The 141,825-nt window shown below is 48.2% G+C and overlaps 4 protein-coding genes across 7 annotated transcripts in view; 2 read left to right on the top strand and 2 right to left on the bottom strand.

The window, feature by feature from the left end:
- Nucleotides 1–10,465: 10,465 nt before the first annotated feature.
- Nucleotides 10,466–23,207, bottom strand: CCL25 (C-C motif chemokine ligand 25). Of its 2 annotated transcripts, none has more exons than XM_038772997.1 (6): nucleotides 23,129–23,207; nucleotides 19,967–20,055; nucleotides 18,342–18,459; nucleotides 14,941–15,053; nucleotides 13,608–13,694; nucleotides 10,466–10,988 (listed from the first exon to the last, which is right to left on the bottom strand). In XM_038772997.1, the coding sequence occupies exons 2-6, from the start codon at nucleotides 20,025–20,027 to the stop codon at nucleotides 10,930–10,932; spliced, it is 438 nt and encodes a 145-aa protein (XP_038628925.1). In that variant the 5' UTR covers nucleotides 20,028–20,055; nucleotides 23,129–23,207; the 3' UTR covers nucleotides 10,466–10,929. The 2 variants fall into 2 exon arrangements, with proteins under 2 accessions (XP_038628925.1, XP_038628926.1); XM_038772998.1 differs by having other exon boundaries at nucleotides 13,608–13,691.
- Nucleotides 23,208–33,693: 10,486 nt separating this feature from the next.
- Nucleotides 33,694–60,504, top strand: LOC119919888 (tetraspanin-3-like). Of its 2 annotated transcripts, none has more exons than XM_038740679.1 (7): nucleotides 33,694–33,795; nucleotides 47,524–47,715; nucleotides 52,853–52,927; nucleotides 55,058–55,156; nucleotides 55,346–55,498; nucleotides 58,722–58,805; nucleotides 59,577–60,504. In XM_038740679.1, exons 1-7 carry the CDS (start codon nucleotides 33,727–33,729, stop codon nucleotides 59,661–59,663), a joined length of 759 nt encoding a protein of 252 aa, XP_038596607.1. In that variant the 5' UTR covers nucleotides 33,694–33,726; the 3' UTR covers nucleotides 59,664–60,504. The 2 variants fall into 2 exon arrangements, with proteins under 2 accessions (XP_038596607.1, XP_038596608.1); XM_038740680.1 differs by lacking the exon at nucleotides 33,694–33,795 and adding an exon at nucleotides 43,944–44,018.
- Nucleotides 60,505–64,286: 3,782 nt separating this feature from the next.
- On the top strand, nucleotides 64,287–117,712 carry ELAVL1 (ELAV like RNA binding protein 1). Of its 2 annotated transcripts, XM_038740677.1 has the most exons (7): nucleotides 64,287–64,433; nucleotides 83,449–83,632; nucleotides 96,214–96,317; nucleotides 100,449–100,602; nucleotides 111,313–111,538; nucleotides 113,859–113,993; nucleotides 116,088–117,712. In XM_038740677.1, exons 2-7 carry the CDS (start codon nucleotides 83,461–83,463, stop codon nucleotides 116,410–116,412), a joined length of 1,116 nt encoding a protein of 371 aa, XP_038596605.1. In that variant the 5' UTR covers nucleotides 64,287–64,433; nucleotides 83,449–83,460; the 3' UTR covers nucleotides 116,413–117,712. The 2 variants fall into 2 exon arrangements, with proteins under 2 accessions (XP_038596605.1, XP_038596606.1); XM_038740678.1 differs by lacking the exon at nucleotides 113,859–113,993 and having other exon boundaries at nucleotides 64,290–64,433; nucleotides 116,088–117,710.
- Nucleotides 117,713–132,917: 15,205 nt separating this feature from the next.
- The window catches only part of LOC119949962 (excitatory amino acid transporter 5-like), a 14,221-nt gene continuing 5,313 nt past the window's right edge, over nucleotides 132,918–141,825 (bottom strand). Inside the window, 10 exon segments of the mRNA XM_038771820.1 lie at nucleotides 132,918–133,132; nucleotides 133,226–133,325; nucleotides 134,228–134,362; nucleotides 134,974–135,168; nucleotides 135,458–135,691; nucleotides 136,203–136,302; nucleotides 136,481–136,619; nucleotides 136,621–136,719; nucleotides 136,967–137,009; nucleotides 140,851–141,063. Coding sequence (XP_038627748.1) covers nucleotides 133,013–133,132; nucleotides 133,226–133,325; nucleotides 134,228–134,362; nucleotides 134,974–135,168; nucleotides 135,458–135,691; nucleotides 136,203–136,302; nucleotides 136,481–136,619; nucleotides 136,621–136,719; nucleotides 136,967–137,009; nucleotides 140,851–141,063 — 1,378 coding nt within the window. The 3' untranslated portion in view covers nucleotides 132,918–133,012.

Raw genomic sequence — 141,825 nt, 5'->3', positions numbered from 1 at the left:
TGGAACCCCGCCACCCTCTTTAAAATGTCCTTTTCCAAATTAGTTTTTTCTTTCCCTCAGGTCACATCCTCCCTACTCTCATCTCAGCATCTTTGTTATTTTTGGTGTTATTATTTTTATTATCAATAATAACAACTGTGGTATTTGTTAAAAGCTTATTATGTGGAAGCACTGTATAAGCACTGGGGTAGATATAATGCAATCATATCAGACACAGTCCCGGTCCCACATGGCACTCACATTCTAAGATGGAGGAAAACCAGGTATTTGATCCCCATTTTACAGATGAGGAAGATGAGAAGTGAAGTGACTGACTTGCCCAAGGTCACCCAGCAGGCAAGTGGCAGAACCAGGATGAGAACCCAGGTCCTCTAACTCCCAGACTTGTACTCTTTCCAGTAGGCCATGCTGTTTCTCCTCCTTAGCTCTTTTGCTCTCACTACTTCACATTGCCCTTTTGTATACCTTGTTTTATATTCTCTACTGTCTGGACACTTCTTCCACTTACTTGTAAACTTACTTTGAGGTCCATCTTCCCCTCTAGATTGTCCACTTCTTGACAGCAGGAATTTTGCCTACTCATTCTGTGCTACCCTCCCAAGAGCCCAAGCTCTGCACACAGTAGACTCTCAATAAATGCTACTGAATGATCGATTCCTCTTTTCCTTCTCATCGAGTCTTTTAAAATGGTTTTCCAATTTCCCCACCTCTCCTGTGGTTCCCCAAATGCCCCCTCGTCACGTACCCCTAGACCTAGTCCCATAAAGGAGGATAGTGTTATAAAGTTGAAACCGATATGTTGTAAAGCTGAAACAGGTGGTAAATGTAATAATAATGGTGGTATTTGTTAAGTGCTTACTATGTACCAGGCACTGTACTAAGCGCTGGAGTAGATACAAGTAACTCAGATTGGACACTGTTCCACTTGGGGCTCACAGTCTATATCCCCATTTTACAGATGATGTAGCTGAGGCACAGAGAAGTGAAGTGACTTGTCCAAGATCACACATCAGACAAGTGGTGGAGCCGGAATTTGAACCCAGGTCCTTCCAACACTTAGAACAGTGCTTGGCACATAATAAGCGCTTAACAAATACCATCATTATTATTCTGACTCCCAGGCGCATGCTGTATCTACAAGACCATGCTGAAACTTAAATGACATTTGCTGTAACTCAAAACATCTTAGACTGACGACTTTCTGTACCAAAATCTATAGAGTGCCTAAAAGTTATTGAGCCCCTATTCTGATAGAGCACTGTACTAAGCACCTGAGAGAGTCATTGAAAAGCACAAGACACAGTACTGGCCCTCAAGGAGCTTACAGTCTCATGAAGGGAGGTACATAGATATAGGTGCTGTACAGACAGAAAACGCAGAAGGAGCAAAGTTTCAGCCAGGAATAGCAGGAAGATGGAGAGATGGTTGTATGAATAAACAAGTGAAAAATAAGGGTAGACATGTAAGAGCTGAGGGTGGCTGTTCGTTGATGATATCTGGAGAGGTGTAAATGAATCAGGGAAAGCTTCCTGAAGGAAATGGGGTTTCAGGTGGGCTTTGGACAAGAGGAGGCAGGTTTGAAGGGAGAGGGAGTTCCAGGCTGAGGGAATGTCAATCAATCAATCAATCGTATTTATTGAGCACTTACTGTGTGCAGAGCACTGTACTAAGTGCTTAGGACAGTACACTATAGCAGAGTTGGTAGACTTGTTCCCTGCCCACAACGATCTTAGAGTCCAGAGGGGAAAAGAGACATTAATATCAATAAATAAAGTATGGGTACATCCATAAGTGCTTTGGGGCTGAAGGAGGGGTGAATAAAGGGTACAAATCCAAGTGCAAGGGTGATGCAGAAGGGAGAAGGAGAAGATGAAATGACGGCTTAGTTGGAGAAAACCTCTTTTAGATGTGCTTCTAATAAAGCTTTGAAGGTGGAGAGAGTGATCATCTGTCGCATATAAAGAAGGTGGGTGTTCTAGGCCAGAGTCAGGATGTGGGCAAGAGGTCATCAGTGAGATAGACGAGATTGAGATACAGGTAAGAAGGTTGGCATTAGAGGAGTGAAGTGTGCGGACTGAGTTGTAGTAGGAAAATCACAGTGGCCTAGTAGAAAGGGCATAGTCCTGGGAGTCAGAGGACACCTGGGTTCTAAATCCCAGCTCTGCCAATTACTTCCTGTATGGTCTTAGGCAAGTCACTTAATTTCTCGGTACCTCAGTTTCCTCAAAAGGGGATTGAATACCTGTTCTCTTTCCTACTTAAGACTGTGAGCACTATGCAGGACAGGGACTGCATCCAACCTAATTAACTTGTACTTTTTCAGTGCTTAGAAGAGTGTTGGACACAATGTAAGTGATTAACAAATGCCATTAAAAAAGGAAATCCAGGAGGTAAGGAAGGAGGGGGCAAGGTGATTGAGTGCTTGAGTGTAAGGAGTTTCTGCTTGATGAGGATGTGGATGGGCAACCACTGTAGGTTCCTGAGGAGTGGGGAAACATGGACTGAACATTTTTGTGGAAAAATGATTCAGGCAGCAGAGTGAAGTATGGACTGGAGTAGGGAGGTCAGCAAGAAGGTTAATGCAGTAGTTAGGGAGAGATAAGATAAGTGCTGGATTAATGTGGTAGTAGTTTGGATAGAGAGAAAAGGATGGATTGTAGCAATATTATGAAGGTTGAGCCAACAGGATTCAGGGATAGATTGAATATGTGGGTTGAATGAGAGAGATGAGTTGAGGATAATATCAAGGTTATGGGCTTGTGAGACAGGGAGGATGGTGGTGCTCTCTACAGTGATGGGAAAGTCCATGGGAGGAGAGAGTTTGGCGGGGAAGATAAGGAGTTCTGTTTTGGACATGTTAGGTTTGAGGTGTCAGTGAGTCAAGCAAGTAGAGATGTCCTGAAGGCAGGACGAAATGAGAGAATTCAGAGAGGGAGAAAAATCAGCATTGGAAAAGTAGATTTGTGAATTATCCATATAGAGATGGTAGTTGAAGCTGTGAGAGAGAATGAGTTCTCCAAGGGACTGGGTGTAGATGGAGAATAGAAGGGGACCCAGAACTGAGCCTTAAAGGACACCCACAGTTAGGGGGTGGTAGGAAGAGGAGGAGCCTGCCAAGGAGACTGAGTATGAGACTGAGAATGTCTCAAGCGAAGGGTCAGAGGTGGGATAGTTGAGAATGAGGCACTGTTGGATGGTGAGTTTGGGAAAAGTAGAAATTTCTTGCTGGGGAAATTCTAGGGCAAAGAGAGCCAGTATGTAAGATGGGGAAAACTGGTGGAGATTCCTAAAGTCAGTGGTCAGAAATTTCTGCTTGATTGAAATACAATTAAAAGAATGATCAGCCAGTCAATCGTTGAGGGCTTTCTGTGTGCAGAGCACTGTATTAAGTGCCTGGGACCATACAATAGACATGATCCCTTCCCTCAAGGAGCTTGCAATCTGACACTTGATGAGAAAGGAGCATGGTATAGAGAAAAGAGCAAAGGAGTAGGGGAAGGGATTGTCTCCCTTTATTGCTGAATTGTACTTTCCAAGCACTTAGTACAATGCTCTGCACACAGTAAGCTCTCAATAAATACGATCGAATGAATGGATGAATGAATGAATGAATGAATGAGTGGGCTTGGTAGTCAGAGGTCATGGGTTCTAATCTCAGCTCCACCATGTGTCAGCTGTGTGACTTTGGGCAAATACCTTAACTTCTCTGTGCCTCAGTTCCCTCATCTGTAAAATGGGGATTAAGTCTGTGAGCCCCCTCGAGGGACAACCTGATAACCTTGTACCTACCCCAGTGCTTAGAACAATGCTTGGTGCATAGTAAGCGCTTAACAAATACCATCATTATTATTATTATTGTTATTGTTGTTATTATTACTAAGTGCTTACCATGTGCCAGGCACTGTTCTAAACGCTGGGGTGGATACAAACAAATCAGGTTAGACACAGTCCCTGTCCCATGGGGGGCTTACAGTCTCAATCAACTTTTTACAGATGAGGTAACTGAAACCTAGAGAAGTGAAGTGACTTACCCAAGGTCACACAGCAGACAACAGTGCTTTGCACATAGTAAGCGCTTAATAAATGCCATCATTATTATTATTATTATGACCTACTGACTCCCAGGTGAAGAGTCTATCCACCAGAGGAATCTGAGTTCCAGAGCTGTTATGTGACTTGCCCAAAGTAACATAAGTCACGTACAGCAGGCAGTTGGTGGAGTCAGGACTAGACCCTGATCTCCAGTCTTTCAGTTCCATTTTCTTCCCATTGGGCCACAAGTCACTGCCCTTGCAGGGCTTACAAGCTAATGAGGAAAGCAAGCCTATCTAGATTAACCAATACACGAGTTAAAGAATGTTAGAGTGGATAAAAATAATAAGCACAAGTGTATCAGTAAATTGATAACAAATAGATAAGTGCACAAGAGTGCTGAGGTGGCAGTATGCTCTGCGAGGGCGGTAGGATTAATGTGGAATTCCTCCAATAACGATAATACCGTGAACTGGTCTAGCACTTGGATTTTTTCCAAAGTGCATTCACATTGTGCATCTCATTTCATTCTTACATTCCTGGTCAGTTTCACAAATGAGAAACCTGATTTCCAGAGAAGTTAAAGGACTTGTCCAAGGTCACACAGCAAACCAGTGGCAGAGCTGTGACCAGAACCTAGTTTTCCTGATTCCACCACCACATCTGGGGGTTTCCAGTAGACCAGGTGGCCTGCCAAGTGTGTGAGGAGAAGGTGGCCAGACCCTAAATGAAACCTTCATCCAAGGTAGCCCTGATCCTCACGCAGGTGGCTACGAGAGCCTGTGAGTTGTTCGGTGCCCAGCACAGAGTAAGAGCTCAATAAATGTGATCGATGGACTTGATTGATTGATCCGTTTATAGGTTTGATAACCAGGGTGGGGAATTTGCTGTTTTGTCAACTGTAGAGGTAATTTGGAAACTTTGCAAAACATTTAAGATTAGGACTCTACAGTGTGTGAAGTCGCAGGCTGAGAGAGGACCCATGGCTGAAGGGGATAGAATCCTGAAGGGTGGTGGGGCAAGCACAAAACTGTTGTTCCCCAAATCCCACAGCACCAGGACAAGGAGCATCCGATGGAGCTGGAGAGTAGAGGGTTCAGAACAAATACGAGGAAACACTTCTTCACCCAGGCCAGTCAATCATATTTATTGAGTGCTTACACTGTGCAGAGCACTGTACTAAGAGCTTGGGAAAGAACAATGTAACAGACGCATTTCCTACCCACAATGAGCTTACAGTCATTGTAAGGGAGACAGATATTAACATAAATGAATTACAGATATTTATGTAAGTGCTGTGGGGCTGGGAGGGGAGATGAATAAAGAGAGCAAGTCAGGAGGACGCAAACGGGAATTGAAGAAAAGGAAAAAAGGCTTAGTCAGGGAAGTACTCTTGGGAAAGGTGATTGAGTGCTTTAAAGCCAATAGTGAGAAGTTTTTGTTTGATGCGGAGGTGAATGGGCAATCACTGGAGGAAGCTGGGAAGCAGAAAATAGCAGATTCTTTTTAAAAATGGTATTTGTTAAAGACTTATTGTGTGCCAAGGAACTGTACTAAGCAGTAGGGTAGATACAAGTTATAAGTTGGACACAGTCCATGTCCCATCTACAGTCTTAATCCCCATTTTCCAGATGAGATACTGAGGCATAGAGAAATAAAGTGACTTGCCCAAGGCCACACAGCAGGCAAGTGGCAGAGACAGGATTAGAACTCAAGTCCTCCTGCTCCCAGGCATCCACTAGGACACCATCAGCATATCAGGACTCTGGAAATCACTTAGTAAAGCTGGCTGTCTTGAGAAGGTCATTAAGAATCTAAGACTACTTCACTTTGGAAGTAGGTAGTGGCTAGAGCATGGGCCTTGGAGTTGGAGGACCTGGATTCTCATCCCGGCTCCGCTACTTGTCTGCTCTGTGACCTTGAGCTAGTCACTTCACTTCTCTGGGCTTCAGTTTCCTCCACTGTAAAATGAGGATTCAATTCTACTCCCTCCTACTTAGACTGTGAGCCCCCTGTGGGACAGGGACTGTGTCTAACCCGATTAATTTGTATCTACCCAGTGTTTAGAACAGTGCACATAGTAAACACTTAACAAATACCAAAATAATAATAATAAATAATAACAGTAAGCACTCAGTAAATATCATTGATTCATTGAGGATGTGACAAGAGACCTGAATATCTGCTCTTCTGGGAAATTCTTCCATCTCAACAGGCTAAATGCTTCATCCAAAAATTGCTTCATGCAGGTGACTGCATCCTAGTGGCACACAACCAAGAAGACAAGCCATGGGATCCAGAGAAGGTTTCAGGCTTTTGGGGTTCTTTTAGTATAGGGGAGACTTCAACATGTTTGAAGACAAAGACAAAGGATCCAGGCAGAGAGTAAGAGATTGAACATGGCAGTAAGGAAAGGTTTTTACAAGGTGCAAGGGGGATGGGGTCAGAAGCACAGGTAGAGGAAGTAGATTTTGAAAACAGGCAGGAGACCACCTCTTGAGAGCCAGCTGGGAAGAAGGAGAAAGTACAGGTGAGGGTAGGAGAGAAGTGAGATTGTGCAGGACTAACTTGAGGATGTTTACATCTGATGGCTTCCACTTTACCAGCAAAGTAATTAGTGAAAGCATCAGGGGCTAGAAAGGGAGACAGTAATAATAATAATAATAATGGTATTTGTTAAGCGTGTACTATGTACTAAGCACTGTTCTAAGCTCTGGGGTAATCAGGTTGTCCCACGTGGGGCTCACGGTCTTAATCCCCATTTTACAGATGAGGTAACTGAGGCACAGAGAAGTGAAGTGACTTGCCCAAAGACACATAGCTGACAAGTGGCGGAGCGGGGATTAGAACCCACAACCTCTGATTCCCAAGCCCGTGCTCTTTCCACTAAGCAACGCCGCTTCCACTAAGCCATGCTGACAGTGAATTTAGGGTCAGTCAACTGATGAATGGGATTTATGGAGTACTTATCCTATCCCACCATGATTACTGTATCGGCCTCCTTACTGACTTCCTCTTATCTCTTCCCACTCCAGTCGGTACTTCCAGTCGGTACTTCACTCTGCGGCCTGGATCATTTTTCTACAAAAACGTTCAGGCCATGTTTCCCCACTCCTCAAGAACCTCCAGTGGTTACCCATCCACCTCCACATCAAACAGAAACTTCTTACCATCGGCTTTAAAGCACTCAGTGACCTTGCCCCCTGCTACCTCACCTACTACTCTCCTACTACAACCCAGGCTGCACACTTTGCTCCTCTGTTGCTAACCTTCTCACTGAGGGCTATCTCGTCTGTCTTGCCACCGACCTCTCATCCACAGCTTGCCTCTGGTCTGGAATGCCCTCTCTTCACATCCGACAGACAATTACTCTTCCCAGCTTCAAAGCCTTATTGAAGGCATATCTCCTCCAACAGGTCTTCCCTGACTAAGCCTTCCTTTCCTCTTCTCCCACTCCCTTTTGAAGTCACCCTATCTCCCTTTATTCATCCTCCCTCCCAGCCCCACAGCACTTAATGTTCATATCTGTAATTTCATTTATTTATATTAATGTCTGCCTCCCCCTCTAGATTGTAAGCTCATTGTGGACAGGAAATGTGTCTGTTATAGTGTTATAATGTACTCTCCCAAGTGCTTAGTACAGTGCTCTGCACACAGTAAGTGCTCAGTAAATAAGACTGACTCACTAACTCCAAGAGGCCTTCCCTAACCAAGCCCCCTCTTTTCCTTTTCTTCCACTCCCTTCTGTGTCACCCTGACTTGCTCCCTTTATTTATCCCCCCTCTCAGCCCCACAGCACTTATGTACATATCTGTAGTTTTATTTATATATATTAATGTCGGTCTCCCTCTTTAGACTATAAGCTTGTTGTGGGCAGAGAATATATCTGTTATATTGTATTCTCCCAATCGCTTAGTACACTGCCCCACACACCATAAACACTCAATAAATATGACTGACTGACTGACTGACACTTACCATGTGGAGAGCACTGTACTGAGTGCTTGGGAGAATACAATAGAGTTGGTGAGCATTATCCCTGCCCTCAAGGAGCTTACAGTCTAGGGGGGTCTGGAATGCCAAGGTTACAGGCTTCAGAGCCAGGGAGAATGGTGGTGTTGTCAACTGTGATGGGAAATTTAGGTGGAGGGGAGGTTTGGGAGGAAAGATGAGGAGTTCATTGTGGGTCACATTAAGCTTGAGGTGCCAGCGAGATCTTCAAGTGAGGTGCCCTGGAGGTAGGAGGAGATGTGAGCTGAGAGAGAGAGAGAGAGAGAGAGGTGGAAGAGAGGTAGATTTGAGAATCACCAGCTTAGAGGTGGTAGTTGAAGCCATGGAAGCAAATGAGCTTTCCAAGGAAGTGAGTGTAAAGTGAGAAGGGAAGGGGACAAAGAACAGAGCCTTGAGGGAACCCCACAGTTAGGGGGTGGGAGGCAAAAAAAAAGGGCCAGTGGGAGAGATACAGAAGGTTTGGCCAGAGAAGTAGGAGGAGAGCCAGAAGAAAACTATCTGTAAAACCAAGGCTAAAGTGTTTCTAGGAGAAGGGGGTGGTCTGCAGTGTCAAAGGCTGCTGAGAGGTTGAGGAGAATCAGGGCCAAGTAGAGACCATTGGATTTGGCAAGGAGGAGGTGATTGGTGTCCTTGGAGAGAGAGAGCAGTCTCAGTGGAGTGACAGGGGCAAAAGCTGGATTGTGGAAGATCAAGAAGGAAGTTGAAGAAGAGAAAAAGGTGACAGTAGCTGTATACAATCCGTTGGAAGAGTTGGGTTGGGAATGTGTGTATATCTATAATTCTATTTGTCTATTTTGATGCTATTGATGCCTGTCTACTTGTTTTGTTTTGTTGTCTGTCTCCCCCTTCTAGACTGTGAGCCTGTTGTTGGGTACGGATTGTTTCTATCTGTTACCAAATTGAACTTTTCAAGCGCTCTGCACTGTGCTCTGCAAACAGTAAGCGCTCAATTAATATGATCAAATGAATGAATGAATGAATGGAAGGCAGGAGATGGTGTGATAGAAGGTGCAGTGGGATCCAGAGAAGGCTTTTTTGTTTTTTTAGGCTAGGAGAGACATGAGCATGCTATAAGGCAGAGGGGAAAGAGCCATCAGAATGTCGTGGGGGTGAGAAGGTGTGAAAATGGCACTGGGGGAGTGAGAGACGGTGAGGGCCCCTGAGGAGAGAGTGGCAGGGGAAGAAGCAGTGTATTTAGAGTGACCCAGGATTGAACATTGGGAAGGAAGAAGGATAAATGGGACAGGAACAGGTCTAGGATGAAGGAGTGTTTACTCATGATAGGTGGCATTTAAATGGGGTAGTAGCAATAGGGTGGGAGGAGGGAGGGAAGAAAATCTAATAGGAGGAAATGCATAGGACTGGGGTGAGGGGTACCTGGGCACTGTTGGGATTGGATGTGGAAGGTTGGAGGGGAGCAAAGAGACTGGGGATTGAGAATGGGTTTAGCTTTATAAATCCCAGCACTACATTGCTGAGTCTTCCAGCTTGAGGTCTTTTTCTCCCATTTTCATGTCTAGCCATTCTCTCTCCATCTGTGTTCATGGTACATGTGTTTTCAACCCTAAGGGCATCATCTTGCACTTCTCCCTATTTCATTCCATTCTGTTTCGAATGGACCACTTTCCAATTTGGGTCCTTCTTCGTCCTATTCTTGCTTTCCAAAGTAGTAGCCACCTGGGCCAATTTAGTATCACCATTCATTCATTCAGTCATATTTATTGAGTGCTTACTGTGTGCAGAGCACTGTACTAAGCCCTTAATCGAGTGACCATGTTTTTGATTCCTCCAACCCAATCACCAGTAAAGATATTGACCAGAGTCAGGTCCGGGCCCAATCCCCCAGGGTGACCCTCAGCCTTCGGGTGCCCCCTGGAGCTATCTGGGCCCCCACCCAACTAGACACAGCTGTACACGGCTTGCAATTGGGGGTGGGTTGGAGCAGTGAGTGAGAGGGACAGAGACACAACACATTTTTTTCCATATATATAAGAACAGTTTATATAAGTTTATTTATCAAACTTACAAAAAAAATTAGAAAACCCATGGAAATTAAACCCCAAACCCCTTCACACAAACCAGAGATCAGCCTGCCGGAATCCTTATGCCTGACAAGTACCATATTGAACCAAAGAGAAGGCGGAAATAATTGTAAGGCACCATCCACCTCTTCACGCTCCCAGCTGTGGGAACCTCCCAGTGTAAATGAAAACTCATTTTTTATCTTCTGCTTCCCTTCTCCCACCCCTCCACTCCTGTAACATCTGTCAGTAATCCTGCTCTGCATCCAGGACCTACGGGACCATCCCAACCAGAGAAATCTGGTAGGCTAAGGACCTAGGTAAATACTAGATTTTTTTTCCGATTAGGTGTTTTAGGGTCTCCTTGTTCATCTGGGTGCAAAGGTCCTCCAGTCCCCCCCCCCCCCCCCGCCCCAGTCAGGCTCCCAGCCCTCGGAGGAGTGAGCCCAGGTCTTCTCCTCTCTCAGTGTTTGCCAAAAGGGGCTGCACCCACCTTGGAGTTTCAAAGTGTACAGCTGCTCCCACTCCTATGGCAAAGTCACATCCTCCATACCCTCTGCGGTGCCTCTGGCTCCAGGCTTAGTGGGAGGCCTGAATCTCTCTCCCTGAAACCTCCTCCTTGAGGTAGGGATGGGGAGGGGGATGATTTCCAATTGGGGGTCCCAGTTGGTCCAGGATGCCAATTCCCAGAACACAAGAGTAGGTGAGTTTTTCCAGACAGTCCCTTCTTGCCATCTATAGGGGACAATATGGTATAGCATAAACTGACTAATCCAGTGTGTGTGGCAGACCTTTTCTTGGAAGACATTTACAATCGTGTGGAAAGTGACATTAGGTCAGAAACAGTGGTACTGCAGCTCCATTTTCACCTGGGGTCCATGTTGACTGCTGAGTCCCCAAGAGCTCCCCTTCCTGGATTGCTACCTTGAAAAGTAAATTGGACCCGGAGATGTCATTGGTGTCCGTGGGGAAAGGCAAGGTGTGGGAGATCTTGGAATTCTAGCCCGGCCCCTGCCATCTTTGCCCATGCCCCACGCTTAAGGCCTCCACCCCACTCACTGTTTCTAAGGGGCTTCCTGTCCTCCCACCCCCCTGGCCCTCTGCTGCCTCATCCCCAGTCCTACCACAGCTCCCATGACCAGTGGCATTGTCTACCAGTTTTGGCTGTGTGACCTTGGGCAGATCACTTACCTTCCCTTTGCCTAATTCCCTCATCTGTAAAATGGGGATTAAGACTGTGAGCTACATGGGGTACCAGGACTGTGTCCAACCTGATTACCATGTATATACCCCAGTGCCTAGAACAGTGATTGACACATAGAAAGCACTTAACAAATGGCATAATTATAATAGCATTATGATTAAACCCATGGGCACTACCATTCCTGGGTCAGACCCACAGTCTAATCCAGCCCAGGGTTTTCTTTCCAACAGGGACAGCAGCTGGCTTGGAGGAACTGTGGGTTGGTTGCCCTCCTGGACAGCCATTCCTATGGTTAGGGATGGACCATCCAACACCCCTACCTCTTCCTTCCACATCCCAATTTCTCCTCTAGTCATCCATTAGGGCCTACTCTACGCCAAATCTGTCCAACCTCTCTTGAAATGGTTGAGACTTTTGACTGCACCATTTCCTGTGGGAATAAATTGCATATGTTTCCTTTTGTTCACTCTGACCCCACCACCCTCAAGCTTCAGTGGACCACCCCAAGGTCAAAGACGCAAGGTCCACCCTGGCAGCACCTTGGTGCTGTGGGATTGGTGAATAAAAATTTTGTATGTCCTTGTCCACATCCTTCATGATTTTGTAAGTTTCAAACATGCCCTTTCTATTACCCTGCATCTTCCCAGACTGAAGAGGCTGAATCTTTTCAGTCTCTCCTTCCACAGAAGTTGCTCCACCCCCCCAGGCCATCTTAGTTGGCCTCTTCGGTCCCTACTCCCACTCTGTTCTGACCTCCCCCCTGCTGGTGCCGTTCCAGGTAAGAACAGGCTGAGGTTTTATCCAGGGGCCAAACTGTGCCCCATGACTTGGCTTCTACCTCCTTCCCAGTGGTACCCAGCACCAAGCCAGCCTCTGTGGCTGCTGCCACCCACTGGGCAGATGGTTTGAATGGGCAGTCAACCACAGCTCTGAGATCCCCCTCCAGAGTCAGAACTGGTTGCTACGAGTCCAATATCCAGCAGTTGTAGTTCACGTGGGCTCAGTGGAAAGAGCACGGGCTTGGGAGTCAGAGGTCATGGGTTCTAATCCCAGCTCCACCACATGTCTGCTGTGTGACCTTGGGCAAATCACTTAACTTCTCTGAGCCTCAGTTACCTCATCTTTAAAATGGGAATTGAGACTATGAGCCCCAGGTGAGACAATCTGATCACCTTGTATCCCCCCCCAGTGCTTAGAACAGTGCTTTGCACATAGTAAGATACCATCATCATCATTATTATTATTCTCCGGCAGCATCACCTGGCACTTGCTCACAACAAAGCTCCCCGGCCCCGTTCGGCTCCTCACTTGGCTCTGTGAACAACACCTGCATTTTGTCCCTGTCAGCCCTGCGGTTCTCTGTGCCAAAGAGCTAAATGTCCCTGCCCCCGGGGAGATTGCACTGCACACTCCCCCTGCCTCATCAGTTATGAAGGTGTGAGCCAAGCAGGTCCCACGGGGGCACCCCACTCTTCACAGTCCACCCTGAAAAGTAGCCTTTCATCCCCCTCCCCCAACACAGTTTCTGGTCTTTGGGCCCATTTCCTGTCCGGAACAGAATGATCGCTCCAATCCCGTGACTACTCAGGTTCTGCAGAAGCCTTTGAGGTGGAACCTTGTCAAAGAGTTTTGGAAAACATTAAGTGTGTCAGACCCTTGTTTTTCTTCCATCCCGTCACAGGGCTCCAGCAGATTGACGAGGACTGATTTCCCCCTGCAGGCCCCATGCAGTCTTTCCTCCCCAGGCTGCATTTATCTGAGCACCCTCTGAGTCTGTACTGAGTTATCTATTCCCCTAGTTGGCCAGTCAGAGCAGTGGCACTCACCGATCTAGACACTTCCAGAATCACCACCAGAAACATTCTTCTAGATGGGAGCCACATTGGTGATTTTCCAGTCCTCTGTTTCAGTGGCCATGTCGCACACTTTTGCCAGGAGTTCCTTCAGAACTTTAAAGTAGGAGTCATCTGATCCCCATAGTTTGTCTGCATCTTGGATCTCTATTTGGTCTAAAATATCTTGTGTGGTCACTACAGTGTGATCTAATTCCTCTGACCAATCTGCTTTGAAAACAGGTTGGATGCGAGAATCCTTTAATGTCTTCCTCAGTAATGGCCGAACTAAAGAATCCATTCCCAAGGTTACCTTTTGCCCCACGATCATTAAGTAGCCCCACCGATTTCCTAGCTGGCTTCTGGCTTCTAGGTACGTATTGCCCAGGCCGTATTTCACCTGCCAGACTCCCTTGAATCCTGCCTGAGCTCTCTGCCCTGGTCAAGGGGGAAGCCTCTGGATCTACTGCTTCCCCAGTAGATCCCTTTAGGGAGCTCACTACTCACCCTGCCCCCACTGGGAGGAACTCTGTAGAGTGGTGGAAAAGTGAAGCGTGGCACGAGGATGAGGCAATCTGGTCATGGTCACTCCTGCTGAGAGACAAAGTGGCCATCAGTTGATTTGGACCATTGGAAGTGCAAGAGAAGAGTTGAGGGAAGCTTAGAGAAACAGTGTGGCCTAGTGGATAGGGCACAGGCCGGGGAATCAGAAGGACCTGGGTTTTAATCCCGGCTCTGCCACATATCTGCTGGGCAGGTCAATTCACTTCTCTGGGCCTCAGTTACCTCATCTGCAAAATGGGGATTAAGACTGTGAGCCCCATGTGGGACATGGACTGTATCCAACCTGATTACTTTGTATCTACACCAGTGCTTAGAAAGGTGCCTGATACATAGTAAGTGTTTAACAAATACCATAAGAGAAAAAGAAAGAGGGAAGCAGCAGGGATGCCTCAGTAAATCAGTCAGTCGACCATCTCAGCTGAGGCCCCCCAGGATGCCAAAACCAAATGCCTTAAGTCTGATTGTCCACAGATCCCAATTGTCAACAGTTCTGTAAATTGAAATTAGCAACCCAACAACTTCAGTCAAAAATGAGGCTCGTGAAGGGTGGAGTTTAGACTAGGGTTCAAGTTAGGGTTCAGGCTAGGGGTAAGGCAAGGGCAGGAATAGGGTTTGGTTGGGGCTGAAATCAAGGTTAGGATTTCAGATATGGTCATTCCATAGGCAGCACTGAAAAGTCTAAGGGTAATAATAATTAATAGTAATAATTATGATATGTTAAGCGCTTACTGTGTGCCAGACACTGTACCAAGCGCTGGGGTGGATACAAGCAAATCAGGTTGGACCCAATCCCTGTTCATTCATTCATTCACTCATTCATTCAATTGTATTTATTGAGCACTTACTGTGTGCAGAGCACTGTACTAAGTGCTTGGAAAGTACAAGTTGGCAACATATAGGGACGGTCCCTACTCAACAACGGGCTCAAAGTCTAGAAGGGGGGCTCACAGTCTCAATCCCCATTTTACAGATGAGGTAACCGAGGTGCAGAGAAGTGAAGTGACCTGCCCAAGTTCACACAGCAGATAAGTGGCAGAGCTGGAATTAGAACCCACAACCTTCTGACTTCTGGCCTTCTGGTAGTACAAAGCATGGTACATGCTCCTTAGAAAAATCCTGTTCCAGAGCAGGTTTGGGGGACAGTGAAGACATGGCTCTCACAGAACACTCTGGGGCTGAAGAGGTGGACAAAGTGGTTGGCAGATGCTTGAAGTCCATAAAAATGCCTTGGCCAGGACAGATTCAGGCCCCAGGAGCTGTGACAGTCCTTACTCACCTTGGAGTTTCTTTGAGTGCCTGGACCTCTCATCCACTCTTTTCTTTGCCAATTTCACCCATTCCTCCTGAGGGTTGCCGCAGAGAAGTACTTTAGTCCTCCGCAAGTGAAAGCTGAGACAATCAGAGATGCAGGTCATTGTGGGAAACACCAGACTGTGGGTGACCTGGAGACAAGAAGTCTCTTCTGCTGCCCCTGTATCTGAGAGTCCCAAGGACTTGTCTCTGTTCAAGAGGTCCAGGGAGGCCTCTGGGATTGAGTGGGGAGCTGGAGCTTCCCTGCTGGAAAATTTTGTCAAGTTGCTCCTGTCCTGAGGAAACCTGGCAGAGGTTTGGATAGAGTTCTGAGCAAGAGGTTGAGGATGGGTTACTAGAGAGAAAAGTTAGGGATATTAGAAGATTTGAGAAGGGTTAAAAACACCCTTGGGTGATAGATCCATGAATAGTTATAACAGATAAAAGTGACAGATGAAAACCAGCCCACGCATATGCCATTGCTGGATCAGATCCATGGTCTGTCCAGCCCAGGGTTTTATCTCCATGGAAACAGCATTCTTGGAGAAATCATGTCCTGACTGCCCTCCTGAATATCCATCTTTGTAAATAAGGACTAAACTTCCAGTGCCCTAAATTTGCCCTCCACATCCCTGACTTGCCCACCAGCAAGCCAGCATTCATTCATTTATTCATTCATTCAATCATATTTATTGAGAGCTTACTGTGTGCAAAGCACTGTACTAAGCGCCTGGGAAGTACAAGTTGGCAACATATAGAGACGGTCCCTACCCAACAACAGGCTCACAGTCTAGAAGGGGGAGCATGGACCACTTGTCCCTGGATGTGCCCAAGTCAATCAATCAATCAATCATATTTATTGAGCACTTACTGTGTGCAGAGCACTGTACTAAGCGCTTGGGAAGTACAAGTTGACAACACATAGAGACAGTCCCTACCCAACAGTGGGCTCACAGTCTAAAAGGGGGAGACAGAGAACAAAACCAAACATACTAACAAAATAAAATAAATAGAATAGATATGTACAAGTAAAATAAATAGAGTAATAAATATGTACAAACATATATACATATATACAGGTGCTGTGGGGACGGGAAGGAGGTAAGATGCAGGGGGATGGGGACCAGCTAATCTATTCAACTGCAAGACTTCCTGTGGGCAAAAATTTCACATGCTCCCTCCTGTGCCCTTCACCTCCATCCCACTATCTTTGTAAGAAAGAGAAGCAGTATTGCCTAGTAGGAAGAGCACAGGCTTGGGAGTCAGAGGACATGGGTTCTATGTACTCTCCCAAGCACTTAATACAGGGCTCTGTGCACAGTAAGCACCCAATAAATACGATTGACTAACTGACTGACTGGCTAAACCTAGCTCTGCCATCGCCTGCTGTGTGACCTTGGGCAAAATCACTTCACTTCCCTGGGCCTCAGTTTCTACATCTGGAAAATGGGGATTCAATACTTGTTCTCCTTCCCCCCCTTGGACTGCTAGGCTAATAATAATAATGGTATTCGTAAAGTGCTTACTATGTGCCAAGCTCTGTATTCAGCACTGGGGTAGATGCAAGATAATCAGCACCCATATGGGGCTAACAATCTAAGTAGGAGGGAGAACAGGTATTGAATCCCCATTTTACAGATGAAGTAACTGAGGCACAGGGAGGATAAGTGACTTGCCCAAGGTCACAAAGCAGACACAGGGAGTGGCCAGAATTAGAGACCAGGTCTGGGACAGGGATTATGTGGTCATACTGATTATCTTGTATCTCTCCCAGTGGTTAGTACAGTGCCTGGTACAAAATAAGCACTTAACCAAAACCACAGTTAATATTATTTTATTTATTCTGAACCTATCACCCTTAAGCTTCATTGGGTGTCCCCTCGTCCTACCCTGGTACTATGGAATTTGGGGAAGGGCAATTCTGGATTGGCCTTATCCACACCCATTATTCTTTGGTCAATTTCAATCAAGTCTCCTCTCAGTCTTCGACTTTCCAGGCTGGGGTCCTAATATTTTTAGTCTATTCTAACACAGAAACCAACCTAACCTGCTGATCTATCCTATTCTTGGTTGTTCCTCCATGTCAGAAGGCCCATTCCTAACCATCACACAATTCCTCCAATAAGCTTGTTGTCATGGAGACCAAACACTGGGCTGGATGAACTGTGCATCTCAACCAGGAATGGCACTGCCCATGGGATGATGTTCATTATACGTTTGTCTCTCTTGGGAACTAATCCATGAAATGGCAGGGGCCCAGGGGGCGGCAGTACAGGCTGGGAGCCCCAAGAAAGAACCCACTGAGGGCAATGGAGGGGGAGACAAAGGACTAGGAGGAGGGTCACTGAAGGAAAAGAAAAGGTGGGACAGGTATAGTGAAGGGAGTTTGTGTTTGGACATTTCTTGAAAAAGTCTTCTGCCGTCCATGGGTTGGGCATGCCAGTTGGTGGTGTCCATCCGTTTCTGAGACAACAATGTAAGCCCTTAATGTAGCAAGATAGTGGCACTGAGCTAGACCCTCTTGACTGTAAGCTTGTTTTGGGCAGGGAATTCATTCATTCATTCAATCGTATTTATTGAGCGTTTACTGTGCGCAGAGCACTGTACTAAGTACTTAAGGGAATGTACATTATTTATATTGTACTCTCTCAAACACTTAGTACAGTGCTCTGCACACAGTAAGCGCTCAATAAATACAACTGACTGATCGGGGTCCCTGGTCAGGCCCATCACCAACATGCTGTGTGACCTGGAAAAGTCTCTGGTTCTCACTAAGCCTCAGTCTCTTCATTTGTAAAAAAGGCATGAAAGGATGCCTGTCCCTGCCCACACTCCCATACCTCAGAGTCTGGGAAAAGATAGAGGAGCCCCAGCTCAGCACTTCAGGGGTTCCTGTGCATATCTTAGACTCATTCACTCATTCCATCGTATTTATTGAGCACTTACTGTTTGCAGAGCACTGTACTTGGAAAGTACAATTCGGCACTTAAGCACAGCTCCCCGTTTTCTTCTTCCTCCTGTCTGTAAATGACCGTAGCGTTCACCTTCCTTGCTAGATGGTAACGTCCTTGAGGGTAAAGACTGTGTCTACTAACTCTAACTGTACTCTCCCAAGGGCTCAGTACAGTGCTCTGGACACAGTTAATAAATATTTAATAAATGCTATGGATTGAATCCAGCCTAATTGGCTTTGCCTGGCCAACACCTCCAACACTTCCTCTTGCCCTTGTGCCCCTGTCCCTTTGGTTCAGCTGCCTCTGCCCTCACACAGACCGTTCCCGGCCAACCAGCTCAGATTGGGCTCCCATCCCACCAGCTCTGCTATGGTATGTGTCAAGCAGGACCAGGACTTGGGGTGGTGGAGGAAAAGGGTGGTGCTCTGCTTACATCACCGCATGCAAGTTGCAGCTCCCATTCACCCGCTGGATAGTGTACCGCCTTATATGTGGCAGCATGCGGCGACTGATCTTTGTGTGGTAAGACAGGCAGCAATCTTCATAGGAACCTGCCGGAGACAAATGCAGAGCTCAGGTGGAAAGTAGGTTGAAAGTTATTATTATTATTATTGTTGTTGTTGTTGTTATTATTATTATTATTATTATCGTATTTGGCAGGAAGAAGAATGGCCTAGTGGAAAAAGCATGGGCTTGGAAGTCAGAGGACCTGGGTTCCAATCCCAGCTCTGCCACATCATCAAATCACAATTTCTCAGTGCCTCAGTTTCCTCAACTGTAAAATGGGGATTCAGTAGCTGTTCTCCCTACTACTTAGACTAATGAACCCCAGCTGGGAAAAGGACTGTACTAAGTGCTTGGGAAGTACAAGTCCGCAACGTATACAGACGGTCCCTACCCAACAATGGGCTCACTGTCTAGAAATCATCATGGTCCGATCCCAGAAAGCATGGGCAGATCGATCAGCGTCTGACAGGCTGCTAGCTTTCTGCAATGTTCCCAAGCGTTCAGTATAGTGCTCTGCACACAGTAAGCGCTCAATAAATACTACTGATGGATGGACTGAATGCACTGGCTCATCCAGGGCTCGAGGCCCCAGGTTTGCCCTTTGAATGATTCCTGTTTGGCCAATCAGGTTACAAGACTCAGGTAGAATCAAAACTGGGTGAGCTCCTGCCAGACTTCAAAACTGCACCCTCATCCACCACCCCACTGTGGCAGTGCTGGGAGATCAAAGGTGTGAGATACAGCAAGCTACTGCAGTTGTTCTGACACTTTTGATCCCACTAATCAGTAACTACCTGATGGGAAAATCCAGGGGACGGGGCTTCGTTAGCAGGTGCTCCCTCTGTTACCCCCTGCCCCACCCTGCTCTTAGTAACCAGGCTCAACTGACTCCCAGCCAAAGGGCAGGCTCAGGGGATGGTTACACCCAGAAAGCCAGCAGATTATATAAACCCAGATCTCCGGTCTCTCCCCGGGCTCCCATTGTTGCCCTTTGTTGCAGCACGGCCATGACAGAGTAGTCACCCGTTTCCCCCATGCCTGGTCTCCCAGTGGGCCGTGGGGGTTGGTTTGATGCAGCAGGAGGGATTTAGGTTAGGCATGAGGAAAAACAGGGGGTGGAAGGAGGGACCCTCTGAAAGTGAAATCAATCCCGGGCTGCTGTTACTGCGGTTCCCACAAGGGGTCATCTGCTTCTGGAAATTGAGCCGGAGGGACTACTCAAAATAAATAATAATAAATAATAATGATGGCATTTATTAAGCGCTTACTATGTGCAAAGAACTGTTCTAAGCGCTGGGGAGGTTACAAGGTGATCAGGTTGTCCCACGAGGGGTTCACAGTCTTTATCTCCATTTTACAGATGAGGTAACTGAGGCACAGAGAAGTTAAGTGACTTGCCCAAAGTCACATGGCTGATAATTGGCTGAGCCGGGATTTGAACCCATGACCTCTGACTCCAAAGCCCGGACTCTTTCCACTGAGCCACGCTGCTTCTCTAAGACTCAGGTGACTAAGGCCTAAAGGGTGGGAAAAGGGAAAGCAGCACCATACCTTGGGTGTTCCCAATGTGGAAATAAGCCACTATCAGCAAAATGAGGACCTGGAATTTCATCGTGCCAGACTGGTTCGTCTTTGCCCACCTGCAACCAGAAGCAGAATTGATTCTCAGAGGGCACTGAAAATTTCAGCCAATGTCTCTGACTGTTCCTTTCAGAAGGTGAGAGGACCTAGGGTTTCTGTTGTTCGAGTAGACTCTGTATTACTTCGTATGATATTACTTTGGCTTGGGTATTCTTGCCCAACGTTCTCCACCATTAAATAGAGCTGACCTTCAGCTCAAAGATGAGCTTGCTGACAGCGAGACTGCATCCATGAGCAAGTGCCTATGAAAGTAATAATAATAATAATAATGGCATTTATTAAGCACTTACTATGTGCAAAGCACTGTTCTAAGCGCTAGGGAGGTTAAAAGGTGATCAGGTTGTCCCATAGGGGACTCACAGTCTTAATCCCCATTTTACAGATGAAGTAACTGAGGCACAGAGAAGTTAAGTGACTTGCCCAAAGTCACACAGCTGACAATTGGCAGAGCCGGAATTTGAACCCATGACCTCTGACTCCAAAGCCCATGCTCTTTCCACTGAGCCACACTGCTTCTCAAAGTAGAGTCAGGCATCTTTTCTGGTTCCTTGCCCTTTGAATGATGAGTTGATGTGATGTGCATTTAGCTTTAATTCTATTTGTTCTGAGGACTTGACACCTGTCTACATGTTTTGTTTTGTTGTCTGTCTCCCCCTTATAGACTGCAAGCCCGCTGTTGGGTAGGGACCGTCTCTATATGTTGCCAACTTGTACTTCCCAAGCGCTTAGTACAGTGCTCTGCACACAGTAAGTGCTCAATAAATATGATTGAATGAATGATGAGCATTGCTCAGACACCAGTGGTGAAGAGGGAAAAGGTGGGCTCTTCCATCAGCAAGACACGGACTTGATTAGTTTTGGCTGTAGTGGTGAGGGTTTGCACAAAGCCATCCACACTCTTTTCCCTGGCCTCAAGGGAGAATGGGTGCAACTTGTGATCGCAGAACAGAACAGCTCTGAGACCTCCACAGCCACAGCAGATACCACCTTGCCCTTTCCCCTTTGGTAAACCAGCGGTCAGTATGATACTCAGAGTGACTTAGCATTCATTCCTTCAATATTATATATTGAGCACTTACAGTGTGCAGAGCACTGTACTAAGCACTTGGGAGAGTACATATAACAATAAACACACACATTCCCTGTCCACAACGATCTTACAGCTTAGAGGGGGAGACAGACATTAATATAAATAAATTATAGATACGTGCATAAGTGCTCCGGGGCTGGGAGGGTGTATGAATAAAGGGAGCAAGTCAGGGTGATGCAGAGGGAGTGGGAGAAGAGGAATGGGAGGCTTAGTAAGTGTTTGAGAGTCTTTTCAGCCCCTCAAAAGCAAGGTGCTGTCCTCTCCTCCTTCTGCCCCTCTCTCCGGTGAGAGAGAGAGAGAGAGAGAGAGAGTATGTGTGTCTTCTTTCCCTCATCTAAGAGTGAAAGCAATCAGGGGTTCCGGGGGGTAGGGGAGGAGAGAAACAGCCAAGAAAAGACCTACTCTTAGAAGCTGGGGTGGCCATAAGAGACAGCCAGGGCAGGGACTGGGCGTGGGCCCAAGCCCCACAGCCCTTCCTCAGCCCAGCTCCAGGTGGCTAGAGCAGCAGGGCACAGCAGCCTACTGTCATGGCAAAACAATTTTCACAGAGAAACAGCTGTTCCAGTCATTTATGTTTCACCAGAATTGAGTTCCAGTCTTTTGGAGTTTATTTTCATTCCTGCCCCTACCAGACCATCAGCCCCTTGAGGGCAGGGATCACATCTGACCTGATTAACTTGGATCTACCCCAGCGATTGGTAAATACTAAGTGCTTAATAAATACCATAATTATTATCATTATCATCATCATCATTATCTCTGGAGGCCTAAAGTTTTTGGTGGGTATACACTGATCCAATCAGTCCCTCCTGGGCCCTGAAAAAAAAAAATTACTGTTCACTTCTACTCTCAATAGAGCAAAGAGGGGAACTGCGAGTTGGCTAGCTGAGACACTATGCTTCATTGCCATTATCACCCTGGTATAGACCAAGTTTCACTTTCCAACTCAGTTTAGAAATCACTGCCTCAAGGAACCTCATGAGGTATTTTATCTTGGATTCCTATAGTATTTTTATTCCCAAAGTGCTGTCACATTAATTAGCTCATTTTTGCCTTCACAACCACACTGTGGGGTAGATAGATATAATAATGGTGGCATATAAGCGCTTAGTACAGTGCTCTGCACACAGTAAGCACTCAATAAATACGATTGAATGAATTTAAGCGATAACTCTGCACCAAGCACTGTATTAATTGTTGGAGCAGTTACAGGATAATCAGGTCAGACAGAGTCCCTGTCCCACATGGGGTTCACAGCTCAGGGGGCTAAATAGGAAGGACAACAGGTATTGAACCCCCATTTTACAGATGAGGATCCTGAGGCACAGAGAAGTGAAGTGACATATCCAAAGTCACACAACTGGCAAGTGATGGAGCCAGGATTAGAATAAGTGACTTGCCCAAGGTCACACAGCTGACAATTGGCAGAGCTGGGATTTGAACCCATGACCTCTGACTCCAAAGCCCATGCTCTTTCCATTGAGCCACGTGTGCAGCATGGTGTAGTAGGTAGAGCATGGGCATGGAAGTCAGAAGGACCTGAGTTCTAGTCCTGCTCCACCACTTGTCTGCTTTGTGACCTTGGGCAAGTCACTGCACTTCTCTGGGCCTCAGTTCGCTCATCTGTAAAAAATGGGGAAATAGACTGTGAGCCCCATGTGTGACATAGACTGCTTCCAACCTGACTGATTACCTTGTATCTACTGCAGCGCACTGTGAGCCCATTGTTGGTTAGGGACTGTCTCTATATGTTGCCAACTTGTACTTCCCAAGCGCTTAGTACAGTGCTGTGCACACAGTAAGCGCTCAGCAAGTACGATTGAATGAATGAATGAACTGTGCCTGGCACATAGTAAGTGCTTAACAAATACCATAAAAAAAAATACACTGGTCTGGGAAGATTCGAGCAGGCATCAGCAGGGAGAGCAGAAGCCAGACAGATTCATCAGCAAAAAGAACAAAGGCCTTACAGATCGGCTTACCTTATTCAGTTGTGTTGCAGCTTGTGGAGTTGTGTGCTGGCTGGAGCTTTGTCCTGCAGGTCTTGAGTGGCCAGCCCTGCTGCTCCTGTTTATATATAGCAGTCCCTTCCCTCCCAACCTCTATCCCTCCCTAACCCTCCCTAATAGCCTTTGCTAATGCAGGTCAATGTTTACATAAAACAGAAAATAAGCCACATGGAGAAATCTATGGACTGTATCTTGTACTCTTATTGTGGCCTCCCAAACACCCAGGACAGCACTCTGTACACAGTAGGTACCTAGGACAGTGTCCTGTGCACAGTAGGGGATCAATAAATAATAAATTGGACACATCTCCCTTTCCAGGACTTTGAATTCTTCAGTTGTTTTTCATTTTTAGTCAGTCAATAGTATTTATTGAGTGCTTTCTGTGTGAGGAGCACTGTACTAAGCACTTGGGAGAGTACAATACAACTGAGTCAGTAGACACACTCCCTGTCCACACGGATTTCACAGCCTAGAGGAGAAGATGGGCATTAATATAAGAGGAAGGGAGACCAGTGAAGAGGATGATATAGAAGTCTAGAATTCCTCTCCCTCTGCATCATCTACACACTAGGATCTGTATCCTTTGGGCATTTGGTATTCCCTCCACCCTCAGCCCCACAACACTTATGTACATATCCAATCTATGAATCAGTCATGTTTATCAAGCATTTACTGTGTGCAGTGCACTGTATTAAGCACTTGGGAGAATACGGTACCAAACTATAGCAAATACATTCCCTGCCCACAGTGAGCTTACAGTGTAGAGGTGGAGACAGACATTAAAATAAATTATGGCTATGTTCATAATGGTACTTGTTAAGTGCTTACTATGTGCCAAGCACTGTTCTAAGCACTGGGGTAGACACCAGTTAATCATGTTGGGCACAGTCCCTGTCCCACATGGACTCACAGTTTTAACCCCCATTTTACAGATGAGGTAACTGAGGCAGAGGGAAGTTAAGTGATTTGCCCAAGGTCACACAGCAGGCACATGGCGGAGCCAAGGTTAGAACTCAGGTCCTTCTGAATCCTAGGCCCTTGCTCTACCCACTAAGCTGTGGGACTGAGGGTGGGGTGAATAAAGGGTACAAATCCAAGTGCGAGGGCAATGTAGAAGGGAGAGAGAGCAGGGTAAATGAGGGTTTAGTAAAGGAAGGCCTACTTCACAATCCATACTTCACTGCTGTCTTGATCATTTTTCTCAAAATAGTCTTCAGACATCTCCCCACTCCTCAAAAGCCCCGAATGGTTACCTTTTAGCAAAAACTCCCGGCCTTTGGTTTTACCCTCTTACTTATCAGCTCTGTTTGCCCATTACACCCCAGCTCACACTCTTTATTCCTCCCAAGCTAACCTCACCAAGCCTCATTCTCAACTCTTCCATCTCTTACCCCTTGGTCACACCTTTCCTACTGCCCGAACTCCCTTTCCCTTAAAATGTGCCAGACCTCAGTTCTCCCCTTCTTTAACATCCATTTTCCTCCCTCCAGGTTCTTTTCTCCCAACTGCCACCTCAGCACTTATGCACTCACACCCACCTGTGACACTTATGTCAATTTGCACATTCTACAATGTAAGCACTTACCTACCCATCTTTATGCTCCCTTCTTCTTTCTATTGGAATATTGTTTTGTGTCTATCTCCTCCATTACATCAATCAATCCATTGTATTTGTTGAGCATTTACTGTGTGCAAACCACTGTGTTAAGCGCTTGGGAGAGTACAATATAACAGAGGTGGTAGACGTTCTCTGCACACAATAACCTTACAGTTTAGATGGTAAACTCCTTGAAGGCAGGGATCATGTCTTCTACCTACCTAGAGTAGCATGGCCTAGTGGAAAGAACACAGCCTTTCTTTCAGTGAGTCAGAGGACCTGGATTCTAATCCTGGCTCACCACTTTGCTATGTGATCTTGGGCAAATCACTTAACTTCTCTGTGCTTCAGTTCCCTCATCTGCAGAATGGGGAGTCAATGCCTGTTCTCCCTCCTACCTAGACTGTGAACTCCATGTGGGATCCGATTATCTTGTATAATAATAATAATAATAATTGCAGTATTTGTTAAGTGCTTACTATGTGCCAAGCACTGTACTAAGCACTGAGGTGGATACAAGCAAATCAGGTTAGGCACAGTCCTTGTCCCATATGGTCTTCACAGCCTCAATCCCCATATTACAGATGAGGTAACTGAGGCCCAGAGACATAAAGTGACTTGCCCAAGGTCACACAGCAGACATGTGATGGAACCTGGATTAGAACCTATGACCTTCTGACTCTCAGGCTCATGGTCTATCCCCTATGCCATGCCCAGCACTTAGTACAGTGCTTGGCACGTAGTAAGCTCTTTACAAATACCACAATTATTATTCTACTGCTCTTGGACTCTTCCAAGCACTTGGTACAGTGCTCAGCACACAGTAGGCACTCAATAAATGCTACTGATTGATTGATTGGTTACCTCCTCCTTAGAAGACTGAAAGAAGGAGGAATGAACCTCCCCATTCTTCAGTGGGTGAAAACAGAGGTCCAGATGAGTTCAGTGATTTGGCAAAGATCAGTCAGTAAGGCAGGGGCAGAGTTGGGATGACAACTGAAGTCCCTAATCTTTTCCTGCCTCTCATGAATCTTCCACTGTCGATTTGTACCCCCAACCCCCACACCAGAGGTTACTGTAGAAGGGTGCAAACACCTCTAGGAGTCATTTTCCCGCAGAAAGTTTGGGTTTGGGGCCAAATCAGAGAAGACCCGATATTAAATATCTACCTAACCTGAATGGAGATTACACCATTCAGACAGGACTGACATTTGTGGAGTTATTACAGAATAATCCCACCTCCCAATCTGCCCCCAGATTCTAATGAGTGCATAGCCACCTGGTTGGCAGATGGCATTTCAGACTTTTCTAGCCTTTCCAACTCTGCCCCATCATCCTGCTACTGCCCTGAGGAAGGTCCGGGAGGCCTCAGGGAAGATCCTATCTACTTGTTTTGTTTTATTGTCTGTCTCCCCGTCCTAGACTGTGAGCCCATTGTTGGGTAGGGACCGTCTCTATATGTTGCCGATTTGTACTTCCCCACTGTACTTTGTACAGTGCTCTGCACGCAGTAGGCACTCAATAAATGCGATTGAATTAATTAATTAAGTTCCCTGAGACCAGTCAGCCTGGCCGGGCAGGGAGGTGGGTAGCACCGGGCTGGCAGCATCCTCAGTCAGCAACTGATTCATGAACCAATCAAGAGGCACACATGAGACTGGGCTCTCTCACCAAAAATACCATCTGTATGGTCTCAGCAGTAATGTTTTTCAGGTCTTCTGGGCTGAATTGTGACTAATGGAGTAAGTTCCAACCTCCTTAATATTAGCTAGCTAACATGTCAGATTTGGTCAGCACTATTAAAAAGTCTGCAGAGTCTGAGGCATTTTGCCTACCAGACTTTCCCCCTTGTCAATAGGAACTGAGGACTCCTCTGAGCAGTGTGGCCTAGTGAAAAGAGCATGGTCCTGGGAGTCAGAGGACCTGGGTTCTAATCCTGGCTCCAGCATTTCAACTAATCAATCAATGGTATTTATTGAGTGCTTACTGCGTGCAGAGCACTGTACTAAGTACTTGGGAAAGTATATTACGATATAGTAGACACAATCTCTGCCCACAAGGAGTTTTGAGCCTAGAGGGTAAGACAAATATTAACAGATAGTAAGCACTTAAAAATGGAAGAAGAAAAGAAGAAGAAGAAGAAGAAGAAGAAGAAGAAGAAGAAAAGAAGAAGAAGAAAGTTGCCTTCTGTCAACCCACCCAGTGGAATTGCCTCTTCCCCTGCAGTCTCGCACTCATGAGGGGAAAAAGGAATCTGGGTGGCACAGCATTGCCACCTTCAGTTCAACTAACCACAGAACAACCTCAGCAGGGTAAGATTAGGCCCTACTCAAGGAAATCTTTGACTTACGAGGTTTAGAGTTAAGACACAACTTTTCTAAATATTAATAACTATGGCATTTATTAAGCACATGGGAAGCAGCCTGGGAGTCAGAGGACCTATGTTCTATTCCTGACTCCACCACGTGTCTGCTGTGTTACTTTGGACAAGTCACTTCACTTCTCTGGGCCTTAGTCACCTCATCTGTAAAATGGGGATTAAGGCTGTTAGCCCCATGTGGGGTATGGACTGTGTCCTACCTGCTTAGCTTGTACCTACCCCAGCGCTTAATACAGTGTCGGGCACATAGGAAGCACCTACCAAATACCATAAAATAAAATAAATGAATGAACAAGCACTGGGTCAGATACAAGATAATCAGGTTGGACACAGTCCCTGTCCCGTAAGGGGCTAGCAGTTTAAGTGGGGGGAGGAGAACAGGTATTTAATCCCCATTTTCTAGATGAGGTAACTGAGGCACAAAGAAGTTAAGTGATTTTCCCAAGGTCACACAGCAGACAAGTGACAGAGCCAGGATCAGCACCCAGGTCCTCTAACTCCCAGGTCTGTGCTCTCAATTTAACCCATTCTAGCTTTACAATACTAGCTTCCTTTAAGGCACTAGCTCTGGGAGCATGGGCAGTGAGGGGCGAAAGGGAGTGCATGGGTGTGGTGGGGAAATGATTTTAAAAGTCTCAAGTTTAGAGAGGGTTGGGGAATGGGAAGGTTATCTGATCACCACCTGGAGTCACCAGGGAAGGGTGACGTGTCCATTTTATTTCCAATGAAGTAAAACTTGTCGACCCTATCGTGGAACCTCTCTGGCAGTATAAAGACATTAATGTGGCTGCATTACTCATCTGTAATTATTTGAGAATCCAAAGATGGGTGATTTAGGTGAAAATTGGGTATCCAACTTTAGTTCGGAAAACAATTTACAACATTCTTCCCAAGAGAAAATTGGTTCCAACTAAAAATCGTTTTTTGGTTTTGGTTTTGGGGGATATTTTTGACTTAAAACTAAGTTTTCAGGACCAAAATATGTTGTAAATCCAAGGACTGCTTATACTGGATGGAGCAAATTGTTGTTTGATGACTTAGTCCCGATTCTCCAACTGACTTGCTCAAACAACTTCAGCCAAATCACTTAACCTCTCAGGGCCTCAGCTTCCTCATCTGCAAAGTGGGGATAAGAAACAAGCTCTCCCTCTCTCTTAGACTGTGAGTCCTATGTGAGTCCGAGATTTTGTGTTACCCAATTATCTTGTGCTTGGCCCAGAGTAAGAGTTTAACAAATACGAGAACTTGTTTGATGAAACCAAAAGGCAGTTGTTTAGGCAGTAGGGGTGAAACTCTGCACTGAGCCATCCACACTCTCTATCTGGCCTGGTGCCCCTGTGCTCGCAGCATGCCCTGAAAGATGGCTGGCTGGGATAGCGGGTACTGCCAGGATCTCTCTGGGAACCTCTGCAGCAGCTGCCCTTGCCTTGCCTTTCCTCATTTCCTGAGCAGTTGTCGGGCACAGCATTCTGGTGTGTGTGGGGGGGGGGGGGGGGCAGGGGTGCTACTTAGTGCAAGGACCTTTCATTGATGTTTGACAAAAAATTATTTTGTTTTTGGTGGTTTGGAGTCCTTTGAGGACTTACGTTTGATCTGATTTTAATTGTCAGCCTTAGCCCACCAAGGAAAAGTTCAAACAATAATTTATCCAGTGCCCTTTCCCTTCGCTGCTCTCATACCACTAACCCACAGCCCTGGATCACTGCCACTGTCCGCCTCCTTCGTTCTTATGCTCGAGCTGCCGAATGCTGCTGGCGAAAGTCTAAACACCATGCCAATCTCGTTCACTACAAGTTTATCCTTTCCTGCCTTCACTCTGCCCTCTCCTCTGTCAGACAAAACTATTTCTCCTCCCTTATTGACACCCATGCCCATCATCCCCGCCAGCTCTTCCGTACATTTAACTCCCTTCTCAGGCCCCCGGTTCCTCCCCCTCCTCCTTCCCTCACCCCCAACGATCTGGCCTCCTACTTCATTAACAAAATTAAATCCATCAGGTCTGACCTCCCCAAAGTCACTCCCCCGCCTTCTCCAACCCCCCGGCTCTCAACACTCTCTGCTACTCTCCCATCCTTCCCAGCAGCATCCTCAGAGGAGCTCTCCTCCCTCCTCTCAAGTGCTACTCCGGCCACCTGTGCTTCTGACCCCATTCCCTCTCATCTCATGAAATCTCTCGCTTCATCCCTTCTCCCCTCCTTAACCTCCATCTTCAACCGCTCACTCTCCACTGGTTCCTTCCCCTCTGCCTTCAAACACGCCCATGTCTCTCCCATCCTAAAAAAAATCTCTCTTGACCCCACCTCACCTTCTAGTTATTGCCCATATCCCTCCTACCATTCCTTTCCAAACTCCTTGAACGAGTTGTCTACACGCGCTGCCTCGAATTCCTCAACACCTACTCTTTCCTCGACCCCCTCCAGTCTGGCTTCTGTCCCCTACATTGCATGGAAACTACCCTCTCAAAGGTCACCAATGACCTCCTGCTTGCCAAATCCAACGGCTCATACTCTATCCTAATCCTCCTCGACCTCTCAGCTGCCTTCCACACTGTGGACCACCCCCTTCTCCTCAACACGCTATCTGACCTTGGCTTCACAGACTCCGTCCTCTCCTGGTTCTCCTCTTATCTCTCCGGTCGTTCATTCTCAGTCTCTTTTGCAGGCTCCTCCTCCCCCTCCCATCACCTTACTGTGGGGGTTCCCCAAGGTTCAGTGCTTGGTCCCCTTCTGTTCTCGATCTACACTCACTCCCTTGGTGACCTCATTCGCTCCCACAACTTCAACTATCATCTCTACGCTGATGACACCCAGATCTACATCTCTGCCCCTGCTCTCTCCCCCTCTCTCCAGGCTCGCATCTCCTCCTGCCTTCAGGACATCTCCATCTGGATGTCTGCCCGCCACCTAAAACTCAACATGTCCAAGACTGAACTCCTTGTCTTCCCTCCCAAACCCTGCCCTCTCCCTGACTTTCCCATCTCTGTTGACGGCACTACCATCCTTCCCGTCTCACAAGCCCACAACCTTGGTGTCATCCTCGACTCTGCTCTCTCGTTCAGCCCTCACATCCAATCCGTCACCAAAACCTGCCGGTCTCAGCTCTGCAACATTGCCAAGATCCGCCCTTTCCTCTCCATCCAAACCGCTACCCTGCTCGTTCAAGTTCTCACATCCTATCCCATCTGGACTACTGTATCAGCCTTCTCTCTGATCTCCCATCCTCATGTCTCTCCCCACTTCAATCCATACTTCATGCTGCTGCCCGGATTGTCTTTGTCCAGAAACGCTCTGGGCATGTTACTCCCCTCCTCAAAAATTTCTGCGCATCAGGCAGAAACTCCTCACCCTCGGCTTCAAGGCTCTCCATCACCTTGCCCCCTCCTACCTCACCTCCCTTCTCTCCTTCTACAGCCCACCCCGCACCCTCTGCTCCTCTGTCGCTAATCTCCTCACCGTGCCTCGTTCACACCTGTCATCATCATCATCATCATCAATCGTGTTTATTGAGCGCTTACTGTGTGCAGAGCACTGTACTAAGCGCTTGGGAAGTAAAAATTGGCAACATATAGAGACAGTCCCTACCCAACAGTGGGCTCACAGTCTAAAGGGGGAGACAGAGAACAAAACCAAACATACTAACAGAATAAAATAAATATTTTATTTTATGTCCTGCCATCGACTCCCGGCCCACGTCATCCCCCGGGCCTGGAATGCCGTCCCTCTGCCCATCCACCAAGCTAGCTCTCTTCCTCCCTTCAAGGCCCTACTGAGAGCTCACCTCCTCCAGGAGGTCTTCCCAGACTGAGCCCCTTCCTTCCTCTCCCCCTCGTCCTCTCTCCATGCCCCTCATCTTACCTCCTTCCCTTCCCCACAGCACCTGTATATATGTATATATGTTTGTACATATTTATTACTCTATTTATTTATTTATTTTACTTGTACATATCTATTCTATTTATTTTATTTTGTTAGTATGTTTGGTTTTGTTCTCTGTCTCCCCCTTTTAGACTGTGAGCCCACTGTTGGGTAGGGACTGTCTCTATATGTTGCCAACTTGTACTTCCCAAGCACTTAGTGCAGTGCTCTGCACACAGTAAGCGCTCAATAAATACGATTGATTGATTGATTGCTAGTCCTGCTTCTGAGTCTGCCCTACCCTACCCTGCCCACCCCTCAAACAGAGAACATGGACCAGAGTGTAGGCACCTCGCTGTGTCATATTTCTCTCTCAATTTTTCATCTTTTCTGCCTGCCTGTCTGTCTGTCTGTCTGTCTCTGTGTGTGTGAGTGAGTGTGTGTGTTTCATGGGAGAGAAAAGGCTCTCGGTCTTTTTGTCTCCCTCTGTGTCTTTCTCTCTCTGTCTCATGTAAAAATAGCGTTCTCTGTCATTTTATCATGGGAAAGACAGGGCTCTTTCTGTGTCCCTCTCTCATAGGGAGACAGGGCTTTCTGTGTCTCTCTCCACCTGTCTCTGTCTCCATCTGTGTCTGTCTTTTGTATGGTATTTGCTATGTGCTTACTATGCATCAAACACTGTTCTAAGCACTGGGGTAGGTACAAGTTAATCAGGTCAGGCATAGCCCCTGTTCTGAATGGGGCTCATAGTCTAAGTAGGAAAGAGAAAAGGTATTCCCATCTTACATTAGAACCCAGGTCCTTCTGATTCCCAGGCCTGTGCTCTCTCCACTAGACCACACTGCTTCCCTGTCTCTTACTCTTTCTCCCTCTATGTGCGGTGTACATATGTGTCTCTCTTAAGGGAGATGGGGCTCTCTATCTCGTGTCTCTCTTAAGGGAGATGGGGCTCTCTATCTCTCTCTGTTCCTCCCTGAATCTCTCCATCTCCATCTGTCTCTTTGTGTGTGTATGCATGTGTGTTTCTCTCATGGGGAACAATAATAATAATAATGGTATTTGTTAAGCACTTATTATGTGCCAGTAACTGTCCTAAGCACTGGGGTAGATACAAGTTAATCAGGTTGGATATAGTCCCCATCCCATGTGGGGCTCAGAGTCTAAGAAGGAGGGAGAACACATATTGAATCCCCATTTATGGTTGAGGAGACTGAGGCACAGAGAAGTTAAGTGATTTGCCCAAGGTAACACAGGAGCCAGGATCAAAACCCAGGTCCTCTGATTCCCAGGCCCATGCTCTTTCCACTAAGCCACTCTGCTTCCCAGGGGGAGACAGGCTCTTTCTGACTCTCTCAACCTCTCTATGTCTCTGTCTCATCTGTCTCTATCTCTTTGTGTGTGTGCATGTGTGTCTCTAAAGGGGGAGACAGCACTCTCTATCTCCATCTGTCTCTGTGTGTGCATGTGTCTCTCTCATGGGGGAGACAGGGATCTCTGTATCTTCCTCTGTCTGTCCCCTTCTGTCTCTGTGTATGTGCACGAGTGTGTCTCTGTGCACGTATGTCTCTCTCATGGGGGAGACAAGTATCTCTCTGTCTCTTTCCTTTTTTTCCATGGTATTTGTTAAGTGCTTACTATGTGCCAGGCACTGTAATAAGCGCTGGGGTGGATACAAGTTAATCGGGTTGGACACAGTCCCTGTCCCACACGGGGCTTGCAGTCTGAATCCCTATTTTACAGATGAGGTCACCGAGGCCCAGAGTCGTGACGTAATTTATTCATTCAATCGTATTTATTGAGCGCTTACTGTGTGCACAGCACTGTACTCAGTGCTTGGGAAGTACAATTCAGCAACAGAGATCATCCCTGCCCACAACGGGCTCACAGATCCCACATCATCATCATCATCATCAATCGTATTTATTGAGAGCTTACTGTGTGCAGAGCACTGTACTAAGCGCTTGGGAAGTACAATTCAGCAACAGAGATCAGCCCTGCCCACAACGGGCTCACAGATCCCACATCATCATCATCATCATCAATCGTATTTATTGAGCACTTACTGTGTGCAGAGCACTGTACTAAGCGCTTGGGAAGTACAAATTGGCAACATATAGAGACAGTCCCTACCCAACAGTGGGCTCACAGTCTAAAAGGGGGAGACAGAGAACAAAACCAAACATACTAACAAAATAAAATAAATAGAATAGATATGTACAAGTAAAATAAATAAATAAATAAATAAATAGAGTAATAAATATGTACAAAAAAGGGAGAGACAGAGAACAAAACCAAACATACTAACAAAATAAAATAAATAGAATAGATATGTACAAGTAAAATAAATAAATAAATAGAGTAATAAATATGTACAAACATATATACATGTATACAGTGCTGTGGGGAAGGGAAGGAGGTAAGATGGTAAGATTCATTCCTTCAGTCGTATTTATTGAGCACTGTAGTACGCGCTTGGAAAATACAAAACAGCAAATAAAGAGAAACGATGTGGCGATGGCGGGATTAGAACCCAGGTTCTTCTGCCTCCCAGGCCCAGGCTCCCTCCACTAGGCCATGCTGTTTGTGCCTGAGCCTCCCGTTCTCTGGGAGTGTCTGTCATGAGGGAAGGTGGGAGGGGCCTCGGAGGGCGGGCTAAAGCCCCGAGCCGGCCGCTCGCCCGGCCCCCCGCGTCCTCTCAGGCCTGCCCGCCGGCCCGCTCCTTCCTCCGTGCGGCCGAGCCATGGGCTGCGTGGTCGCCGCCTCCTCCTCGGCTCGGGTACTGCTTGGGCTCCTCAGTCTCCTCCTCTGGGTACGTGTTGTTCCCGCGGGGACAAGACGGGCGAGCGGCAGCTGAGGACCGAGCTGCGCGGGGCTGGGGGTAATGGCAGGGCAGCCTAGTGTGGCCGCCCCCTTTCCCTTCGGGGTCGTTGTTTCCTCCCCCGAGAGAAATGGGGATGGGGACAGGGAGGTTGCCCTCCTTAGAAGGGAGGGTGAGGAGGGGCAAACCTCAGAGGTGGGAGAGGAAGGAAACGGGTTGGTCAGACCTCCTATCCCGTCTCCCCTGCAGCTGCTCGCCCCCACCCACAGGCGTGTGACCCCCTCCCTCCCTTGGCTAAAGGTCACGTCTGAGCCCATCCAGGGAAATGGAGGGGAGACTGGACAATTGGGGAGACAGGCTCACGTGTCAAGGCCCTTTGCACTCGTCCCCTAACTCACCTGGAAACTCTGTTACCTGTTTTGGCGTCCCCGGTTTTCCAAGATTGTATCTCTAGAGAAAGGCCTGAGTGATGGTGGGAGCCCTGACGCGCAGAGGGGACAGGGTGGGTCCGACCCCCGGCCCTCCCGATCAGTCAGTCAGTCATATTTACTGAGTGCTTACTGTGTGCACAGCATTGTACTAAATGCTTGGGAGATTATACTACAACGGAGTTGGTAGACATGTTCCCTGCCCACAGCAAGCCTGCAGTCTAGATTAGACTGTAGATGGACATTACTGGATAGCCATTACCCTCCTGGGGTAATAAGAATAATAATAATAATAATGGCGTTTGTTAAGCGCTTACTATGTGCAAAGCACTGGGGAGGATACAAGGTGATCAGGTTGTCCCACGTGGGGTTCACAGTCTTAATCCCCATTCTACAGAGGAGGTAACTTTGGCACAGAGAAGCTAAGTGACTTGCCCAAGGTCACACAGCCACAACTGGAGCTGGGATTTGAACCCACGACCTCTGACTCCCAAGCCTGTGCTCTTTCCACTGAGCCACGCTGCAATGTCCTCCTATCTGCTGAGTGCTTTTCCCTGGACCCTGGGAAGCTGTTAAGAGATTCAGCCCAAACCATTGAGCTCAGGGTCAATGAACTCTCAGATCTGGTGTAACAGTAAAGGTCTCTCTTCCTCTCCCTTCTGTTAGGTGCTATGTTGTGGGGAATGAGCTGAGGCACCAGCTGATCAAAGTCCCCTTAATAAAAGGCAAATGGGAGCAGCATTGTCCTGCTGCTCCCAGACCCAATCTGCACCTGACCCAGGACAGGCCCATCTTGGCTTTCTGTTACTCCTCTGATCAGTCCTTCCCTCTCTGAGGTTTGACCCAACACTGTCCATTCTGTGCGGACCACTACCACCATGTTCAATGGCCACCTCCTCCAGGGAGCCTACCACAGTCCCTTCCCAAACCAATCATGGTACAGAACCTTCTATCCAACTATTTCCCCTAACTGTAATTTATTTCAATATCTGTCTCCCCTCTGTAGACTGGAAGCTCCTTGTGGGTGGGGGGATCCTGTCTACCAACTCCATTGAATTGTACTCAGACAAGCCCTTAGTAAGTGCTTTGCACAGAAGCACTCAAATACCATTGATTAATACCTGTCACCCCACCCTCCGTACTTATGTACTTGTTCCAACATGTACTTCCCAAGCGCTTAGTACAGTGCTCTGCACATAGTAAGCGCTCAATAAATACGATTGAATGAATGAATGAATGGAAGCTCCTTGTGGGTGGGGGGATCCTGTCTACCAACTCCATTGAATTGTACTCAGACAAGCCCTTAGTAAGTGCTTTGCACAGAAGCACTCAAATACCATTGATTAATACCTGTCACCCCACCCTCCGTACTTATGTACTTGTTCCAACATGTACTTCCCAAGCGCTTAGTACAGTGCTCTGCACATAGTAAGCGCTCAATAAATACGATTGAATGAATGAATGTTCAATGGCCACCTCCTCCAGGGAGCCTACCACTGTCCCTTCCCAAACCAATCATGGTACAGAACCTTCTATCCAACTATTTCCCCTAACTGTAATTTATTTCAATATCTGTCTCCCCTCTGTAGACTGGAAGCTCCTTGTGGGTGGGGGGATCCTGTCTACCAACTCCATTGAATTGTACTCAGACAAGCCCTTAGTAAGTGCTTTGCACAGAAGCACTCAAATACCATTGATTAATACCTGTCACCCCACCCTCCGCACTTATGTACTTGTTCCAACATGTACTTCCCAAGCGCTTAGTACAGTGCTCTGCACATAGTACTATAGCTCAATAAATACGATTGAATGAATGAATGAATATCCTTATACTATGCCATGTCCCCTATCTGTAATTTATTTCAATGTCTGTCTCTCCCTCTAGGCTGTAAGCTCCCTGTGGGCAGGGATCATGCCTACCAATTTTGTTGTACTATACTCTCCCAGGTACTTAGTACAGTTCTCTACACAAAAATAAAATCCTTAATAAATACCCTTGATGGTGTGGGAGTCTTGATTCCCCATTTAGAATGCGAACTCCCAGAGGGCAGAGTCTATGTTGGTTCTGAGAAGCCGAGTGGTCTAGTGGGAAAAGTACAGCCCTAGGAGTCAGAGGACCTGAGTTCTAGTCCCAGGATTGTCATTGGCCTACTGTGTGACCTTGGGCCAGTCACTTAACTTTTCTGTGCCTCAGTTTTCTCATTTGTAAAGTGGGGATTCAGTACCTACTTTGTGAGCCCTGTGTGAGACAGGAATTCTGCGTGACTTGATTATTTTTTATCTACTCCAGGGCTTAACACAGTCTTGGCACAAAGTAAGTGCTGAACAAACACAACAATTATTGTTATCTTTCTGGTATCACCTGGTACTGGGATCTGCCTTCTGTGAGTCTTGTATTTCCCCCTGACTTCAGGACATCTCTACTTGGATGCCCCACTGACACCTCAAACTTAACGTATCCAAAACAGAACTCCTCATCTTCCCACCCAACCCTTGTCCTCCCCATGACTTTCCCATCACTGTAGCAGCACTACCATCCTCCCTTTCTTACAGGTCAGTAACCATGCAGTTTTCCTTGACTCAGCAATCTCATTCAACCCAAATATTTAATGTCACCAAATCCTGTTGGTTCTACCTTCACAATATCACTAAAATCCGCCCTTTCCTCTCTATCATAACCGCTGTCACGTTGATCCAAGCACTTATCCTTTCCCGCTTGGACTACTGCATCAGTCTCCCTGTTAGCCTCCTGCCTCTTCCTCACTCATTCATTCATTCAATCATATTTATTGAGCACTTACTGTGTGCAGAGTACTGTACTAAGCACTTGGGAAGTACAAATTGGCAACATATAGAGACGGTCCCTACCTAACAACGGGCTTACAGTCTAGAAGGGGGAAACAGACAACAAAACAAAATGTGGACAGGTGCCAAGTCATCAGAACAAATAGAATTAAAGCTAGATGCACATCATTAACAAAATAAATGGAATAGTAAATATGTACAAGTAAAATAGAGTAATAAATCTGTACAAACATATTTACGGGTGCTGTGGGGAGGGGAAGGAGGTAGGGTGGGGGGGATGGGGAGGAGGAGAGGAAAAAGGGGGCTCAGTCCGGGAAGGCCTCTTGGAGGAGGTGAGCTCTCAGTAGGGCTTTGAAGGGAGGAGGAGAGCTAGCTTGGCGGATGTGTAGAGGGAGGGCAATCCAGGCCAGGGGGAGGACGTGGGCCAGGGGGTCGACAGCGGGACAGGCGAGAACGAGGTACAGTGAGGCGGTAAGTGGCAGAGGAGTGGAGGGTGCGGGCTGGACTGTAGAAGGAGAGAAGGGAGGTGAGGTAGGAGGGGGCGAGGTGATGGAGAGCCTTGAAGCCGAGAGTGAGGAGTTTTTGCTTGATGCGTAGGTTGACTGGCAGCCACTGGAGATTTTTGAGGAGGGGAGTAGCATGCCCATAGCGTTTCTGCACAAACATGATCCGGGCAGCAGCATGAAGTATAAACTGGAGTGGGGAGAGACAGGAGGATGGAAGATCAGAGAGGAGGCTGCAGTAATCCAGTCAGGATAGGATGAGAGACTGAACCAGCAAGGTAACAGTTTGGATGAAGAGGAAAGGGTGGATCTTGGCGATGTTATGGAGGTGAGACCGGCAGGTTTTGGTGACGGATTGGGTGTCCTTACTCCACTCTGCTCCCCGGATCATTTTTCTACAAAAACGTTCAGTCCACGTTTCTCCACTCCTCAAAAAACTCCAGTAGTTGCCTGTCCACCTCCATGTCAAACTCCTTACTACAGGCCTTAATGCACTGAATAGGCTCACCCCCCCTCCTATCCGACCTCATTGATTTTTCTACTACAGCCCAGCATGCTCACCACACTCGTGTAACACCAATCTACCCACTGTACCTTGATTTCAGCTATCTCATCGCTGACCTCTTGCCCGTGCCCTGCCTCCAGCCTGCAACCCTCTCCCGCTTCGTATCTGACAGACCATCACTCTCCCTTCCTTCAAAGCCCTATTAAAATCACATCTCCTCCAAGAGGCCTTCCCCAACTGAGCCCTTATGTCCCCCCGAGTCCATCTCCCTTCTCCAGTCCCCTTGCACTTGGATTTGTATCCTTCATCCACCCCAGCCTCTGCCCCTCAGCACTTAGGTAAATATCCATAATTTATTTTAGTGTCTGTCTTTCGTTCATTCAATCGTATGTATTGAGCATTTACTGTGTCTTCCCCTGTATGACTGTAAGTGCCTTGTGGGCAGGGAAAATGTCTACCAACTCTTTTGTATTCTCCCAAGCGCTTGGCACGCAGTGGGTGCTCAATAAATGTGATTGTTCAAGACTGACTCCCACACTTCTATTTTAACCCTAAAACTTGTTCACTGATCCTCTGCTGCAGAAAATGTGCCAGTTCCCAAGTGTCCCACAACTTTGCTGTGTTTCTTAAGTGGATGAGCAGGAAGAGAGGGTCTTAGAGCTAGGGAGGCCTTTCTTTGGCCCCTAGGCTTAAAAAGGGTGGGGCTCAAGGGCCTGTGGCCAGGGAGGAGCTGGGGCACTTAACCACCACTGACTCCTGGCAGGAGCTAGGCCAGTTTCAAGGGGTATGCAGCCAATTGCATAGGTGATGCAGAGGGGCAGATAGGTAGTGGAAATGAGGGCTTAGTCATGGAAGGCCTCTCAGAGAAGATGTGATTTAAGGAGGGCTTTGAAGTGGGGATAGTGGAGGTCTGTCAGATATGAAGGGGTAGGGAGTTCCAGGGCAGAGGATGATGTGGGCAAGGGGTCAATGGCGAGACTGAGATACAGAGAGTAGGTTTGTCTTAGAGGAGTAAAGTGTGAGAGCTAGGTTGTAGTCGATCAGCAAGTTAAGGTAGGATAGGGAGAGCTGATTAAGTGCCTTAAAGCCCATGGTGAGGAGGTTTTTGAGGAGGGCAGAGATGTGGACCAAGCAATTTTATTTTATTTTATTTTAAGAAAAGTGATTCAGGCAGCGATTGTACTAACGTGGTAGCGGACATGTCAAGTTTGAGGTATCAGAGGGACATCAAAATAGAGATGTCTCTACCATCACCAACTCTGTAATCCCTCTATCTGACCACCACCACCTCACCTTCCACCTCTTCCACACACCCCTCCCTGCAAATCTGTCCTGCTCCCCAGAGGTCTCTCCACAGAGACGTCCAATCTTTTGACCCCCTCCAATTTTCTAAAGTCATCATGCCCCATTTGGTCTCCCTCCCCAACCTTCTCTTCATGCTCAAATCGACACCCTCAACACGATCTCCACTGAACTCAACTCTCTCGTCCTTCTGCTGATCTCATACCATTAACCTACAACCCTGGATCACCTCCACAGTATGGTTCCTCCATTCCTGTTCTCAAGCTGCACAGTGCAACTGGGGGAAATCCAGCCATCAGGCTGATCTTGTCCATCTCAACTTCCTCCTCACCTGCTTTAATTCTGCCCTCTCCTCTGCTCAGCAGCAATACTCCCATACCTATTGCCCATAGCAGTGGTTTCAGACATTTAACTCCCTCCCCCTTGCCAAAAATCTTTTGCCCCAATGACCTGACCATGCACTTTATTGATAAAATTGAAACCATCAGGTGTGACCTCCTTAAAATCTCCCCTGCTTCTCTCCAGTCCCTCGCTCCCTTCTGCCCCATATTCTACTCACCCATCTTTCCCAGCATTATATCAAGAGATTTCCTGCCTCCTCTCAAAATCTGTCCATCCCTTCACACCTTATTGAAACACTTGCTCCCTCTTTCTTACCCTTCTGACCACCATGTTCAACCATTCACTTTCCAATAGCTTCTTCACTGCTTTCAAACATGCTCGTGTATCCCCTATTCTAAAAAAAAACCCTCCCTTAACCCCATGGCTCCCATTAGGTATCTCCCCATCTCCCTCTTACCATTCCTCTCAAAACTCCTTGATTGAGTTTACTACACCCGCTGCCTCCACCTCCTCTCCTCCAATTCTATCCTCTATCTCCTTCACTCCATGGAAACTGCTCTCTTTACTGTCACCACTGCCCTCTTCTTGCCAAATCCAATGACCTCTACTACATCCTAATCCTCCTTGACCTCTCAGTTGTCTTCAACACTGTGGACCACCCCCTTCTGGAAACGTTATCTAACCTTGGCCTCTTTGACACTGTCCTCTCTTCCTATCTCTCTAGCCGCTCCTTCTCAGTCTCTTTCGCAGGCTCCTCCTCTGTCTCCCACTGTCTAACTGTGGAAGTCCCCTTCTATTCTCCATTTGCATCCACTCCCTCGGAGAACTCATTTGCTTCTATGGCTTCAACTACCATGACTATGCGAATGATTCCCTAAACTACATCTTCAGCCCCGATCTCTCTTTCTCTGCAATGTCACATTTCCTCCTGGCATCAGGAGATCTCTAATTGGATATTCTGCCAACACCTCAAAACTAACCCATCCAAAACAGACCTTTGCATCTTCTCACCCGAACCCAGTCTTGTCTTTCTCATCACCGTAAAAAACACTACAACCTCCCTATCTCACAAGCCCGTAACCTTGGCATTATTCTCGACTCATCTCTCATTCAACCCATATATTAAAGCTATCACTAAACAGTGTTGCTAAAATCCACCCTTTCCTCTCCATCCAAACTGCTACTAAGCTGATCCAAGCACTTATTGTATCCGTCATGACTACTGCATCATCCTCCTTGCTGACTTCCCTGCCTCCTATTTTTCCCCATTCCAGTCCTTACTTCACTCTACTGCCCAGATCATTTTTCTAAAAAAAAGGCTCAATTTACTTCTCCCCACTCCTCAAGAACCTCCAGTGGATGCCCATCCACTAGTGCTCTGCACACAGTAAGCGTTCAATAAATATTATTGAATGAATGAATGCATCAAACAGGAACTCCTTACTATCAACTTTAAAGCAGCCAATCAGCTCTCCCCCTCCTACCTTACCTCACTGATTTCATCAATCATATTTATTTCCTACTACAACCCAGCCTGCACACTTCACTCCTCTAACATCAACTTTCTAACCGTACCTCTTTCTCGCCCTGCCTCTGGCCTGGAACGCCCTCTTCCTTTATATCCAACAGACCATCACTCTTCTCACCTTCAAAGCCTTATTAAGATCACATCTCCTCCAAGAGGCCTTCCCCGATTAAGCTCTCTTTTCCTCAACTCCCTCTCTCTTCTGCGTCCCTTGTGCATTTGGATCTGTATCCTTTAAACACTTGATGTTCACCCCACCATCAGCCCCACAGCGCTTATGTCCATATCCATAATTTATTTTCAAGTCTGTCTCCCCGTCCTGGTAGGCAGGAAACATGTCTAACAATTCTGTTGTATTACACTCTCCCAAGTGCTCAATACAATGCTCTGCACACAGTCGGGGCTCAATAAATACCATTGATTGAGGAAACGTGAAATGGCAGAGGAGACAGGTTAGGGCTGGAGATGTAGACAATGGGTATCATCTTTACACAGATGGTAGCTGAAGGTATGGGAGTGAATGAGTTCTCCAAGGGAATGGCTGAAGATAGAGAATAGATTAGAGAAGCAGTGAGGCTCAGTAGAAAGAGCCTGGGCTTGGGAGTCAGAGGTCATGGGATCTAATCCCGGCTCTACCACTTATCAGCTGTGTGACTTGCCCAAAGTCACTTAACTTCTCTGCCTCAGTTACTTCATCTGGAAAATGGGGATTAAGACTGTAAGCCCCGTGTGGGACAACCTGATTACCTTGTATCTCCCCCAGCGCTTAAAACAGTGCTTACATAGTAAGGGCGTAACAAATACCAAAATTATTATTATTGTTATTATAATGACACCAATTAATGACACTCAAGCCTCATACCAGACCCAGGGGCCCAAGCAGGTCACTCTGCATAAGCCTGACTGGAAAGGAAGAGTGGGGGAAATTGAGGCCATCCTTGGGGATGAAAATTACGAAGCCTCTGGCATCTCAGCAGCTCCCTACCTTTCTCCGCTCCTTAATGAAGCCCAGAAGTTGTATCTTCTAACTCGATTGGGTGCTCCCTAGCACTTAGTACAGTGCTGTGCACCCCATGGAAGCTGCATAAATGTGATGAGTCTTCAGAGAAGCAGTGTGGTCAACTGGAACGAGCATGGGTGTGGCAGAAAACCTGGGCTCTAATCCTGACTCTGCTCCTTCCCTGCTGCGTGACTATGAGCAGATCCATCGACTGTGGCCGTCTCTCAACTGGTGGCGGGTGAGACCACGGAAAAACCACGACCGCTCCTAAGCGGGGAGAGTCGGGGTTGTGAGAACGCCCAAGAAAGATTTAAAATCAATTCATGGGTGAGAAGTCCCTGATGGGTTGTTAAAAGGAGGGATGGTAACTGGCCCATCCTTAACCAGGCCTCTGGGTGATTAGGAGGGTAATCCTAGCTCTGTGCCTCTAAGTTTCCTTTTGGTGCTACTGTTGGAGAGGCCTACTGTCTGGGAGCTCCAGTGGCCTAGGGAATAATTAGTCAATCATTTACTGAGGGCTTATTGTGAGTGTAGCTGTGTAATAAGCGCTTGGGAGAGTACAATATAACAGTGTTGGTAGACCCGTTCCCTGCCCAAAGCACACTATAAGACACCTGCCTCTCAAACCAGGGACTGTGGGCTTGAATCCCTTCAGAGATGTGTAGTATAATTTGCTGCAAAGGCTACCAAGACAACTGCCTACTGGCTCTTGGTGTGCAGGCATTGTGCTGCGATCACTAGGTCCCTCAGTGGGTCCTGCCTGGAAAATACCTGTGGGTGCTCTTCACAATGTGCTGCACTTCTGCCCGCCACCTACTTGCTCGTTGCACTCTGGGCCCTAGAGGGAATGTGACTGGCAGGGAGGAGTGTGGCCTAGTGGAAGGAGCCCAAGCCTGAGACTCAGAGGATAATAATAATAATAATAATAATAATGATGGCATTTATTAAGCACTTACTATGTGCAAAGCACTGTTCTAAGCGCTGGGGGGATACAAGGTGATCAGGTTGTCCCACGGGGGGCTCACAGTCAACCCCCATTTTACAGATGAGGTAACTGAGGCCCTGAGAAGTTAAGTGACTTGCCCGAGGTCACACAGCTGACAAGTGGCGGAGCCGGAATTTGAACCCATGACCACTGACTCCAAAGCCCGGGCTCTTTCCACTGAGCCACGCTGCTTCTAATCTTGGCTCTGCCACTCGTCTGCTGTGTGACCTCGGTCAAGTCATTTCTCTGGGCCTCATTTTCCTCATCTGCAAAATGGGGATTCAATCCCTGTTCTCCCTCCTACATAGACTGTGAGTCCCGTGTGGAACCTGATTATCTTGTATCTACCCTAGGGCTTAATACAGCGGTAGTACACTGTACAGCGTTTAGTACAGTCTACCGGCCGAGCTTCCTGTTCCACCTGGATCACAACGTTGGCAACGCCAAGGCCACCGACTGCTTCACCCTCATGGGCAAGGTCTACACATTGCTGGGCAGTATCGCCCTGCACCCCAAGTTGGACCATGGCCCGCCTAGCCCCGAGGACCTCCGGGGGCAGGGAGGCTGATGGCAGCCAGGGCCCATACCCTGACCCCCACTGAACTGCGTTTGACTTTGACGCCTTTTTTCAGGTGTACTACAGGGAGCAGCTGGAGCGGGACTGGTGCCAGCAAGCCCAGCATGAGGCCCTGCATAAACAGCAGCAGGAGCAGGCCCAGCGGGACTGGCTCTGGGTGCAGAGCGTAGACATGTCCATCAGCCTCCTTTTGATGCTCTCCTTCTTTGGCCTCATGCAGAAATAGTGTGGCAGTGAGAGAGGTGGGATTGCCCGAGGTTGCTCCCCTCCCTCCACATCAGTTAGCACTGTTCCCCCCCCACAGACACAGCAGAGTTGCCCTTTAAACCATCTCTTGTGTTCAAGAGCCACGAGGATCCCATCTCCGTCAGTCAGTCGATCGTATTTATTACTTAGTGCTTGGGAGAGTACAATATAAAAATCAACACACACACATTGCCTGCCCACAATGAACTTGCAGTCTAGAGGGGGAGACATACATTAATATAAATAAATTATGGATATGTACCTCAGTGCTGTGGGGCTGGGAGGGGAGATGAATAAAGGGAGCAAGTCAGGGTGATGCAGAAGGGGGTGGGAGAAGAGGAAAGGAAGGCTTAGTCAGGGAAGGCTTCTTGGAGATGTGCCTTCAATGAGGCTTTGAAGGAGGGGAGAGTAATTGTCGGATATGAGGAGGGAGGGCATTCCAAGCCAGAGGTAGGATGTGGGCAGAGGTCTACATCCCTAAACCCCTCTCCTCCTCATCCCCCGCTCCCCCCCACCCCATACACACACACACACACACACACACACTATTGACTTAAGGGCACCCAGGATAGGAGTCCGGTGTGACAGGTGGAAGCCCTCTAAAAGTTACTGTGGGTCAAAATCAGCAAGTCTTTCCTGAATACCATGGCACAGTGCAAAGACCCAGGGGTTGGTGCCCCTTCCCCCCACCGCCCATTGCCTGTATGTAACCTTAAAATACAGAATATATGCCAAGGTCACAGCCAAAGCAATCACTCAGTGGTATGGGTTTGTGTTTGCAGGACAGGACATGCGTGGTCTGTAAGGGAACCTTGGGAACATGGGCTTTTCTGAGGACTCCTTATGCAGCGTCCTCATTGGAAGTGTCTGCCCCATCACTGTTCTCTTAGCATCAGGAGGTTAGGAGACCCCATGGCCTCCCCCAAGGGTGACCAAGACGAGAGATCTTGAGTTTTCTGTGGAAACCAGGCCTTGCCTGGAGGGTATGTGTGTTGGCGGTCAGGATTTTTCATTCTGCAAACTGCTGGGTTGATCACTGGGAGAAGCAGAGTGACCCAGTGCAAAGAGCATGGGGCTGGGAGTCAGAGCACCTGGGTTCTCACCCCACCTCTGCTGCCTGCCTGCCGTGTGACCTTAGGCAAGTCACTTACCTTCTCTGGGCCTCAGTTTCCTCATCTGCAAAATGGGAATTCAATACTCCAATTTAGACTGTAAGCCCCTTGGGGGACAGAGATTGTGCTCGATCTCATTATCTTGTATCAACCCCAGTGCTTAATACAGTGCTTGGCACATAGCATTTAACAAATACCGTTATTATTATTACAGTATTTGGCACAGAGTGCTTAACAAATATTATTATTATCATGATTATTATGAGTGGGAATAGCGTGGTGCAAACCACTAGTACTATAATCAATTCCAGCACACAGGTTCTTGGTCCTGAAGTCTCAGCACAGAGGCACATCTGTCGGTCCCCACTGTCTCCATCACTGTTGGAGACGGGGTCCTGGGTTGAGCTGATGCTGGCGCGGTGAGAAGCAGCATGGTGTAGTGGATGGAGCATGGGCCTAGGAGGTCCTAGGTTCTAATCCTGACTCCAACACTTGTCTGTTGTGTGTCCTTGGGCAAGTCACTTAACTTCCCTGTGCCTCAGTTAATGAGGATTAAGAGTGTGAGTCCAATGTGGGACAGGAACTGTGTCCAATCAGATTAACTTGTACCTACCCCAGCATTTAGAACAGTACTTGGCACATAGTTAGTGCTTAGCAAGTACCATTATTATTGGTTTATGAAATTCCCCCATGTTCTGATTTTTCAGCACCATTTATCCCAGTTGAAGGCTCTGCCCTCTTCTTCTTTTCCCTAGCTGGTTTCAAGAATTCACTATTAATGAAAAGTGACACTGTTCACTTTTGATCTGGGCCTCTGCCAGAACTCTCCAATCTATAAACAAGAGCAGTGAGGTAGAAAAGGTTAGTTTGAAATGGTGAAAGGTTACTGGGTGGAGGGTGGGTGAAGAGGTGATATAGAAAAGTCTTTGAGGTTATACTTTTTCAAAGTGTCTGGTTGGCTTCAGGGCTCTCCACCCCCTGACCCTACCTTACCCATCTGCTCTCTTCACCCACTATTCCCCAACCCGCTTTCTTTGCTCGTCTCAAGACGGTCTTCCAGCTGTCCCTCACTCTCGACTCTCCCACCTCCGTCCCCTTGCTCACACTGTTCCCCTGGGGTAGAGCTCCCTCCCCCACATCAGGCAGACCTCCCAGCTCTCCCCAGACTCAGAACCCTCCTGAAATCCCACCTCCTCCAGCAAGCTTTCCCCAATTCACTTCCCATCACCCCTAGCTCTGTCATCCCTTCAGCTAGCTCTACTATTTAGGAACTGATTTTCACTTTCAATCATTCATTCAATCGTATTTATTGAGTGCTTACTGTGTGCAAAGCACATTAATTCATTCAATCGTATTTATTGAGAACTTACTGTGTGCAGAGCACTGTATTAAGTTCTTGGAAAGTACAATTCAGCAATAAAGAGAGACAATCCCTGCCCTTACCGGGCTTACAGTCTAGGGGGATTCCAGATATGTCATCCCATTTCTCTCTGCCCATTCATTGCTCTGTCTTGACTGGGTCCCACAGGTCCCCTCAATATAGGAGGCAGCGGGATCTTGTGGACCCAGCATGGATCTGAGTTTCAGGAGATCCAGATTCTGACTCCAGCTCAGATCCTGACTCCAGATCCTGCGTGATCTTGGGCAAGTCACTTCACCTCTCTGGAGCTTCCGTTTCTTCTGTAAAATGGGGAGGCTGCTACCTGCCTTTGCGAGAATACTGTAAGAATCAACTGAGATCACAGATGTGTGAAAATGCTTTGGAACAATAAAAGCGTTTAACAAGTTTGAGGAATTATTATGGTGTCACCAGGCAGTTGAAGTGAACAACCTCTCTTGCTTTGGAATGGGTCAAGCATCTGGGCACTCAGCAAATATTAATTAAAGGTTTCATAAAGGCAATGGGAAGCACCATGGCCTAATGGAAAGGGCCCGGAAGTCAGAGGACCTGGGTTCTAATCCTAGTTCCATCACTTACCTGCTGTGTGATTTTGGGAAGGTCACTTCACTTCCCTGGGGCTCAGTTCCTTTATCTGCAGAATGGGGATTCAATATCAGGTCTCCCTCCTACTTACTCTGTGAACCCTATGCAGGACCTGATTGTCCCGTATCCACCCCAACACTCAGTACAGAGCTGGGCATATAGTAAGCACTTAACACATACCACAGTTATCATGTCTTAAAATAATTTAGAAATTCTATGTGGACAGATGTTTGTTTTTTGGTTTTTTTCCCTTGAGAAGCCAAGAAATAGATAACCTTCTCTAGAAGTCAGGGGTGTTTTATGCCAGAGTGACAGCTCCAGAGGGATCCAGAGTTGGAGGTGTTTGGAAAGCCAGGGTGGGTCTTTCCAGGCCCCCTGGCTCAGGGGCTTTCTCTTGATTCCCAGGGAGCTGCGATTGCTATGGCCCTTGGGGGTGCCTTCGTGATCATAACCTACAAGCACTACAAGCATTTCTTTCAAGACGACTACCTGGCTCTTCCTGGCTGGTTGGCCATGGCTGTGGCCTTCCTGCTGCTTCCCGCTGGCGGCCTGGGCCTCTCTACTCCCAACAGAAGCGCTCGCTGGAGGCAAGGAACCGTGAGTATATGGAGCCGGTAGGAGTAGTGGCAGTGGTATTTACCGATCATCCGCAGGGTGGGATGCACTGTACTAAGTGTTTGGGAAAGTACGACTGTTCTTGAGATTGGGGGCGGTGCGGGGAAGGACGTTTCCTAGCGGAGAGGCAGAGGAGACAACGTGATGCCAGCCTTACCTGGTGACTTCTCCACTAATGACACTGCCGGGTAGTTCTTTTTCCAGTAACAACCATGCTTAGCTTCTCGAAGTCTCTTGGCAAGAATCCGATTTGGGGATCTCGGGTATCCTGACTGGATTATGGCTTCTGATGCGCCATGGTTTTTTTCTGACTTGAGCCCCCGCTACGGTTTTGATTGGTTGATGTGAGTCCTTTAGCTTCTGTCCTTTGCAGTTGAGTGGTTTGGCTGTCTAGTGGCAAACAGCTTCTCTGCTGTATCCCGGGGGAAGCGGCAAGATCTGTGGTTACCGTAAATAGTGTCGCTTCCCTCCCCTCAAATGATATTTGCATAGCCTATAAGTAGATGATGTCAAGGGAGAAACAGAGTGTGTGTGTTTGTGTGTGTGTGTGTGTGTGTGTGTGTGTGTCGCATCTGTGTGCATGTGTGTAAATCATCAAACATACATTGATTTTTCTAGCCCAAACCCAACAGACCCATCTGCCGTTTTACTTAGAGCAGGTCTGATTTCCTGGAAAAGCTTGAGGGCTCAAAGAAAGTGGCTGGACGGGTGAGTGTGAAAAGAAGCAACAGAAATGAAGATTTTTTCCACCCCCGTAATTTCTTTAGATTTTTCAGACAAAGCTTTTAGAAGTAGTCCCCTGTTGGACTGAATTGCTCCTTATAATTGTGGTATTTTTTAAGCGCTTACTAGGGGCCAGGCACTGTACTAAGTGCTGGAGAAGATGCAAGCTAATGGGGTTGAACACAGTTTCTGTCCCACATAGGGTTCGCAGTCTTAATCCCCGTTTTACAGATGAAGTAACCGAGGCCCAGGGAAGTAAAGTGACTTGCCCAAGGTCATGCAGCAGCAAATGGCAGAGCCAGGATTAGAACCCAGGTCCTTTTTACTCCCAGGCCCATGTTCTATCAATCAATCAATCAATCAATCAATCGTATTTATTGAGTGCTTGCTATGTGCAGAGCACTGTACTAAGCGCTTGGGAAGTACAAATTGGCAACATATAGAGACAGTCCCTACCCAACAGTGGGCTCACAGTCCAAAAGGGGGAGACAGAGAACAAAACCAAACATACCAACAAAATAAAATAAATAGAATAGATATGTACAAGTAAAATAAATAAATAAATAGAGTAATAAATATGTACAAACATATATACATATATACAGGTGCTGTGGGGAAGGGAAGGAGGTAAGATGGGGGGGGATGGAGAGGGGGATGAGGGGGAGAGGAAGGAAGGGGCTCAGTCTGGGAAGGCCTCTTGGAGGAGGTGAGCTCTCAGCAGGGCCTTGAAGGGAGGAAGAGAGCTAGCTTGGCGGATGGGCAGAGGGAGGGCATTCCAGGCCCGGGGGATGACGTGGGCCGGGGGTCGATGGCGGGACAGGCGAGAACGAGGTACGGTGAGGAGATTAGCAGCGGAGGGTGCGGGCTGGGCTGTAGAAGGAGAGAAGGGAGGAGAGGTAGGAGGGGGCAAGGTGATGGACAGCCTTGAAGCCCAGGGTGAGGAGTTTCTGCCTGATGCGCAGATTGATTGGTAGCCACTGGAGATTTTTGAGGAGGGGAGTAATATGCCCAGAGCGTTTCTGGACAAAGATAATCCGGGCAGCAGCATGAAGTATGGACTTCATCCTATCCACTAGGCATGCTGCTTCTCCTCATTTGGTCTTGGTCCAGAGGGAACTTTAGCACAAAGGTCAGTGAAATGTCACCTTAGTGGTCCAAAAGGCTGACGTGAAAGTGAGTTGCTAACGGAATTTGTTCAAGGCCTGGCATTGGTTGGTGCCATCACCGGGGTTCTGGCTGAGGCTTGGAAAGCAGGCCCACATTTGCCAGCCAGGAGACCCACTCAGAGCTTGGACACAGCTGGAGTAGCCCCAAGGGCTTGGAGCCTTGCTGTCAGACGGAGGTCACCCAAGCAGATACTGATAAATAAATCACCAGCAGCTCTGTACTTCTACACCACATGACTTATTAGCAGTTCTGGTGAAAACTTTGGCGGGAGAAGAGATTGAAACTTTGAAATGAGCTAAAATGAAGATCTTTTAGGGTTTTGTATTTTTTTATTTTGGTTTTTTAAACCTGGGGATTGCATTTATCTGCAATATCGGTGGTTTCCAAGTTTCTCACTTCCCCAACCTGTGGCACTCATACTAACTCCTCCTACCCGTCTCTACTGTTGCCTCAGACACAGAAATATCAATCAATCGATAGCATTTATTGAGCACCTACTGTGTGCAATCAATGGAATTTATTGAGTGCTTGCTGAATGCAGAGCATTGCACTAAGCACTTGGGAAAGTATAATACAGCAGTGTTGGTAGACATTATTCCTGTCCACAATCTAGGCGGGGAGACAGACATTAAAATGGATTTTTGGTTAAGGCAGCTAGAGTAAAAGAATATTTACATAAGTACTGTGGGGCTGGAGTGAACGTCAAAGTGCTCTTAGTGCATTAAAGGGAGGGCGGATGGGAAATAAAGGGCTTAGTGTGGGAAGGCCTCTTGTAGGAGATGGGATTTTAGGAGGGTTTTGAAGGTGGGGAGAGTGGTGGACTGTTGAGTATGAAGCAGGAGGGAGTTCTGGGCCCAAGGGAGACCACGGACAAGTGGTCAGCAGATAGGAAAGATGAGATTGAGGTACAGTGAGTAAGCTGAAGTTAGAGAAAGTCTAAACACCATGCCAACCTCGTTCACTTCAACTTTATCCTTTCCTGCCTTAACTCTGCCCTCTCCTCTACCAGGCAAAACTATTTCTTCTCCCTTATTGACACCCATGCCCATCATCCCCGTCAGCTCTTCCGTACATTTAACTCCCTTCTCAGGCCCCCGGTTCCTCCCCCTCCTCCTTCCCTCACCCCCAACGATCTGGCCTCCTACTTCATTAATAAAATTAAATCCATCAGGTCTGAGCTCCCCAAAGTCACTCCCCCCCCCCCCTTCTCCAACCCCCCAGCTCTCAACACTCTCCGCTACTCTCCCATCCTTCCCAGCAGTATCCTCAGAGGAGATCTCCTCCCTCCTCTCAAATGCTACTCCGGCCACCTATGCTTCTGACCCTATTCCCTCTCATCTTATGAAATCTCTCGCTCCATCCCTTCTCCCCTCCTTAACTTCCATCTTCAACTGCTCACTCTCCAGTGGTTCCTTCCCCTCTGCCTTCAAACATGCCCACGTCTCTCCCATACTAAAAAAACCCACTCTTGACCCCACCTCACCTTCTAGTTATCGCCCTATCTCCCTCCTACCATTCCTTTCCAAACTCCTTGAACGAGTCGTCTACATGCGCTGCCTCGAATTCCTCAACACCAACTCTCTCCTCGACCCCCTCCAATCTGGCTTCCGTCCCCCACATTCCACCAAAACTGCCCTCTCAAAGGTCACCAATGACCTCCTGCTTGCCAAATCCAATGGCTCATACTCTATCCTAATCCTCCTCGACCTCTCAGCTGCCTTCGACACTGTGGACCACCCCCTTCTTCTCAACACGGTATCCAACCTTGGCTTCACAGACTCTGTCCTCTCCTGGTTCTCCTCTTATCTCTCCGGCCGTTCATTCTCAGTCTCTTTTGCGGGCTCCTCCTCCACCTCCCATCCCCTTACTGTAGGGGTTCCTCAAGGGTCAGTTCTTGGTCCCCTTCTGTTCTCTATCTACACTCACTCCCTTGGTGAACTCATTCGCTCCCACGGCTTCAACTATCATCTCTACGCTGATGACACCCAAATCTACATCTCTGCCCCTGCTCTCTCTCTCCCTCCAGGCTCGCATCTCCTCCTGTCTTCAGGACATCTCCATCTGGATGTCTGCCCGCCATCTAAAACTCAACATGTCCAAGATTGAACTCCATATCTTCCCTCCCAAACCCTGCCCTCTCCCTGACTTTCCCATCACTGTTGACGGCACTTCCATCCTTCCCGTCTCACAAGCCCACAACCTTGGTGTCATCCTCGACTCCGCTCTCTCGTTCACCCCTCACATCCAATCTGTCACCAAAACCTGCCGGTTTCACCTCCGCAACATCGCCAAGATCCACCCTTTCCTCTCCATCCAAATCGCTACCCTGCTCATTCAATTGCTCATCCTATCCCAACTGGATTACTGCATCAGCCTCCTCTCTGATCTCCCATCCTCCTGTCTCTCCCCACTTCAATCCATACTTCACACCACTGCCCGGATCATCTTGGTGCAGAAACGCTCTGGGCATGTTACTCCCCTCCTCAAAAATCTCCAGTGGCTACCAATCAACCTACGCATCAGGCAAAAACTCCTCACCCTCAGCTTCAAGGCTCTCCATCACCTCGCCCCCTCCTACCTCACCTCCCTTCTCTCCTTCTACAGCCCAGCCCACACCCTCCGCTCCTCTGCCACTAATCTTCTCACTGTGCCTCGTTTTCGCCTGTCCCGCTGTCGACCCCCGGCCCACGTCCTCCCCCTGGCCTGGAATGCCCTCCCTCCCCACATCCACCAAGCTAGCTCTCTTCCTTCCTTCAAAGCCCTCCTGAGAGCTCACCTCCTCCAGGAGGCCTTCCCAGACTGAGCCCCCTCCTTCCTCTCCCCCTCCTCCCCCTTGCCTTACCTCCTTCCCCTCCCCACAGCACCTGTATATATGTATATATGTTTGTACATATTTATTACTCTATTTTATTTGTACATATTTATTCTATTTATTTTATTTTGTTAATATGTTTTGTTTTGTTGTCTGTCTCCCCCTTCTAGACTGTGAGCCCGCTGTTGGGTAGGGACCGTCTCTATATGTTGCCAACTTGTACTTCCCAAGCGCTTAGTACTGTGCTGTGCACACAGTAAGCGCTCAATAAATACGATTGAATGAATGAATGAATTGATTTGGTTATGCCTCAGCTGGCTGCCTGGGGGCTTTAGATTGGGTTGAGGGAGTGGGAATGGAAGCCAGACAGAAGCTAATGACAGCATCTGACCTCATCCCGCTGTTCCTTTCTTCTAGTTCATGTATGCCACTGTGGTTCTGATCTGCTTGGAAGCCTCGTCGGCCATCTTGGCCCAGACCTATTCCCATAAGGTGAGTGTGTTTAGGAGAAGTTCCCTTCTGGTGGATTTCACCAGCCCCTTCTCTGTCTACACAGCAGCAGTGGATAAATTCCAGAGACTTGGCCCCCAGCAAGAAGTCGGGGAGGTGGGGGCGGAGGGGGGCTCCTTGCCAATCCCCTGGGTAAGGCCAGGAGCAACTCCAGTCCCGGGTGGTTGAGGTAGAGCCTGAGAGAAAGGATTGAAACGCTTGAATGGTTGCCCTGGGGACATGGGCAGCACTAATAATAATAATAATTGTGGTATTTGTTAACTGCTTACTGTGTACCAGGCACTGTACTAAGTGCTGGGGTGGATACAAGCAAATTGTGTTGGACACAACCCCTGTCCCAAGTGGGGCTCACAGTCTTTATCCCTATTTTACAACTGAGGTAACTAAAGCACAGAAAAGTGACGTGACTTGCTCGAGGTCACACAGCAGACAAGTGGCAGAGCCGGGATTAGAACCCATGACTTTCTGATTTCCAGGCCCTAGCACATGCGGGGCTGAGAGTCAGGCTGGCACATTTGGCAGGGGACAAAGCTTCTAGGTTGTGGCATCCCCCCCTCCCCTGCCCCCTGTGCATTTCAAGGGGCTTGGGGAGTAATGGTGAAGGTGACATCAGAAAGCAGAGATTGAGACACCCAAACTCTGGAGATGAGGAGGTGGGGTCAATGATCACTCAGTCAATCGGTAGTATTTATCGAGTGGCTACTGGAAGGGGTAGAGCACTGCACTAAATGCTTGGGGAGAGTACAGTATCCGTCACCATCCCCCACCCTCCCGGTGGCCCCGGGGAGGGTGGGATTGGGGCTAGGCCAACATTCCAGCCGTTCAGCTTCCCTTTCAGAGGAGCGACTGTGGAGTGGAGGCTGTTGGTAGGTTTCACTTTTCACCACTGAAGCTAAAACTGTTCCTATAAGCTGAAGCTGTGCCTTCAAGGAAAGGAGAACTCGATGATTTTTTTCTATTTTTATTTTTTATGGTATTTGTTAAGCACTTACTATGTATCAAGCACTGTTCTAAACACTGAGATAGGTACAAGTTTATCAGATTGGACACCGTCACTGTCCCACATGGTGCTCACAGTCTATATCGGAGAGAGGAGGATTTAATCCCCAGTTTACAGATAAGGTAACTGAGGCACAGAGAAGTGCAGTGACTTGACCGAGGTCACGCAGTGGATAAGTGGCAGAGCTGGGATTATAACCCAGGTCCTGATCCCCAGACCTGAGATCTTTCCACCAGGCCATGCTGCTTCTCATGATGAGAAAAACCCAGTCAGGCCTGACTTATTAGGTGTCTGCTGTGTGCACAGCTGAGTACTGAATGATTTGAGAGAAGACAGGAGAGTTAGCAGACACATCTCTGTCCTCGAGGAACTTCCAGTCTAGCAAGGAGGCAAATGTGAAAATAATGTACAGAGGAGGAGGAAGAAGGAAAGGAGCATAGAGGACACGAGTCCCATACTGTAAGAGCCTTTCTTTTATGGTATTTGTTAAGCACTCATTATGTGTTAAGCACTGTTCTGAGTGCTAGGGCAAATTCAAGTTAATCAGGTCAAATCCAGTCCCTGACCCACATGGGGCTCACAGTCTAAATAGAAGGGAGAACTGGTATTTCATCCTAATTTTAATAATAATAATAATAGTAGTAATAACTGTGGTATTTGTGCTTACTACATGCCAGGCACTTTACTAAGCGCTGGGATGGATACAAGCAAATCCGGTTGGACACAGTTCCTGTCCCACATGGGGATCCCAGTCTTAATCCTCATTTTACAGATGAGGAAACTGAGGCACAGAGAAGTGAAGTGACTTGCCCAAGGTCACACAGGGAGCTGGGGAGGGCTTAGCCAAGGTTACACAACAGGCAAGTGGCAGAGCCAGGTTTAGAATCCAGATCTTCCCCAGGCCCGGGCTCTTTCCACTAGACCATGCTGCCTCCCTAGGTCACAGATGGGCAGGGATCATGTCTACCAACTCTGCCATAGTGTCCTCTCCTGAGTATTTAGTACAGTGTTCTGCCCACAATAAGCACTCAATCAATGCCATTGAGTGACTGAGTTGGGTGAAACAAGGGTGCAAGTCTTAATGTGTGATTGTTCCTTTTTCTTCCTGCCAGAGAGGCTTGGAGTTAAGGGCCATGGATCAGCTTTTCCATTGGTACATCAGGAATTCTTCTGACCCCCGCAGTAGGCCTGTGGATGAACTCCAAGAACAGGTGAGCCCCCAACCCCCACCCCACTCTGCTCAGGCCACTGCCTTCTCGTTCCCCCCAAGAGAAGCGTGGCCACTTTGCCTGTCTCTGCCTGTCTGTGTATGCCCAGCTCAGGCCTGCTTAGACTTTTCCCAAACAGCTCTTGAATGAACAGGATTTGAGCTCTTCTGACATTCCTCTCTCCTGTCTTAGCTGGAGTGCTGTGGGCTCCACAATTACACAGATTGGGTCATCGGTCTCAGCCCGAGCCAGGCTAGCCACCTCTGGCTCCCTGAAAGCTGTTGCAAGAAGAGCTCTGCCAATTGCACAGGAGACCCGGCTCGGCCAGACCTGCTGTACCAAGAGGTGATTGATGACTTAACGGAAGCCCAGAGGGGCAGACTTTTTTTTTTTAATGGTATTTGTTAAGCACTTGCTGTGTTCCAGCCACTGTACTAAGCACTCAGGTAGATAAAAAAAATAATCAAGTTGGATACAGTCCCTGTTCTGCCTGGGGCTTACAGTCTTAATTTCCATTTTACAGATGAGGGAACTGAGGCCCAGGGAAGGGACTTGCCCAAGGTCACCCAGCAGACAACTGTAGGAGCCACGTCCACCTCTGCAGAGGCTTTTGCTCGTCTCTGCTAGAGATTCGGGCATTTAGACTAGCTGGAGCCCAAGAGGTGGGACTGCTGGCCATCCTTGGGAGGATGCCAGCTCTGGAGTTTCCCTGGGATGGGAGGGGTGGGAAGAGGAGGAGGCTTTCCCAAGCTGCCTCATTGAATAGCTGAGGCTGGTGTGAAAATTGAGGAAATCTGCCTGGACCTCTGGCAGTCATGCTATGGAGAGGGGATTGGACTCTCTTCTGCCACTCCCCAAAGAAGTGAGGGGACAGTTAAGGAGAAGAAATCCACATTGGTGTAGTGGGGCAGGGTGAAGCAGACAGGGACTGAAAAACTCAAGCAAAAACTCCTCACTCTCAGCTTCAAGGCTCTCCATCACCTGCCCACTCCTACCTCACCTCCCTTCTCTCCTTCTACAGCCCAGCCCACACGCTCCGCTCCTCTGCCGCTAACCTCCTCACTATGCCTCATTCTCTCCTGTCCCGCCGTCGACCCCTGGCCCACGTTCTTCCTCTGGCCTGGAATGCCTTCCCTCTGCACATCCACCAAACTAGCTCTCTTCCTCCCTTCAAAGCCCTACTGAGAGCTCACCTCCTCCAGGAGGCCTTCCCGGACTGATCCCCCCCTTTTTCCTCCCCTCCTCCTCCCCTCCCCACAGCACTTGTACATATTTCTACATATTTATTACTCTATTTTATTTGTACATATTTACTGTATTTTATTAATGATGTGTGTATAGCTATAGTTCTATTTATTCTGAAGGCATTGACACCTGTCTACTTGTTTTGTTTTGTTGTCTGTCTCCCCCTTCTAGACTGTGAGCCTGTTGTTGGGTAGGGACTGCCTCTATATGTTGCCGATTCGTACTTTCCAAACGCTTAGTACAGTGCTCTGCACACAGTAAGCGCTCAATAGATACAATTGAATGAATGACCCAGTATTGTTAACCCCCTGTGAATGAGTTGCTTAAATACAAGGAGACCTAGGACAGATGGTGTGTCTTCCTTGTCTTAAGTCTGGGTCAGTAGAAAAAGAGGGAGTCTGGCTCCTCCTGATCCATCGTATTTGTTGAGTGCTTGCGGGTAGATGAGATTGAGGTACAGTAAGTAGGTTGAGCCAAGTGAACATGCTAGGTTGTAGCAGGCAAGGTGGAATCGATCAATCATTGGTGTTTTTTGAGGGCTTACAGTGTGCAGAGCACTGGAAGAGAACAATTCAACAGAATTGGTAGCCGTGTTCCCTGCCCACAAGGAGCTTATGGCCTAGATGGGGAGACAGACATTAAAATAAATTACAGATAGGTACTTAAGTGCTGTGGGTGGGGGGAAAGGGTGAGGTGCCTCTCAGGTGCTTAAAGGATACAGATCCAGGTGCACAGGTGAGGCGGAGCGAGAGGGCATAGAGAAGATGAGGGCTACAGCTTGGACCATTGGTCTTTTAGCTCAGCCCCATCCCTCAATCCATGTAGCACGGGTCCCTCTTGGCAGTGACTGCACCCGCACGTCTGGGCCTCTCGCCAGACTGGACCGGGGGGGGTGCCATCTGGAAGCGGGAATTGGGCCGAGATGACGCTTTGGGCTCCGGCGGTCCAGCTTGTTCCGTTTCCCTAGTGTCAGGAATACCCCACTGTAGGGTGAGGGGCAGGAGGTAACGGCAATGAAATTCTGCTCACTGTTGATGTTGTCGTGCTTGGGGGATTGTTTTAGTCACTGGATGTTCTCGACGCTCAGCCCCTGTGTGTATTTACACAGCCCGGAATGCCAGGCCCTGCCTGGAACCATCCTGGTGCCCGGTCTGCTCGGCAGTATGTAGAAAACAAGCTCTTGCTCCCAAGCACTAACAGACTTCACCACTAAAAAAGGAGGATGGGCCCAAGATGAGCCTACTTCACATTTTGACACCTGGGCCAACCAGGAGAGAGGAGGAAAGGGGGAGGGAGAGGGAAGAAGAAAGGAAGATAGTAGTTGCCCTCTGCTGCCATGTCACCACCTCTGTCTCTCACTTCCATAGCTGCTCTCACCAGCCAGCTCAGGGTGTACCAGCACGGCCACAGCTGACATTATTTGGGCAGGGGTGCAGCCCCAGTGGAGGATGGCGGCTCTGGGCTGAGAAGGGGCATGAGGGCTGTATGGACTGACCCCATAGGGTTCGCCAAGCCCTGACGCCTGCCTCGTCCATGGCACGTCCCCCAGGCTACCTGGGCGGGTGGGGCGAGACGGGCGCCTCTGGCTTGACCCTGGAACCCAGTGAGGAGGAAACCCCACCTGCATTCCAGGCAGCAGTCAGCCAACAAGGAACATCAAGTGGAGCTGACATCTCGATGCCCCTCTCTGCCTGGCCCTAAAAGCTGTGGAGATGAAGCTAATGGCTGTGCTTCTTCAGTGCCAATTCCCTGGGGCCAGTGCCCCCTCACCACCTGGATGAAACCACCCAGAGCTTCACCATGCTAAAAGAGAAGAAAGGTGACTGCAAGTCGAGGGCAGAGCCCAGCTCTGACTGCATTAAAAGCAGCAGCCAATGGAGATTGACAGCAGCAGCTGTCCTGCTGTTTCAAGTTGGGGGTCTGCTCAAATCGCTGCTTCTGGGGTTTGCTGTCGCTTGTGCTTTAAATGGAGGGGGATGGGTCTCCGTCTAGTGGTTTCACATCAAATCGGGGACTGGTATCATCTGGCTTTTGCTGGAAGAAAGAGGCTGTTGGCATTGCCTCTGAGCAGTTCCAGCTGGTTTACTGGCCTCTGTGGGAAAGGCCAGATGCCATATTGAGGGTGAACAGCTACCTGAGGTGGTAGAGAGAAAAATAATGGAAATGTCATTAGAGCTGTCCTCCAGAACTGGGGAAAAGGAGGAACCTAGGGTCTGATGATGGGACCTGGAGGGAAAAGGCCCCGGGCCGATCTTGAAACTCTCATGGTGGAAAAGACAGAGGAACCCGAGTTCACAGATGAATTTGTTCATCTTCTCGTTAGGGCTGTCGGACCAAGCTGGAGCAGCGACTGGAATTTACCCTCAGCTTTGTGTTCTGGTGCTGTGTGGTAGTGGGTTGCCTGCAGGTGAGTCCTGTACAAGATGTTCCCAGGGGAGGGGATAGCAACAGGCCTTAGAAGACTCCTTACAAGGCCTGGGACACAGAAGGGGAGGCCCAGGGCTTAGAAAACTCAGTGCCAAGTTGCTGCTGGTGGTTATGTTTTTGTGGCTAGTGAGTGGATTGGGGAAAGAAGTGTCAGGTTGAGGGAAGGGAGGGAGGGAGTGTGTGTGTGCGTGCGCACACACATATCTGCATGCACAGAGAGCACCAGCTTCAGCTCCCTTAGTGGGGCTGATAGTAAAGACTATCCTGGTTTGCTGCTTCTCCTTGGCTGTTTCAAATGTTCTGGTGATCATGCATGTGACAGGGTAAAAGGAGCCCTAAATACCCTTCTAAGATGACAGTAATGGTGGGATCTGCTGCTTTATTTGGTGGGGGGGGGGGGGGGGGGGGGGCACAGAGAGGGCAGGGAGAATCTGTGGATCTGGCTGGCTCATTCCCACACTGCCCATGGCAGGACCTAATGGTACTTGGTAGCCAACTCTCTTTTACCCCCTGCCTTATTCATGGGTCCCCTTCCCTCCCTTCAGACACTGTCCTCATCTTCCTCTTCACTGCTCGTGTATGTGTTTGTGTTTATGTATGTACAGCCGTCACTGGGCCACAGTGTTGTACCCTTGGCCAAGACACACTTTTCAGAGCACAAACCAGATTGGGTTAGACAGTTAGACCCAATAATTCCTTTTTCCTTTTCTTCCTTTCATGGTTAGCTAATGCCTCTGCCTTTGTTTCCTAGCTCCTTGCTGCCATTGCCAATGGAATTCTCATGAAGCAGCAGCCGCTTCCAGACTACCGTATCCTGGAGTCGGCCAAGTTTTCCTAGCTCTCTGTCCTAGCACCTGGAGAAACGGGGATGGACCCCCACACACACACAACATACACACACGCACTGTTGCTAGCACGTGACTGGGGACGAGCAATGGAAGGGACCTCTTTGGTGGGGCTTGCATCTAATCCAGAACCGTGGCTCTTGCGTGGTGGTGCCAGAGGATGGGTTGTCAATTCTGGTCCCTGCAAAGGATGTCTGTCAACAGAACCGGCCCCCAGGCAGCATCAATGGGCCTTGGGCCTAGTAGGGCTAAGAATGGGGCTGGGGTCGGAGTGAAGGGAGGGAGACTTTGACACGTGGCAGGCAGGTTGTTAAGGAAGTTTGTGCTTTCACGGAAGTAATCTTTGGGGTGGCAGAAAAAACTCTCCCACACCCTGACTGCCGCGGAGTGCCCACAACATGAAACTCGTGAAGTGTGTTTTTTAAAGAGGAAACTTTCCCGCCTCCTGCCCTTCCGCAGTCTCCCGATGAGAAATGCTTAACACGTACTCTCATTGCACTGAAACTCAATAATAATGTTTATATTTAGCATGTCTAATCCTCCTCGGTTTGAAGTAGGGTAGTGGCAGCAGCCCCATCCGGGCTGCATATTAGAACACAGGCTTCCTCTGCTGGACTTGGGTCTCCCTAAATGGCCACTGCTGCTTCTCGTGGCCTCACTCTTCCAGTTCCTACCTTCTTTTCACCTCCTGCTGGGCCAGGGTTTGGTGGTTGAGGCTGAAGGGTGACTGGAACTTCCCTTTCCAGGTCCCAGTGTCCCACACTTAGAAATGGTTGGCCTGACATCTGGGAGCAGACACTGCCTGGTAGAAATAAAAGCAAATCGTGTTTCGTTTTGGGCGTGTGGTGTTTTTTTTTATTTTTTTCTTTCCAGGGCTGCCCGATCTGCCCAGCTCCTGGCAGGGAGTGTGACCCTGGCCAGACTTACAGTAGACCGTGGCCCCTGTACTAGAAGCCTCCACCAGCAGCCTAAGCATCAAAAGGAGGGAGTGGTCTCTCCGTGCTCTGTGGGACTCTGGGAACACCTGCTCCGGCCCATGTCCACCAGAAAAGGGTATGGCCTGATCCCAGCTGCAGCTGAGCTCCTGCCTGCTTAGGGAGTCAGAGAATTCCTGAGGTGGTTTTCCCCTGAAGGGAGGAAGAAGAGAGGGAAGGGCAGATGCAGAGCTGAGAGAGGCCACAGTAAGTCAATCACCCAATCAGTGGTATCCATTGAATGCTTACTGTGTGCAGAGCACTGGACTAAGTGCTTGGGCGAGTTCACAACAACAGAGTTGGTTAGACACATTCCCTGCCCATAAGGAGCTTACGTTCTAGGGGAGGGGAGACAGACGTAAAAGTAAATTGAATAATTTTTTTTAAAAAAAAAGTGCTGAGGGGCTGATGATGGGGTGACTATCAAGTGCTTTAAGGGAACAGATCCACAATATCATCATCATCAATCGTATTTATTGAGCGCTTACTATGTGCAGAGCACTGTACTAAGCGCTTGGGAAGTACAAATTGGCAACATATAGAGACAGTCCCTACGCAACAGTGGGCTCACAGTCTAAAAGGGGGAGACAGAGAACAAAACCAAACATACTAACAAAATAAAATAAATAGAATAGATATGTACACGTAAAATAGAGTAATAAATATGTACAAACATATGTACATATATACAGGTGCTGTGGGGAAGGGAAGGAGGTAAGATGGGGGGATGGAGAGGGGGACGAGGGGGAGAGGAAGGAAGGGGCTCAGTCTGGGAAGGCCTCCTGGAGGAGGTGAGCTCTCAGTAGGGCCTTGAAGGGAGGAAGAGAGCTAGCTTGGGGGATGGGCAGAGGGAGGGCATTCCAGGCACGGGGGGATATGCCCTGATTGGGTTGGGGGAGGGTAGTGCTCACGGAGATGGGTTCTGGATGCACCCAGTTCTGGAGAGACCTTTCCTCACTGGAGCAGTGGCTGGGTGGGGGTGGCTTTGCAGTCTGACAATTGCTGGGAACAGGCCTTCCAAGTCTGGCCAGGAGTAGAAGAGACTCTATGGTGATGCTGCACTGCCCCCTGGAACAATCACCCTTAACTAAATAAGGCCCTGCTCTGACGAGCTAGTCTGTCTTGTCGGGTAGAGTATACCAATCAAATATCTATCTCGTTGCTGCTTTCTTGATTTTGCAAGGCAGAGGAAGATTCTCCCCCCTGAGTGCTTAGTAAATACCATAATAATTATTCTCATATTACATGTTCTTATTAAGCCATCCTGAATATGCGACACAGAAGTGGTTCATGAAATGAGTGAGGGGCCAGTGGTGTCTGCTGCTGTTGAGGTTTGATATTCTGCCCCGTGACCATAGACTGCCAACCTGCAATGGCGTGCCACCTCTAGGCCTAGCTGAGGACCGGGTGATAGCGTGTGGGTGGCTCAGCGTAGCGCTTTGTGCACAGTAAGCGCTCAATCAATGCGACTGAATGAATGAAACCATCACCATTACAAACACTTCCGTAGCAGGGCACACCTTTTCCCTCTAACCATTGGTGTCTGAGCAGTGCTCATCTGTAATGGCAGGGAGCCCCAAAAGGGGCAAGACTATTTTCCTGGCCACAGAGGGCAAGAGAGCCTCTCTGTGACCCTCATACCAGTGGGTGCCATCTCACCAGCATCACTGTAGTCTTTGAAACAAAACAACGTGGCCTAATGGATGGAACGTGGGCCTGAGTGTCAGAGAACCAGGACTCTAAACCTGACTGTGCCACTGATCGGCTGTGTGATCTTGGGCAAGTCACTTAACTTCTGTGTGCCTGTTACATCATCTGTAAAATTGGGGATTAAGACTGTAAGTCCCATGAGGGACATGGACTGTGTCCAACCTGATTAGTTTGTATCTACCCCAGAGCTTAGTATGGTGGCTGGCACCGAGTAAATGCTTAACATACCATTAAAAACAAAAAAACCTATTAAGCAGGAGGGATCCTGGGATGCTTGCCCCCACCTCTCCAACCCCACAGCCCACCAGAAGGGCCCAGTCCCTGGGTGGTAATAGTAATTATAACAACAGTAATTGTGGTATGGTAATAACAACAGTAATTGTGGTATGGTAAGTGTTTACTATGTGCCAAGCAGTGGGGTAGACAACGGGTAATCAATGAGAAGCAGCGTGGCTCAGTGGAAAGAGCCCGGGCTTGGGAGTCACAGGTTGTGGGTTCTAATCCAGGCCACTTATCAGCTGTGTGACCTTGGGCAAGTCATTTCACTTCTGTGCCTCAGTTCCCTCATCCGTAAAATAGGGATTAAGATTGTGAGCCCCATGTGGGACCACCTGATGACCTTGTATCCCCCTCCAGTGCTTAGAGCAGTGCTTGGCACATAGTAAGCGCTTAATACCCTCATTATTATTATTATTTGAGGGCCTACTAAGGGCAGAACACTGTACTAAGCACTTGTGAGAGTATAATAAAATAGTAGACATGGAGCTCACAGTCGAGGGAGGAGACAGACAAAACAGGTTTGTACTTAAGTGTTGTTGGGCTGAGAGTGGAGTGAGTATCACATGCTTAAAGGCTACAGATCCACGTGCACAGGGGACACAGAAGGGGGAGTTGGGAAAACGAGGGCTTAGTCGAGGAAGGCCTAGTGGGAGAGATGTGATTTTAATAAGGCTTTGAAGGAGAGGAGAGTGGTCTGGTGTATATGGAGGGGAAGGGAGTTCCAGGTCACAGGGAGGATGTGGGAAGGGGTTGGTGGTGAGATAGATGAGATTAAGGCACAGCTAGCAAGCTGGCGCTAGAGGAGCAAAGTGTGCAGGCTGATCTGTAGTAGATCAGTGAGGTAAAATAAGTTGGGGGGAGCTGATTGAACGCTTTAAAGCTACGGGTAAGTAGTTTCTGTTTGTTGCAGAAGTGGACGGGTGACCACTGGAGGAGTGGGGAAACACGGCCTGAACTTTAAAAAAAAAACATGGTCTGGGCAGCAAAGTGAAGTATGGACCGGAGTTGGGGGAGACTGGATGCAGGAAGGTCGGCAAGGACGCTGATGCAGTAATCAAGGTGGGACAGGAGAAGTGCTTGGATCAGCTTGGTAGCAATCTGGATGGACAATCAGGTTGGACCGTGTCCCACACAGGGCTCACAGCCTAAGGGAAAGGGAGGCTAGGAGTTGAATCCCCATTGTACAGATGAGGGAACTGAGGCCCCAAAAAGCCAAGTGACTGGTCCAAGATTTCCGGGCCGTCAAGTGGAAGAAGCGGGGGGGGCACTCGGGTTCCCGCCCCCCCCCCCCCCCCCCAATCCGGTGTGCTTTCCACCAGGCCCCACGGCTTCGAGTCGCGGCCCGGGGCCCGTCCCCGATCTGCTTGGCTGCATCAGCCGTAGCGCTTAGCGCAGTGCTTGGCCCCAACAGGACGTCTGAGGCAACCCTTCCCCCTCCTCCTCCTCGTCATGATTATTCGCGCCCCCCCCCCCCCCGCCCTCGCCTCAGCGGGGCCGGTCCCCGACTTCCACGAGCCCGGTCGGGGCGCGCGAGCGGAAGTCCCGCCTCGCCAGCTCGAGGAACAGCCCTTTCTCTAGTCAGAAAGGCGCCACGGCTGCCGGGGGACCAATGGGCGGGAGAGGCGGGGCTGGGAGCCACCGGACGGGAGCGGGGGCTGAGACCGTTGAGGAGGAGCCGGAGCTGTCGCTGGTATCGCCGCCGTCGCCGCCGCTCCTCCCGCACCCGAGCGGAGCCGTTAGCGCCCCGCCCTCCCTCACCCGAGGAAGGAGCCCCGGGCTTGTCCGCCCGCCCGTCTGCAGGTGAGGCCGGGGGCCTGAGGAGGGCGGGCGGGCGGGCGGCGGGACTAGGCCGCGGGGGAGGCCTGGGCTCGATTGGCCCGCGGGCCCACACGCACCGCCGCCGCCGCCGCCGCCTCGGGGCCTGCGCGGGCGGGAGAGGAGCGGGAGTGAGGCCGGAGGTGGGGGACCCCAGCTTGGAAGGCGGGGCTCGCGGCCCGACTAAATCGGCTCGACCCGAAAGGTTCGGGCCTGGAATGGCGGCGGGCCTCTAAAGGCGGGGGGGCGGGGAGAGACTCCGTGTTGAAGGGGCCGCGCCGAAGGAGGGTGAAGGCCATCTGGATGGGGCAGCGGCGGGGGCGGGGGGGAGAGCGGCAAAGAACCACGGAGTCGAATTCCTCAGAAGCCCCAATGGGGCCCTAGCAGAGCGCTGACCTAGTAAATGGATCCAGTGTGTGGGCCCCTTTGGGAAGGATATCCGGTTTGGCTGCTTCGACTGGGAAGGATCGAGCCGTTTGGGGGGCCCTCCGCGGAGTGAGGCCGGGAGGGAAAATCCCGAGGCCTCCGGGGGTCAGCCCCGGCTTGGGCTGGAGCGCGTGGTTTGGGGGCCCTCTGGCCCCTCCACCCGCTTTTTTTTTGCCAAAGATGGTATGAACTTGAGAGTGGGCAGACGCTCTAGGAAGAGAAACAATAACGCTCTGTCCTCGGGAAAGCGGCCTTCGCTGCGAAAGGTCAGCCGGAATGAAAAGTTCCCCTCTTCCCAACGGCGATCTGTCTGAATATTTACAAATTCTTCTGCAGAGCCGTCAAGGGCAGGGAAGAGTGGTGCAGTTTGGGACGCTGCTTTGGAACTCGGGAACCCCGTAGAATAGTTTGCCCCAAGCCCCGGCTGTGGAGTTGGAACCAAGGTGGTGATTTTATTTCGCTTTGTAAAACTCGGAGTGAACGTTACGGGTCTGGATAGTATCGTCTCAGGTGTGCAGGCTGCTAGGCGCGGGACTGAAATACGGCCAGAAAGCCAAGGTGTCTCAGCCATTACGGAGAAGGGCGGCCACAAAAAAAAAAGAGCATCTGGTGTGGATACCGCTAGTAATGAGCGTCCATTAATCACCAACTTTAATGAGTCGGCCAGAGAAGGGAGGGCAGAATCAAGTCTCACTGTACTGGCTGCCTAAACTCCCTTCAGGTTTTTCCTTCCTTCACTCTCCCCCCCCCGCCGCCCCCGGCTCTCCAGCCCTTGATGCGCCATTCCTCTCAAGCCTTTGAGTCTGCATGGGAGTAGGATAAAACCAAAAATATAAAAGTGGCCTGTTATGCAGTCTAAGCCTGGCAGGATGTACAAGTAGGTTAAATTTAAAACTTCGTCCTCAGAATCCTCTCTAATCATGGGTTTCCAGAGCATTGTCCTTTACTGATTTTCTTCCCCACTCAGTTCCTTCTGCATCTTTGGCAGGCCCTTCCCCCCGCTCAACCTTTTTGCTCACTGTGGGTCTATCTCAGAGCATGGTCAAGACCCTTTAACCTAGGGTATGGTTATCTTCCTCTCCTGCTCCCTGCTCCCACTTTTGACTAGCATTTGAATGCAGAGGATTTCTAGGTCTGACTTTTGGCTTATGACTTCTTGTCTTATGCCACCTAATCTGATGTATCAGTAGGGACCATCTCTATATGTTGCCGACTTGTACTTCCCAAGCGCTCAATAAATACGATTGAATGAATATGCCCGGATGTCTGTCTCAAGATCAACTTGGCATTCATTTATCTGTTCTTTCTTGCTTGTCCATGTGGGGAGAAATCACTCTTTCGTTTCCACTAGGTTAGGAATCTCAAGCTGCCTTTGGCTTGCCACTGGGCTTTTATCACCATATTCAAACAGTCCTGCTTCTAAAGCCCTGCAAAGCTTGATGATTTTTCTCCATTAGTTTTGGTCCACTTACAACAGAACCGTGAGCGACTTTCCTCCCTCCTTCCACCTCTTACCCAGCTAAACTTGACTAATCCTCCCGGCCTCTGGGCCTCGGACTAAATCTTGGCCGGGCTCGGTCTGGGGCGGGGTGGTTGCACCTGCCATTTCAGACTTCTACAGACCAAAAGCCCAAACAAGCACAGAAACTGGTGCCACCACGTAACTGCATAAGCACACATGAACATTTCTCTGTGCCCATTGGGACGAGAAAACCCAGCCCCCCTCCAGTCTGGGCTTGGCTGAGGCCAGGCCTACTCTCAAATCTTCAGCACTGCTGACTTCCACCTTCCACAGAACTTTCCACCATCTCCTCTTTCCTATTTTTATTCCATTTCATTTACTGCATTCCCACGTGGTCTAGAGAAGCAGTGTGGCTCAATGGAAAGAGCACGGGCTTGGGAGTCAGAGGTCGTGGGTTCAAATCCTGGCTCTGCCAGTTGCCAGCTGTGTGACCTTGGGCAAGTCACTTCACTTCTTTGTGCCTCAGTTCCCTCATCTGTAAAATGGGAATTAAGACTGTGAGCCCCCCCATGGGATAACCTGATCACCCTGTATCCTCCGCAGTGCTTAGAACAGTGCTCTGCACATAATAAGCGCTTAACAAATGCCATCATTATTATTATTTCAACATCTTCCGTTAATCAGTCCCTGTTCCCTTTACCATAACTCCATGATCACCTCCCACCTCTTCCACATTTTTCTTTCTAGACTGTAAGCTTCTTGTGGGCAGGGAGCATGTCTATGAACCCTGTTATACTCTCCCAAGTGCTTAGTGCAATGCTCTGCACACAGTAAGAACTCAATAAATATGATTGACTTTCCTAGTGCCAAGACTTCGTAGCCACCTAATGTCTTTATCTCATTAAAATCCTCTTCTCAGATCTAAAAGGGCAACTCCAGATAGGTGGGTTGGGTTGAGGTCGACTGTCTCCCTTAAAAACCGGTTTAAGTCGATTGCTGGTTTTTATCGAGGGCTTACTGTGTGTAGAGTACTGTACTGAGTGCTTGGGAAAGTACAGTAGAGGTGGTAGGCACGAGCACTGCCCAAAATTTTAAGTCTCTTGCAGGCCATATCTGGAGAGGAAACCCTTGATGAGCAGAAAGGATGTATAGGTCTGTATAATTGTGAAGTCCTCAGGGGTCAGCACTGACTCTCTGTTCCATTCAGAGCCTCACACAGCTTGTGTGCTAGCTCTCTTCCTCCCTTTGAAGCCCTACTGATAGCTCACCTCCTCCAAGAGGCCTTCCCAGACTGAGCCCCCTTTTTCTCTCCTCCTCCCCATCCCCCCTGCCCTACCTCTTTCCCCTCCCCACAGCACCTGTATATATGTTTGTACAGATTTAGTACTCTATTTTACTTGTACATATTTACTATTCTATTTATTTTGTTAATGATGTGCATTTAGCTTTAATTCTGTTTGTTCTGAAGACTTGACACCTGTCCACATGCTTTGTTTTGCTGTCTGTCTCCCCCTTCTAGACTGTGAGCCCATTGTTGGGTAGGGATCGTCTCTATATGTTGCCAACTTGTACTTCCCAAGCACTTAGTACAGTGCTGTGCACACACTAAGCACTCAATAAATATGATTGAATGAATGAATGAATCTTGATTATACAAACAAGACGTTAGGGACATTTTGGTAATGTAGACTGTGGCCTCTAGACTGTAAGCTCCTTCTGGGCAGGGAACGTGCCTGCCAACTCTGTTTTATTGTTACACTCCCAAGCACTTTTTACAGTGCTCTTCACACAGTCAGTGTTCGATAAGTTTTTTTTCCTAAGGTATTTGAGCGCTTACTGTGTGCCAGGTATTGTACTGAGCACTGGGGTAGAAACAAGGTTGGACACAGTCCAAGTCCCACATGGGGCTCACAATCTCAGTTCTCATTTTACAGATGAGGTAACTGAAGCACAGAGAAGTTAAATAACTTGCCCGAGGTCACACAGCAGATAAGTGGCAGAGCAGGCTTCAGCAGCCGGTCCTTCGGACTCCCATGCTCTAACCACTAGCCCATCAAATACCATTGACTTGATCGATCGATCTGTCGGGGTCCCAGTTTTATAAAGTTAATTCATTGATTCTCAGAACATTATCATGCTGTGCCCTGGTATCGAGTCATTCATGGCTTGAGGATATTCTCGAAAGGCAGATTATAAAGGGGGAGCAAAACAAATCAAGTTAATCTTTGGTTGGATTCCAAATACTGGGATTTTCTTTCCAATTGCAGTGGTTATGACAACCTTTGCATGGCCTCTCTGACTTTAAATCCCCAAGATAAAAAAAAAAAAATCAACGAACTGCTCAAACAAATGCCCTTTCCCCAAAGGCTTAGACTTAAAAACCAGACTGCTTTCAACACAGGCCTTGGAGTGCTAGGAGGTGGATGTTCACCAAGCTGCCACCCAGGGGGGCTGGGAGTTGCTGGACACTCAAGTACACGAGTCTGACACAGCTGCCTGGATTGGAGATGGAAAAACCCAGAAAATAAGGGTCTTTGCCTCTCTAGCCTGGATGGCTTGTTAGCATCTGGAAAGAAGGGTTGCTCAGGGAAGAGTCAGTGTTCAGGATCCTTTAGGGATTTCTGCTGAGGAGTCCATGGAGGTGACTCTGGGAGGTATAAAAGGGTGGGGGGTGGGGAGGGGGAATACCTGCCTCTTTGCCTGCACCACTGAAATATCTGGCTCTGCCCTCCCCAGGGCCTCCATGTCAGATGGTCCCCAAAAGCCATGGGGACCGCCTACCTTGCAGAAGGTGAGGAGCCAGCCGAGAGTCGTTATGCCAGGACCGGCTTGCCTGTTGTTCTGTGCCGGAGAGCCCCACGTCTTCATGCTGAAAGGGCAGCGGTCCCCCGAGTTGGTGTGCCGTTGTGCTCACCGCAGTCTCCTGAACTGAGGCGAGCCGCGGATCTAGCTCTGGCAACTGGGCTGGCTCGTTCAGCTCTGTTGCCCGTTTGGAATGCTAGGGTTCCAGGCAGCAAGCTGGCACCTGTGAATTTCAAGCACTTCCTGGACTAACACTAAAGTAGAAGGTGACTCTGAAGGAGGGAACCCTTCAGGTCTTTGATTTCCACCCCCCTCACCCCTGGAGGGACATTTCGAAGAGGTACTTGTTGCAGGTCCAATGGGATCCTTTACATCCGGTGTTCAGTCTACACCCCTGAGGCTCAATATTAAGTTACAAGCGAGATTGAACTCTGACCCCTGAGAAAGCTAAACCTGCCTCTGTTCTTTCCGGGGTTCTGAAGATAAGGTGGGAGTGGTGCAAATAGCGTAGCTGATTAATAACAATAATAGTGGTATTTGTTAAGTGCTTACTATATGCTGGGCGCTGTACTAAGCATTGGGGTGGATATAAGCAAATCAGGTTGGGCACAGTCCCTGTCCCACAGTCTCAATCCCTATTTTACAGATGTAACTGACGCCCAGAGAAGTTAAGTGACTTGCCTGAGGTCACACAGCAGACAGGTGGCAGATCTGGAATTAGAACCCATGACAACCTGACCCCCCCACCCCACCCCACCCCGGGCCCTTGCTCTATCCAGTGTGTTTACAGTTCCTGCAACTTTTCAAATTGTGACTTCACAGGCAATCCCAGACTCTTTCACTATATACCAAGTCATTTTACTTATTTTAAAGGCAGGTGACAGCATTCTCAAATCCTGCAGCACCAGCTTGAATACTTTTTCTTGTTGTGGTGACCAAAATCAATGTTCAGGCCTACGGCCCTTTGACACGCTAACTCTTTTAAAAATTGTTCCGACACAGTCGGTTGTTCAACAGCTACCTCCACCCCTAGACAGATAGGTGGTCACACTGTCACCGGGTAGAGCTCTGCATGGGCTGGACTGAGCCCAGTCCATGGAGCCCTCAAGTCCCCAGACGGGGGGGGAGGGTTGGGCTGGCATAGAGGGGAACCTACTCAACAGGAATCAAACTAAAAGACAGAAATTTACTTCCGACTTTCCTTTGCTCTTTCCAGAGGGGGATCTCACTGCATGTTTCCAGAGATTCCTGGCAACTGTTTAAAGGGCTGGGTCTCCTCTAGTTAGTCAGCCAGGGCAACCGGTAAGGCTTGTTTAAAAAAAAAAAAAAGATTGGGGTTTGGAAGGGCTGGATCCTGAATTTGGGATTGGACCCTTGAAATCTGGCCTGGGCAGACCTCTCCCTGTAAGGCGCATATATCTACCAAGAAGTAACCCAACGAAGCGTGTACCATTAAATGGAAATGTCAAAGGATGCCAAACAAATGGCAAGTATTCACCAGCAAAGCTGCATTAGTACAAACTGTCAAGCCCAGTGACCATTGATTAGTCCAAAAGTCCATCTTGCCCTGCCCTCTGCTTTTTTTCCCCTTAATTTGCACCCTTGCCATTCACAACGTTTTCCTGTCGTGAAGCCCCAGCAACAGTAAGAGTGATGGTAGTCAACAGCAACCCCCTGGGGAGGTATACTGCCTGGGCTCAACTGCTAAACCTTCACCAAAGTGGCCAGTCACTTCCCTGAGACTGCTTAGGCTGGCCTTGGAAAAGCAATGGGAGCTGGGATTCCTTCCAAGGAATTGGCTGTGGTGACAGTGGAGCAGTCCTGTCCCGGGCAGGTGGCAATCAAGCCCATTGACCTGTCCTCCCCTGAAAGTTGTACCCATCAATGACAGGTGGACGGCCAATTTCTCTGCGTACTAATTTGCGGTTGAAGTGAAAACTGGGTGAATTGGAAATAGGAGAACCTTGAATTTGGGATGCCTGACTTGCAGATAAGGTACTTTAAATCTCATTGTACTACTACTACTACTGTGTTGTTTTAATTGTTCTAGAAAACATGTATTGAGCCCCACGGAGTTTAGCAGTATGCTAGTTGCTGGATTGTTATGGATTTCACATTATTTTAACACATCATAATCACTGAGTGGCTGCAACAAATCCACCTTTTTTTATAATACACCTAGTTCTATAATTGAGGAGAACCTCGTGTTCAGGAAAATTCTTCCCATGTTGGACACCGCATGCATCTGTACAGTCATTTCTTCTGACACTACACTGTGCTGCTTCCCGACAGGAGGAGATGGAAGAGCGTTCCCTAGTTCTGACATCATGTTCTAGCCGAACTGCAGAGTGAAAACATGTTATGGCAGAACAGAGTGGCTCTGGTTCTGGCCTTCAGGAATGGACAGTTTGCCTAAGCAATCACTAGGTATTTGAGGACCAGCAGTGTGCAAGACACCCAGCAAAACACTTGGGAGAGTTTGGTAGCGTAAGGAGCTGTGATCTCTACCCTCCAGGGGTAGCGGAGGTGGAGGACACAAAATAATTTACAACCAGGAGGTGGAAGAGAGTTGGAAGATACATGGGCATGGCTTCTGATTATTTTAGTCACACAAAGTGGTGTGTAGTGGCCGAAAATAAATTTGAGCCACTGCAGAAAGAGGAAAATAGATAGAACAGCATGGTCAAAAGTAAACTACAGGCAACAAACTTGCTGAGCTTGGTTGTCAGATTTTCTGCTCCAGTGCCATGAACTAATGAGTTCCCAATTAGTGACGAGAGCCATGATTTTTGAAACCGTTCCAGAGCAAATCCGAGAGCATGATGCCAGTATGGCCACCAGAATGTCTACCTGGGGACTTTTCTGGTTGGGAAAATCTGTCTACTTCTGCTTATCAACTGCATTCATTGAGCACCTTCTGTGTGCAGGACACTGTCCTAAGTGTTTGGAATTGTCCAAAAGAAATAAGACTGATCTGCTCTTTCAGATCTCTTGCAAAGAGGCCATTACAAAACAGCCCCTGTGAGGCCAGGCTAGGAATGGCGGCGTTCCCGAATGCAGACCTGCCATGATTGCCGCCCCCGAAGTTGAGCCCCAGTCCTGCTCTTATAAGTTGGGAATTTCTTTGTGGGACCCCACAGTCTTGGCAAGAATTGCCAGTGGAACAGGAACTCTTGGCCAAGTACAGGGCTCTGCACCCAGGGGGACCTTGATTGTGGGTGAGACGGCTCAGAGACTGAATGTCCCTTCAGTTTGGGTCTCTTATCAATTCCTCCTCTCTTCCCCCAGCAGAGGAGAGGGAAGAAGTCATGGCGGAGGACAGGAGGCAGCCCATTTTTGGATCTCGTAATGGTGTTGTTGCAGTACTGTTGTGCAACACCCTTCGGAACCCAAGAGTGGTACCTTATACTAGGTGATAGTGAATTTAAAACCAATTAAATTCAACTCTTCCAATCATTTTAAACTTCACTGCTTAGGAGTAAATCCAAGGAAGTGTGTCATGGTAGCTGAGTCATTTGGCTCAAGATGAGATGATGCTAGATATAGACTGGCTGCTGCCAGGCTTCCAATGCTCTGCGCATAGTAAGCACTCAATAAATACCACTGATTGATTCCAGCTGTCTGTAAAGTCAGAAATCAAGATGCAAGATATTTGTAGAGAGCACCCATTTGTGAAAGTTCAGGAAGGCTGGGGTAAAGTGACCCTGGCCACCACTTGCCCAAAAGTCCTGACTCTACAAGCTGTGCCTGGTCCTGCCTGGTTCCTCTACTGCATGGTGGATGCTGCAGGAGTGGAGGGGCAGCAGTGCCCCTCTGCTCCCCCGAAATGGAGGGGAGACCACATTCAAGGTGAGCCATTGGTGAGGGTAAACTTTTGTTCTGGTGCAACATTATTTTACTGGGTTTAGGAAGCACCGGTGCTATGCAAATAAGGTGATTTCTTTCTCAGAGGGATGTAGGAGAGGGGGAGGCTGTATTTTGTCCATTTTAGAGGAAGAAATGGGCAACAAGCATGTAAAACATAAATGGCCACCTCCCAGCAGCCCTTTTACTTCCAGGTCAGAAATAGTTATAAAACTCAGCAATGATGAAAGTTAGTAGGCCTCTTCACCGCACCCCCGACCACCACAACCTTGCGGTAAGAAAATCAGTGTGCACTGCCATCAGTGGAAAAGCATCCTTACGGAATTTCAGACTACATATTGGAAATAGTTTTGCTTTGGTCTTACGTCTTCTGTTTTCTAAGTAGGAATGGCACTTGTCATTATGATGGAAGCTTATAATCGTCAGTTTCAAATAAGGGTTTCCATTAAAAAAATAGGATGCTAAAAATCTGCTACTTGAACAACAGAAACCACTTCGCAGAATGTGGAAAGAACTCCTGAATTAGAAAGTGTTAAAATTTCACTTATAGCATTTGCATTAGGTCAGGTAAAAACCATTTTTGAGGTTCTCCACGCCCAGGGAATCTGTGACTGTGGGAAGTTGTGCACTGTATCAGTAGATACAGGAAGGGTTTGGAGAAATTCCCAGGTGAAAGGTCTGTGGTGGGCCACTAGTGGGGATGTTAGAAGGTCCTTCCTTCCCTCTCTCCATCCTTCCCTCCATCCCTAATCATGGAGATGGGCCTCCGGGAGGGCAACTCGGTCAGTCAGTCAGCAGTATTGACAGCTTTACTCTGTGCAGCGCCCTGAACTAAGCACTTGGGAGAGTACAGAGTTGGTAGACATGGTCCCTGACCACAACGAGTTTACATCAAAGAGAAGACAGACATTAAAATAAGTTGCAGATCTGTTCATAAGTGCTGTTACAAGGGCTGAGGGTGGAGTGAATATCAAGTACTTAAACGGTCAGCACAGAAAAGAGAGGGAGTAATAATAATAATGATGGCATTTGTTAAGCACGTACTATGTGCCATGCACTGTTCTAAGCACTGGGGTATATACAGGGTAATCAGGTTGTCCCACGTGGGGCTCACAGTCTTAATCCCCATTTTACAGATGAGGGAACTGAGGCCTAGTGAAGTGACTTGCCCAAAGTCACACAGCTGACAAGTGGCGGAGCCGGGAATAGAACCCGTGACCTCTGACTCCCAAGCCCGGGCCCTTTCCACTAAGCCACGGCCGCTTCTCATACGATATCACACGATAACTCCGAGCATCCCAGAGTATCGGGCTGGCGGGGCCATTTGGGCTGACCCGGCAATGGAACTGGACACGATCTTTACGTACAGCCTGGTGTTCCAGCGCCAACAGTTGGCACCAGAGGATTTTTGGAGGAAGTTGAATAGAGGCTTGCTTGGGGTAGACTGGAGCCCGTTAAGAAGAGAGAGTCTGGAGACAACTCCAAATGTTGGTTATGGAAGAGCAGTAACTGAGTAAATAAGTCTGAAGTTTCAACTGAAAAAACTTCAGTATGTATTGTCTTTGGTGGTGGCTTCTAGGCCCTAATTCAGCTTGGCCCAAATATTACCCGCCTAGTCTATCAGACAGTGATATTTATTGAGTATTTAACTGTGTGCAGAGCACTGGACTAAGCGCTTGCCCTAACAAAGTAGAGGTAGTTCACTTCACAGTGAGTTGGTTTGACAGTGGTGACAGGCATAAGTATCTGCCTCAGCCAGCTTTGGTAAAAGCAGCTGTTCACTTCAACTTGGTGTTTTAATGTAGCTGCCAAATTAAAATCCTACTTTTAAAAATGTATAGGCTAGACCTAAAAATGAAATCTACAGCTGTCTTTGAGTTGTGAATAATTTATATTAAGATTGTAGCAGAAGAATGGATTTCCTCTAGACTGTAAGCTTGTCATGGGCAGGGACCATGTCTACCAATTCTTATAGAGTACTCTCCCAAGTCCTTAGTACAGTGCACGGCACATAGTAAGCGCTCAATAAATATGATTGATTTCTTGGAGAGAACAGTGATTAAATTGAGAGGCTTCCTGACCAGTGATTTGAGTCAATTTTGATTTAAATCGAATCCCTCCTTGTTTTGAGAGAACCTTAACAACTCAACTAGACTAATGAAGACATCATTGAAATTTTATAATTGGGCCAGGAAGGTTATTTCATCCATTTGAGACTAGATTCCCAGCCGTCAAAATTGGTGTAACCCACAGCAGAATCCAGATGTTCCTTTTAATTTACCGCCCTTCTTTGGACTGTATATTTACTTTTGCCAAAATAAAAATTCTAGTTAGGTTAAAGGCCTCTGGACCAACTTTCTAGCTTTGTGGCTAGCTTGCCTTGGTAATCAATGGTATTTATTGAGCATTTACTGTATGCAGAGCACTTTACTCAGCGCTTGGGGGAGTACAATACAGCAGACTTGGTAGACATGTTCCCTGCCCACAATGAGCTTAGTCTTTAGAGGGGGTGACACATTAATATAAACAAATTATGGATATGTACAGAAGTGCTGTGGGGCTGAAGGCAGAGTGAATACCAAATACCCAAAGCATACGGATCCAAGTGCATAGATGATGGAGAAGGGAGAGGGAGTTGGGTAAAAGAGGGCTTATCAGAGAAAGACTCTTGGAGGCAGTGTGATTTTAATAAGGTTTTATAGGTAGGAAGAGTGATGGTCTGGTGTATATGGACAGTAAGGGAGTTCCAGTCCAGAGGGCGTGGGGAAGAGGTCCGTGTTGAGATAGATGAGGTCGAGGCACAGTGAGCAAACTGATGCTAGAGAAGTGAAATGTGCAGGCTGGGCTGTTTAGGAGATCAGTGAGGTGAGGTAGGAGGGGGTGAGCTGATTGAGTGCTTTAGAGCTAATGGTTTGGAGTTTCTCCTGGAGGTGGATGGGCAACCACTGGAGGCTCTTGACTGGGGAGGTGTGGACTGAATGGTCTTGTAGAAAAATGATTTGGGCCACAGAGTGAAGTATAGAGAGTGTGGGGAGAGACAAGAGGCAGATGCAGTTGCCATGGTGGAAGAGGAATGGGTGGATATTAGTGATCTTGTGAAGGTTGAACCCACAGGATTTGGTGACATTGAATATATGTGAATACATGAGAAGCAGTGTGGCTTAGTGGAAAGAGCACAGGCTTGGGAGTCTGAGGTCAATGGGTTCTAACCCCGGCTCCACCACTTGTCAGCTGTGTGACTTCGGGAAAGTCACTTAACTTCACTGTGCCTCAGTTACCTCATCTGTAAAATGGGGATTAAGACTGTGAGCCCCATGTGGGACAACCTGATTACCTTGTATCTCCCCAGTGCTTAGCACACAGTAAGTGCTTAATAAATGCCATCATCATTATTATTATTATTGTGTGTGTTGTATGAGAGAAGTGAATCAAGGATAATGCCAAAGTTATGGGCTTGTGAGATAGGGAGGCTAGTGCTATTGTCTACAGTGATGAAGAGGACAGGGTTTGGGAAGATGAGTTCTGTTTTGGACATGTTTTAGTTTAAGATGTTGGCGGGACACCCGTGATTTAGTGATTAAAGTACAGGCCTGGGAGTCAGAGGACCTGGATTCGAATACCGGCTCTGCCACTTGTCTGCTGTGTGACCTTGAGCAAGTTACTTCTCTGTGCCTCAGTTACCTCATCTGTAGAATGGGGATTAAGACTGTGAGCCCCCTGTGAAACATAGACTGTGTCCCACCTGATTAGCTTGTATCTACCCAGTGCTTAGTAAAGTGCCTGGCACTTAGTAAGCACTTAACAAATACCATTTTTAAAAAATTGTCGTGAAGGCAGGAGGAAGTTTGAGGCATTAGAGAAGGGGAAAAGTCAGGGCTGGAGAGGGAAATTTGGGGCATCTGTGTAAATATAGTAGTTGAAGCCCTGGGAACGAATTTCATTCAGTTGTATTTATTGAGCGCTTACTGCGTACAGAGCACTGTACTAAGCGCTTGGGAAGTACAAGTCGGCAACATATAGAGACGGTGAGTTCTCCAAGGGAATGAGTTTAGATGAAGTATAGAAGGGGACCCAGAAATGAGTCTTGAAGGGACCAGAGGGTGGGAGACAGATGGGGAGCCTGGCAAAAGAAACTGAAAAGGAGCAGTCAGGGAGATGGGAAGAGAACCAGGAGTGGACAGTGTCAGTGAAGCCAAGGTTGGATAATGTTTCCAGGAGAAGGGTTTGGGCCACAATGTTGAAGGGAGCCGAGAAGTCAGAGAAGATTAGGGTTGTGTGAAGATCGTCGGATTTGGCGAGATCATTGATGACCGTAGAGAGGGCCATTTCCATGGAGTGATGGGGGTGGAAACCAGATTGGATGGGATTGAGGAGAGGAGTGGAGGCAACTCACTCAAGAAGCATGGAGAGGAATGGTAGGAGGGAGCCATGGGGTCAAGGGAGGGCTTTTCTGGATAGGGGGAGACAGGAGCATGTTTGAAAGCTGTGGGGGAGAAGCCATTGGGAAGTGAACAGCTGCAGATGATGGTCAGGGAGGGGGCAAGTGTTTTAATGAGATGTGAATGGATGGGATCAGAGGCACAGGTAGGGGGATAGATTTTGAGAGGAAGCAAGAGATTTCCTATCAGTAAAGTATGTGGGCAGGTCATTAGGGGCAAGAAATTAGGAAGGGGCGGGGGAGAGAGACACTGAGGGTTTAAGGGGGGAGTTAATCATCTGAAACAGCTGGTGCAGGTAATGGTTATGGGAGACAATAAGGATAAAGAAGTATTGTTGCCAGGCAGAGAAAAGGGCAGAGTTCAAGCAGGTGAGAATAATATAGAGATGGATGAGATCAGCCTGATGTCTGGATTTCTGCCAACAGCTGCACTCTGCAGCTCAAACACAGGAGCAGAAGAAAGCGTACTGTGGAGGTAATGCAGGGCCAGGGATTAGTGGTACAAGATCACCAGAGGGATAGGGGAGCAAGGGAGTTGAGTTCAGTGGAGAAGGGCGTCTGTGCATCAACAGTGTAGTTTGGGTATGGAAACTAAATGCGTTGCTGTTATTTTAGAAAATTGGGTTAAAAAAATTGGAGGTTTCTAGGGGGGACAACAGATTTGTTGGGGGTAGGTGTGTAGAAGAGAGCAGGTGAGGAGGTTGTGGTCAGAGGGATTTCAGAGTTGGATGAGTGTAGCGGTTATACATTGACTAGAGATGATATTGACTGTGTGTTCAAGTTGGTGAGTGTGTGAGGTTGGGTGGAGTAGGAGGTCTTTGGAGTTGAGGAGTGAGGAAATGGGCAGTGGAATATCGGCACAGTTCTCTGCCTTTCAAGTATCCCGTGGTGTGATGTCCACCTATGTCCCAGTTGCACTGTCATCCTGTGTCACAGAGATTGAGTGAATGTTGGTAAATCCAGAGTTAAAATAAATCCTAAGAAGCTCAGTTCTGAGAGAGCACCCAGTAAACGTGTGTGTGACTACATTTGGCATTTTGAGGAACCATTTCCTGTGTAATTGTTAAGTTCTTGTATATTCTGAATTCTTTTTTGTCTTTGAACAATTTCTTTCCCATAGGTGAGCATAGTTTTGTGTGAGATGGGGGTATTTAAAAATTATTTTGAAGTTTTAAAACAGGGGCACTTTCCTTCTGCCAGTCAGCTGTGCTATTGCTTTTTTACTGAGAAGTGTGTGTGTGAGATTTGTAGGGCTTATCTGTTATATGCCTCATTCATGCTATTGGAACCATAGCTCCAAATTGCTGCAGGTTAATTTCAGTTACATTATGTTTGGGAAAGAATGTTTGGCTTTAATGGAGGTTAACGAACTAATTCGTCATAATCTACTCAAAGATTTGGCAATGCCCAGAATCTGTAAACCATATCAACATTTTTTTTAAAAAAAGCTAAACAGCTTTTCGGTTTTCCAGCCAAATGGATTGTGTTTGCTATTCTCCCGTGCATTTCAGCCTGAAGGTCACATAGTACCCTTTCCCCTCTCTTATGCCCCTCTTCCCCCAGCAGAACATTAGGCTCACCTTCCCAACTGTGCCATCCTTGACTTGGACCCCTGTGCCTTAAGATGCAGAGTTGTGAATTAGGCTGGTGGATGGGTGAACCGCTGGAGCAAAGCAGGAAAGGCTTCCTGAAGGAGTTGGATCTTTGAACTGTGGTTTAATATAGGGGAAGCTGGTATAGTTGACTTTGACAGCAAGGTTGGGGTTTTTTTCCTGTTAGTGTTTGTTTCTTTTGAAATTTAAGTACTTGCCATGTGTCAAGCACTGTTCTAAACACTGGGGTAGCTACAGTTCAGTCACAAATCAATTTGGACATAAGATATTGTGTGAACTCAGGTTCCAAGGTGGGACAGGGAGAATTGGGTGAGAAAGACTTCAGGAAGGCAAACTTGGCTGTTCATGAGGTTGTGGTTGGAGTATAACTTCTGGAGATGAATTTTGAGTAGTTGGGTGGAGCTAGTTGAAGGAGATATTTGGAAGGCCCAAGTCAGAAGCCCATGTTTGACTCAAGGGTGATGGGGAGCCATTCGAGAAGCAGCATAGCTCGGTGGAAAGAGCCTGGGCTTGGGAATCAGAGGTCGTGGGTTCTAATCCAGGCTCCGCCACTTGTCAGCTCTGTGACTTTGGGCAAGTCACTTAACTTCTCTGTGCCTCAGTTCCCTCATCGGTAAAATGGGGATTAAAACTGTGAGCCCCACATGGGACAACCTGATCACCTTGTATTCCCCCAGTGTTTAGAACAGTGTTTTGCACATAGTAAGTGCTTAACAAATACCATTATTATTATTATTATTTGAGGGGTGGGAATAGGGATTAGGGAATAATCATTATTATTATTATATTATAATTGAGAAGCAGCGTGGCTCAGTGGAAAGAGCACAGGCTTTGTAGTCATAGGTCATGAGTTCAAATCCGGGCTCTGCCACTTGTCATCTGTGTGACTTTGAGCAAGTCACTTAACTTCTCTGTGCCTCAGTGACCTCATCTGTAAAGTGGGGATTGACTGTGAGCCCCACGTGGGACAACCTGATCTTGTAACCTCCCCAGCTCTTAGAACAGTGCTTTGCATGTAGTAAGCGCTTAACAAATGCCATTATTATTATTAAAGAGCACGGGCTTGGGAGTCAGAGGACACGGGTTCTAATCCCGGCTCTGCCACCTGTCTGATGTGTGGCCTTGGGCGAGCCACTTCACTTCTCTGGGCCTTAGTTACCTCATCTGGAAAAGTGGAGATTACAACTGTGAGCCCCATGTGGGACAACCTGATTACTTGTATCTACCCCAGTGCTTAGAACAGTGCTCAGCACATAGTAAGCGCTTAACAAATGCCACAATAATTATTTTATAATAATAATATTAAGTAATTATTATTATGGTATTTGTTAAGCACTTAGTATGTGCCAAGCACTGTTCTAAGCACTGGGGTAGATACAGGATAATCAGGTTGGACACAGTCCCTGCCCCACATGGAGCTCACAGCCTTAATCCCCATTTGACAGAACTGAGGCACAAAGAAGTGAAGTGACTTGCCCAAGGTCACACAGCAGCCAAGTGGCAGAGCTGGGATTAGAAACCTTGTCCTTCTGACTCCCAGGCCATGCTGCTTCTCTGGGGAAGTTATGCGATCAAAGCAACAGGTGTAGGTTATGGTTAGAACTGTGCAGCACAGGCCATTTTTAAGTGGGGAATGACTGAAGCCTGCAAAATTGGCAAGAAGGAGGTCATGTTGTCCAAGGCCAGTGAGAGCTGGAGCCAGAGGTCTGAAAGGGTAAGTGGGCATCACCGACAGAGGGTATCTGGGACCCTGCTCGTAGTAATAGGACACCCCCTGTCCAGGTGGCTCGATTGCCAGGATCCTGAAAATCAATCAATCAATCAATCGTATTTATTGAGCGCTTACTATGTGCAGAGCACTGTACTAAGCGCTTGGGAAGTACAAATTGGCAACACATGAAAACAACAGCTCCCTGCAGATGCTGAGGCCTGCCTAGACACATGCTCCCCTGAGATCCAGCTTGAGCTCCTGGGCTACGTTTTCAGCTCAAAAGCCACCCTGAAATCCACAGTTGTCAGGAGCTGGCACCCCACCTGGGAATGGCTATAGTAAAGGAGACCCGAAATGAACATTTGGGGGATGACGTTGCTATAACCCAGCTTGAGTTTGGTTCAGAACCATCAGCCAGAACCCCAACAGCCAGCTTTCCAAAGAGGAAAGGCCACTACAAGACCCAGGTGCTTTTAGCACCTGTGTCCGGCCGCCATCCTACGTCCGACTGCACAGCCCCACCTGGGACAGAGGAGTCAACTCCCCATGGTCAGCCTAGATGGTGCGGCAAAGGACAACTATCCTTTCTGGCCAGTGACACTATTCTCGTCATCATTCAGCACCTTGATCCATGGTACCCTGGTGGATGGGGCCACGCTGCACGTGTGCTGAAACTACTCTCCCCACCAGTGGGAGAGTACTTTAAAGGGTGGAGACTAGGGCCCAGCCTGGCGGGGGGCGGGGGTTAAGGGACATCTCAACCCTGAAATTCTCCTAGACTCCATGTGCGACAGGGACTGCGTCCAAGCCGATTAGCCTTTATCTACTCCAGAGCTTAGTACAGTGCTTGGCACAGAGTAAGCACTTAACAAATACCATATTTATTTAATACTTTAATTATTAATCAATCAATCAGTCGTATTTATTGAGCGCTTACTGTGTGCAGAGCACTGTACTAAGCGCTTGGGAAGTACAAGTTGGCAACATATAGAGACAGTCCCTACCCAACAGTGGGCTCACAATCTAGAAGGGGGAGACAGAGAACAAAACCAAACATATTAACAAAATAAAATAGAATAGATATGTACAAGGAAAATAAATAGAGTAATAAATATGTACAAACATATATACATATGTACAGGTGCTGTGGGGAAGGGAAGGAGGTAAGACGGGGGGGATGGAGAGGGGGACGAGGGGGAGAGGAAGGAGGGGGCTCAGACTGGGAAGGCCTCCTGGAGGAGGTGAGCTCTCAGTAGGGCCTTGAAGGGAGGAAGAAAGCTAGCTTGGCGGATGGGCAGAGGGAGGGCATTCCAGGCCAGGGGGAATACTACCTGCCTATTTATGTAGCTTTCCCCCAGAAAGGGGAAAAAATGAAAAGAAAAAAAGCCTCAGCAAAATAGGGGAGTATTTTGCTGTGTAAAAGCGAGAATAATAAAAAAGGATAAATGAGAGAGAAAAGAGAGCCCATCATCTCTTTATAGCTGCCCCATAGATGTGTCCTTTCTGCTGCTCCCACTCAAACTGCTTTTTTCACATGGCCTACTTGGAGCTGAAGAAAAAGCTGACTGCTGAATGTGTTCTCTGGGCTGCTTCATTCAGGACTGCTGAGAAGGTGCTTTGTATTAAACGGCAGCAGCACAGAGGCAATTTCTAGGGACAGAGTAGCTAAGATGCAAGTACGGTAGCTTAGTGACAGTCCATCCAAGCAGAGGAGCCAGATTATTCTTATTGGGGCTCAGAAGCAGGGTTGTGGCTGCCTGGGGAGAACCTATGCTCTCATCTGGCAGGACCTGCACAAAACAGGCTTAACCTGCCGTGGAGAAGATGGGCAGCCCTCTTTTTCCGTGGTGGGTGTTTCAAAGGAGACATTAGAGGTGCTAGCGGGTGCATCTGTCACCATGAGAATCACACCCTTCCACCAAGTGTCTTTTGGAACCACTATCAGACCGAGCGTTGGAGCTGAAAGTATGGAGAGGTGAGGGCTTTGGGCCCCGGTCTCTTTCCAGCTGTACCTTTGTGGTGGTGGCAGCGGCAGCTTGATCTTGGGGGCTCTTGGGCTTCCTACCCACCCCTTCTGCTATCTCGGTTCCTAGAACGTATTGTCGGTTGCTAGCGGCTAAGTATTTAAAAGTGGCAGGGGACCGACCTGCTGTTGGCTTCTGGGAGGAAGAGGCTGCTTGAATTGTCCCTTGGTTCCCTTGGGAAGTGGGGGCTAAGTACTTGGCGCTCCTCGGCTGTCCATTTGTCCAATGGTGGTGGGGCAGATGAGGGCAGGGTGTACCCGCTGGCTCTCTGGGCAGTGGGGCAACTGCAGAAGCTCTGGTGTATTGGGCCAAATGAGCTGGCAGACTTGGCGGAGGGGCAGCTCTAGCCACAAAAGTGACTGTTCTTGCCCTTCTCCAGACTGGGTGATCCCTTAGCTGGACAGACCCTGCCATGTCTGAGCTCCGTAAGTCAATACCTGACAGGCGGCAACCTTAGAACTGGGAAAGAGAGGAAGAAGCAAGCAAACATACAAAAGGCTGAGAGAGTTTGCCATTAGGCTGTTGTGTGTATCTCAAAGGGAAATGTTGAATTCATAATTCTGAACCTGGCATTTTTGTAAGAGAAAAAAAGAGTGTTCAATGCTTTTGCCTACAGCATGAATATATAGAACTTATTTGAGATTTTTTTTTTCTTTGCAGATATTTTATAAAATGTCTAATGGTTATGAAGAACACATGGCTGAAGATTGCAGGGATGATATTGGTAGAACGAATTTAATTGTGAACTACCTTCCTCAGAACATGACGCAGGATGAGTTACGAAGTCTATTTAGCAGTATTGGTGAAGTTGAATCTGCAAAGCTTATTCGTGATAAAGTAGCAGGTAAACCTTAGGTTTTTTTTTTTTGTTTTTGCCAAAGTTATTTGTTTATGATAGTCCCACATGGAATAATTTTAAATGCATTCTTCGTACGTATACGCTTCTCCATATGCTCATCTCTCAGTCTGAAACCTTTCTTGGGTTTTCTTCAGAAGCTCTGGCTTATTCGCAGCTAACTTATGAGATCCGTGAGCTCATCCATGTTAACACTCAGGGCCCCGGATTCCTCGTCTGTAAAACGGGGCTAAGGGAGTACAGCCTGTCTCACAGTGTTGCTGTGAGGCGTACGGATGAACCAAGCTGGTCTTTGCCAATTGCAAGTGTGGCGTGGCGACACAAATACTGGTATCGCTATAATGATTTTTTATCATTGTGGTCCAGAAGAGGCCTGAATTTCCCTCCTTTAAAGCGTTATTTGACCGTAAGACATTCTAGATCTGGGAGGATTCAGCCAAAAAAAACATTCTAGCCCAAGTTTTAAAGGTGCAGGAGCTTTGTACTCCCAAATACCGATAATAGTTCTTTTGCCCCTCTCTCTCTCTGTCTCTCTCTCTCTCTCTCTGTGTCTCTCTCTCTCTCTCGAAGAGAAGAAATAATCATTCCATTTGTTGTTCTTTTCGAAGAACCAGAAATCGATCGATGTTTTCTGAGCTCTTGACTGTCAGCCAGCGGTGAAGGCCGACTAGCCCATACCTGTCCCCTTTCCTGGGGAATCGAGTATGGATTGGTATTGATGGACTCAAAAGGTTGTGTATCCAGCCTCTCTAGTTTTTTCTCTTGTCCCTCTCTCCTCCTCCTCCTCTTCCTCCTGTTTCCTTCCCATCCCAAGAACATCATATTACTGTCTATTTCCAGAAGCTCCCTCCAATTCTCAAATTCCTTCTTGCCCCTAAACAACCAGCTTCTCCATGACTCCAGATTCCTGATGAAGGCACTCCTTCAGTTTTAATATGTCCAAGGATTTAGTTATGTGATGCATATTTTTCCCATGTTCCCGTCCACACTGTTCCCATCAGATTTCTGTTCTTTCAGAATTTGCTTATGCTTCTTTACCCAGGTGCTGACCTTTGATTTGTGACGGTCATGTTCCCTTTGTCATTGAATTATCTTGGCTTCGGGAGACCACAGCTAGTCTTCAAGTTTTCACTGGCACAACCAATCAGTGATCTATTTTGAGCACCTATTCGGGGCAGAGCACATTGCTTAGTGCTTAGAAGCCTACAACAGATGCTGGTCCCTGCTCTCAAGGAGCTTCCAATCTACTGGGGGGGGGGAAATTCCTTCAGATTCCACTGCCTTGGCAGGGCACTTGCCAGGTGGCCCCCAGGTGGGTTTTTTATGCCCTTTCTTGAGCAGGCCAAGTCAATAGGCAGTTGGACCCCAATGGGATACCAAGCTCAAGGCTCAAGTCCCAGGATGCAGAGCTGCAATGTTGGCCAACCAGGTAGATGGACAGCATGGCTTTTCATTCCGACATGATGCAGACTGATGGCCCCTCACGTCACGTGTCAGATGATCCTTGGTCTAATTACAAAGGTTTCAGAACTGAGGATGCAGGCTACAAATAAGGAACGGGTGCCATGGGACCTTTCTGCTATTCTGAATCAGGGACTCTTCAAGACTCCTCAGGCCTAAAAATTTCCAGAGTTTATGAAGAAGCTAAGGGACTAATAAGGGTGAGATTATTGGCTAGGGTGAATGCTCGTTAAGGCGCCAGCCATGCATCCATTTGTAGTTCTTTCTGCTAGGAAATCCTTTCCTTGTAGTTTAAAGTGTTAACTTGTATTCCACACTGGAGGTACTACCCTGGGGTTTTTTGTGCTTCTTCATTTGGGTAGAATTCTACTGAGAAGTAATGAACTGGAATGGAGAATCTGGGGTCGTCAAGTTTGGGAGTGTGGCTAATACTAAAGAAAACTCTTGCTGCTCTTGAAAAATGAATAAATGGGCTTGAAATGAAGTTGTCTATTTTTTCCTTTGACAGATCTTGATGATGGAAAGCAGTGCGATGCGTTGCAGTGCACTGATGCCAAAAACCATCTCAAGCGCCTGAAACGAGCCAGTGTTCCCAAAGCATAATCCCAGGGTTCCTCTGTCGACTGAGTTTGTCTCCCCTTGACCTTCAGGCACTGGGGCATGGAGCGAGAGGGCACTTGAGACTAAAATGGCCAAAGGATTCTGGCAAATGTTGTCATATACAGAAAGGGGTCATTGGAGGAAAGCCAATTGGAAATAATTAAACTAAGTCCTCTCGAGACATTAAAATTCATCAAGCTAAATCCGTTCCCGTATCTAAGTGGAAAACTCTGGGACTAGCTCTAATGTCAAAGATAGATGGGGAGGCAATTTAGTAAACAAATATTCAGATGGCTGCCTGATAAAAGCTTTGCTTATTACTATTTAACTTTTCCCCCAACTTGTACTCTTCATATGGGATGCAGGTACGCAGCTTCTCTGTGGAAGGAAATGGAGTCTCCCTTTTGGTTTGGGAATTTGTTTCCAGTTTCCTGTCACGGTATCTGTAGCAGCAGACGTGGACGGTGACATTGCCCTGCCTTGTCCTTTTTTTCTTTCAAGGGTGTAAGGTGCATTACTGTTAGCATTCCCCCATGGGATGGGGAGCTGAAGCAAATTTAGGAATGCCAGAATTAAATGAAGATGGGATTTTAAGGTTCAGTTTTCATGATCCCAAAACAAGATAAGAAAAGATTTTTTAAAAAGTGAGCAAAATGGAGAAGTAGGAGTGTTCTTGACTGTTGCGGTGAACAAGCAGGGGGTGGGGAAAGGGGTGTACCTAGTTGTTACAGCTCCCTTTTGTCATTCTCATAACAGTGGCCTACAAAGCTAACTTGTCTTTGTCAGTTCCCTGTGTGCGAAGTATCCTGGGGTGGGCCCACGTGTGTGGTGGTTCACAAGTACCGGGGCGTACGTTGTGCTGGTGTCATAGCCTCAGTACTTGCTTTGGGGGGGGATCCAAGTCCCTCTCTCTTCCTCCCCAACCAGCCTTTCTATAGCACAAAGCAACTTGAGGCCCATATCTGGACCTCTATAGGGCTCTAGTGTGATATTTCCAATTTCACAGTTTAGTCAGCATTTTCCAACTCCCTGGGAATTAATTTTGTATGTATGACAGGGACCAGGCTTTTCATTTTATCCAGAATAGCGATATTTCTTTATGTAATAAAAATGTAAGTGATAACTAACTTGGCACAACTATCAGTTGTAAGCATCCGTTAGATTATAAGCTTCTCAAGGGCAGGGACCAGGTCTTCCCCTTCTATTGAATATTGCCACCTGCCTAATACATGGCTCGCCACACAGTGAATGCTCTCTGCAACAGTGGTGGTGATGATGGTAAAGAGGTAACAGTTTTTCTCCTTAAGATTTTCACTAATCTCAATGGATATTTTAGGGTATGGCCCCTCCATATCTCTCAGAGGTAGGGTTGGTACAGGCCCCGTCGCACTGAAGACTCAACTTCGGGTCTGAGAGAGACACTGAGACTCAGAGCTTATGGCTCTATGACAGATCCATCCACTGTTCCGTGTGGCTGGAGCTCTCTTTCTTTTCTTCTGACTTCTCTACTACAGAGCTCTCACGTCCTGGTCCCACTCACGGCGGGAGAGCCGACCCTTCATCGCCAGGCATTTTATGGGTCTTGGAACATTAAGTTGTCTGATGCTCCAAGGTGAAAAGAGCGGGTGTGCTGCTATACAGCCCAGGTGCGCACAAACAAGTAGCTTTGAGCAGATCGTCAGCCTCAAGTGTCTGTCCCGTGCCACGAAGCGCAGAGCAAGGGACCAGGAAGAGATTTGGGAACCCAGCTCTGCAACAGGGCTCTCTTCATCTAGTTAGCCCTGTTGGCACTTAACTTGGGAATCCTCTTTGTGGACTTCTCATTGAGGGAGATTCTGTTTTTACTAGGTTTTTCGAAAGGATCTTGCAGTATGTTTCCTTGTCCTTTCAGTTTAGTGTGGTGACTGACTGAAGGGAATCGTCCTCTGGAGAGAGTGTTAGGCCAGTAGGTTTCCAAATCCTCTTCCTCCCCCAGGCTCACCTTCAGAATTTCTTTTTTGGACTTGGGCACCAGCAGTTCTGGAGAGACTTTCAGATCTTGTCCCCACAGACTTGGGGCAGCTGCTTTGGGGGGAATTGCCCTGTCTTAGCAGTCAGTTTATAAAAAAACAAAACCAACCCATGTTCTTTTCTTGAAGCTTGTCTGCAGAAAGCTTTTAATAGTCAATCAGTGGTATTGAGCGCTTACTGTGAGCAGGGCACTCTGCTGGGTATAGTGTATAATCCACAAAAGCTTTTCCTCTCTAAAAAGGCACAGAAAGGAGATTTGGAGCTAGATTTTGAGGTTACCTCTCTGGTATTGTCTGCACCAGCCCTGCTGTTGGTCCAGTGGAGAAAACCCAGCTCTGGGAAACTGGAGACTTGGGTTTAAGTTCCGGTTCTGTCCGCTGGAGCTATGCCAGCACTGGTGAAGGATTCTGATTGAAGAACCAGCCAGGGCATTCCACCAGGTGGATGGGCCCAGCGAGAATCTGAGAAAACAGCTGCCCGACCTTGGCGGTGAAGACAACAGCAGCTAGAGGAAACGCTCTGTCTGAGCATGGTGTTGTGACACGGCATTAGCCTGGCTGCTGTCACTTTGGCCAGCAGTGGATTCTGCACTGTTGCATGCATTTAGCAGAGTGCCACATCCCTGTCCACCTCCTCGTTCATTGTGCTTTGGGCCCCGGTGGGAACACGATGGAGGGAGATGGATGAGGGTGAGAATGGCACTGGGCGGATCACTACCACTGTGATCAATTCCTTCGTGCATTCTCAGGCCTGAAACGTCAGGGCTGAGGCTCATCCGTCATCCTCAACGAGAGACTCCATCGTCTCTGGGCAGTGTGTATACGGTCTGTGTATATGTGTATGAATACACATATAGATGGAGAGATGTGTGTGCGTGTGTGTGTATATACACACACACACACACACACACACACACATAGATGGAGATATATCTGTGTGTGTTTGTCTACACACACTCGTGACCCATATACATAGATATATATGTATATCTCTATCTCTCGCTCGCTCTCTATTTATACACACACACACACACGACCATATATTTTTCTTTTCCCAAAATTACCTAACCCATTCATCCACCCAGAGGACAATATAACTTGAGTTTGGTTTTTTTCCAGATTCTCCTAACAGTTTCTCATTTGTACCACTTGAGGGAAATAGTCAGGTTGATGGACCCAAAGCACCTTTTTGGGTTGATAAGATTTCTTGTTTCCTTCAACAAAAGAAAGTATTTTGGGAACCTGTAGGGAGTGCCCTCTAACGCTGTGGGCCTCCTTACCGGGCTTCTTCCAGAATAGCTTTTCTAATCTGTCTACTTTAAAGGCTCTAGATGAAATTTACATGAAAAGAGCCAACTCTCCTTTTAGCTATTTTCAAGGCCTCACATCAATCAGTCGATCATATCTATTGAGCATATACTATGTGCAAAGCACTGTACTAAGCGCTCAGGAGAGTATGGTACAACAGAATTAGCAGACATGTTCCCTGCCCATGAAGAGCACATGCCACAAGCATTTCTCCCTTTCTCCAAAAAGAGATGTTGTGCAATCTTAATCTGTGGAAACACTAGTTATTCCAGTGACAGGGTTGTGTTGGCTCAGAAATTTCCAAGTGGGGAGAAGACTGAAAGCAAAATCTTCTCTCAACTTTTGTTAGGTGTCATTGAGTTTTCCTGTGTTTTGCCATCTACCAAACAGGGGAGTTGGTTTCAAGTCTGGTCTGGAGATTTGATTTGCTTTTGAACTTGCTTTCCTAGTGTAACCAAATGTAGCTTTCTGTCTGAGTAGCTATTTTTTATTATGACTTGGTAGTTGCTCCCAGATAGATCCAGTCCTGAGATGGAATCACAAAGGCTTTGTAAGATACCCTGGGAGAATCACTTTTAATGTATGCAAACCTAAAACCTTCTTTAGTTGGGCTTCTCAGAATTTATACATTAGATTGTAAGCACTTCAAGGACAGGGATTGTGTCTTTTGACTTCTGCTGTTTGTTCCCCAATGCTTAGCACAGCGCCCTGCTACAGGCATTCAATAAATGCTGTTGACAGTGATGGTGACACCTGGTTATTTAACCTCAAAAAGAGAATTTTTCATGTGAGTGAATAGTGCCTTTGTTTCTCCTGATGAACTTGCAGTAGAAGGAATTTAGTTGAGACTGAGGTTTTGAGACATGTTATTGCAAGAGACCGTGAAGTTTTCAGGAGAGCTTAGAAAATGAACTCCTTCCTGGAGGCTGAGGGATAGATTTAATGATGTCTTAAGAGTTCTGGGGTTGTGTGTGTTTGGCAAGGGTAACTAGCACTTTGGAACCCTTTCGGCAAGCCAGAGAAGATTAGGAGCAAAAGTACAATTGCAGATGATCAGTTAGAGTGCGAATATAAGGCTGAGTTGGATGGATGTGCCAGGGAGTGTCACTCAGAGCAGAAAAATTTTTCAGTTTCCCTATTGGTGTTCTGTTTGTCCACGAAACAGAAGATCTTCAGCAAAGAAGGGTAATTAGCCACTGAGATCCCCCGGAGGTTCCTCACCCATTCAGTGATCAACAGTCAGAAGGCCATTTCCAAAAGAATCAGCAGTGATTTTTTTGTTCCTGATCCCCAGGAGATTGTCAAGGCGACGTGCACTCTTTGACCCATGTCATGGTCTGGAGCCGACCTGGAAAGGATCCAAAATGCAATTTGTCAACAAATGTTTCTGGATTTCAACTTCCTTGTTGCTCCCCAACAGTGACCTTCCTAGCCTGGTACACGTCTTTGAAAATATTTCTTTATGTATGTGTATGTGATTTTTGGTTTTTTGTTTTGTTTTGGGGTTTTTTTTTTCGTTTTGGTTTTGGGTTTTTTTGCTTTTTCTTTTTTTTCTTTTTTTCTTTTTTTTTTTTTTTTGGTTTTCTTTTCTTTTTTCTTTTTTTTTTAAACCAGAGGATGCTCACTGTTTTAAAGAAACTCATCCAAACAAAAAATGAGAATCAACTCAAACTGAAATATTCCAGCCTTCGCTGTATCTGTTAATTTTGGGGGGAGGGCTGGGGGTGAGGGGAGAATGGGCAGGCGGGAAAGAAAATCTCCCCATTTTCTCAGTTGGGGTAATTTCTTTGATTGCACCAATATTGTTCTCATTTGATACCGGCACAAATTTGACCCCAATAAAGCCTTTCCAGATTGGTCGGTGCCATTTTGTTCTAAGGGGGAAAAGGGTCAGGTAAGTAAAAATATCTGGCTCCTGGGGGTGAACTTGTAATTAATATCATACTGACTCTTGCAGGATCTCATGACATCTGTGCTTTCACAGCTGCACAAATTTTACCCAGAGGGAGATTTCTTGGGAACGTCCCATGTTTGAGCTTGTTTGGGGGTTTTTAAAGAAAGTTGCGTTAAGGGGGCAGGGGGTGTAGTGAAGGGTGAATTTTTTTTTTTTTTTTGATATGCAGATTGGGTCACCAAACTATCCAAGCCAGATTTGAATGACTGGCCAAAAAACAATTGGAAATGCCCAAGCTAGTGAAAAACGAGTTCCAACTAAGCTTGCTAGTAAGTTTCCTCTCCTGTTGATCAGGGAAGCTTGCTGTTCTGGAATTTGAGCCATGTCTTTGTAGAGACCTTTAGTGTAGTCTGGAGTCAGCAGCTTACATGACAGTCTACTCATCTTCCGAGAGATATTCCGATTTGGGGAAGTATAGTTTTCTAGTTCTATTGCTGTACAGGTCACCTGATTTTTTTCTCAATTTGAAATCTTGCCTGTTGAATGAGAAGACTTGTTGCTCTCCTGAGTGAATTATTTTGCCCCTGTTGCATGGTGTATGGAGGCATGCTGCATGAGGAAATTGTCAGAGCCATCCCTACCTCTTAGGGGCTTGTGAAGTTGCAAGCTGAACAGCACTTTGTATCTTGGATGACAGGGGTAGAACAAAATGGTGGCATTTCACAACTCAAAATCTCTCCATTTTTCACAGTTCCCAGGTATTATTTTCTCTCATCCATTTGTTCCAAATAATGTAGCTCAAAGGATCCTACTTGTTATTAGTTCTCACTTCATTTTTTGGCTCTCAAGCCTTCTTGTATATCTTCTCCCCGCCTCCCCCAATCTCCTCCCTATCTTACCCTGTCTAGCCTGGTTCTCAGACTTTCTCCTTTTGGATTTGTGCTGTTTGTCCTATCACTGTACATTGTGTTGCCTCTCTCATCCCTTCCCTCCTCCCACTCCCACTTCTGTGCCATCTTCGCATCACTCCCTGTGGCTGGAACAAAATGCCACTGTTGATCTGAGAGATGGTGTCCATCCTCCAGCTTGATCTTGGGTGGGAAGGCGCTTCCTGAGCCAACTCAGTTCCTCCAAAGGTCTCTGGACTTGATTTGGTCGTATTGAATGTTCTCACCAGACTGTAAGCTCATTGTGGGCAGGGAATGTGTCTGTTCTATTGTTACGTTGTATTCTCCCAAGCGCTTAGTACAGTGCTGTGCACACAGTAAGCGCTCAATGAATACGATTGACTGACTGGCTTGACTCTTTAGGAGGCCTGTGGGTCACGTTGACCCTCGTGTTTTCTGCAGACTGGCTACCACCCTTTCCCAAAGGTGGTCTCTCTGGTCTATTCTGGTACAAGCCTAGTAATGAAGAGCAAAGCACTCTCTCAGTTTCTCCCTGGGGTTGCCAGAAGCCATCTCACACGGTGAGAATTGCCTGATAGAAGGGAGGAGAAGGGACTCACTGTGGGCAGGGAATATGTCTATTGTATTATACTCTCCCAGGCACTTAGTACAGTGCTCTTCACACAGTAAACGCTCAATAAACTTGAATGAATGAATGACTTTGAGGAGCAGCACCTCCAACACGGTGGGACCGGGGGTCGGGGGGCAGCGGTCTTGCAACCTTTCCGCAGCGTTCAACAGCAGTGTTCAGTGCCACACTTCTGAGCACACTTCAGTCAATCCACATTTATTGAGCGCTTACTGTAAGCTTGTAATTTATGTACATATCTGTAATTTACTAATGTCTCTCTTTCTCTAGACTGTAAGCTCGTTGTGGGCAGGGAATGTGCCTGTTGTTACATTGTACTCTCCCAAGCACTTAATACAGTAAGCATGCTATAAGCACTCAATAAATGCTATTGACTGACTGGGAGAGTCCACTAGCTAGACCTGATCACGGCCCTCAAGGAGCTCACAGTCCAGTAGGGGAGATGGACACTGAAATAAATTACAGGGGGAAGCAACAGGGTTAAAGAGATGTACATTAGTTACATTACTGCTGTTGGGAGTCTGGAGGCAGGTTAGTACCTAAGTGCTTAGTGTAGGTATGGACTCAAGTGCGTAGATGATATAGAAGGGAGGGAAAATAGAATGGTGTAAATGTGAGATTAGGAACTAGTGGGCAGGGTTTGTGTCTGCTAACTCTATTGGATTGTACTCTCCCAAGCTCTTACTACAGTGCTCTGAACATAGTAGGCACTCAGTAAATACCAGTGATTGAGAGATTAGGAGATGTGATTTTTTGATTATTTTTTTTAGTAGGGCCTTGACAGTGGAGAGAGTAGTGGTCTGCCAGATGTGAAGGGCAAGAGTGTTTCAGTAGGAGAGGATATGAGCAAGAAGTTGCCAGTGAAAGAGAAGAACGAGGCAAAGTGAGCAAGCTCATGTCACAAAGGCTAACGTGAGTTGTGATTCCTTAACTTTGGTGTTGACCCAGATTACCAGGGTATTTAAGGGAGCCAAATTGTTGGATAAGTTCTTTGGTTAGGTTAAGTACTACTATGAGAGGATCTAAATGACCATATAAAAAAGCCAGCATTTTGTGTTTAATGCAGCGAGGTCTGGTGGAAAGAGAACCGGTCTGGGAGTTGGGAGACCTGGATTCTAACCCAGCTCTGCCATGTGTTTGCTGGGTGACCTTGGGCAAGTCACTTAACTTCTCTGTGCCTTGGTCACCTGGTCTGTTAAAATGGGGGTTAAGAGTGTGAGCCCCAGGAGAGACATGGAGTGTCCAACCTGATTAGCTTGCATCTACCCCAATTATTAGTACTGTGCCTGGCACATAGAAAGTGCTTAACAGTGCCATTAAAAAAAATTTCTAGACGTGTCTATGCCTCAAATCTCATCTATACAGTGGGCCTCTCCTTATCTCACAGGGATGTCAGAAGGACAGAATGAGATCATTGATAGGAATGTGCTCTGGAAAATGAAAGTGCTGAAGACATTTCAGGTATTAAATGTCAGCAAGTAAAGGCTGATGAAGAAGCTCAATGGTTCTCAGAGTGCAAAACCTTCCACATGTTTGTCCCTTGCTGGAATTAAGTTTTATTGGCCAAAGGTCACATAACTGACCAGCTCCAATGCAACGGTTATTCACCATTAGTTCCACCTCTGAAGAAACTGATGAGCTGATCAGTCCCATGAACGCTAGTTTCTGTTTAAGGAGAAACTTGTGGGCCTCTCATCTAAAGTACAGAATAATATCCAGATAACACCAGTGTTATTAGAAACTCCCAAACCCAGATAATAGCTTTGTTGATTGGGCATAATTCTGTTGGGGCCATGATGAGTCAATCCATCGATCAGTCAGTGGTATTTGAGGAGGACTTAGGCCAGGGGTTAGTGGCGGGATAGATGAGCTTGAGGTACAGAGAGTAGGTTGGCTTTAGAGGGATGAAGGAAGGATTTGCAGATTGAATGCTGAACTGGTCTGCAGTCTCCAGAGGAAAAAACTTGTCATCCCTGTAAAGTTCATATTCAGGAGACCCTTAGTAGGTTGTCTTGGGTTGACCTTGTGTCCGTGGTTTGTTAGTGCCTCCGTTTAGAGGCTGCAACACTTGCAGGTAGAGTCTCCCCCTCACAGACGAAGGACGCACCCCAGAGCTCCCTTGGATCCATACTGGTGTATTGAATTGGACTCGGAATCCAGCAAGAAGCAAATAGGTGGGGGTGCAGAGTTCTGGCCTTTGGCTTGTTTCCATCACAGAGCCATTGCATTTTGTAGCCCCAGTAACTTCCAAGTCTTCTTTAACAGTGGCCTAGAAATCCGGCTTTGTGGTCTCAATTACAAGAAAGGGATCCTGAAACACCATGCCAACCATCATCTGGAAAAGGCTTTCTAGCCTTTCTACATCCATTGTCAAGGGCTATCCCCAAGATTGTGCTTCTCAGCAGCAGACTCTCTCATCATTTCGGTCTTACCTGAATTTGAAACTCCCTTGTTTAGGAGAGCCAAGCCACAAAGTCACTTCAGGGGCCAGTGGAAATAATAGTAGTGTGTGTAGTGCCGTCAGAGCATTGAATGGTCCGTGTTGGTCCAGGGCTACCGTAATAACCAGTTTCAAAAGTTTTCTAGCATCCACATGTTTCTGTTGCTGTCTCACGTCAGCCTGCTGAAATTTGGAGGATTTGATACTTGTGCTTTTACTGGCACAAGTCAGAATACCGGAACGCAAAAACATTCGGTTGAGCCGGCGCTGACAAGATATTTTTCCTGGAGATTGTGCTTGTGTGTGTGTGTGCCTCGTGTTTGGTCCGAGAGTCCACCTGATCGACAGATGCCACCTGGGGTGCTGGCAGCCATCCACTGCCCTCCTGGCCCCACAGACAGCCTGGCCAGAAGAGTCTTTTGTGATGGATTTACTTGCCTATTCGGATTCATGAATTATATGTGCTCTCACTCTCATGACTGTCATTTTGTTAATTAGCTCATCTTGCCCATTAGCCCTAAAACTCCTTCTTGAGGGTAGGGCTTGCGTCTTTGCCTCTTCTGTGTGTTCCCGAGAACCTAGTACCTGCTTGCGCATCCAAGGCTCAGTCGGTCCTGGTTATGGTAAGGGTGGTGGTGATGATGGGAAGGGGGAAAGCCCAGCGTGGTGCCAGCAGCTGTGTCATCTCCCAGTGCTTAGTACAGTGCTCCGCACCCAGTAAGCACTTAATAAATACTATTAGTGTGGACTACTATTAGTGTCCAAGGAGTAGTCTGGGAGGCGGGAGGCCGAGTTCAGGGCTCCCATTAGTTTGGTCAAAAACTGGAATTTTCTCCTCCAGGAAAATTCCTTTCCAAAAATCCACCTGCCCCAAGCAACCCTGGCCAATATGTGTGCATTCCTGAGTGTTTCCAGAGAAATAAGAGCAGTCCCTTGCCTGAGTGTGGGTGGTGTGTATTCCAATGTCTCTAGTCCTTCTCGCTGAGTTAAAGGCCAGGGATCCAGTCTGCCGAGAGGTGGTAATGTGTTTTTATTGCTTCTGATCTTTGCGTGTACCCAGTTAAAGGAATTTCTTGTTCCTTTTGCCTTTTACCCATCATTCTGTACCAAGAAGCAGGGGCTGAGGCTAGGGTTGGGGAAGTGATGATTCTGGCTTGTGGTGGTTTAGCTGTAGAGGAAATTTTGGGTAATCAGCAAGGTGGCATTTCCCCTTGGCCTCCCGCTCCCCCCCACCACCACCGTCACCACCCCAATGGGATTCTCTGTATTCCTTTTTTCTTTTTTTTCTTTTTTTTTTTTTTAATTGTGTTCTTCCATGTAGGACACAGCTTGGGCTATGGCTTTGTGAACTACGTGACTGCAAAAGATGCTGAAAGAGCGATAAACACACTGAACGGCCTGAGACTTCAGTCAAAAACCATCAAGGTAAGGGGATTTTATTCCATTGTAAACAGAAGTCTGCAAAATCTAGTGTGTCGACCAGTTTTAGCCTGACCTAGGCCTGCGCGAGATGGGAATTGATATTCCAGGAGCTTCGCTTTAGCCTTTTGGTCTCCCTGATGGACGGGATCATTTGTGTTTGCTGCTGCAGCGAAGGAATTTGAAACTTCTGACACCCCACCCCCCAAAAAAAAATCTTCTCAGGAACACTAGCTTGTTGGGGGCCGGTGGGAAAGAAGGTGGAGTTGGGTTATAGAGAAGCAGCATGGTGTAATGGATAGAGCACGTGCCTGGGAGTCAGAAGGTCACGGGTTCTAATCCTGCTCTGTGGCCTCGGGCAAGTCACTTCACTTCTCTGGGCCTCAGTTACCTCATCTGGAAAACGGGGATTAAGACTGGGAGCCCTGTGCACGACGGGGACTGTGTCCAACCCAATTTGCTCGTATTCACCCAGTGCTTAGTACAGTGCTTGGCACATAGTAAGTGCTTAGCAAGTACCATTATTATTATTGTCATTATTATAGCTTAGACCTGTCAAATAACCATAATTCAGAGTCATTAATCAGGAAGGGACTCCAAGAGTTGATCTTATCCATCCCACTCCCACCTTTGAGTATGACAACACTTAACCTGTCCTAGACCAATGTCGATCTGTCCTGTTCTTAAAACCCTTGGGTTTGAGGTTTAACACCTTTAACCTTCCTTGTCAGAAACTTATTCCCTGCATCTTCCTAAATCCTTTATGCTGCTGTTTAAGTTCATTTCCTTTAGTTCTGACCTCTGGGGACATGGAGAGCCATGTTGTCTTCTTCCCATCTCCCATTCTTCCCTTAATGTTCTCTGAACCTCTGTCCCGCCTGTGCCCCTCCTCCCAGAAAGAATGAGTGGAAAGGGAAAGAAAGCCCTTTCAAAAATCAGAAAAGCAGAGAACACCATTTCCTCCTTAAGCATTTGTTCAGGTGTCTTCTCTGCACAAGCAGGGATGGAGTTTGAAATGCATTTGCTCTGAGAATCCTGATTTTGGAACTCTTCAATCATTTGCATAGATCAGTCAATGATATTTATTGAGCACTTAGTGTGTGCAAAGCACTGTACTAAGCACTTAGGAGGGTACGATGCAACAGAGTTGGTAGTCACGTTCCCTGCCCACAAGCTGAATGTATTCTGCATCTCTTTAGCCTCTTGTCCTGTAGGAAATTGGCGATCTTTAGAGACAGTGGAAGAGGAAGGGAGACTCAGACAGAACCTGGGAGGTTCAGGTGAAGCAGTGTGGCCTAGTGGAAAGAGCACTTCTTTGTGCCTCAGTTCCCTCATCTGCAAAATGGGGTTTCTATTCTCCCTCCTACTTAGACCGTGAGCCCCTCTGGGACCTGATTTGTCTTGTGTCTATCCCAGCGCTTAGTACAGTTCTGAGCACGTAGTAAGTGCTTAAATACCACAATTATTTTTCCCAATTTTCAAGTGGACAGAGAGAGCTGGGGACAGAAACTACAGCCCCTTTTGGGCCTGTCCTGGGCTCTCTGTTTCTTTCCATCCCCCACCTCTCTGTGGGAGTTAGCCGGTTGAGTTCCTAGATCCACCGCAGGCCCTTCCCACTGCTGTTTCCCTGCTTCAGCTACTCCTTACTGCAGTGCTTTCCTTCCCATGATGTCATGGATCTCATTTGACCCCAGGGCCCTTTGAAGCTCCAAAACCCGTCTCCCCAGCCTCTAGGGAGACTTTGGAGGCGTCTAGTTTGGATGTCGTCACACTCTGGGCCTGACCCAGGGGCTCTTTGAGGAGAGTAGAGGAGCAATCTGGCCGAGACTTCTCTCCTCAACCGTGTCTCTGCCTCTTCTCTCTGCTGGTTTCAGAAGCCTAAAAGTATCCGAAAGTATCCGACTGTTAGCCCCAGCAGCCAGGGCCTCTCCTGGGATGAGCTTTTTAAAGAAGTTTGCATCCACTTGATGGCAGCAGTCAGCAGAAGTCGCTCACTTCTCTCAGTTTAGCATGATGGTTGGAAGCCAAATGGGGAGCAAATTTTCTCATCCAAGGAAACTGAACCTCTCTGGGTACTGAACATAGATTTCCCGGTCTTATTTGGGGTTCCAAGGCAGTTTCTGGGTAATACCCATCACCAGTGGTCAATTTCATTTTTGACTCAACTGTACCCAACAGTTGAGTGGTGGTAGAAATCGCAGATCCTCATCACAGCCTCCCTCAGTAGCTTAAGTGCAAGTTACTGCTGGGTGTGTTGGTAATCTTCTGTTGGCTCATCACCTGTGGCAGCCCGTTAGAGAGATCATTAAAGAGTGAATCTGTTGGAAGTGTTTGCTAATTGCAACCAAATGGACCATTGAGGCCCTGGTCTTAAAAGCCGGTCTATAGAGTGGTCATGATTTCTCTATGCATATGCATTTTTCTTTCCTAACCTGTGGCATAAGACATCAGGCAGATCCTAGGACAAACTTTTTGATGGGGAGAGTTGTCAGGCCCTGGTGGGGATTCCAAATGAAGCTGGGGAATACCCCCAGAGGCCTTTTCAACTGGGCGGGCGGGGGGGTCCCATCTTTCCAGAATCGAGTAGATCCCACCCTAATATTTCTGTGATCCCATAGTGATATGTAGTTTGCTCCAAAAGAAATGTAGATGTGCCCTGCAGAGTCAGACCCACGGTCCATCAAGCCAAAGATTCTGTCTCCAACCGTGACTTTGGGCTGATAAGCCCCAGCATTTTGCTTGCAGGCTGTTGGAGCTGGTGCTGCTTCTAATTGGCCCAGGGATAGGAAGCGAGTCACTGTCTAATGATTTTTGAAAAAGGTCAAGTAGCCTTTCCTCATCAATGCACTCTCCCACTCCTGCTTTCTCCACCATCTCTCCCACTTGTGCTTCTCTGTTCTCTTCCCTTCCCCTTGGGCTCTGGGGAATCAGCGTATCTGTGCTGCATCCCTTCCATCCAAACCCCCTGATTCAGTGACCAGCCCCCTTGTCAAAAGGGGGAGAAAGATGAGGTATGTTCAGGTTGGAGTTGGGGAGGCCACAAGCGTCAATGGTGGCAGCTGGATCCTGCTGCTGTAGAGATAGAAGTGGGCACCAGGACCCTCCACTCTCCCTCTCAGTTGGCAATTTGGGCCCACTCCAGAATTAATCTATCAATCATATTTACTGCACACTTACTGTGTGCAGAGCACTGTACTAAACACTTGGGAGAGTACACTATAACAGAATTGGTAGACACATTCCACGCCCACAACGGGCTTACGGTCTAGAGGGGGAGACCGACATTAATATAAGTAAATTATGGATATGCAAAGATATGCACATAAATGCTGTGGGGGTTAGGGGCAAGGGTGAATAAAGGGTGCAAATACAAGTACAAGGGGGGGGACAGGAGGGAGTGGGAGAAGAGGAAACGAGGGCCTAGTCGGAAAAGGCATGTTGGAGGAGATGGGCCTTCAGTTAGGCTTTGAAGGAGGGGAGAGTGATCTGTCAGATATGAAGAGGGAGGGCATTCCAGGCCAATGGCAGGATTTGGGCGAGGGTTCGGCAGAGATCGAGGTACAGTGAGAAGGTTGGCATTAGAGGAGCAAAGTGTGCAGGCTAGGTGGTTGTAGGAAAGCCAGGGATGTACAGAAGGAGGGGACAAGGTGATCGAGTGCTTTAAAGCAGCGTGGTTCAGTGGAAAGAGCACGGGCTTTGGAGTCAGACGTCGTGGGTTCAAATCCCAGCTCTGCCACTTGCCAGCTGTGTGACTTTGGGCAAGTCACTTAACTTCTCTGTGCCTCAGTTCCCTCATCTGGAACTGAGACTGTGAGCCCCACATGGGACAACCCGGTCACCTTGTATCCCCTCAGTGCTTAGAACAGTGCTTTGCACATAATAAGCACTTAATAAATGCCATTATTATTATTATTATTTAAAAGAAGGGAGGGGGCAAGTAATCTGACACGGTGTGAAGGGATGGGGTCAAAGGCACAGGTGGAGGGGATGGATTTTGAGAGAAGGCAGGAGATCTCCTCTTGAGAATTCACTAGATAGAAATAAAGTTGCCTGTTCTGTAAGTCTAATTCAGAAAATCAAGTCCTCTTTGATTTAGTGGTTTGTACCAGATATTAAAAGCATCGTTTTGTTTTCAAGGTATCCTACGCTCGCCCCAGCTCAGAAGTTATCAAAGATGCCAACTTGTACATTAGCGGACTCCCACGGACAATGACACAGAAAGATGTGGAAGATATGTTTTCACGGTTTGGACGTATAATCAACTCCCGTGTGCTTGTGGATCAAACTACAGGTATGCCGGCCCATGTCAAGGGCCGAAACCAGGAACTTGTGAAGTTGTTAACCCAGGGTTATGCTAGGTTGTATTTTTTTTGTTTTGTTTTGTTTCGTTGGGTACAGCTTTGAATCTGGTACAACTAATCCTTTAATGGTAACATCTAATCACTCTATGGGCCACATGGTTTATAAATGTGCTGGCAGGTCATCTTTTATGATTTCCATGAGCATACGAGCGTTTAGGCAAGAGATAGGAAGTTGAGATTAAAGAAGCTCTTGTTTGGGGATGATCTTTATATTGGCATGCTTCAGGTTACCACCACCCCAGGGATGCAGCCTGTGCTGTTTGATGCCTTACCCCGGGTCACAACCACCCCACAATGTGACACCACCACCATCCCCTCACCCCACCCCCGAGATATCAGCAGCATCATTTGACACCTTACCCCACACTTTCACCCCACCAACTTTGATTTTCAGGCCATGGTGCTACAGGTAAGTAAATCCCTCCCCACCCCTCCACCTCCCACCCCCACCCCACGGCTGAGATTAAGTAATCAACACGCAGTGGATCTTGGAGGAGACCCTGCCCACAGTGTGTCTGATTCTCAAGGCATGGAAGAGACCCCTGCCCCGCCCCTCGCCCCGCCCCCCCCAACAGATAACCACAGAAGTTGTTGAACTGGGGAGGCGACTTTAATTTAGAAATGGATGGTGCTAGTGTTGATGAGTTAATTGCATCTCATTCAGAGGAACCGTTGTCCAACGAGGACCTCGTCGAACTTCGACAGTGTCTCATTGCAAGATGCCAAAAGAAAAGTCTCACTCGCATCAGTAGTAAAGAAAGAAAGCGGATGAACCTATAAAGATGATTGAAGAAAATGGCCCCAATGGAGAGAGGTGTTCAGAGGGAGTTAGCCTGATCGAGGTGCTTTCTGAAGAAAAGAAGGCTGCTGGCTATTCTAAACTGGATAAATTCTTCACTAAAGTTGAAAAGCCCCAGTCAGCAGAACCAGCTTGTACTTCTGCAGCCTCCTGCAAAGACCCATGGTCCTATTACAACTCCTCATCTCTTTAATTCTGTGATTGTTATGCCATGAATGACTTTCTAATAAAGAGGAAACGATAGTGACATTTATCATTACAGGATAGAGCACGTAAAGGAATTTCATACTGCTTTTCCAGGGGCTCTAGAGTGACTCCCAGGTTCTAGCGTGTATGTGTATGGGAAAATGTACACTCTCCTCCCCCTCTGATTAGTCATTTGTGATACAACCACATTGACAAGGATCAGAACCCCGCTCTACTGTAGGGTCTGCCCGTCCCTAGATTTTCTTGATTAGAATAGACGGCTAGGACGTCCCAAACCAGATGGGTAGGATCAAGGTGACAACTAGAATACTGCACTCCTGTCCTGTTAATACAGGGCTCAGTACAGCATAACCCCTCGGGTGCCATTGGTTGATTGGTGGCTCTGTTTGAAGAGAGGATCCTTTGATTCCCTCTCTTTTGGACTTGTCTCCCAGGCGGAAAACTTAGGGTGATTTGGGCCAAAATACCCTGTCTTGGCTCTTAACCTCTTGCCACCCCAGTTTTGCAGCCGTGTGCTCTTGCATGCTATTTTTGCCAAGTTTTCAAACCCAAAAGCATTACGAAGACTGGTCAGGCCTGTCCAAAATATTTTCCCCATTGGTTTCTCTCTCCTTGTGGGCAGGGAGCATGTCTACCAACACTGTTGTATTGTACTCTCCCAAGAGCTTAGTACCAGTAAGCACTCAATAAATACCATTGATTGAAGATGTCCTCATCAGATTTTTCCAAATCAGTTTTTGTCATGATAGGCTTTTGCTGTGTACTGTTTTGATTTTCCTCGAGTTTTGGGTGAAGTACCTTTTCGTATGTTTTTCAAATTGAAGTAAATTTGGCACCATGTAATTACATTTCTAGCTATTGTTTTGAATTAACTTTTCCCAGAGTCTGCTAGGTAAGAAACCTGTGATGCTTAACTTGTGAATTGAGTAAGGGTTAAACTTTTAGAGATTTAATTGGAAGCTTCATAAGTGTATCCTATTTGTAACTCCCATCAATTGAACCTTGGCTGAGGGATGCTTTTATAGCTTTTGACTTTCGCTTGAGATCTAGGCTACAGAGAAGGTCAGAGTTTGTTCAAGAGGGAACCAGAGTGCAATTGTCAGTGTCTCTTTAGTATGCCAGGCTTGTCACTAAAATCTGGTGCTCCTAGATTAACTCCCTTCCCCAAGCCCTCGCTGTGGAAAAGGAATTTGAAGGGCTGTGACTGTGGGGAGAGAGGGAGAGAATCTCTCTAAAAGTAATGAGAAGTCAGATCCCCAAGATGCATCTCATAGTGGAAATTCTCAATCCAGTAGTGGAGTGAATGAAATGCTCCTTGGTGGTGGTGATTCCATTTTAAGGCAGGGAACCCAAGACTCCCATAAAGGCAGAAGTGTTGGACTAGACCACCCAAGCCATTTGGCTGGTGTATGATGAATTCTGATCTTTAATGTTCACAAGAATCCATAGAGAAGCCTATGGAGATAAGTCCGTGGACAGTTGGTGCTGTTTATGAGCAATCATCAATCCTTGGAGCTAAAGAAGCTAAATGATCCCGATTCTCCCATGTTTGAAGAGTTTGTATATTCAGTGGTGGGATTGCTAAGAGCAAAGTTCATTCCTTGCTTTATTAAGCCCCTACTGTGAGGGCATAAACCAGAGGTAAGAGTTCTCTCCAGGGGGCAGGTACAGGGCTCATCAGTTAAGCATTCCTTCCATGAAGGTGATTGTAACAAGCTTCAGGGCTGGCCCCTGGGACACTCCCCCGCCCCCCCCCCCCCAAAAAAAAAAAAAAACCCTGATGGGTCCAGGCAGTGTTTTGGTGAACCTGGGCAGATCACCAACATGTTCTAGTTTGCCACACACAATTCACCTCTACGCAGATGACTCCCAAATCTATTTTACTAGCCCCAATTTCTCTCCTCTGTACAAGGATTATTGTGGCCTAGTGGATAGAGCACGGGCCTAGGAGTTAGAAGGACCTGAGTTCTAGTCCTGGCTCTGCCACTTGTCTGCTGTGTGACCTTGGGCAAGTCACTTAAGTTCTCCAGGCCTGTTGCCTTATCTGTAAAATGGGGAATGAGACTGAGCCCCAAGTGGTACATGGACTGTGTCCAAGCTGATTAGTTTGTATCTACCCCAGCGCTTAGTACAGTGCCTGGCACAGTGTCAGCACTAAACAAATACCATTTTTAAATAAACAAAATTCTCATCTCTTCCTGCCTCCAGGACATCTGTACATGGATGTCCCTCTGGCATCTCAAGCTCAACATATCTGATATTGAACTCCATCTTCCCTCTCAAACCTTCTCCCATTTTTCCCATGACTGGTGACAAAACCAGCATCCTTAGCTAATCTCTGTCCTTCAACCCAAATAGTCGCCAAGTCTGTCAGGTTTGTCTTCATGGCTGTAGAATCTGTCCTTCCTCATTCAAGCTGCTACCACACTGGTCCTAGGATTTGTATCCCTCCCTGCCCCCAGCCTCTCTTCTCTCCAGGCAACACTTCACTATGTTGCCTGGATCTAAAAAATATCGCTCTGTGCACGTCTCCTCAGTCCTCATAAACCTCCAATGGTTGCCCCTTTCTGCATCAAGCAGAAACTCCTGACCCATCAGCTTGAAGGTACTCAGCTCTCTCCCCATTATTTACTCTCGTTCCTCTGCCGCTACACCCCAGCTTGCCCACTTTGCTACTCTCAAGCCAACGTATTGTACCTCGTTCTCATCTCGCCACTGTCCTCTTGCTCCTGCTCTCATTTCTGCCTGGAACTCCCTTCCCGTTCACATCTTAAAGACCACTCTTCTTCCCATCTTGAAGGCCCTTCTGAAATCACATCTCCAGGAGATCTTTCCTAATGAATCTCTCTTTTCCCCCACCACGTGCACACTGCCACTTCAGCACTTCCATGCCACCTAAGCACTTAGGTATGTATCTTGAAACTCTGTTGGGTCCCCCATCTGTGCTTTCTTTTAATATCTGTCTCCACTAGATTGTAAGCTCCTTGCGGATGGGGACCAGCCATCTCGTGTGTACTCTCCCAAGTACTTGCTACAGTGCTCCCTCAGATACTATTGATTGATTGATTGAATTTACCTGCTCTTCAGACGAAGGAAAACTCAGTATTATTAACACAAAATTCCTAATGGGATAACTAGCGAGTGACTGGTGCTCACCTCCATTTTACGGACTGAAAAGTGGAGCCACGGTAATCTTAGTGGTGGAGGGCGGGGGGGCGTGCACACACGCATGGGGAGGGTTCCTGGATTGGAATCCGATTCCTGGTCATCTGTTTTTCCTCCCCATCCCCCAAGCCCCTACTTCAACTGCCAATCAAGTTTGAACCTTTATTTTTGTGCACAGCTCAATCTAGTGGACCCTCCTCTTGAACCTCATCCAGGGTCCTCATCAGGGCAGGGAATGAGCCCACCTCAGGCTGCGTTTGCCAGGATCCCCAAAAAGCAACTGTGGCCCTGACTTTTCCCCACAGTTCCTTGTCGCCTCTTGGTCCTTGTCCAGAGTTGTCATTTTGCACTTGGGCTGTAGCTTTCCACAGAGGGCCTCTGCTTTTCCTCTCAAATTGAGACATAGGGCTGCGAAAGTTTCCTTCTGCCCTAGGGAAACACAGCCAAATACAGGAATTTAACAGAGAAGTGACTGCAGGTGAAAGTTTCAGCTCCCTTAACAGATATTCCCCTTCTAGTGGGGAGGAGGGAGGGGGTTCAGTGCTGCATCAGTTGTGGGAAGGTCAGGATCTTGTAGGTCTTAGGGTAGCAGCTTCTGAAGATGTTTTTCCTTTTCTTGACGAAGAGTCTCTGGTCTGACCTGAGTGGGGCTGGAGGGTGTTTGCGCAGGATGGGCAGGAATGAGAGCAATTCCAATTCAGACACCCATGAATCGGAAGGTCACAGCTGCTGATACTTGGATTTGCTTTTACCTGAGAAGTCCTACAAGCCCTTGCTCAGTCAACCCTGGCTGGAAAGACTTTTTCATTGACTTAACTAACATGCGATTAGCTTTTCTCCTCTCATCTGTTTAACAGTAAGGTTTTCCTGGACATAATCTGGAGGTTTGTGCCATTCAGAAAGGTTCTGTGTTTAAACTGGCTGTCTGTGGATTTTTTTTTTTCCTTCAGTAAGTAAAAAAAAAATTATCCTTAGCTCTCTTTCACTGTTCTCCCCCTTCTTTCATCCCCTTCTGAACTCACATCTCCTCCAGAAGGGCTTCTCTAATGCATCTCTTTATCTCTCCATTCCTTATCCCCCAAATGCCACTTGAGCCCTTCTGCACCCCCTAAGCTCATAAGTACTCACAGTTCCCATTGCACTTAGGCTCTCTATTCCTTCCTCCTATCTGTAATGTATTTCAGTGTCTGTCTCCCCCACCAAACTGTAAGCTCCTTGAGGGCAGGGATTGTGTTCACTGATTCTACTGTACTCTTCCAAATGCTTAGTACAGTGCTCTGCATGGAGTAGGCCCTCAGAGAATGCTACCTGTTGGTTGATTGAAGAGTTTATTTCAGTCTTCTGTGCAAACAGCTGTTCAGAGTTGTAGTACTCTAATAGGCACGTATCGGGTGCACTGCAGTGTACGAAGCGCTGAGTTGCTCTTAAGATAGCTGCTACAAACTGCTGTTAGTTGCTTACATTTCTGTGCGTAGTGTCCTGTTATCTGGATTGTTGCAAACTAACCTTTTTTGGCTTCAGGGAATTTATAAGCAGTTCATGTCCCACAAGCTTTTTTTTAAGGAAGGTTTTTGTTTTTTGTTTGTGTGTGTGCCTTTGGTTGTTTCTACATGAGGTTGGGCAATTTTGATTTTGAAATCATTCTATCTTCCCCACACAAGCACATATTTTCCCTTTCCGTGTTTCTACTCCGTGCTGTTTTCTCAGAATGTAGATTTTTCCCCCAAGGATGGCTCTTGCGCTCTCTTTCATTCTAGGCTTTCCTTCAGTGGCAGTTTCTCTTGCATTTACGAGAAATTAAAAAGTTTAGTAAAGTTCTCGATAGGTCCTTCTGTAGCACAAGAGGAAATGAGTTCTGTCTTACAGTTTTTTCCTAAAATGTGAATAGCTGTGCACTGTGGCTCTTTATAGTTAGTGCAGAGGTGATGATCCATCTGAGACAGCTTTGATAGTCTCAGGCTACCACACGACATGTGAGGTGTCAGTTCAGAACTTTTCCAGAACAAGCATGATCAATCTTAATATTTTGCCTCCATCGGGGGGGAGAGTGGAGAGCAGATAGCACAGGTTTTGATCCGCTCTTTTCCAACACTTTGTCTGCTAAAAAAGCCATGAAACTAAAAAGACTGTTGTATCTTATAGATAAGTATCCAGCAGTATGGTCACACACGTGGCTGAGTTATAGTGGTCGAATCTACCTAGTGATCATTTTCTTGGCTAAGGGGATCTTGCCACGTCTTTCAGCATCCAAGCATTCCGACAGCCAGAGCTCTTTTGAAAGCAGGATCCACCTTGAACGCTCGTTTGGCCGACTGCTTTGCGGGTGTGTTTTCCAGAAAAAAGCAGCAAACCATTCCAAAGGGTGTTTTAAAGTTTGGTCATTCCTAACACTAAGCTCTAGCCCTAGTCTTAACCTCTCTCTAATTTTCTCTTAGGGCTGTGGGGTGGGGGCAAGGGTTATATTGGAGCCCTGATAAATGAGCCTTACAGCTGTGAACTCACTTGTGGGGAAACTGGAAGTCTTTCCCTCACACCCATCATCAGAATGCCAAGACGACAGCTTCTCCTTTGGCACCGTTGGCACACGTTAAGACTCTTTTCAGGAAAATGATGGCAAGGCCCAGGTGAAAAAGCCCCTAAGCCAAGGAAGCGACTGCAGATTTTCAACCAAGCCAAGGAGAGAGGTGGGGAAGAGGAAGGGCCAGGCAAGGATTAGCCATTTACCTAAATGGCTTGATTTGCCTAGAACCTATCCCAAATGAGTTGAAACACAGGCTGTCCCTCCTGCTTCCAGCAAGTGCAGGGAAGTCAGACCGGGCCCAGGATGTGATCCAGTGTATGTCACCAGCTGCCTGCCTGAGAAGCCACATCCTTTCCCGGCCTGAGTTCATGCATTTGTTGAAGAGCCCACCCTCCCCTCCTCTCCCCCACACCCTCCACCCTCCCCAATACCCTGGTACTTCCCTCCATCGAGTGATGATCCCCACTCATTCTTCTCTTTTGAATTCAACTTGGTCATTAAAGACGCAGTGATGGGAGCCAGCAAGGAGAGAAGGTTGGTCAGAGTGTCACACGTCCGAAAGCAAAATGGGGCCCGGTGCAGCAACAGCAGCAGCTGCCTGCCTCCTCCTGGCTGAGCTTACATGCCAGCTTCCACCTGAAAAATGAGACCGTTTGCCAGAGGGTGAGATTCACCTAAGGGACGAGGGCTTCTGGTAGGCAAACCGAGTGGACTCTGACTTGTTGATCCAGCCCAGAAGGCCAGATGTGGAGCTCAGATGCCCCCTCTCCTGAGAACAGAATCCCTTCCCAGCGAATGCAGCTGGTTTTCTTCCAGAGGGGACGGACCTTCCTGCCCTTTCCTGTGGAGAAGGAGGAGTAAAGCTGCAAAAGGCAGGTGCTTCCGCACCTGTGGTGGTCAGGGACTTGCCCGCTGACCAGTGTGACTCAGTAATGCTGATTGTGAAACGGGAACTGCACTCCCGCGATTGGAATGTCAAAAATTTCCCACACGTTTTCAACTGAGCTCAGTTAAGAAGAGGTATGACCAGCTCTGGATGTGGGAAGGGAGAGCACTGGTGAGCACAGAGGTTAGTAGCGAGTGCACTGAAACGCTGAAGGTCTCAGGACCAGCTGCCTAGATCATTTAGGTGCCAGAAAAATGACCCGTTGTCCCAATATGTTGAGCAGCACCTGTGCCCAGAGGAAGTGAGATGCCATCCTCAACAAAACTTCTGCGGGGCCAAGTAGGGGCCGGTCTATTGTCCAGTCAGCATTCTGTAAATAGTGAAAGAAAGGCCAGCCACAGCCTGACATCGAGTTCCAATGTAGCCTTAGGTTGAGAGCTGCCTGATGAATAGGCACCCTCCCGCAAAGGAGGTAAGCAAGAAATTGTCTTCTGATGCCTTAGACACCCTTGCAGGTCGCACCATCCAGGATGAGGGAGGGTTCGTGGCAGGAGAATGGTAGAGAAATGGATTATTTATCGCATTCATTCATTCACTCATTCAATCGTATTTATTGAGCACTGACTATGTGCAGAGCACTGTACTTAGTGCTTGGAAAGTACAGTTTGGCAACAGATAGAGACAGTCCCTACTCAACAATGGGCTCACAGTGTAGAACGGGGAGACAGACAACAAAACAAGTAGACAGGCATCAATAGCATCGAAATAAATAAATAGAATTATTGACTCTAGACCTCCTGGAAGGAGGAAGGATGTTGGGGGGAGAAAAAGGACTTTGAGTTCTGTGTAAGTCGAGGGGATAAACTAAGCGTCCGGAAGGGAACCTTTGAGGCAGAGAAATAATTAACCTGTTATCATCTGGGGCCCGAGACCTTGCCAATCTGTAAGTCTAAAGCCAAAACATGTGATCTTTTTTCCTGTCAACAAGAGAGCACCAACCACAGAAACACTCATAAAGCCTCTCTCTATATTTTTTTTTCCCGGCGAAAATGCGGCCTTTTAATAAAGCTTGCATTGGCAGGCATGTGAGTTAATAAATGGTGCAATTAAGATAGATACTTTAATGCCAGTCAAAATATGTCTTTCTAAGTTAGCAGGAAAGGCTGCTAAACAGCTTCCTGTCTCTTATATGAAGAGAACAGTCCAGTGAAAATGGTTCTCTGGCGGTGGAAAATGTCTCTTTCACATAATTGCGGCTCAGTTGTGCCAGATTTGGTCCAGGGCTGATGAGAATATCAGCTGTCCTGGATCAAGTAGTGTTCTCTTCTGAGGCATGGGAGGAACAGGATATGTGTTGGCTTCCAGAATAGCTTGAACAGAGCTTGATGCAATAACCATGGTCGCTTGAGTCGGCTAGGAGCGTTTCTCTGGCTGGGCCTCCAGAGGGAAGGCAGAGGATGCCATGTTAGGCATTTTTCACATTCCTGCTGCTTTTGCTGGGAAAGTTGAAAGAGCAGAGCTGGCTGGACTCTTGTCCTCTACATTCCAGTATTGTAGAGGGTTCCGTGCTGTGGAGTAATAGCCCATATTCCATCTCATGGAGAGAACTGAGGCAGAGAAGTCCATGTAGGATAATGTCCCTGGGTGGGGGGGGGCCTAGCATAAAATGACCCCCCACCCCCCCCCGAAAGATGTTATTTGGGTTTCCTTTGATTGGGGAATATAAATAGGTATGATGGTTAAGGGAGACTGTAACTGAACATAAGTGGAAAATAAAAGCATCCTTGCTACATGAAATCCTCTTCAAAAAGCAGAAGCAGGAATTTTCTGGGCCTTTTCCACAGAGCACAAAGTTGCGGGATAATAATAATAATGGCATTTATTAAGCGCTTACTATGTGCAAAGCACTGTTCTCAGCACTGGGGAGGTTACAAGGTGATCAGGTTGTCCCACAGGGGGCTCACAGTCTTAATCCGCATTTTACAGATGAGGTAACAGGCACAAAGGAGTTAGTGACTTGCCCAGAGTCACACAGCTGACTATTGGCAGAGCCGGGATTCGAGCCCATGACCTCTGACTCCAAAGCCCGCGCTCTTTCCACTGAGCCATGCTGCTTCTCATTGCAGGGGGCAGGGTGGGAGGCCCTCTACAAGAGGGGTTGAATTGGTAGGGGTTGGGGGGAGAGGGAAGCTTGCAGGGTAGGAATATGGGGTGTGAAATTCTCCAATGTCAGGAGATGCTAGGAATTTATTTTCAATCCTGGCTTTTTTGGTCCTTGGTTATTTTTAGCATTTTCCTGATTGGTATGCGTCAAAGTGTTTTATCAATATTTGCCTGAAAAGAAAACCTCTAACAAATTGTGGCTTTAAAAAAGAGATTGTGGTTTAGTTGTTGAAAATGTAAACAATTGCAATATGTGTTTAATAACTGTGGTATCTGTTAAGCACTTACTTTGTGCCAAGCACTGTGTACTAAACACTGGCGTAGATACACGATAATCAGGTCCCACATGGGCCTCACAGTCTAAGTAGGAGGGAGAAAAGGTACTCAATCCCCATTTTGCAGATGAGGGAACTGAGGCCCAGAGAAGTGAAGTGAGTTGCCCTAGATCCCACAACAGACAAGTGGTGGAGCCGGGATTAGAACCCAGGTTCTCTAACTCCCAGGCCTGGGCTCTTTTCACTAGGCCACGCTGCTTCCCTCTGTCTTGTTTTATCCTACAGAATCCTTTTTAGTGTTACTTTTGAGAGAAGAACCTCGTCTGATTTTAGGGATATGGTTTCATGAATTAAAATTTCAGCTGGCCCCGAGATCCCCGGCCCCACTGTTTCGCAAGTGGTTTAGCAACTGCCACTCAGTGATTCACCATTTATTGAGTCAATATTGGAGAAAAGTGAGTTTGATTTGTTGTATTTCATCATTCAGGTTTGAGGTTTTTTTTCCTCCCGAGGATCCACCAACAAAAGACAATTTGACTTCAGAATTATTTTGACTCTTGTTTTTCCGTTTGAAAAGTATTTGACTTTTTCCCCTAACTGCATTTTTATTGGTTTGTTGAAAAGGTTTGTCCAGAGGGGTTGCATTTATCCGGTTTGACAAAAGATCAGAAGCAGAAGAGGCAATTACCAGTTTCAATGGCCATAAACCCCCAGGTTCCTCCGAGCCCATTACAGTGAAGTTTGCTGCCAACCCTAACCAGAATAAAAATGTGGCACTGCTCTCGCAGCTGTATCATTCACCAGCTAGACGGTTTGGAGGGCCAGTTCATCATCAGGCACAAAGATTCAGGTGGGTCAGGAAGATTCATTCATTTAAGATCTATGCACTCACCCTTCCCTCAATCATTTGAAGCTATTAGACGGCTTTGTCCTTTCGGGGAGAAATAAGCTATGTGGGAAATACGGCTAAAGTGAGGCTGGTCAAAGTTTGTTTTCTCAAGAATCAAAAGATAACCCTCCCTCTCATCCTCTCCCCCTCCCCCAAAGTATCTTTTACTTAAGTGATGTATTGCCATAGAATTCTTTTATCTGAAATCAGTGGGATTCTAGATACCATCAAACTCAGTTTTTTCCGGGGAGAATTTGATTTCAGCGTCTCCAGGTAAAAAGAGAAAAGGAAGATGACAATGCTGCCTCCTCCTAAGAGAGCAGGAAATGGGACTTAAGTCATTGTCTGGTTGAGTGGGGATTTCTGATGCCAAAGCCAGGTTCTACTAGCAGTTGAAGAGCAAACTTTATAAAAGGTGGCCATCCCCCACCCTTCCAAACCCCCACCGCAAGGTTTGAGGGTCTTAAAGCACTTAAAATCCTTGTGATTTTTTTTCTAGTTTTTTTCTGTTTCGAACCTGGACCCTGGGATGGGAGGCTGGGTGGGGTTAATGGACCAAGACACCTGGGTGAAAGTCAGTAGCAGCAGTCGTAGTAGCATTAGTAGCAGCAGCGCATTTCTTCTGCTACTGAAAACCCCACCACTGGCTTCCTGAGGCCCTCCTCATCAAGCCAAAACTCCCAAATTGGCCACGTGTCTGTTCTCTTCACCCCATTACACTCCAACCCACTTTCTTCACTTCTCCCAAGCCAACCTAATGGTACCCTGCTCTAGACTCTCCCATCTTCATCCCTTCACTCATGCTGCCCCTCAGCTGGAAACCCCCTCCCTCTCCAAATCCTACAGGCTACAGTTCTGCCACAGTCAAAGCCCTCCCGAGAACCCACCTCCGGCAATAAGCCTTCCCTGATTAATTCGCAGCATCCCGAGTTATAGAAACCCGTCAGTCATTTTTTTAACACTTATGAATTTCTACCACACTTACGTTTATTCTGTTGTCTGTTCAATTAGTTTTCTTAATGACATTGGTTTGAAAATACTTTTATGTTTGACTCTCCCCATTAGACTTTAAGATCCCTGTGGACAGAAAATGAATTGGGTCACTTGTTTTGTATTTGCCAAGCGCTTAGTACAGTGCACTGCACCCAGGGGGTGCTCAATAAATACTGTTACTACTACTACTAGATTTGATTGAGTGCCCACGAGGTGCAAAGCACTAGCCAAAGTGTTTGGAAGATTCACAATAACCAGTCAATACATTCTGTGCCCACAAGTAGCTTTCACTTGAAGTCAGTAATTTCAAACTCTATATTTTGGTTCTGTCACTGCCTTATTGTGTAGTCTCAGCCGGGGCCTGTCATTTTTCTGAAAAACAGTTGACATATTGCCCATCCCACTGGGTTTTTGAGGACTTTAAAAGACCCTTTTGTGTCCCTAGTTCTGATTACCAACTGTAGGTCCCTCAACCAGCAAAACACTGTCCCCATCATTGTTTGAAAAGCTAATAATAATTACGGTATTTGTTAAGCGCTTACTACATGCCAGGCACTGTACTAAGCCAAAAGACGTGAACTCAGTGCCACTAGTGAAAGCTCTTTTCTAAGGAGTGATTGGTATCTGGTTAATCCTTGTCTCTTGACTGCGTGCTCAATCAGTCTTTCTTCCCCAAGGTCTAGTCATTTGTAGAGAATTACTGTGGGGTATTATGAGATGGGAATATTAATTGCACTCGACAGTCCCAAAATATATTAAAATTGGCTCCAATAAGGTGGCTAAGTTTGAATTCTCTTGTCCAGCAAATGACTGAGCCATTGGAAACCAGAAGACAGGGAGCCAGAAATGAGAAGGGCCTCATAGAAAAGAAAATAAAGGAAGAAGCCATCAATGAATGCAGAAACTGATGGAAATAAAAACAGCTGGAAATCCAGCGGCAGCCAAAAGTAGAAGCTAATGAGGGGAGAGGAGGAGGAGGAACAATTGGAAGGAGAGGAAATCCCACTAGTCGTCATCATCGTAACAATGAGTACTGATGATGCTTATGTTCCTTCAGTGCTAAGTACTGAAGTAGATACAAGATAACCAGATTTGACACAGTCCCTATCTCCCAAGGGGTTCACAGTCTGAAGGAGGGAGCACAGGTATCGTCTCGCCATTTTACAGATGAGAGAACTGAGGCCCAGAGAGGTTGAATGACTTGCCCAAAGTCACCCAGCAGGCAGATGGTACAGCTGGGATTAGAACCTGGGTCTCCTGACTCCTGGTGCTGTGCTCTTTCCACTAGGCCACACTGCCTAATGGCAGTTTCCAGATGCCTGGAAAGCAAATTGGAAGAGGGAGGCACAAAAGAGCAAAAATCAGAGTTGGCTCTGGTGATGGCTGCTGGAACACTTTGCCAGGTGGTGCAGTGCACGGATTGGTGAGATGTATATGCAAGAAGGGAAATTGGGGCTACATTTATGAGTAGCAGGGTAAAAGAAATTTGTAGAGTAAATCCACTAACAGCTGACTGTGGTGGGCTAAGTGATGGAAACTCAGGGGATGGCAAACGTAAACTCAGAACGCTTTTCATGGTCCCGTGGCAGACCAGAATAAAATTTATAGCTTGCCATGTATTCATAGGAGGGAAAATTTGAAAAAAGTAATGAAGTTTTAGAAATATCATGTAAGGCTTGAGGCAGAAGCACACATACAGTTGTTTAAAGGACCATGTTTCCAGCTTTTAGGTGATTTCCCCCACCCCCCACCCCCCCACCCCAGCCTAGCTAGGGTTATAACACAGATACCTGTGTACATTTTTTTAAAACGCATTTTAATGTGTTAGGTAAGTTAAATCTATAAAAGTTACGTTAGCTACTTGTTGTCTCAAATACCCTTGAGGCTTTGGGTAAAAGGGAAGAATTCAGCTCGCGGCTCAGTCCAAGTTTTGGTGAGTTTGGCTCAACCATCATTTTTTATATGAGTAAAAAGGAACCAGACAGCATCAGTCCAATGATCCATTTGGCCCAGCGTTCTGTCCCTGACAGTGATAGCAAAGAGTGCTATGAAGACCATTGTAGTGGTTTGCCCTCCTGGGTGTCTCACTGCATAGGGGAGGGACCATCTGACAGCCCTAATTTCCCCCCACCCCCTAACAACCTATCTTGGATCTGTCATCCTTGAATCAATCTAAACATTGGCTCTAAAGCTATGACCTTGATTATATTTCCAAGTGTTCCACATTTAGAGAGAGCACGTGAGCGAGGACAAAAGCATCGTGCAGTCGGTTGCCTTGCCAAAAGACTGTTGCGTGAATGGCATTTTGAGGAAGCAGTCCACTCAAGCCTATAGAGGGTCTACCTGTAGATTGTTTCATTGGAGCCTCATTTCCTCTGGTCAGAGACTTTAATCCAGTTATTGGGTGTGTGTGTTTGTGATACGCAATGCACTCCAGCCCACGGGAGAGCCGTTCACTTGCAGAACACGTCATGCTGTCCCAAATGTTTTCTATGTCAACCCTTACCTAGCTTTCTCTGAGACCATTCAACCCATCATTGGTAAAACATCTGACAGAGAACATGGATCCGGGGAAAATTTGCCCCACCACCTATATTTTGCACCCTCTACATCAAGTAGATTGTGAGGCTTGATTGAGGGCAGGCCAGGTGACAACCAGGCATGACTGAGCTAGCAACTGTCACATTTCACAGCAAAATCAGTGATTTGGGTTAGAAAGCCTTCTTCATTAGGGTCACTTAGTCCATTGTCCAGCTTACCTCCAAACGACCAAAGGAGACCTTAGGCAATGGGAGTGTGCGTTCAGCTGAGCATTGGGCACTCCAAAGGAGAAAGAATGAGTGGCTCGATGTGAGGGCAGGAGAGTGAGTTGGGAGTGTTTGTTAGGCCTGGGAACAGGTCCCTGGGCACTGGTGAGCTCTGTTGGACTGAGTTTACAGGGCACAAGGTGGAGTCTCCATTAGTCCAACTTTGGAGCCTCCATCCAGAGAGCGAGTCTGACTGCTTGGGGAGGTTGGGGGGGCGGGGTGCCCCTCCCTGGCCCAATGCCCCCTTTTGGGGCCACACTGACTGGCCTGAAACCTTCTTTGCCCCTTAGGGGTTGGTTGTGGGAGGGGTACTCTGAAGCAGCCCCTGAGGCTCAGGCCCTGCCCCTAGTTTGCACCTTCAGCCAACACAGATGGGTTTCTCCAGCCCCGCATAACTCAGGGGCCATGGTCTCTTACTCCCTCCCCACAGTCCTCGGGGCAGGTGCTCACTTCAGCCGCCACCCTACAAGCTAGCAGTCAGGCCCGTGCAGCTGCTCGGTTATTTGGGGGTTGACGGGGGGGCGGGGAGGAGGGCACGGGGCGGGGCAGGGGGCGGCGAGGGGGCGGGGGCGGGGGGGTAGAGCACCGGCTTCGGTCAGTCAGTCATCTGGGGTATCTGCATCTAAGATGTTGAGCTATCTTCAGTTGCTTTTCTTCCATGTTTGATTGACTTGAAGTTTTACGTGAATGTTGTGCTTTTTATTTGCTAGGTTCTCCCCTATGGGTGTAGATCACATGAGTGGGCTCTCGGGTGTAAATGTCCCAGGAAACGCCTCTTCAGGCTGGTGCATCTTCATCTACAACCTGGGCCAAGATGCTGATGAGGGAATCCTCTGGCAGATGTTTGGCCCCTTTGGCGCAGTTACCAATGTGAAAGTTATTCGCGATTTCAACACCAACAAGTGCAAAGGCTTTGGCTTTGTAACCATGACAAACTATGAAGAAGCAGCGATGGCCATAGCAAGCCTCAATGGTTATCGCCTGGGGGACAAAATCTTACAGGTTTCCTTCAAAACCAACAAGTCCCACAAATAACTTGCTCACGCTCATGCTTTTTGTATGGAATAGGTAATTGAGTGACCGAAGTGGAAACATTTTTGTTAGTGTAAAACTCATTTCATGCCAACTTTCACAAAGTGTTTGTCTTAGTCTAAATGAGAAGTGAAGAGGTTTTTTATACTCTGGGATGCAACCGACATGTTCAAATGTTTGAGATCCCGCAACGTTAGACCAATTTTAGGTTTCTTAAGTTATTTCCTTTAAAATATATATTACACTGAAATCTAAGTAGACCGCATTAACGAACCAGCCCCTCTGGATGGTGGTAAAAATTGAAGCATGCTTTAACTTATAAGACTCTCTAACATTCGTTTCATTGGATGTCGTCTCCAAAAACTGGGGGGAAAAATGTTTTCTTTCCTTTTTTTCTCTTTTCTTTATTTTTTTCCCCCTTTTTTTTTTTCTTTTTTTAAAGACTGAAGATGTTAGATTGGTGCTGAGTGTGCTTTTTCTCAATGGCTTAAAAGTTTCAAGTGTAGAATTGCCGATGCTTTTGTTGATGGTATATTGCTTTTGGAAGCAGCCCGTAATTGCTCCTTTTAAAGTGGTCTTGTAAGTAGTAGCATGCCAGCCTAACTTTTAACACCATTGGTGAGGTAAGTTTCACTCCGAGCGGCAGCCAAGCTGTCGAATTTAAAACGTTTGAAGGACTCCCCCCCACACACACACATACACACACACACACACACACACACACACACACACACACACACTTCCCAAAGCCCCAGTTCTAATAGGGACGGACCAAAGAGTTTCAGAGAAACTCCACAAAGATTCCAGTCAAATTTAGCCCCCTGTTCCTCGACCCCCAAAATGGGGCTATCTGTGGCTCCTTTGATATCCCGGGTCTTCTGTCCCAACATTGTACGCACGGTGCACGCCATAGGATATGTCTTTCCCCAAGATATTTTTCCAGTTTGGAAGCTAGCAGCCGCAGCAGCAGCAGGGTTTGCCACCCCACAAGGGTCGCTCTGTTTTGGAATAGCACTCATGAACATTTGAGCACTGTGTTCTCTGCATCCCTTCCTTTGAGCGCTGGACTTGTTTTCTCTCTCAGTAGGATTTTCTTGAAAAGTTTGCTTTACCTCTGAACACTCAGCAAAAAAGTACTGATTTCTTGCAAGTTAGCTATTAACAAAAAAAAAAAGCCCTTTGATTTGTAGTTCTAAAGATTAATACCCCAGAGTTTTCTTCAGACTGCCTTGACGTTTTGAGTTGTTCTGTTTCTGTTAATTTTCTTTTGCTTTTTTGTGGTTTTTGTTTGTTTTTACTTTTGCATTTAAGACCATTAAATTTGATTTTGTTTTGCTCAAATTTTGTTTTGTTTTTTTTTATTTTCAGTTTCTTTTCTTTTCTTTTCTTTTCTTTTCTTTTTTTTTGGCTTGGTATTTCAGGAATTCCAACATTCAGGGAGAGTTGTTTTCAAAGAAAACCTTGGATTATGAAGACTTTTATTCAAGAAAAGGCACTTCTAAATTCGTGAGATAGAACCTGTCTAGTCACAGGATGAAGTGTTCGAAAAAAAACTACCAACCGTAGCTGCTAGGAGAGGGGACCGAAAAGAGACCAGATGAAATAGGCCCAGGAGGCCAGTAAAGTCCCCAGAGAGGCAGCGACCCTAAGGTGCCTAGCTTAAAGAGGACCCAGGTGTTAATTCTTGACAGCTGTCAGCTTTCTTACTTTCTTGTGCTTAAGGACAGTTGTATATGTTAAGCATTTACTACGCGCCCAGCCCTGAGGTAGCAACAAGAGAAGCTGATCCGGTCCCTGTCTCACAATCAGAGAGGGCGGGAGGGCCCTGAAAGGTTAGGCGATGATGTGTCCAAAGCCACCCAGCAGGCAAGTGAGGGTGCCGGGATCCTGTGTGCTTTCCACTGGGCCATCCTGCGCCTAGCCAGCCCTCCGGGCTGACGTGGCAATCCTCCGACTTGAATTGCCTCTTGTTGAACCGCCTTCCCATCTTCCGTTGCCCTGGCGATTTTTAAACGATGGCTTTGTCAGCCTTTGTGCCAAAAAGGCCTCCAGACCTTGCCTTAAGAATAACTTTCCCTGACCGACTCCCACGACCACCTAAAATGGAAGCAAGGCGCTCTTTGGGCTGCCGGGCTTGAGTCCCTGTCACAAAGGAGCGGCCGTACTAGTGGTGGGGGTGCAGTGTCTACACACTGGGCCGGTTGCGGAAGGGAGTGGGGATGTTGTCTCTGCTCAAGAGACTTTCTTGGCTCAGGATTCTTAGATCGGAGGTGCAGGTAACGGGCCCGCTCCTCGGGTCCTAAACTGCTGATTTCCCTGCTGTTGCCTTCTCTACCTAGGGATAGCTTTGGGCGGCACCCAACTCTTCATTCTGAATCATGAGGCGATGGTCCAGTTCCTTTTATTCCCTTTCGGCTCTTCCCTCTTAAAAAGGCCTCTGGCAGTGGGATGAGGCCTGAGGCTCTAGAGCCCCTCATACAGGTTACCTGGAATGTCGGGTCGGTAAATAGGCGGACGGGTTATCGGGCAGGTGACGGCGTAGCGTGAACACACTCGGTCTTGGTGTGCCAGCATCGGCAACCCCGTTTGGTACGCTGAACTCAGTTCTCCCATGACGTGCTGTAGACCCGAGTGTGTGTATGCGCGAGGGGGAAGAGGTTTGAGCCGTTGAAATGTTACTCCGACCAAGCGATGCATTGCCACAGCTGCTGCATTTCACAAGCAACGTTGTCTAGCTCAGTTATCCCTACACCGGAATGGCAGATTGGTTTGCAAAATAAAAGAGGTTCCTGGTTTTTGAAAACCTCGTTTCTGCTCTTTGTTCAATAGTTTAGTTCTGTGCGTGTCTGACAAGCAGTGGTTCTTCACGCAGTCAGGAGCAGGCTAGTGTCCAAAGCTTCCTTACTTGAAGTGAGTGGTTGGGGCCGACTTACGCAGTATCATTTTGTAGATCAGATCTTAATCCACTGCTAGTTGTAAACCCTACCCTCTGCTCACTCCCTACTCAGCAGGACCTGAATTAGAGGGTGGAGGGGGGCGGGGAGCGGTTGGGAGGAGATGCTCAATTGACTGTTGATTTGAATCCCCTGGTTCTGCCTTTCTTTGATTCCTCGGGGTAAAGCACAGTGCACCCTCCATTTGGGGTTTTCCGAATCTGCTCCCTTTCCTGGGGAGTCTTCTCCCTGCGATTCCCCTCCCAGCCTGACCCTTCCCACCAGCCTCTCCCCAATTCGCACTTTAAGTAGTTCCGGTTCTTGGCTTTTCCGCAGGCCGTGCCTGGTTCCTGCGAATCCTTTCTGCCGTCAGAAGCGCTTGTCCTTCGCGGGACAGGTGCCCTGCCGTTAATTTGGGGAAATCCCGGCCCCAAGGCCCCCATTACACTCCTCGGTCCCCCGCACCGGTCTGTCCATCCCATCTCTTCCCCACCCCCCCAAGAGGCAGCTCTAGTCTGCTGGCCACAAGCGGAACTGGGATTCTCCCCCTGAATTAGGCAAGGGCAGCGATTTCGAAAGACACAGGGCCCGAGGACCCTGGGTTTGCTTTACAGCTAGGGAATGTGGGGGTGAAGTGGCCGAAGCATTGGCCTCGTCCAGGTTCAGCCTGGCTAGCAGAACTGAGAACTTGGAATTAACGTTAGCCACCTGGTCTCTCAGTCTCACCGGCCAGCAGGGTGATGGGGGGGTTTCTGAATGCATTTGGAAAACACCCATGTCTAGATTAGCGTGAGAACGGCCAATTCTTCTTTCCTCCCTTTGCACAATCACAAAGCCATTTCCGTTTGAAAGTCCAGTGTGGCTTAAGGTACAGCCCAGCCTCCTTGCCTTCAAGATGGGTTCCAGATCGATGGTGCCTTACGTTTCTGTGTGGCACAGTGACAAAAGCGGCACTGAACAGTAAAACATCAAGCTCCCCGGCACTCGGTTCTCCGTGGTGACACGAACAGCCCTCCTCTCCCTCCCGCACCCCCCTCAGTCATTGGAATATTGGGTAGGAATGGTTCTGCTGCCACTCAGAACTTGGAAATCTCATGCCGTGTCTGCTTTTCAGCCACATTTTGATTTCCCTTTCAAACAGCCTCTCTGCGCATTCTGCTGGGTCACTGAAAAAGAAAAGGAGTCAGGAGACATCGCGGTTGTCTTAAGATGGCATAAGTCACGATTGGGCCAGAAGTGTTGAATAGTGCTGTGCTTTGAATTGCTTCTTTATCAGTTCCATCTCCCTTGAGTTATAATAACCTTGTGTTGACAAATGTTTGTGGGACAGGCGGCTTCACCGATCGGTTCTCATACTGTACAGTAGATGGGTATGCGTTTTGTGTGTATATAGTGTGTTTTATGGATTTGTTTTCTATGAAATAATTTATTTTTCAGGTACCATTTTTCATCTTAAGTTTGTTTTGTGTGGGTTTATTTTCAATAAAGTATGACACTGCTTTCCAAAAGTCTAAAAATAAAATGGAATCCCCTTGTGTTATTTTGCAAATGCTTATTTTATGATTTACGGCTCCGCCAAGCTCTCCGTTTCCCGACCGCGTTTTTGCTTCGTGTGGTTCCGAGGCCTCGGGTGTTTTTATTAAAAGAAAAAAGCCGACTTTGGGGTTTTGATAACCATGAAGACCTTACTGAAGAAGCTTTGAAAGAAGAAGCTGTTTTCTAGAAACTCGCGGCCCGAGTCTGAATATTACTCTTTGTCAATGGAATTCTCAAAATCAATGAAACTTTTACACCACTTGCAGAGTTTTTATAATGAGATGCCAAATTGATATGCAGTATATTTACATGGACTTGAAACAAATGCAAAAAAGTTTCTTTTTGTCAAAGCAATTGTTTGGCTGTGTAGATATTTGAATTCCGTTCGGAAGAGGAGTTAAAGCTTATTTTCAGATATGCTAAAGTTTGGGGGTTTTACTGATGGGTCTTATTGATATGTTTTAATTGTTTAAATATTGGGTCTGGTTCCCTCCACAGGTATCAGGTTTGTGTTTTACATTGGACATTGATTTGGCATTTTGGTGACATTTTTCATTAGTAAATGAAATGGGATTATTAAGATGTTATAGTTTGGGAAATGACGATTTGTAACTTTTAACCAGCAAAAATGGAATTAAAAGAATTATGATGCAGTGTGTTTCCTGTTTACTCTGCAGGGGAAATGATGCTGTAAAGGTTCTTTAGACCAATCTCAAATCTTTAATTGGCAGGGGAACTTGGAAAACTAGAATTAGGCCCCACCCCGAGCCTCAGAAGCTTTTGGAGACATCATTGCCCTATGGGGTGAGTTCCAGGCCTGGCGTTGTTGGGCTGGTGGTCTTGGCAGCGGACTAATCGAGGTGCTGCACGCGCTCGCTCGCACACGCACAAACGCACACCACCCCCGGCGGGAATGGGGTTGGGGGGAGCCCCTGGGATGCTTTTCACTTCTCTGGCACTTTCTGGTTCCCACCCCTCCGCCCTCTTGCCTCTCGTTAACTGATTCCTACTGCGGTCCCGGCCCCCCGGCCCCTCTGGATCCGAGCAAGATCAAACTGGCGTCTGGCAGCCATTCTTCGCTGCCTTTCTCGGTGCTTTTCTTGCTCCCTCTGAGGGGGATGCAGAGGGGTCGCAACTCCTCCCCTTTGCCACCCACAGAAGAGGCCCTCAACCCCTACCGTTTCTCAGCCGAAAGACAGTGCGCTTAACAAATACCGTTATTATTGTTGGCAATGGAAGCAGCCAGCAGACCCCAGGGGAGGAGCAACGCTCTTGGGGGACTACACAAATGGTAACTCACTTTTTCATCATTCAAGGCCCCAACGGCTATCTACGGCAGCAGCAGACTGGCACCACCTCCCTTAACCAAGTAAACATGGGAGGTTTGGGGCGGGACCAGTGTGAGCGGTTGAGCTGGAAGTGGGAGAATCAAGCGCGAGGTACGGTTAGAAGGTGAGCTTGGCGAGAAGCAGAGCGCAAGTTGGGTCGGAGCGGGGGAAGAGAGCTGATACGTAAGATCTATCACAATTGTATTTATTGAGCCTACTCTGGGCAGAGCAGTATACTAAGCACTCAAAAGGGTACAACGAAGTTGGAAGGCACAGTCCCTGCCTTCGAGGAACTTCGAGTCTAGCAGGGGAGAAACAGGCACAAAAGCACTTCAAGGGTAGCAAGAAGAGATTGGAAGGATGGATTTGTGGGTGAGATGAGGCTTAGAAAGAAGGGAATGAAAGATACTATTTTAATTACGTTGCCAAGCGCTCAATAAATACGATTGAATGAATGAATGGGGTGGTATTGGATAAGTGCTTACAATATATCAAACACTGTACTAAGTAGTGGAGTAGATCAGGTTGGACACAGTACCTGTCCCACAGGGGACTCACAGTCCAAGTAAGAGGGAGAAATGGTATTTCCCATTTGACAGATGAGGAAACTGAGGCTCAGGGAAGTGAAATGACTGGCCCAAAGGCTCACAGCAGGCAAGTGGCAGAGCTGGGATGAGAACCCAGGTCCTCTGACGCCCGGGCTTTTTCCACAAAGGCCATGCCGCTTCTAAGTGATACGGGCAGGTGTGCTGTAGGGGAGTGCATATGCATGGCAGTGATGCCAACATGCTGAGGTGGGAGTTGGGAAGGGAGAAGAAAATGAAACTGGGGAAGGCTTCTTGGAGGAAGTGGTACTTTGGAAGAGCTGTCATCTGGCGCATTTGCAAGGGGAAGGAGTTTCAGGCAAAAGAAAGGGGCGGAGCCAGAGAGGATGGCAGCCAAGAGAGAGGAGAACATGGGATATGAGGAGGTTAATAGCTTGCAAAGAACCATGAGTGAACTGAGGTGGAATGGGAGAAGGGAATGAATAAGGGAGTGAGCTGATGGCAGACATTAAAGCCAGTGGTTAGGAGTTGCTGCTTGACGTGGAGAGGAATAGGCAGCCATTGTGCAGAATGTCATTTTAGAAAGATCTGGGCAGCAGAGTGAAGTATGGACTGGAGAAGCTGGAGGCAGGGAGACTGGACAAGAGCTTGGACCTAACGAGTAGTAAAAAATGGTATTTGTTAAGCCCTTACTATGTGCCCGGCACTCTACTAAATGCTGGGGTAGATATAATGCAGTAGGGTTGGGCACTGTACCTTTCCCACAAGGAGTTCACAGTCTTCATCCTCATTTTTTTACAGATGAGGTCACCGAGGCACAGAGAAGTTAAGTGACTTGCCCAAGGTCACAACAGATAAGTGGTGGAGCCAGGATTAGAGCCCAGGTCCTTCTGACTCCCAGAGCTGAGTGAGTGTCGAGGAAAGTGGCAGATCCAAGAAACGGAAAGGAAAGATCAGCAAGCCTTAGCAGGTAACAGTATTAGGGCTGAAAGATGTTGAGCTGTCAAGGGTGATGCCAAGATGGTGGGATTCCCAGGCAGGGAAGTTGGCACTGTTATCAAAAGAGATAGGAAAGCAAGGAGGAGGATTTGGGGGAGAGAAGATGAGAAATTCCATTTCGGATGTTTGAGGTCACTTCATCTTCCCCCCAACCCCACAAACACACACACACACACACACCCCACACGCACACACTACACCCCCCGTTTGAAAGACCACCTGCCTGCTGGGTGGTTGATGTGAGCCCCATGTAGGACAACCTGATTACCTTGTCTCTACCACAGTGCTTGGCACATGGTAAGCGCTTAACAAATACCATCATTATTATTAACATTATTATTATTAAAGTGCTTAGTACAGTGCTGTGCACACAGTAAGTGCTCAATAAATATGATTGATGATGATGATTAACAAATACCATTATTTGTTATTATTAGATTACTATTAGGATTATTATCTAATTATTAGGATTATTATCTGTGTGGCGTCACAGTTCTACAGGCCAATTAGCAGGAGCCCTGCACCTTCCAAGGGAAACCCCTTGACCCTTCCTTCCCTCAGTTATCGTGTGCTTGAGGATTTCCAGGGCTGGAAAGTCCCCCAAGCTCCAATGTGTGAGGTAAGTTCCTCCTTCACTCTACCCCAAGTCTCTCACACTGCTCTGAACATTCATCTCCATCCGTGCTGTCCACCTTGGAGGTGGAGAGCACCCAGTCTGTCAACAGTTAATTCACCCCTCTGCCCCCTTTTCGCTCCACGCGAAGCTGAGCCAAGGGTCTGGCCAGTTTGGGCCTCTGCTTTTTGAAAGGGAGGAGGTGGAGGGCCTGGAAAGGGGCCAGAGAAGCTTGACAAATGAGGAGCCCCCAAGGAGAGGTTCAGGGCTGGGCCTTTTCAGGCCGGCCAACGCTGGGGAAGACAGGAATAGAAATGCAAAGAGATTTTGACGGATGGGAAGCGTGGCCCGGCAGAAACAGGATGAAGTTCAGTAGGGTCACACGCTCTCAGGGACCAAATCAACCAATCAATCGTATTTATTGAGCGCTTCCTGTGTGCAGAGCACTGGACTAAGCACTTGGGAAGTACAAGTTGGCAACATATAGAGAGAGTCCCTACCCAAAAGTGGGCTCACCGTCTAAAACTAACCAAATGAGCCCCTCAAACACAAGGACAGGGAGACTAGAGTGCTACAAGGACAACAGCGACTCCCCCTCCCCCTCGTCCCCCTCTCCATCCCCCCCATCTTACCTCCTTCCCTTCCCCACAGCACATGTATATATGTTTGTACATATTTATTACTCTATTTTACTTGTACATATCTATTCTATTTATTTTATTTTGTTAGTATGTTTGATTTTGTTCTCTGTCTCCCCCTTTTAGACTGTGAGCCCACTGTTGGGTAGGGACTGTCTCTATATGTTGCCAATTTGTACTTCCCAAGCACTTAGTACAGTGCTCTGCACATAGTAAGCGCTCAATAAATACGATTGATGATGATGATGAACAGCGGCAGCAGGTGTGGGCATCTTGGGCTGAATTTGCAGCACGGTAGTGATTCTAATCTAGTGTGGCCTGCAAAGGAGTGGGCAGGCAAGCAGCAAAAGTTAGGCAGTAATCCTGCTGCTCTGCCCTGTCGGGGCCAGACCCTGATTCAAGACTTGAGCCTGAGTCAATCGACAAGTGGTGTTTGCCGAGTGTCCACGCGTTGGAAAAGTCCAACAGAATTAGTAGCCGCGATACCGGCCCGCAAGAAGTTTTCAATCTAGCGGAGGAAGACGGTCGCTAAAGCGGATTACAGGTAGGAGGAAGATGTACTTGAAATGGGGGAACCAAGAGAAGAGCCCATAAAGTGACAAATTGACTCTACCACCTAATCACGTTGCTAGTCGCCACTTCTGCCTCCCACCTGGCCAGCACCTATGTATATATACATGTATATGGGGAAGCAGCGTGGCTCAGTGGAAAGAGCCCGGGCTTTGGAGTCAGAGGTCATGGGTTCAAATCCCAGCTCCGCCACTTGTCAGCTGGGTGACTCTGGGCAAGTCACTTAACTTCTCTGGGCCTCAGTTCTCTCATCTGTAAAATGGGGATGAAGACTGTGAACCCCCCCGTGGGACAACCTGATTACCTTGTATGCACCCCAGCACTTAGAACAGTGCTTGGCACATAGTAAGTGCTTAATATCAACATTATTATTTATTATATCCTTATACTCCCTGCTTGCAATTTATTTTACTGTCTGCCCTGTTAGGCTGTAAACTCCTTGAGGGCAGGGATTGTGTCTACTTCCTCTATTCGCCCACCTTCTCTGTGCACGGTAAGCACTCAGTCTATGCCAGTGACTGACAAACATCCCTAATTCCCTTAGGCTGACTTTGTAGGACATGTTGAGCCTGGAGAAGAGAGGACAGTATTTGTTTGTAAGTACTTAACAAATATTGCAATATTCCTTCTCCAGCCCAGCCCGCACCCTCCTCTCCTCTGCTGCTAATCAATCAATCGTATTTATTGAGCGCTTACTGTGTGCAGAGCACTGTACTAAGCGCTTAATCTCCTCACTGTGCCTCGTTCTCGCCTGTCCCGCCGTCGACCCCCAGCCCATGTCATTCCCCTGGCCTGGGATGCCCTCCCTCCACACATCTGCCAAGCTAGCTCTCTTCCTCCCTTCAAAGCCCTACTGAGAGCTCACCTCCTCCAGGAGGCCTTCCCAGACTGAGCCCCCTCCTTCCTCTCCCCCTCCTCCCCATCCCCCCTGCCTTACCTCCTTCCCCGCTCCACAGCACCTGTATATATGTTTGTACGTATTACTCTATTTTATTTGTAAATATTTACTCTATTTTGTTTTGTTAATATGTTTTGTTGTCTGTCTCTCCCTTCTAGACTGTGAGCCCGCTGTTGGGTAGGGACCGTCTCTCTATGTTGCCAACTTGTACTTCCCAAGCGCTTAGTACAGTGCTCTGCACACAGTAAGTGCTCAATAAATACGATTGTATGAATGAATGAATTGCAATTATTATTTTTATAATTATCATTATTGCATTTGTTTAAGTGCTTATGTGCCAAGCACCGAGGTAGGTTCAATATAAGCTGATTGGGCACCGTTCCTGTTCATCACGAGGAAGCAGTGTGGCTTAGTGGCAAGAGCATGGAATTGGGAGTCAGAGGACGTGGGTTCTAATCCTAGCTCCGCCACTTGTCTGCTGTCTGACCCTGGACAAGCCGCTTCACTTCTCTGCGTCTCAGTTACCTCATCTGTAAAATGGGGAATTAAGACTGTTGTCCCCGTGGGACAACCTGATTACCCTGTATCTATCCCAGTGCTTAGAACACCGCTTGGCACATTGTAAGCGCTTAACAAATAACTATTATTATTAAGACTGAGGGTTTCACAGGGAATGAATAATTCCTCAAGGCTATAAAAGATTTTATGGGAAGAATGACAAAACAAGAGGAAATGGGCTTTAGCTGAAGCAGGAGGGATTTAGGTTGGACACATAGGGTGAGCTGGACGATAAAACCCTGGAAACGTTATCCAACCTTGGCTTCACTGACTCTGTCCTCTCCTGGTTCTCCTCATCTCTGCAGCCGTTCATTCTCAGTCTCCTTTGCGGGTTCCGCCTCTGCCTCCCACCCCCTAACTGGGGGGGTCCCTCAAGGTTCAATTCTGGGTCCCCGTCTATTCTCCATCTGCACTCACTCCCTTGGAGAACTCATTTGCTCCCATGGCTTCAACTACCATCTATATGCAGATGCTACCCAAATCTACATCTCCTCCCCTGACTTCTCTCCCTCTCTCCAGGCCTGCATCTCCTCCTGCCGCAAAATCAATCAATCAATCGTATTTATTGAGCGCTTACTGTGTGCAGAGCACTGTACTAAGCGCTTGGGAAGTACAAGTTGGCAACATATAGAGACAGTCCCTACCCAACAGTGGGCTCACAGTCTAGAAGATGTTTCTACTTGGATGTCCTCCGGTCACCTCAAACTTAACATGTTCAAAACATGTCCTTCTCTTCCCACCCAAACCCTGTCCTCTCCCTGACTTTCCCATCACTGTAGATGGCACCACCATCCTTTGGGCCTCACAAGCCCATAACCTCGGCGTTATCCTGACTCCTCTCTGTCATTCAACTCGTATTCAATCCATCATTAAATCCTGTCAGTCCCACCTTCACAACATGGCTAAAATCTGCCCTTGCTTCTGCATCCAAGCTGCTACCACGTTAATACAATCACTCTCCTCTCCCGCCTGGATTTTCTCCATCAGCCTCCTTGCTGGCCTCCCAGCCTCCTACCTCTCCCGCCTGCAGTCCATACTTCACCCTGCTGCCTGGATCATTTTCTACAAAAAACGTTCAGGACATGCCACCCCACTCCTCAAAAAATTCTAGTGGTTGCCCATCCACCTCTGCATCAAAGACTCCTCATGATTGGCTTTAAAGCGCTCAATCACCTTGCCCCCTCCTACCTCACTGCGCCGCTCTCCTACCCAGCCTGCGCACTTCACTTCCTCTAGAAGTCACTTAACTTCTCTGTGCCTCAGTTACCTCATCTGTAAAATGGGGATTAAGACTGTGAGCCCCATGTAGGACAACCTGATTACCTTGTATCCCCCCCAGTGCTTAGAGCAGTGCTTGGCACATAGTAAGCACTTAATAAATGCCATTATTATTAATAGCTAACCTTCTCACTGTGCTGCATTCATGCCTATCTCGCTGCTGATCCCATGTCCATGTCCGGCCTCTGGCCTGGAACACCCTCCCTCCTCAAATCCGACAGACAATTATTCTCCCCACCTTCAAGGCCTTATTGAAACTACATCTCCTTCAGCAGGCCTTCCCTGACTAAGCCCCTGCTTTCCTCTTCTCCCATTCCCTTCTACATCACCCTGACTTGCTTCCTTTGTTCTTCCCCCCGTCCCAACCCCGCAGCACTTACATATCTGTGATTTATTTATATTAATGTCTGTGTTATCCCCGCCACCCCCCGCAGACTGTAAGCTTGCTGTGGGCAGGGAATGTCACTGTTTAGCGCTGTCTTCTCTGAAGCGCTTAGTACAGTGCTTTGCACACAGTAAGCGTTCAATAAAAATGATGAATGTACCAGAAATGGGAGGTTGTGGATTTTCCATCCTTGGAGATCTTTAGAGAGATCTGATCCCCATCTTTCGTGACTGGCTTGCTCATTCACCTGACCAGAAGCTCTGGCTCTGGGAGTTGAGGACTCAAATTAGCAAGTCACTTCTCCCTTTTATTTCTATAATTCATTCTTCTTTACAGTTCAGTGGCATCCTGGCTGTGCCTTCGAAGGCTTAAGCTCCCTGCCCTGGTTGGAGACATTTGCCTAATGAGTGCCTGTTCAACTCCGTTGCCCAGATCACTGATAAGGTCATTAGGAAACGCCAACTCCTCTGGGTCATCAACCAATATGCACCGGCCCATTGACCCTCCAGCAGCCTGCGCCACCTCTAACAGTAGCGTGGTCCTGACGTGTATCCAGCTTGTTGAGGGGCAGGCCGTGGGGACAGAGTTCAAAGCCTTACTGAAGTCCAGCTAGATTGCATCGCTATGTGGGTTGACCCCCTCTCTGAGAAAATTACCTTGGTCGGCCATGCTGGCTCTTCACAATCCATATGAGTTTCTTCTAGGAATAATAGTATTTATTAAGTGCTTACTCTGTGCAGGGCATCGTCCTGCATACTCAAGGAGCCCAGACCCCACTTTTGCACGTGATTACGCACACACACACAAACACACACACCCTTCTCCCACTACACCCCAGCCCACACACTTCATTCTTCTCCAACAACCTACTGACTGGGCCTTATTCTCATCTCTCCTGTTGCTCACGCCCTCCCTCCGGCCTGGGACCCCCCTCCCCCTTCATATCTGATAGACCACAGCTCTCCTCATCCTAAAAGCCCTTCGGAAATCACATCTCCTCCGGGAGGGCTTCCCTGACTATCTCTCACCTTCCCCAGCTTTATCTGCACAACTACCAAGCAGCGTGGCCTAGTAGAAAGTGCACGCTCCTGGGAGTCAGAGAGCCTGGGTTCTAATCCCAGGTCTGCCGATTGCTAGCTGTGTGACCTTGGGCAAGTCACTTCACTACTCTGTGCCTCAGTTCCCTCATCTGTAAAATGGGGATGAAGACTGTGAGCCCCCCGTGGGACAACCTGATCACCTTGTTACCTCCCCAGCGCTTAGAACAGTGCTTTGCACATAGTAAGTGCTTAATAAATGCCATTAAAAAAAAAATATCTGTCTTCCCTCCCACTTAAGGTGGGAGGACAGGGACTGTGTCCGATCCGACTTGTACCCACCCCAATGCTTAGAATAGTGTTTGACACATACTAAGCGCTTAACAGGTACCATAAAACAAACAACAAACAAGCTACCACCTCAGCATTCCCGTGCCAAAACCTGCCGGTCGCACCTTCACAACATTGCCAAGATCCACCCTTTCCTCCCCATCCAAACTGCTACCTTGTTAGTACAATCACTCATCATATCCTGATTGGATTACTGCATCAGCCTCCTCTCTGATCTCCCAACATCCTGTCTCTCCCCACTTCAGTCTATATGTCACTCTGCTGCCCGGATTATCCTTCTACAGAAACGCACTGGGCATGTCACCCCCCTCCTCAAAAATCTCCAGTGGTTGCCTATCAACCTTCGTATTAAGCAAAAACTCCTCACTGTTGGCTTCAAAGCTCTCCATCACCTTGCCCCATCTTCCCTCACCTCCCTTCTCTCCTTCTCCAGCCCAGCCCGCGCACTCCGCTCCTCTGCCGCCAACCTCCTCACTGGGCCTTGTTCTCATCTGTCCCGCCGCTGACCCCTGGCCCACATCCTACCTCTGGCCTGGAATGCCCTCTCTTCTCACATCCACCAAGCTAGCTCTCTTCCCCCCTTCAAAGCCCTACTGAGAGCTCACCTCCTCCAGGAGGCCTTCCTAGACTAAGCCCCCCCTTTTCCTCTGCTCCTCTTCCCCTCCCCATTGCCCCGACTCCCTCCCTCTTCTGTACCCCCCTCCTCACCCCACAACACTTGTGTATATATGTATATATTTATTCTATTTTATTAATGATGTGCATATATCTATAATTCTACTTATTTACATTGATGCCTGTCTACTTGTTTTGTTTTGTCGTCTGTCTACCTCCTTCTAGACTGTGAGCCCGTTGTTGGGTAGGGACCGTCTCTATATGTTGCCAACTTGGACTTCCCAAGACCTTAGTACAGTGCTCTGCACACAGTAAGCGCTCAATACGATTGATTCCCAAAACCTTAGTACAGTGCTCTGCACGCAGTAAGCGCTCAATAAATACGATTGATTGATTCCCAAAACCTTAGTAGTGCTCTGCACGCAGTAAGCGCTCAATAAATACAATTGAACGAATGAATAACTATGATTGAATGAATGAATGAACTCTACATGGATACAGTCACAACCATCTGTCGCACTTTTCTATATCGACCCTATTACTTCACTCACCCTCATATCCACTTCCGCTCTTCCTCCTCTGTAATTCTTTTAGTATCTGTCTCCCCCACCGTACTGGAAGTTCCTCAAGGGTGGATTGGGTAACTGTAGTGTACTCTCCCAAACTGTGTACACATGTTTAGTGCTGTGCACACAATAGGCATTCAATAAATATTATTGGTATAAGCTCCTTGTGGGCAGGGAACACGTCTACCAACTCTGTTGTACTCTCCCAAGCACTTAGTCCAGGGCTCTGCACACAGAAAGCCCTGAATAAATACCATTGATTGATTGTTCAGTATAAATCCAGATGACTCTAGTTCCTACTTTCATTCATTCATTCAGTCGTATTTATTGAGCGCTTACTGTGTGCAGAGCACTGTACCAAGCGCTTGGGAAGTACAAGTTGGCAACATCATCATCATCATCATCATCGATCGTATTTATTGAGCGCTTACTGTGTGCAGAGCACTGTACTAAGCACTGTACTTGGCTGCAGGGGGCCGGCCCCTGGCCGGAAACCAGGGCCAGGGAGCTGAGGGTGTAGAAATTGGAAAGATGTTGGGGTGAAGACAGCTTGCCTCAGCTCCTCCTGCTCCATCTGTGTATTGGTCAGTGTGACAGTGGTGGGCGGGGAGGGGAAGGGCAGTGCTGCAGTGTGCTTTTCCACCTTAGGACTTCCCCACTTTTTGTTTTCTAAGCTTGTGTCTGTGCTCTCCTCCATTCTCTCCATGCCCAGCTGCACCACCGCTTCTCTCCCCGGGTTTCCCTCGCTCCCTTCTGAAGTCTAGATCTAGGCTGACACTCCCTGCCCCTCTCCCTGCCCTCACTCCACCTCCCTCCCCGGGTCCAGTTGCCAACGAACACGCTGCACCCCAGCCCTGCAGGGAAAACCTGGGGTGGGGAGAGGGGAAGGCAGTCTGGGCCACAAGGGCCAGGAGGTTGGGGGATGGCAAGAAGTAGGTTAGGCCCTCCATCTTCAAGCCACGGGCCACTGACCAGGCTTGTGTGAGCTGGAGGAAACTTTGGGGAAAGGGGCTTAACTGCTCAGCCTGGGCGAGGGCAAGCAGGAGGGGGAGGAGAGCTGAATAGCTGCCCCTCCCGTACGACCTCGGGGCCCAGACTGCCCTCTCCTCTCCCCACCCCAGGATTCCCCTGCAGGACTGGGGCGCAGCATGTTCGTTGGAAAGCGGACCCGGGTCTCCTTCTAGGGCTGACGGGAAAAGACAGCTGTCTCCTCGGTCTTGGCCTCGGCCTCCACGGGAAAATCCCGCCAGCTGCCGGAGGCCACAGTGGGCCAGAGGGGAGCAGGTGGCTGTGGGGAGGCGCGCTTGGCTAGGCAAATACTGACCAGCCACACGCCGCAGCCTGGCAAAAACTTAACCCCGCTGAAGGGAAGAGAGTATCCAATAAAAAAAGGTTTATTGCCGAGAGCATGGGCATCCATGAACAGCAGCCCTCTCCCCTGCCTGAGCGGCGGTGGCTGCCAAAGACCAGCGTGGCAGCTGCATCGCTTCCCTGGACCCTCCCAGTCCGGTGGGGAGGGGAAGGGGAGCATGTGAGTGGCTGGAGGCGAGGGAGGGGTGGCCAGGGGGATGGTGAGTCTGCGAGGGAGCCCGTCGGTTAGCACGCTCAGGGCCTGGACAGATTCTGCGGAGAAATGTCCGTTTCCCCAGTTTGCCGGTGGCTGTTCTCAGCGGGAGCTTGGGCCTCTGGCCTTCCTCCAAGTCCCGTCCCGGGCGGGCAGCAGCATGTGTCCCCCCGCTGCAAGGGCCCCTCCTCACACCTGGCAGAGGCTGTACTGTTCCCTCCCGACCTTGCCGATCGGATCCCGCACGCACATCTGACTGGAGGGCAGGGTGGCGTCCGCGAGGGGTGGGCTCTGACTGCCAGGATCCCGCTAGAAGGGGAGAAGGGGTTGAGGGGTGAGGGGTTGCCCCGGGAAAGAGCCTCCCTGGGTGGCTGAGGGGATACACGCGCTGAGGGGACGCACCTCCTCGGGTTTGGGCGCCAAGTCCTCGTGGCAGACGTGCGCGATGATGCCAGCAGCCAGCGCATCCCCCAGGACATTGGTCATGGTCCGGAATCTGTCACTGGATGAGGGGCGGGAGGTGATGGATTGAGGTTTTTCTGCCCTCCACCCAGGGCCAACGCCCCGCCCCGCCTCCCACACACACACACACCAAGCACCGACAGCGGGGTCCTGTTCAAACTCCTAATTTGGATCTTTCCCTAAGACTGCAACCGTCACTACGCGCCCCTTTTCCTCTGCTCCACCTCCCCTTTCCATCACCCCGACTCCCTCCCTCTGCTCTACCTCCCTCCCCAGTCCACAGTACTTGTGCATATATGTACCTATTTATAATTCTATTTATTTTATTAATGATGTATCTATAATTACAATTCTATTTATATTGATGCTGTCTACTTGTTTTGTTGTCTGTCTCTGCACACAGTGCTCTGCACACAGTAAGCGCTCAATAAATACGATTGATTGATTGATTGTCTCCCCCCTTATAGACTGTGAGCTCATTGTTGGGTAGGGATTGTCTCTATTTGTTGCTGAATTGTACTTTCCAAGCGCTTAGTTCAGTGCTCTGTGCACAGTAAGTGCTAAATAAATCCTATTGAATGGATGAATGACCCATCCCTGACTAGGAATTCCACGCGTATGGAATATAACGACACCCGGCAGGTACTGGCACCTGCAAAGCAATTTGAGTCAGGCCCGGTCTGCGCTGCGCAGACCCTGGAAATGTTCCCATAGCAGCATTCAAGATGGTCATAGCCTGGGGCTCTGAGAGCCACCCAGGTGCCGAGACAAGTCCCCAAACTCCCCACTCTGGACTGCAGCTGCCCTGGAGTCCTGGAGCAGTGGACAAGCAGCCCAGCGCTCAGTCCCCTACCTTGCTGAACTGCCCCACTCCCCATGCCAAGGACCCCCGCCCCTCCCAAGTCCCAACACCCCCAACAATTTGCAAAAAGAGATGCTCACAGAGCCCAGTCGACAGCCACGATGAGTGTGATGTCCTCGGTGGGGAGACCGACGGAGGTCAGAACGATGACCATGGTCACCAGGCCAGACTGGGGGATCCCCGCCGCCCCGATGCTGGCCGCCGTGGCCGTGATGCTGCAGGGAGCCAGATTCCAGGATCCTCCCTCCCCCTGTACTGCCCATGGCAGCCTTCCTCAGTCTCTCTGTTGGCTCCCACACACCCTTCCTATATATTCCCTCTGCCACCCTAGCCAGGAGAAATGTCGCTCCCCCGCTTCACCTCATTTCCCTCTGGCCTCTCCTCTCCTTTCCACATCCCTCACCACCCTAAGGACAAGCCTTGGTAGCCCAAGGAAGCAGGGGTGGGAGCTAGGGGAGGAGGCCTCTGCAGTGAGGAGCCCTGCTGTGCCTGCAGCTGTGCCCCCTTTTAGACTGTGAGCCCACTGTTGGGTAGGGACTGTCTCTATATGTTGCCAATTTGTACTGCCCAAGCGCTTAGTACAGTGCTCTGCACATAGTAAGCGCTCAATAAATACGATTGATGATGATGATGATGCAGCCTCAGGGGCCAAAGCATCACTTTTCTCAAGTGCCCAGTCCCCAGCAGGGTTGCAGTCCCAAGCCCTGAGCTCTGGAGAAGGGGGAGCTGGCCCAGCCCGAGAACCTCAGGACACCCACAGAGGCTGCACCCGAAGTCGAAAAAGAGGCCAGAACCGGGAAGGGCGGGGACTGACAGGGCAGCTCACCTAACGGTGATGATCTGGCCAAGGTCCAGGTCCAGCTCATTGACCTGCGCGATGAAGATGGCAGCCACGGCCTCGTACAGCGCCGTCCCGTCCATGTTGATCGTGGCCCCGACGGGCAGGACGAAGCGTGCCACCCGCCGGTCGATGCCGTTGTTTTCCAGGAGGCATTTCAGGGTGATGGGCAACGTGGCCGAGCTGCGAGGGAACTGCTGGGCAGGCCTGAAGGCTGAGGGAGCAAAGAGCCCCACCAGCCCACCACCCCACCGGCGACAGATTTTCTGATGCAAAACGGACGGAGAGGAGGCAAGATCAAGGCCAGGAGCCCCAGGGGGGCAGGGACAAGGGCAGGCCCGGGCCCAGGTGCCCAGGCCAGTCTTTTTATCAAAAGGGATTTTCTGACCTCTTGTACAAATGAGCAACAACTCCATGGCTCTGGCATGTATCGTATCAGCGTGGCCCCCCGCCAACCGCCCCCGCCAGCTACCTGGATGAGGTGGCCAGGGCGATAAGCAGGGCCTGCAGAATGCCCCGGATGAAAGGGAATGGGTTGTGGTGGGTGATGAGCAGGAAGAGGCTGGGCAGGAGAAGCAGCCCATGGATGCTGAGCCCCGTCACCACGGTGATCATGTAGAGCCCCAGCTTCCTGCCGACGGTGGACGGGTCCTCCATCTCCAGGATCTTGCCGGCAATGAGGAACACGATGCCAAAGGGGAAGTACCTGCGGGGCCACGCAGCCGGCTGCCACCCTGGAGGGGGGTCAACCCCAGGCTGGCCTGCCACTCTGCCTGCTGCCAGGGGTCACTGCCAGGCCGGGCAGGCCCAGGCAAAATATTGCCAGGCTGTGCCAGAGCAACTGGGGCTAGCGGAGGCTCCGGCGGCAGTGGGACATCCCCCGTCCTTCGCTCTGCTCGAGTCGCCCCACCTACATGGGGTGCTGGGAAAGGAGGGACTCTTGGCTCCTCCTCCTCCCTCCCCACGGAAACTCAGGCCTCCCCCTTTCATTGCACCCCTGGGAAATCCCACCCTCAGCCCCACAACGCTTACGCCCGTACCCAGAATTGATTACGATGTCCATCTCCCCTTCTAGACCGTAAGTTCCTTGTGGGCAGGGATAGCGTTTACCAACTCTGTTGTCACGTACTCTCCCAAGCGCTTAGTACGGTGCTCCGCACACAGTAAGCCAGGGCTCAATGACCACCACTGATTAATTGATGGCAAGGGGGCCTCACCACACGGCCACGGAGACGATCCGCATGACGGCCTCATTGAGGCTCTGGCACACGTTGACCAGCGGGGCCCCACGTTCCCCCATCTGCCCCAGCAGGAGTCCTGCAGTCGGGGGAAGGGCAAGGAGTGGTCACCCCGAGGTGGAGGCCTCCGCCTGGCCCAGCGTCCCAGAGACAAAGCCCCGCCTTTCCCCTTCCATCCACCCCAGGGGGGCGGGAAAACAGGGAATCACATCTGCAGGTCACCCTCGAGGGGTGTGGGGTGGGGGCAGGCGCTGTACCCAGGGTGGCAGAGAAAATGACGATGCCCAGTACGTTCATCTCGCTATTGGTGCCCGGCCGGGTTTGGTAGGATATCTCCGGGGATGGCGTCAGCTCCAGCCGCACCACTCGCCGCGGGGGGGGCCCATCCCGCATCCGTGTTGGGGCCCGGTGCCAAGTACAGAAAATTGAGTGGCTTCCCAGGGGCCGGAGCCCGGGGCCCCGTCCCCTTGGCCACGGGTACGACCTCTGTCCGATACTGAGGAAGGGAAAGGTCAGACCTGCTTTTACCACCTCGGTCTTTAGTCCAGTGTCCCCCTGCCAGCCTCCCCAACCTGGCCCACCCCCGATGACAGCGGCCCGGCCCCAGCCTGAACTCAGCACGAGTTAAGCCTGGGGGACCCTGTCACCCACAATGCAGCCTTGGCCCCCTTGACTGCTCTCGTTGTAAGGCCAGGAAAAGGGGTGCTGGAGGGCTGACGGGGGAGACCGGGGCGGAGGCTCACCTGCTGAAATGCAGCCTCGATCAGGTTGGCGGGAAACATGTTTCTGGGAGACAGCAAGAAAATGGCAGAATCTTGAGTCCCTTAGCCCTACTCCCGCCCCGATTCCCCACGCTGGCCATGGGCTCAGAAGAAGCCGCGTGAAGCAGCGTGGTTCAGCGGAAAGAGCCCGGGCTTTGGAGTCAGAGGTCATGGGTTCAAATCCCGGCTCCGCCACTTGTCAGCTGTGTGGCTTTGGGCAAGTCACTTAACTTCTCTGGGCCTCAGTTACCTCATCTGTAAAATGGGGATTAAGACTGTGAGCCCCACGTGGGACAACCTGATCACCTTGTATCCCCCCAGTGCTTAGAACAGTGCTTTGCACATAGTAAGCACTTAATAAATGCCATTAAAAAAAAAAAAAAAAAAGAGGAACCGAAGGCCAAGCCCGGCCTGGGCATTTCACTCCAAGGTGTTGTTTGCCCTGGGATCTGGCACTCCTCGGCTCCTCTCCCCATTGGTCTGAGGAAGCTGTTTGGGGCTCAGGCCACTCTCAATCTCCCCTGATTCTACCCCATGACTTCCCCTCAGTCTTTGCTGTCTGCTGGGGGCAGGCGAAGTCGGCTTCAGACAGTGAGCAAAGCAAGCTTTTGCCTCAGGACCCTGTGGGGCAGAGACAGCCACTCTGAACCTCCCGAAGACAGGGGCTGTCCTGCCCTTCTCAAAGATGGTCATGCAGGGACTCTCAGGGCCCAAACACTCCATAGGGTGGCCCCCAGGTGCAAAAGCTGCTGTCGCCAACACTCATGCCCGTACCCACATCAAAGCTGCCCTCAAGCACAGCTAGATGGAACGTGCTTTCCCTCACTAATCACTCTTCCTCGCCCACATGCAGCTTTGGCCTGTAACTGGGAGCAGTACCAGCATGTGATTGACAGACAGGTGGCCCAGGCTTGGGCTGGAGGCTGTGTGGGTGGGGCACCAAGAAGGCAAGGGTGGAGGGCAGAAAAGGGGATGGCATCTTTGGGGAAAGAGGCATTAGAGCCTGCCCCTAAACAACCTGAGGGTCCAGGATACCCAAAGGTATGACTTGGGGCCACACCCACCCCTCCACTCAGGCAGGCATCTTCCTGCCCACCGGCAGCTCCGGCACAATAGTCTCCAGCAGTTGCAGTTTCAGAGAGAGTCTCCAAATTCCTGATTTGGGGAAAAAGCGAACAAGAGCTAGCTGGGAAAGTAACGGCTCACTTTTTCCCAAGAGAAGAATTTGGAGGCACTCCCTGAGTAGATAGGTAGATAGGAAAAGAGATACCAGCCAGGTCACTGGTCTTAAAAAGGCCAAGATCTGGCTTACTGACTCTCCGCCTGCAGGGCCAGCAAGTGGGGGGCTACCCTCGCTTTCAGCTTCCTGGCTAACCAGACATCATATATCCTGTAGCGACCCACAATGCGCTCACTTGGCTCCTCCAGAGAAGGAAAATGGCCATCTGATGGCTTCTCTCAAAGAGAGCCGTGGCCCTCACCTTCCTAAAAATGGTGGCACCACTGCCCTTGTCCAAAAAATCCACCAAAAATCTTCTCTCAAAAATGGCCACTTACATAGATGTACCACGTTAATACAATGACATCCTGTCCCGACTGGATTACTGCATCAGCCTCCTTTTTGACCTCCCAATATCCTGCTTCTCCCCACTTCAGTCCATACTTCACTCAGCTGCCTGGATCATCTTTCTACAGAAACGTTCAGGGCACGTTCTCAAAAACCTCCAGTGGTTGCCTATCAACCTCTATATAATAATAATGATAGGATTCATTAAGCGCTATGTGCCAAGCACTGTTCTAAGCACTGGGGGGGGGGGGGGGAATACAAGGTAATCAGGTTGTCCCACGTGGGGCTCACAGTCTTAACCCCCATTTTACAGATGAGGGAACTGAGGCCCAGAGAAGTTAAGTGACTTGCCCAAAATCACACAGCTGACAATTGGCGGAGTCGGGATTTGAACCCATGACCTCTGACTCCAAAGCCTGTGCTCTTTCCACTGAGCCACGCTGCTTCTCTATATCAGTAAGATGTGGCCTCAGTAAGCTATATCAAACAAAAACTCCTCACTATTGGCTTTAAAGCTCTCCATCACCTTGCCCCCTCCTACCTCACCTCCCTTCTCTCCTTATACATCCTAGCCCGCACATTCCGCTCCTCTGGTGCTAACCTTCTCACTGTGCCTCCATCTCACCTGTCTTGCCGCTGACCCCTGGCCCACGTCCTACCATTGGCCTGGAATGCCCTCCCTCCTCAAATCCGTCAAACAATCACTCTTCCCCCCTTCGAAGCCCTACTGAAGGCTCACCTCCACCAAGGGGCCTTCTCAGACTAAGTCCCCTTTTCCTCAGCTCCCAGTCCCTTCCACGTCACTTCAACTCGCTCCCTTTCCTCCCAATCCCCGCCCCACAGCACTTATCTATATATGTATATATCTATAATTCTATTTATTTATTATATTGATGCCTGTTTACTGGTTTTGATGTCATTCTCCCCCCGTCTAAACTATCAGCCTGTTGTGGACAGGGATTGTCTCTCTTTATTGCTGCATTGTACGTTCCAAGTGGTTAGTACAGGGCTCTGCACACAGTAAGCACCCAATAAATACGATTGAATGAATGAATGTCAACTCTTAGATTCTCTCAAAGATTGACACAGCCCTGCCATTCCCAAAGATGGCACCTCCACTACCCTGCGCAATAACGGCTGGACTGCTGCTCCTCTCAAAGATGGCCACCTTCTCCCTCAAAGATCAGTCTATCAATATTTATTGAGCACTTCCTGTGTGAGGAGCACTGTACTAAGCACTTGAGGGTGGGCAATACAGTTGTTAGACACGATCCCTGCCTTCAATTGCAAAACCCCTGCTCGTCTCAAAGATGGCCACACTCCTTCCCTTCTAAAAAAATTGTGGGGCAGCACCACTAACCATCTCAAAAACAGCCTCCTCACAGCTACTCTTACAGATGACATTCTTAGAGATCGCCCCTCTCAAAGACTGCCCCTTCATGGCTTTGCTCAAAAATATCTAAGGCCCTGTTCTTCTCCAATATGGTCATTACAAGGCTCCACTTGAACATGGCCTCCTCAAAGGTGATGACCCTGCCACCCTTCTCAAACATGGCCAGATGGCCACACCCCCTTCTGCTCTAAGATGGAGACACTGTTGCCCAGATCAAAGACGGCTACCTCACAGCTTCTCTCAGAGTTGTCCATCGCACACCGGCTCTCAAACTGACCATGCCCCTGCCTTTGTCGAAGATGCCATTGAGATGGAAGTGATCTGTTAGTGGGGACTAATTTGAGGTTCCGGAGCCCAGATGCCCAGGGGTGCTTGTGGGGATGGTACAACACGGAGTACCGGAGAAATGCTCCTTCATACATTGCCTGCGCAAAGTCACGCAACTGTGTTACCACATTGTGCTGTGAGTGCAGCATGACATGATGGCATTATGTTGAATATTGGGGGGCTGCTGTCTTGGCCCCATATCGGACCAACTGAATATCTGAAACTGACCTTTGGTGGAGAGGGAGCTAGGACTTACTTAATTTGACTCCCAAGAGCTCACCTAAGCAAAACAAACACAACCCTCCTCCACCAGCAAATGACTCCATGCTGCACACAGACACACACACACACAGTCTCTCTCTGTCTCTCTTCCTCCCTCCTTACCCCCGCACTGCCTGTGCTTAAGAGGATGAGCTGGACTTAACTGGCAAAGCTACCCTGGGGCCAAGATGCTAGAACTGGGGGAAAGCAGGGGTTAGTATAAGGTGAAAAGGCACCTGATTCATTCAATCCCATTTACTGAGCGCTTACTGTGTGCAGAGCACCGTACTAAGTGCTTGCACGGGACTAAGCGCTTACCTGATCAGATCCAGCAGGGCATCAGCAGAGCTCAGGACCATCTTGCCCGTGACAGATACTTCCTTCTGGGCCGCGGCTCCAGGGTGGATGCTTAGGACGAGCACGATGCCCACTGTGACGGCCATGAATGTCGTCCACAGGTAGTAGGTGATGGTGAGAAGGCCCATTCGCCCACATACCCGTGGGTCCATGGTAGCCAGGCCCGACATGAGGCTGTGGGAAGAGGAGAAAGGGAGAAGTGAAATGCCACCCCTGGGCCATATCCCTGGCCCCCCCAGTACCGTGTTCCCACAACCCCATTCCTGGGCCCAACCCCTCAGCCTCAGCCCTCCCACCACCCCTGCCAAATCTTGCCACTACACACACTGTCCATGGAGTGATCTGCCAGGGTGAAATAGAAGTAGGGGCATGCCTTCTGGGGCTGCTTCATTAGTGGTGAAGGTTTCTGACCACAGAACCACCTGGGGCATTCTGCGAAGTAGACAGGCCCAGCAGGGATCTTGAAAGATAGCCTGCTGACGTGGGCGGGAAAGATGCCAGAGGCTACCAAGCCCAATGTCTGGTGGGTCGCAGTGCCCTGGTCCAGCATCAGGTCTGTGCCCCTGTGTACCTAATTGCTCTCCCTGCCCTGACGGGAACACGACTGGAAGGGACTAGAGTGTGCATGGCACTCTGCAAACCATAGATACTATAATCAATTCTTTCACACAGGTTCTCCATCCTTAAGTCTTTGCGCCTGGACTAAGCCTCGCCTGTCCTTTACAGTAGGAGCCTCCATTACCATTATCACCACCTTCAGATGGGGAAACTGAGGCCCAGATGGGGGCAGAGACCGAGACAGGGCCTCGCAGAACAAGAAGAGGGAATAAGATCCAGCCCTGAGCACCTGCAGGCGTCTACATTTGCTCTGTTGGCGAGGAGGAAGAGTCCCCTGGCCGAGACCTCCCCTGGCAGAGGAAGTGATGGAGGGGCTGC

The sequence above is a fragment of the Tachyglossus aculeatus genome, chromosome X1, assembly GCF_015852505.1.
Source record: "Tachyglossus aculeatus isolate mTacAcu1 chromosome X1, mTacAcu1.pri, whole genome shotgun sequence".
NCBI classification, from domain to species: Eukaryota; Metazoa; Chordata; class Mammalia; order Monotremata; family Tachyglossidae; genus Tachyglossus; species Tachyglossus aculeatus.
Note: the sequence above shows the minus strand (reverse complement) of the source record. Positions and strands in the feature narration are given on the sequence as shown.

Excerpts from the sequence above, each read along its gene's own strand:
- CCL25 (XM_038772997.1), bottom strand. The coding sequence starts at position 20,027 with ATGAAATTCCAGGTCCTCATTTTGCTGATAGTGGCTTATTTCCACATT. Across the intron at positions 18,460-19,966 it reads CCACATTGGGAACACCCAAG|GTTCCTATGAAGATTGCTGC; the intron begins GTATGGTGCTGC and ends TGTCTCCGGCAG. Across the intron at positions 13,695-14,940 it reads GCACTCAAAGAAACTCCAAG|CAGGAGTGACCATGACCAGA; the intron begins GTGAGTAAGGAC and ends TTTGTCTCTCAG.
- LOC119919888 (XM_038740679.1), top strand. The coding sequence starts at position 33,727 with ATGGGCTGCGTGGTCGCCGCCTCCTCCTCGGCTCGGGTACTGCTTGGG. Across the intron at positions 33,796-47,523 it reads TCCTCAGTCTCCTCCTCTGG|GGAGCTGCGATTGCTATGGC; the intron begins GTACGTGTTGTT and ends CTTGATTCCCAG. Across the intron at positions 55,157-55,345 it reads TGGATGAACTCCAAGAACAG|CTGGAGTGCTGTGGGCTCCA; the intron begins GTGAGCCCCCAA and ends CTCCTGTCTTAG.
- ELAVL1 (XM_038740677.1), top strand. The coding sequence starts at position 83,461 with ATGTCTAATGGTTATGAAGAACACATGGCTGAAGATTGCAGGGATGAT. Across the intron at positions 83,633-96,213 it reads TATTCGTGATAAAGTAGCAG|GACACAGCTTGGGCTATGGC; the intron begins GTAAACCTTAGG and ends TCTTCCATGTAG. Across the intron at positions 113,994-116,087 it reads GTGGTGCAGTGCACGGATTG|GTTCTCCCCTATGGGTGTAG; the intron begins GTGAGATGTATA and ends TTTATTTGCTAG.